This window comes from Marmota marmota, unplaced genomic scaffold, assembly GCF_001458135.2.
Source record: "Marmota marmota marmota unplaced genomic scaffold, marMar, whole genome shotgun sequence".
Classification (NCBI taxonomy): domain Eukaryota; kingdom Metazoa; phylum Chordata; class Mammalia; order Rodentia; family Sciuridae; genus Marmota; species Marmota marmota.
Genome location: NW_026000037.1, coordinates 22,614,183 through 22,758,361, shown reverse-complemented (window position 1 = coordinate 22,758,361; position 144,179 = coordinate 22,614,183). Strand labels below are relative to the sequence as shown.

General features: G+C 36.6%; 1 protein-coding gene and 1 long non-coding RNA gene across 9 annotated transcripts in view; one reads left to right on the top strand and one right to left on the bottom strand.

The window, feature by feature from the left end:
• The window catches only part of LOC125619455, a 3,361-nt gene extending 705 nt beyond the window's left edge, over positions 1-2,656 (top strand). The window contains exon 2 of the long non-coding RNA XR_007351017.1: positions 2,360-2,656. This is a non-coding gene — a long non-coding RNA (uncharacterized LOC125619455). The remainder of the gene's footprint in view (positions 1-2,359) is intronic.
• A 28,413-nt stretch (positions 2,657-31,069) lies between these two features.
• Positions 31,070-139,167, bottom strand: Uggt1 (UDP-glucose glycoprotein glucosyltransferase 1). 8 transcript variants are annotated; one of them, XM_048812158.1, is made up of 43 exons: positions 138,924-139,167; positions 137,359-137,386; positions 134,461-134,596; positions 129,505-129,587; positions 126,373-126,503; positions 119,519-119,631; positions 117,505-117,679; positions 115,379-115,475; positions 114,393-114,471; positions 110,522-110,622; positions 109,618-109,717; positions 108,133-108,193; positions 104,575-104,666; positions 103,070-103,220; positions 100,769-100,888; positions 99,071-99,156; positions 94,115-94,250; positions 91,646-91,777; positions 85,001-85,165; positions 74,287-74,407; positions 69,766-69,810; positions 68,668-68,766; positions 67,481-67,504; positions 66,891-66,985; positions 64,978-65,184; positions 64,079-64,210; positions 63,334-63,464; positions 60,926-61,021; positions 57,208-57,310; positions 55,843-55,922; positions 54,566-54,755; positions 53,248-53,406; positions 52,377-52,462; positions 50,608-50,692; positions 49,302-49,390; positions 48,571-48,675; positions 47,369-47,453; positions 45,973-46,155; positions 44,751-44,911; positions 43,464-43,578; positions 37,508-37,624; positions 36,964-37,129; positions 31,070-35,501 (listed from the first exon to the last, which is right to left on the bottom strand). In XM_048812158.1, exons 3-43 carry the CDS (start codon positions 134,580-134,582, stop codon positions 35,476-35,478), a joined length of 4,644 nt encoding a protein of 1,547 aa, XP_048668115.1. In that variant the 5' UTR covers positions 134,583-134,596; positions 137,359-137,386; positions 138,924-139,167; the 3' UTR covers positions 31,070-35,475. The 8 variants fall into 8 exon arrangements, with proteins under 8 accessions (XP_048668115.1, XP_048668114.1, XP_048668116.1 ...); XM_048812157.1 differs by lacking the exon at positions 137,359-137,386; XM_048812159.1 differs by lacking the exon at positions 137,359-137,386 and having other exon boundaries at positions 138,986-139,167.
• Positions 139,168-144,179: the final 5,012 nt, after the last annotated feature.

Here is a 144,179-nt window from a genome sequence, read left to right as displayed (position 1 = left end):
TTCCTTTTTCTGCACCTTTGAAGTTTTCTAAACTTATGCAGGTGTCACTAGAACAAAACCCTGGACTCCTCGCTACCTATGGAGGCTGAAGTCTGAAAAGGGGAGTTTCCAAGCGCAGCGCAGCCTGGGGCCAAGCCCAAGGCAGTAGGGAGCGCGGGGACCCGGAGAACCTGGCTCGGAAGGAAGCTGTTGGCAAGATGATCTTTAATCATAAAAGCCCCGAGGGCAGGGCGCATTGTGAAGATAGGATCCAGGGACACAGAGTCCAGGGTGACGTAGTAAGAAGCAGCTCCCGGGTGCCTGAGAGGCGGCAGGCGGGGCGCGGGATAGGGCGACACCTGCCGGCCGTCGCCGCGCCCCTGCCCTGACGGTGAAACAAGTCATCGCAGGTTCCAAGCTGAATGGGCTGCTGGCTCCCGGGGCTTCATTTCCACCTGAGCAACAAAGGCAGCTGTCCAGCCTCCCAGAGGTGTGGGGATAGGGACACTTGTGAACTGTGAAAATCTGCAAGCCTCAATATGGAAAGCATCCCAAAGAAACTCAAAGGGCATAAAGGCGAATCTCACGTCTACTCCGGAGAGGGAAAGAGAGTTAAGAGGGAAAGAGAGTTAAGACAAAACGAGCATAAGGTAAAAAGGAAAAGATTGTTTTTTCTAAAAATTGTCCACGTTTGGGGTGGAGGTCTCTCAGCGGTATAGCACGTGCTTAGCCTGCATGAGGCCCTATCAATCCCCAGCACCAAAAATAAATTAACTAATTCATAATAAAAAAAATGAAATTTACATTAAAATTATGTTCTTTTAAAGACTTCATAAGGAGAAAGAAAGCAAATCAACAATGATACGGAGGGTATTTGCAATGCATATACCTGAAAAGGGATTTATACCCAGAATATATGTCCTTTTTGGAAAAAAAATCCATGAACCAAGATTCAACTCAGCAAATTAAAACCTAGAGCAGGTCTTCCTAGAAAGGAACCAGAAAACCCATTAACTGTGAAAAGATGCCTAACCTCATCTGTTATCAAGAAAATATAAATTAAAACAATGATATGCAATCCCACACCCACTAGATTAGCAAAACCTCTACCAACATAGAGTGTTAAGACGTAGGGGAAAGAACTTGCAGTCACTGCTGTTGGAAATGTGAATAGGCTACGATCATTTTAGAACACAGCATGACTTGACCTAATAAAGGTGAACACCTAATAAAGGTGCGACCCAGTAGCCAGTAATGCCAGTCCTCCCTGTGTGTACCTGGCAAAGATTACTGCAATTTTAATCAAAATCCCAGCAAGCTCTTTAGTTGAGATTGGCAAGTTTATTTTAAAATTGATATGGAAATGTAAAGAACCTATCGTGGCCAAAATAGCTCTAAGAACGAACTTACATTACCTGATTTCAAGACTTATTATAAAGTTGTAGAAATCAAGACAGTATGATATCAATCTAAAGATCCATAAAAAGAAGGAAAAAAATAGAAAGCACAGAAATAGACCCAATCATATAAGCTTTTATTTGTCAGCCTTCCGTTACTCTGTCAAGTACCTGAGGTAAATCAACTTAAAAAGCAGAAAACTGGGAAACAAAAAGAAGATGATTGAGGCATCCCCTTTAAAGGGCATGCCCCAGTGATCTCCCACCAGGCTACATACCTCCTAAAGTTTTTATCATCTCCCAACAGCACCACCCTGAGACAAAGCTTTTAACACTCTGGTTGACATTCCAGATCCAAACTATAGCAATGGTCAATTAATGGTCAACAAAGGCAGTTCAATGGAGAAAGCATAATCTTTTTTTAAGAAATAGCCATATACGAAACAATTTGAGCCTAACCTTTACTTCACACCATTTCCAAAAGTTAACTTGAAATAGGTCACATATGTAAGTTGGAGAACTAAAAGCATAAAACTGCTGGAAGAAGTAAAAAATTCGGAAGAAAAGATAGTAGGGAAACTTAGCAACTGTATGTTTTAAAGGGATGGTCCACAAATTTTAAAGGGACACTCCTCCCTTCAAGAGGTGGAGCTTAGCCAGGCCTGGTGGCACATGCCTGTAATCCCAGCATTGAGCTCAGGTGGTTGAGGCAGGAGGATAGTGAGTTTAAAGGCAGCCTCAGCAACTTAGCAAGGCGCTAAGCAACTCAGTGAGACTCTGTCTCTAAATAAATACAAAATAGGGCTGGAGATGTAGCTCAGTAGTTGAGTGTCCCCTGAGTTCAATCCCTGGTACCAAATTCTCTTCTAGCAAAGAGAATACAGCAGATGTGGTGGGATGTCGGTTCTGAGATTAGTGTATAAAAAGACTGAAGTTTTCACTGTGGGTTCTCTGTCTGTCTCTGTTTGTTATTTACTTTGCAGGGAACACCAACTGCCACAGCATGAAACTCCCAGGGAAGAGAGCAATCAGCTGCCTTGCTGTTGGAAGAGGCCCTTGTGGTAAGGCGCAGGAGGGTTACCATCGATCTCACACATGAGCTTGGCAGCAGATACTCCCCTCACCAACCTGAAGATGACCACAACCCCACAAACAAGGGACAGCTTATTGCAATCTCATGAAAGATTGGGTGGCCAGAACTACCTAGCTAAGCTGCTCCCACATTCCTGATGCATGGAAACTGTGAAGTAATAAAAGTGTTTATTGTTTAAAGATGCTAATCTTGAGCATAATTTATTATATGGTAACTAACTCAGTGACAATGAGCTTGGCAAAAAGTTCTTAAAATATGACACAAAATATGACATAAATTATAATAGAAAAAATTCATAAATCAGATTTTTAAAATACTTTTATTTTATTTATTTGTTTTTATGTGGTGCTGAGGATTGAACCCAGGGCCTCACATAAATCAGATTTTTAATCAAAATTTAAAAATTCATTTTTTGATAAAAACCACAGCAGAAACCAGGTGCAGTGGCACACACCTACTTGGGAGGCTGAGGCAAGTAGATCACAATTTGAGGCCAGCCTCAGCAATTTCATGAGACCCTCTGTCAAAATTAAAAGATCTGTGGCTCAGTGGTAGACTGCCCCTGGGTTCAATCCCCAGAACTAGAAAAAAAAGAGAAGAAGAAGGAGAAGGAGAAGGACAAGAAGAAGAGGTGGTGGTGGTGGAGGAGGAGGAGGAGGAGGAGGAGGAGGAGGAGGAGGAGTTGTTAATTGCATCGGAGTTTCAGAGAAGATGCTACAGACCCATTTCTCCCTGCTTCTTCCACGAAGGACAACAAAGACCCTCAAAATGGACTATGAAAGATGCAAAGAGGAAAGCAGGCTGACTCTAGACAATAGCAGGCAGCACAAGCAGCCTAGAGACAGCACTTTATTGCCCTGGCAACATGCCATCCATAGAAAATGAGTCGAGAGACTTCCCTCCAGCCAGCAGAGGCAATCAGCAAAGGATGTGATATATTCCTCTCCCACAGGCCTGGTGCCCCCAGATACCAGGTGGGCATTCAGGACTGCAGCCACCCCACCCAGTGGAAGCAGATGGGCTATGGCAGGACAGGGACAGCAACTGATACAGGTGGCACTTTCTCCCTTACCTCTACCAGCTGCATTAGCCAGGTGAGGAGTCTGCACTTCCATCCACCGCCCAGCAGCATCATAATGTCCAAAGTAGTGCTTCCTTCCTGTGGATGGCACCAGTGGAAACCAAGTGGGAAGCCTGTGCTTGTACTTCCCACCCAACCATGGCAGGCAGAGCTACTTGGCACCCTCCCAACGAGGGAATGACAGGAAGATTACAGAGACAAGAAAATTGGGGAAAGGGATTCTCTAAATCTGCCCAGGATATCCTGAGCTGATGGCTGACCAATGCACACAAGAAACTGACCACAGTGAATTTGCTGAGAGATTGGAGACACAGGTTTTCAGAGCAACCGTTAGCTATCACACCAAGAAAGCAGACTAGAAGAGCATGCAAGGACATGGAAACCAAACTGTCACTGGAACTGGGTGTCATGGTGCACACCTGTAATTCCAATGACTTGGGAGGCTGAGGCAGGAGGATTGCAAATTCAAGACCAGCCTCAGCAACCTAGCCAGACCCTCAGAAACTGAGCAAGAACCTGGCTCAAAAAAATAAAAAGGGGGGCTGGGGTTGTAGCTCCGTGGTAGAGCATTTGCCTGACAGGTGTGAGGCACTGGGCTCTATCCTCAACACCACATAAAAATAAATAAATAAGTAAAGGTATTGGGACCGTCTAAAAATATAAAATAAATAAATAAATAATACAGGGCTGGGAATGTAACTCAGTGGTAAAGCACCCCTGGGTTCAATCCCCAGTACCAAAAATCAGTAACAACAAAAAATTGAAACAGGAAGCTACAGCCTTCAAAAAGTAGACCAGAATCAAGTACTAACCTATGGATCACTGCTTGCTAAAATAAAATGTTGAATAAATATAGCATATAAATATACATAAATAGTATAAAATAAAGTATTTCTAAAATAAATATTTAAATAAACCCCAGGGTCACAGAGTATAGTAGCTATAATGTCTGGAATACAGTTTTTAAAATTACTTGCAATACCAAAGGCCAAGGAAATTGCGACTGAAAGGAGAAAAGACAAACAAATCCCATCCCTGAGATGTCTCAGATGTTGAAATTATGTGACAATGATTTTGAAACAGATCCCATAACAATGCTTCAGTGAACAATTTCAATACTCTTGAAACAAATCAAAAGAAAATAGAAAATCTCAGTAAAGCAATGGAAAATATAAGAAGAACCAAGTGGATACTATAAAAAATTCAATAACCAAAATTTAAAACACACTGATTGGACCTGACAATTAATTGGTTGGAGAGGAGACATAAAAATTCTGAAAACAAACCAATAGTATTTACCTCATCTGACCAAGATAGAGAAAACAAATGAGAAAGAAATGTACAGAGCCTCAGAAATCTGTGGGAAAATAAAACAAGATCTAATATTTTTGTCATTGAAGGAGAGCATAAAGTGTAGGACAGGAAAAATATTTGAAAAAAATAATGGCTGAAAATTCCCCAAATTTGATAAAAAGCATAAACCTAGTAAGAAGATGAATGAATCCCAAACAGGAGAAACATAAAGAAACCCACTCAAAACATATCATAATTAAACTTCTGAAAACTAAAAGCTAAGAAAAATTTCTGAGACAGGTAGAAAAAATAATGCATTACCCATAAAAGAACAATTCAAATGATAGCAGATTTTTTATCTGAAACCATGGAGGATGGAAGAAAATAGCTCAATATTTCCCAAATGTTGAAAAGAATTGTCAATGCCAAACTCTGCACTGAATGAAAATATCATTTGAAAATGAAGAAAAATGAAGTCATTCCCAGACAGAGGAACGCTAGGAGAACATGTTAGCAGCTGACCTGCTCTGAAAGAATGCTTGACAGACATTCTCTGTACTGAAAGGAAACAATAACGGAAGGAATCTTGGAATTTCAAAAAGAAAAGCAAGAAAAATGTTAAAGAAAGAAGAGTGGGGGGTGGGGCTGGGGTTGTGGCTCAGCGGTAGACGCACATGCGAGACCCTGGGTTCAATCCTCAGCACCATATAAAAATAAATAAATATAAAGTATTGTGTCCAACTACAACTAAAAAAATTTAAGAAAAAAAGAAGTGAAATAAGGGTGTTGTGTTCGAATACAACTAAAAATAAATTTTTTTTAAAAAAAGAAGAAGAGTGGGCTGGGCAGATGTAAAAAACCATATTCCTTATAGTTTTTTAAAATCATATTTGGTATCTGAAGCAAAAATTAAAACATGATCTGATGTTCAATATATGTTAAAGAAATACTTTAGACAATTATATTTTAAAGTAGGGAGGGTAAAATAACTAAATGAGAGGACTATTTCTACATTTTATGTAGTAAAACATAAGTACTAGTAGTCTGTGAGAAGTTCTATATGTATATTTTCATACCTAGAGTAACCACACACACAAATAAAAGTATACATAGAGATAAGTTTTACAAAAATCTATAGAGAAATAGTAATGGAAGCCCCCCTGCAAGATCTAAGTAATCCAGAGGAGAGCAAAAAACAGAGGAACAAGAAACATAAAGAACAACAGAGCAATATTAGAAATATTTGAAATACTGATGAACTCTAATACTCATATTTGGATATGTACACCTCTTTGGGGCCATGTCCCTAGAGCACTTAGGTTTAGATGGACTATACTACCTGTGTTAGTCTGTTTTCTACTGATGATAATAAAATACTAGAGAGTGGGTAGGTTCCAAAGAAACTGATGACTCTTTTGGCTTACAAATCTGACCCACGGTCAGTGGGCTGCATCTGGTGCTGGCTTTCTTTCTGGCAGATTTCCAAGGTGACATAGGACTTCACATGGTGAGAGACAGGGTGGGTCATGGTTTGAACAAGAGGTGTCTTCCAAAAGCCCCTGTTAATGCAGGAATATTCAGAGGTAAAATGATTAGACTGTGAGAGCTGAAATCTAATCAGGCCATCCTGGTATGAATGGGCTCACTGGGTGGTAACAGAGGGTTGTTCTTCCTGTGTCCCCTCCTCTCCCTCTTTCTCTCTGCTTCCTGACTCCACCACAAGCTGAGAAGTTTTCCTCTGCTGGACCATTCCACAATGATTGTGCTGTCTCACCTGGGGCCCAGAACAATAGAATTGGCCATCTATGGACTGAGACCTCTGAAACCATGAGCCTCAAATAAACTTTTCCTCCTATAAGTTGTTCTTGTTGGGTATTTTGGTCACAGGATTGCAAATGCTAACTGAAACAGAAATTGGTACTGAGAAGTGGGATCATGGCTGTGGCTAACCTGACCTTGTGGTTCAGAAGCCATTGGAGTTGGCTGGCAGCTTAAGTTTTGGAAATTTATGAGATGCAAACTGGGAAAAGCTTTAGAATGTGGTTAGCAAAACTTAATGGGCCATTCTGATGGAAGCTCAGAAGACCAGAATGCCAATGAGAAAGTGAACCACACTCACGAGGTTTCAGAAAGAATCAAGGACCCTATTAGGAATTGGACTAGAAACCATTCATTTATATTCCAGAAAAGACCTTGGCTATGTTTTGCCCATGTCTGGAGACTTTATGTGAGGTTGAATTTAAAGGTGATGGGTTGATTAATCGGGCAGAGGAAATTTCAAGGCAGCCCAGCATTTAGTTAGTGGCCTGGATATTGCTGGCGGCTTTTAGCTAGGTTTACTATGAGCATCAGGAGCAAGAAACAGAATTAAAAGGGTTTTGTTTTGTTTTGTTTTGTTTGTTTGTTGTCTTTTGGGGTTTTTTTTTATATATAATTCTTTTTTTTTTTTTTTTTATTGTTGGTTGTTCAAAACTCTTTTGGGGTTTTTTTAGGGCTGGGGATATAGTTTAGTTGGTAGAAGGCCCTGGGTTGAATCCCTAGCAACAATAACAAAACAAACAAAAAAAGATTTTTTAAAATTGTAGTTTGACCAAAAAAGTTCATTTAAAGCTGGGACCAAGTGAGGCACAGTTGTTAAAGAGATTATAACCCCTAAAGAGACACTTAGTATTTTGCACATAGACAGTAGGAAAAATGGTTTAAGGGCATCTCCGGAATTTGTATGACCACATCCATTGTGGACTCAAGAGTCTAAAAGGGAAAATTCCTTTGAGATTAGATCATGAGGGCACTCTGTTTGCATGAGGGGAGAGGCTAGGAAGTTGTTTTACCATGCTGAGCCACAGGATCCCTCAGAGACCACTGCAGCTATGATTCCAGTGTGCCCAGTATTGCAAGAGCTGGTTGCAGACCGTGGTGTCATCCACATGGTGCTTGTTATGGAGGAAGGCAGGATGGGAAAGTTAAGGGGTCATGGAGGCTTCCACCGAGATTTCAAAGGAAGGACTGGGAGGCCAGGCAAAGAGTAGCAGGGCCAGAGTCCCTGGGCTGCACCCCCCCCACACCAAGGGCAATGCATGAAGCTGTAAAAGTGAGCAAAATCAAGAATGGAGACCCCAGAAATTATGGGGTCTGTCTGCTGAGAAAAGCTGCTGACAGTGGGAAAAGCCAGGCTAAAAGAAACTCCATCTGCACTGCAACAGGCATAGCCAAAGGGGGGGTCTGTTCGACCCCTTTGGAGAACACATCTCACAGCTGTAGTAGAGTTGTAGGCAGAGTTCCTGTACCTGTTTGCCTAGCTGGGTTTGATCTTGCTTTGGCCTTTCCCTTTTTTCTTTGCCCACATTCCTCTCTTTTGGAATGGGAATGTCACTCTGTTCCACTGTGTATTGGATTCATGTATCTTCCTTTTGATTTTTACAGAGACTCACAGCAAAGAGTTTGCCTTAAGTCTCAGAGGAGACTTTGAACTTGGACTATAGGACTCTCGCTGGGTATGTTGCTGCACACCTGTAATCCCAGTGACACAGGAGTCTGAGGCAGGAGGATTGCAAGTTTGAGTATAGCCTCAGAAACTTAGTGAGACCCTCAGCAACTTAACAAGACCCTGTCTCAAAACAAAAATAAAAAGGCCTGGAGATGTGGCTCAGTGGAGGAGGGCTGGGTTTAATCCCTTTCCTCCCACCCCACGCACGCCCCAACAGCAAAAAGTACTCTGGGACTCCTGGAGACAGATTGTGCATTTTGGATTATGAGATGGACATACTTTGGAAGGCTAGAGGTGGGATGTTATGGTTTGGATATGAAGTGTTCCCTCATACCTCTTGTGTTAATGCAGGCATATTCAGAAGTGAAGTGATTAGATTCTGTAACCTAATCAGTCATCCTAGTTTGGATGGACTAACTATAAGAAGATTGGCATGGCTAGAAGAGGTGGGTCACAGTGGGTATGCCAAGGAAAAGATGTTCTTCCTGTGGCCCTTTCCCCCCCTTCTCCCCCCCCCTCTCTCCCCTTCCTGGCCCCATAATGAACTGAGCACTTTTCCTTAGCTGAGCCCTTCTCCAGTGATGTGCTACCTCACCTTGGACCCAGAGTAATGGAGTCAGCATCTATAGACTAAGACCTCACAAGCTCCAAATAAGTTTAATGTTCACCAAGACAGATCAACTCCTCTAAGTTGCTCTTGTTGGATATTTTGGTCACAGCAATGAAAAACCTGACTAAAACAGGGTGCATATGTGTCTATATGTCTCTTCAGAGAGTCTCTCTCTTATTATAAAGCCACTAGAATTCAATTTAGGAACCCCATTCTGACAATCCTATCTAATTCGAATTACCTCCCCCAAGCCCCACCTCTAAATAATATAATTGAATTTAGTTTCTACCTTCCTAATACCTTACAATAGATTTAATATGAATTTCAGAGGAGACAAATTGTACTCAAACCACAGCATTAACTGAGCTTTAAAACTATATCTATATAAATAAGTCAAGATGAAATTCTAAAAAAAAAAAAACAAGTTCAGAGAACCCACAGGAGGGTGGGGGGAAGAAACAGAAGAATGAGAAATAGGAAACAAACACAACACCTCTAATAACATGGTAGCTTAAACCATAACATATCAGTAATTAAGTCTATAGTATTTAAATTGCCACTTAACACAGAAATGGGCCAGGCTCAGTAACACATGCTTGTAATCCCAGCAGCTTGGGAGGTTGAGGCAGGAGGATCATTAGTTTAAAGGCAGCCTTAGCAACTGAGTGAGGCCCTAAGCAACTCAGTGAGACCCTGTCTCTAAATCAAATACATGAAAGGGCTGGGGATGTGGCTCAGTGATTAAGTGCCCCTGGGTTCAATCACTGGTACCAAAAAAAAAAAAAGAAAAGACAGAAATAGGCAGAGTAAACAGAAAAACTACAATCTAACTGCATACTATCTACAAGACACTTATTTTAAACAACAACATAGGTAAGTTGAAAGTTAAAGGATGGAAAACGATAAATAACACAAGCATTTTTTTTAAAGTCAGGTTAGTTCTATTAATATTATGTAAAGTAGATCTCAGGGAGAACATTACTGGAGACAAATTATAATATTACACGAGGATAAAAAGATCAACCTACCAGGAAGACATGACAATCCTAATATGTAAACACCAAACAAAGGAGCCTGAAAACAAATGAAACAAAAAATGAAAGAAGTAGTCAAACCTATGGTCATAGCTGAGGGCTTCAACATCTCACTTTCAGAAGCTGATAGAACAATCCTACAGAAAACCTATAAGGACATGCAAGAACAGAACAAAACTGTCAAACAAGGTTAGACTGGCATTTACAAAATATCCCAGCCAATAACAGAACATTCTTATGTTCTTATGATGTGCCCATGAAATATTCACCAAGACAGATTATATTCTAGGTCATAAAGCAAGTTATTACAAATTAAGTAATGTAATTAAACTAAAAAAAATCACTTATAAAAAGAGGGAAAATCTCCACACACTTGAGAACTAAACAATACATTTCTAAGTGATTTTTGAGTAAAAAAAATGCAAACTTCAAATAAAATTAAAAAAATATGGAATGAAACCTAAAATACAAAATATCAAAATTGTTGAGATAAATCAGAAGCAATGTTGAGGGAGAAATGTACAGCAATAAAAGCTTACATCACAAAGGAGAAAGGATTTTATGTCCTTAATATAAGTTCCCATTTCAAGAAATTAGGAAAAGAATAGCAAAACCAATTCAAAGTTAGAAGAAAGAAGGAATACAAATAAGAGCATGGCGCACACCTGTAATCCCAGAAGCTCAGGAGGCTGACGCAGGAGAATCATGTGTTCAAAGCCAGCCTCAGCAAAAGCGAGGCACTAAGCATCTCAGTGAGACCCTGTCTCTAAATAAAATACAAAATAGGGCTGGGGATGTGGCTCAGTGGTTGAGTGCCCTTGAGTTCAATCCCTGGTACCAAAAATAAATACATAAATAAAAGCAGATTTCAATGATATTGAAAATGAAAAAAAAAATGGAGAAAATCAATAAAACAAATACTGGTTCTTGAAATGATCAAGCACTTGATAAATTTTGAACAAACCTGACGAAGAGCAAAAGAGAAATGATATAGTTTCCAATATCACAAATGAAAAAGGGGTTATCAGTACAAACCGTGTAGCTTTAAGAGGATTATCAAGGGAACATTATTTAAAAAACTATATGCACAGAAATCCATTCACTTAGATTAATTGTACAAATCCCAGGAAACCAGAAACTATCAAAATATTCCCAAGATGAAATAGATAACCTGAATGCATCCTATAACTATTAAATAAGTTGAATCTATAATTTAAAAGCCTCCATAAATCTCCATGCCCAGATAGTTTCACTAGAGAGTTCTACCAAACATTTAAAGAATTAACACCAAATCTATATAATCTCTTCCAGAAAATAGAAGAGTAAGGAACACTTCCCATCTCATTTTATGAGACCCTGAAACCAAAACCAGATAAAGGTCATACTTAAAATTATAGACCAATATTCATGAACTTAGACATAAATTTCCTCAGAAGGGCCTCAGGTTGTTCTATGGGACCTTTGAGTTATTCTCCCAAGAAAGTTGCTTTGGAAGGAGCAAGTATGGCCCTTATCTCTCTCTCAGGCTTCCTGTCTAGTCCTGTGATCTTTTTCTTCCACACACATCCCTGCCCATGCTCCATTGTGACACCATCTGTCACTCCAGAACTGTGAGCTAAATAAACCTCTTTACTTTTTAAAGTTAGCCTATCTCAGGTATTCCATTATGGAAACAAAGCAGATTAATATAGACTATAACAGGATATCACTACACATTTTTAGAATAGTTAAAATAAAAAGTCATAACAATACCAAATGTTGGTAAGGGAATAAATAAATGGGATGTCTCATGTTTCTGATTGGAATGGAAAATGGTACAATTGGACGGAAAACAGTTGGATGGTTTCTTATAACCTAACCATGTACTTATAAAACAACTGGAAATCACACTCTTGGACCTTTAACCCAAAGAAATGAAAACTTATATTTACCCCAAAACCTGTACACAAATGTTCATCCAATTTTATTAATAATATTAAAAGCTGAAAATAACTAAAATTTCCCTCAATAAGCAAATGGCTTAAAAAATCTTTATTATATCCACACAGTGGAATACTACACAGCATTAATAAGCAATAAAATATTGATACACACAATTTAAATGGATCTAAGGGGAATTATGCTTAGTGAGAAAAAAGTCAATATCAAAAGTCACATATTCTATGATTCCATTTTCTGTCTGATAGTGTTTGGGAAATGACCAAACTATAGAAATTAAGTACAGATTTGCCACAGGGGTAGAGATGTGGGAGCTGAGAGCAGCTGTAAAGGGTGTTCCAACGGAATTTCTTCTTGGTGAGGGAACATTTCTATGTCTTTATTGTGGTGGTGGCAACATAAATCTATACATGAGGTCAAATTGCAAACTATGCTCATGTATTAGATGTGAGTACATATCAAAACTGATTACCAGGTGTGTTGGCACATGCTTTTAATCCCATCTACTGGGCAGGCTAAGGCAGAAGGATTGTGCGTTTAGGGCCAGCCTCAACAATTTAGCAAGACTCTGCTGAAGATAATCAATCAATAAAACAGCTGGGACATAGCTCAGTAGTAGAACAGCCATGCATTTAATCCCCAGTACTGCAAAAACAGACTGACTAAAGCTGACTGGGTCTGTATTCTAATTACCAAGATTGTACCATATCATATTCCTGATTTCAATGTTACACTTTAGTTGTATGAGGTGTCACCATTGGGAGAAAATGAAACAAGGTAAATGGGACTCATAGATTTTTCAATTTTGAGTCCATAGGTATTTTAAAATAAAAATTTCCCTGAGGATTGAACCCAGGACCTTGTGTATGCTAAGCAAGTGCTCTACCACTGAGCTACAGCGTTCAGCCCCAAATTAAAGTTATTCAAATGCATATATGGAGACTCGGGTTCAATCCCCAGCAACACACACACACACACACACACACACACGCGTGCGCGCACGCTACAAAAATGAAAAAGCAAGTCATAAGTTGGGAGAAAATATTTCAAAAAAATATATATATATTTCAAAAATATATATATATATATATTTTTTTTTTAATTTTAATATTTATTTATTTTTTAGATTTCGGCAGACACAACATCTTTGTTTGTATGTGGTGCTGAGGATCGAACCCAGGCCGCACGCATGCCAGGCGAGCACGCTACCGCTTGAGCCACATCCCCAGCCCTCAAAAATATATATTTAACAGAGGGCTTCTATCTAGAATACATAAATAATTCTTACACCAGAAGAAGATAAAAAGCTCTAAAAAAAGAATAGAACAAAATATTTGAACAGATGACTCATCAGAGGTAGTATACAGACAGCCAATAAGCACATGAAAAACATTCACTATCACCAGTATTAGGGAAATGCAGATTAAAACCTTAATCACTGTGGACTAGTTGTATAACTTCCTAGGGCAGCTACGATTTTAAAAGACTGGTCACTCCAGGTACTGGCAAAGATGTGGTGAAACTGGAAATCTTTTGGTGGTACTAGGGATTGAAACCAGGGCCTCAAACATACTAGGAAACTGTTCTACCACTGAGCTACATCCCCAGCCCTTTTTAAAAATTTTACTTTGAGACAATATCTCTCTAATTTGCCATGTCTGGCCTTGAACTTGTGATTCTCTGGCCCACCATGCCTGGCTAAATGGGAAATCTTATCCACTGCTGGTAGAAATGAAAAATGGTAAAAAATTATTTGGGCAGTCTCTTCCAAAAGCGAAACACACACCTTCCTGAGAATAAAATCAACCTACTCATGAAGGAAGAAAATTACATTTATCTGGGGGCTAATTAGGGTTGCAATCTGGGGAAACACAAACAGTCCTGAAAATGTATTTGCGCTTCTGCAAAATGGTGGCTCTATTTCTGCTTTAAGCTGGAAGGGGGCCGGAAATTACATTCCTTGTTATATTTGTGCTCTAAGAATTAAGCTGTTGGTAAGAAAGGAATTCTGTGTGATCTCAGGCTCTGAGTAGTTTGGGAGAAGGGGTCCCTTGTACAGAAGTTCAGCAGATGTAAATAAACAGTGCTTCAGGAATCTGTAGCTTGACCCAGACCACGAGTCAGCTGGCATAGGGGGTGGAGTGCATATCTGTAGTCCAGTTCAAAGGTTCAGATGCACCATGTCTAAAATGGGATTAACAATGGCTTTTGGCTCCATTTTAAGTGCTTCCTAACCAATGCTACCCCATTGGTTTTGCTTTGTTTTGTTTTGTTTTGTTTTTCTTTCCTTCTCATAATCTCAACTCTCCATTCCTTGATATGTACCCTGAAGAAATTAAAACATGTCCCCACAAAGGCTTGTACATCAATGTTCATAGCATCTTCATTTATAAGAGCCAGCTACCATGACCCATCCAGGATCCCAAAGGCAAGGACGGGTAGAGGGTACATTAAAACACTGGAACTCCCTTTTAAGTCATGTTTAGAGCTCAATTAGATTCTCATTTTTTTAATATTTATTTTTTAGTTGTAGTTGGACATAATACCTTTATTTTACTTATTTATTTTTATGTGGTGCTGAGGATCGAACCCAGGGCCTCACACGTGCTAGGCGAGTGCTCTACTGCTGAGCCATAACCCCAGCCTTAGATTCTCATATTTATATGGATATTTATAGTTGCACAAATGGATGTGAACAGGAAGGGTTAGGGACAGACCTGGGAAAAAGAGTTTGCCTCTTGTCAGCCCCAAACCCCAAACAAGTCCCAGGAATGCTACAGACAAGACTGGTCCACGCCCTTGGAATGGAAAAGCTCATGCAACCTTACCCAGCAAGTTCGGCCTTCACAGGCTATAAGTGGTTCCCATGTGGGCAAGGAGGGTGGAAGGAGGCCCAGCATCTTGCATGGGCATGTCTGTCTGTCTGTCTGTCTCTCTCACACATACACACTCCCATCCCTACTCCTACCCACTCTACAGGCACCAAAGGCAGCTCTCTAATACATCATTTTCTTAATTAAACTAGAAAAACTTTTTTTTTAGAATGTTGACATCCATGGCTGATGAAAATACAAAAAATAGGCATATACCGCTGGTTCTCTAAGCATTTTGCAACCAATGTTATTCTTAAACCTTAAAAATGTGTAAATACTTTGGCCATTTTAGGAATGTATCCTAGAGAAATAGATTAGCTCCTTTATAAAAAAATTAGCACTCAATGCAGTATTCATAATATAAAAAAATGGAAACAATTGAAAGTGTTGAAAGATAATGAAGGAAAATTATTCTTAGTTTTAAGTTCCATTTTCAACCAATGCTATCATATGTCAGGGTAGAATTAAAATAGCTTCAGGCTGGGGACAGGGGTGTACACCTGTAATTCCAGAGACTTGGGAGGCTGAGGCAGGAAGATGGCAAGTTTGAGGACAGCCTTGACTACCTGGTGATTCCCTGTCTCAAAATAAAAAGTGAAAAGGGCTGGGAGTGGAGCTCAATGGCAGAGCACCCGAGTTTAATCCCCAGGATGGCAAACAGACAAAACCTTCAGGCATGAATGGCTTTAAGTCTACTCACATGCACTCTTGCTTAGGAATAACGTCATTCATCCAAACAGGTGTGAATTCCAGAGAGAGGAAGTCAAGGAATCCCAAACACAGGCTTTTGGGAGGAGAGAGGCAAAGGGAGGCCCCTGTGCTGTAGACTAGTGGGAGAACCTGTGGCCTGGAGCCCACTCAGACAGGGCAGAGGCAGACTCCAAGATAGCTCCCAGGAGGGCAAATACACACCTCCGGATGCTTGAGGTGTGCACATTCAGGAAGATGTGACCCATTCTTTTTTAATGGGTCACTTGGGGAAAAATATAGATGTATAGAGAACTACATAAGTTTGGCCTATACCTGTCTCTGTAATTGGGTGATAAAGATTAGTCCAAAGCACATGGATGGATGTGTAAACAACTTGCAATCTAACATCAGAGTAAATCATTGTAACTAAGGAGTTGAGTCGCAGCCAATCGTAGCAAGTTCAGCTGAACTTCCAGCCAATCTGACACTGGAAGCTGCCAAAACCTGATCATATACGGCAAGTGCTGACTACCACCAATCTGGTCGTGTGTGTAACTTTTCTTTCTATAAATATAACCTGTACCTGTGGTGATGAGGAGCATCCTGGACCGTCCTTGGTTCAGTGTGATGCCAGGTTCCTTGCTCAAGGAAACTTTGTTATGTTGAACTGGCTTCAGCTTTTCTTTTAATAGAGAGACGGATAAGAAAGAAAGAAGAAGAAAAAAAAAAAAAACAGGTGGGCAGACTCTGTAGTTTCAACAAGATCATATATTCCAGAAAGTAAAAAAGTTATGATACAAAGCATGTTTCCCCAGCATTTACATTATTACAACAATTAAATCACTACTGATCTGGTACCCTGTTACTCTGGTACTCTATTAGTCTTCTAATTAGTAATTACCAATACTGTGTTGTCTACATAGCAAAATAGCACAGACTGAGTGGGCTGAAGCAGCAGAAACGTGGTTCTTTCCCCCTACATTTCTTGAGGCTGGAAGTCCAACATCAGGGAGCTGCAGGGTCAGTTCCTTCTGAGGCCTCTCTCATCGAGCACAGCTGCCCTTTCATCAGTCCTCACGTGGTCTTTCTCCTGAGCATGCACATCTGTGACATCTCTTTCTCTTCTTGTGAGGACACCGGTCCTGTTGGACTAGGGCCCCACCTTTGCGAATGCTTTGAACATTAATCATCTCTTTAAAGGCCTTATCTCTGTGTACAGTCATTTTAGGAGATTAGGACTTCAACATATTTGGGGGAAACACAGTTACAGTCCATGATAGCTACTTCGCTTGATGACGTAGGAGGAGAAAGGGGAAGGCAAAAGATGTTGCTGTAGGGGAGCAAAATCCTCAGTTTTCATACTAGATATGTTGACAATGACAATATAGAAGTATGTTCTTGAAAATTTGGAGAATACTGGAAAAAATTGGCATAAAGAGTTGAAAAAGAGCAGGATGTGGTGGTGCACACCTATCGTTTCAGCTACTCAAGAGGCTGAGCTGAGAGGATCGCTTGAGCCCATGAATTTTGCAGTCTACCTGGGAAACACAGCAAGAGCCCACCTCAAACAAACAAACAAACAAAAAGTCGAAATATGTTTGCCTTTGGATGGAGCAGAGTTGAGTTGTCAACCTTCTGATTTATTTTTTCTTTCTTTCTTTCTTTCTTTTTTTTTTTTTTTGTACTGGGGACTTAACAGGAGGCACTGTACCACTAAGCCACACCTTCAATCCTTATTTATTTATTTATTTATTTGTTTGTTTGTTTTGGTACTGGGGATTGAACCCAGAGGCACTCAACCCCTGAGCCACATCCCCAGCCCTTTTTGTATTTTATTTAGAGACAGGGTCTCACTGAGTTGCTTAGGGTCTTGTGAAGTTGCTGAGGCTGTCTTTGAACTCGCGATCCTCCTGCCTCAGCCTCCCAAGCCACCAGGATTGCCACTGGGATTACAAAGTCCGCCACCACGTCTGACCTTTATTTTTATTTTGAGACAGGGTCTCACTAAGTTGCCAAGGCTGGCCTCAAACTCAACATCCTCCTGCCTCGGCCTCCTGAGTCACTAGAATCACAGATGTACACACTGCTCCCAGAAATCTGCTGGTTTTCATGTTTTTTAAGCACTGTTTGTTTTTTTTAAGTTTTCACGGTAGACATTGTGATGGACTTGCTAATAATCCACTCCTCTCTCCACCTGGGCTCCTATGACACAGCAGCAAAGACACTGAGAGAATTGATCTCAGATCCAGGGGTGAGCTGGACTGATACCTAGTGACTGGCTGAAGAATAGAAGAGGCTTGCCCAGTCTTCTGGAGAGATCCCTCCTGACACTGAATAGCAAGTGGTCTCTGTGGGAAGCCAGGTTCTCCCACCATGTGGCAAGGAAACCTGTATGGTCACATGCTTTGGGCAGCCATCCTAGTACAAAGCTGATGGTATGAATGGGCAGATGGCAGGAAGAGCCTGGGACCTTCAAGACATCTGTGAACACCTGAGTCACTCATCCAGAAGACTGTCTTTACTCTAGCTTCTGCTGTGGAAGCATCATCATATTTTCTGATTAGGTATGCCAGCCTGCAAGGGGTTTCCTCCCCTCTGCCACTGAAAGCATCCTATGAGATACAACTCCATTCATGCATCAAATTGCTAAAAGTAAAACTGTATTTTAAAAAATGGTACACACAACAGGGTCCTACTTCTGAAATGCATATGCATATGTGAATGTATGTGAAAATGTTGATCTCTCGCAGTCGAAGTGAAATCTTTATTTTTATTTTATGTATGTAAATATAGTCGGTTTCCTGCATATCAAATTTAGTCGTGGGATCATATCATTTTATCATTTTCTTCCCCTATTTTGCTGATTGTCAACCTTTTCAAATTTTATTTAAAAAGTGGAGAGGCCGGGGATGTAGCTCACAGGGAGGGCTTGTGTTTAGTATATTCAAGACCCTGGATTAAATCTCCAGAACATTATTATAATATAATAGTATAGTATAGTATAGTATATTTTCTAGTATTGGTTAAGGGTGTTGATAACACCCTTACAAATAAATTTGTATTTATAATATGGATATATTTACTCAAATATTACTAAGTCCCATTCAATATGAAGCTAAAAGCAAACAAAATTAAACAAAGACATTACAAGACAAAACTAAGACCAATCTCTTATGCATGTAGATGAAAAATTCCTCAATGAGATTCTAGCAAGCAAAATACAGCAACATATAAAAAGAGGGGGTAGGCTGGGGCTCAGAGGTAGCACACTTGCCTGGCATGTGTGAGGCACTGGGTTCGATTCTCAGCACCACATATAAATAAATAAAATAAAGGTATATCAACAACTAAAAAATATTTTTAAAAAAAGGATTGTATTTCATGACCAATTGGATTTATCTCAGAAATACAAGTTTGGGTTGAATGTTGAAAGAGCAATTAATGCAACTCACCATATCAAGAGTATAGAAAAATAACGTCATTTTTCCGTCTCAATAGGCATAGAAAAAAGCATTTGACAAATTCAAGAGCTTTCATGATTAAAAAATAAATAAACTAGGAATATAAGGGATCTTCCTCAATAGCAATAGTTAACATCATCCCTTTTTTGGGGGGGCAGGGTACTGGGCATTGGACCCAGGAATTCTCTACCACTGAACTGTATCCCAGTTCCCTCCACCTTTTTTAAAAGGTGGACACAATATCTTTATTTTATTTTTATGTGGTGCTGAGGATCAAATCCAGTGCCTCATGCATGCCAGGCGAGTGCTCTACCACTGAGCCACAACCCCAGCCCCCCTTTTTGTTTTTTAAATTGAGACACAATCTCACTAAGCCTGAGCCTGGCCTGGAGCCTGTGATCCTCCTATTGCTGGGATTCCAGGTATGCACCACTTCCCCTGGCAAGGGCTAACATCATTGTTAATGGTCAAAGAATATTTTCCCCGTAAGTCCAGGCAGAAGACAAGGATATCTGCTCTAATCCCTTCTGTTCAAAATTGTACTGGACATTCTAGCCAGAAAAATTACAAAATAAAAATAAATAAAAAGCATTTAGATTGGAAGGAGAAAGTCACCCTGTGTTTATTCACAGATGATATTATCTTGTGCAAAGAAAATCCAAAAGGAATCCACCAAAAAAAGAAATTAGGCCAGCAAAGTTACACAATGCAAAGCTCAATATACAAAAATCAATTGTAGCCAGGCATGATGGTACATGCCTGTAATCCCAGTGGCTGGGGAGGCTGAGGCAGGAGGATCACAGGATAAAGCCAGCCTCATCAACATAGCAAGGCCCTAAGTAATTCAGTGAGACCCTGTATCTAAATAAAAATATACAAAAGCTGGGGATGTGGCTCAGTGGTAAAGCATCCCTGGGTTCAATCCCTGTAAAAAAAAAAAAAAATCAATAGTATTCATACATATTTACAATGAACAATCTGCACATGAAATTAAGAAAACAATTTGATTTATAACAGCAACTAGAGGATAAAATACTTAGAATAAATGTAACAAAATAAATGTAAAATTGGGGGCTGGGGATGTGGCTCAAGCGGTAGCGCGCTTGTCTGGCATGCGTGGGGCCCGGGTTCGATCCTTAGCACCACATACAAAAACAAAGATGTTGTGTCCGCCGAAAACTAAAAAAAAAATAAATAAATATTAAAAAGTTCTCTCTCTCTCTCTCTCTCTTAAAAAATAAATTTAAAAAATGTAAAATTTACACTTCAAGACTATAACACATTGTTAAAATAAATTAAAGATCTAAATAACTAACTAGAAAAATAGTCCATGTTCACGGACTGAAAGAATTGGAATTTTTTTTTTTTTTAAATATTTATTTATTTATTTAGTTTTCGGCAGACACAACATCTTTGTTTGTATGTGGTGCTGAGGATTGAACCCGGGCCGCACACATGCCAGGCGAGCGCGCTACCGCTTGAGCCACATCCCCAGCCCAAGAATTGGAATTATTAAGATGGCACTCTCACCCTGTTATGGTTTGGATGAGAGGTGTCCCCCAAAGCTCACGTGTGCGACAATGCAAGAAGACTCAGAGCAGAAATGATTGGGTTTTGAGACCCTTAACCCAATCAGTGAATTAATCACCTGATGGGATTGAGTGTTAACTGAAGGCAGGTGGGGTGTGGCTAGGGGAGGTGAGGCTTTGGGGTGTGGCTTTGAGGTATATGTATCTGGCAAGTGGAATCAATCTCTCTCTCCCCCCCCTCACTCCCTCTCCCTCTCTCCCTCTCCCTCTCCCTCTCTCCTTCTCTCCCTCTCTCCTTCTCTCCCTCTCCCTCTCTCCCTCTCCCTCTCCCTCTCCCTCTCTCCCTCTCTCCCTCTTTCTGCTTCCTGATCATCATGTGAGCTGCTTCCCACTGCCACACTCTGCTGGCCATGATGATCTCCCTCGCCTTGAGCCCTGAGGAATGGAGCCTGCTGTCCATGGATTAAAACTATGAGCCCCAAAATAAACTTTTCCTTCTCTGCAGTTGTTCTGGTCAGGTCTTTAAATCACAGCAGTGAAAAAGCTGAGTAAAACACACCCAAATTGATGTACAGGTTCAACCACAATTCCTATCAGAATCTCAGGTCTATTTTTGCAGAAATTGAAGGGCTAATCCTAAAATTAAAATAGAATATCAGAAGATACAGAGTATTCAAAGCAAACTGAAAAAGAACAAAGTAGAAACACTAACACTTCCCAATTGCAAATCTTATAAAGCAATAGGGTTTTAGTCAACTCTTTCTTGCTGTAATCAAAATACCTGACATGAACCACTTAGAGAAGGGAAAGTTTATTGGCTCACAGTTTTTAGAGGTTTAGTCCATGGTGGGCCAACGCCATTACTTTGAGCCCAGGGTGAGGCACAACATTATGGTGGAAGTTCATGGTGGCAGAATACTTCTCCATATTTGGTGGCCAGGAAACAGGAAGAGAAAGGGTAAGGGGCTGTAGGGAAGATGAATACTTCCAGGGCATGCCCCAAGTGACCCACCTCCTCCAGCCATGCCCCACTTGCCTACAGTTACCATCAAGTTCATTTAAACGAGGACACACTGATTAGCTACATATCTCACAATTTAAACATTCACCTCCTTCACTAATCATGTCCATCTCACAATACAAAGTTCATCTCCAAGAGTCCTGACAGTTCCAGCATTACACAAAAGTCCAAGTCCAAAGTCTCATCTGAGACTCAAGGTAGAATCTTGACAGGGATCTCCTGTCAAAATCTAAAGCAAGTTACATATATTCCAAATACAATGAATGGCACAGAGTAAACACTCCCATTCCAAAAGGGAGGAAGAGAACACACAAAGAATGGGATCCATGCATGGCTGAAACCCAGACAGGCAAACTTTTCCTATGAATCTGCATATAGCATCTAGGACTTAGGGTGTTGAGATGTGCTCTCCAAAGGGGCTCAAGCAGTACTGTTTAGCCTTGTCTGTGGCATCTTTCATGGTATATTTCAATCTGGATTTCTCTGAAGTTAGCAGTTTCAGCAGACTGTCCACATATCTCCTAATTCCTGGAATCTTCATTTCAGCTTCACATATCGCCCTCTCAGGGGCAGTCCACAGGGATTTGGACCCTGCTACACTTTCTACAGGCCTTCTTTTAAAATCTTAGTGGAAGCCTCCATGAGCCTTTAACTCCAGCATCCTGCATTCCTGCAGAATCAGCACTATGTGGATGGCACCAGGATCAACCACCAACTCAGGTAGTAGCTGGACCCCCCTTGGATCATAGCTGCAGTGCCCTCTGAGGGCTCAGGTGATTGAGCATGATGAAACTTCCTAGACCTCTCTATTCAACTCCATGATCTCTTCTCAAATGAATTTTCCATTCTACATCCTTGAACCTGCAGTGGGTGTGGTCCAACAAATTCCTGATATGCTTTTAAGCCATTTTTTTCTATCTGTGCAAAATACTTAGCATCTCTTTGGGGGCTGTAATCTCTTCAACAACCACATCTTTTTGGTTCCAGTTTTACATAGACTTTTCTGGTCAAATTGCAAGTTTTTCAAGCCCTGTTTCAGCTCTGTTTTTCAATTCCTGATTGTCACAGTAAACCTGGCTAAAAGATGCCAGCAATATTCATACCACTGCCTGAATGCTGGGATGCCTTGAAATTGCTTCTGCCAGATTAGTTAGTTCATCATCTCTAAGTTCAGCTTTACACAAAGTTCCAGTACATGGACAAAATGTAGACAAGTTCTTTGGCCGAATATGAGTGGCTTCTAGTCCAATTCCCCATAGAATCCTCATTCCACTCTGAAACTCCATGAGCACAGTCTTTACTGTCTGCATTCTAGTCTTTTGAGCTCTTACCAGAACCATCCATGAAGTTCCACTTACAACATTCTAAGGCTTATGCAACCTTCGTTTCCAGACTTTTCCAAATCCTTCCTGTTAATCAGTTCCCAAGGATTCTGAACCACATGGTCAGACTAGTCACAACAATCAACCCACTTCTTGGTACCAATTCCTGTGCTAGGCAGCTTTTTGTCACTGTGACCAAAATACCTGACACAAACAACGGTAAAGAATGAAAAGTATTTGGGCTCTTGGTTTTCAGAGGTTTAGTCCATGGTGGGCCAACTCCATTGCTTTGTGCCCAAGGTGAGGCAGAATATCATGGCAGTAGAACTGTTTCTGGTGGTGGAGGAGCACGGCACCATTCACGGTGGCTAAGAAGCAGGAGTACCACAAAAAAAAAAAAAGATAATTCCTTTCAGGGCATGGCCCAAGGTCATGCTCCTCCAGCTGTGTCCCACCTGCCTACGGTTAACACTGAGTCAGTCCATGCAAAACGGGATGGACTGATTAGGTTACATATCTCAAAAGCTAATAATTTAATCTCTGAATATTCCTGAACTGACACAGGAACTTTGGGGGAACACCTCATACCCAAACAATAACATTGGCTGAGTTTATTTCTAAGTATTTTATGCTCTTTCATGCAATATAAGTGGAATTTCTTTGGGGATTATTCACCAGTAACATACAACAACACAACTGACTTATGTTGACTTTATATCCAACATTACTGAATTCATTACTTTGTTCTGATATTTTTTGGATTCATTGGGATTTTCTACATTTAAGATAACATCATCTGTGAAAAGAGAGAACTTTTAAAAAAATTTCTCCATTTGGACACTTTTTATTTCTTTTTTTCTACCTCATTTTCCTGGCCAGAACTCCCAGTACCACGTTGAATAGAGGTGATAAAGTGGGCATCCTTGTCTTGTTCCTGATCTTAAGCTTTTAGGTTTTTATTATTGAGTATGAAGTTAGCTGTGGATTTTTCACATATGGCCTTTATCATGTAGAGAACATTCCTTTCTATTACAAGTGTGAGTATTTTCATCATAGATTTTATCAACTACTTTAATTCAATCGAGATGAGCACATAGTATTTTTCCTTCATTCTATTAACGTGCAATGTTTATTAAAATGAATTATTTTTGTATGTTAAACTTCCCTGGTTCTGGAAAGAAACAGCTCTTGCTCATGGTATATAATAGGACTTAATATGCTTCAGAATTTGGCTTGATAGTGTTTTGTTGAGAATTTTTCATCTTCCAAGGTATATTGGCCTCCAGTTTTCTAGTAGAAGTCTTGTCCAGCTTTGGTATCAGTGCAACGTCAGCCTCATTGGTATAGTTGGAAGTTAAATGTCACCCAGATGCCCATGTGTTACACACTTTCCCCCCAGAGTGGTACTATTGGAGGTAGAACATTCCAGAAGTGGGGCCTATTTAAAGTTTTTTTAGGTCATTGGGGGAATGCCCTTGAGAGGGATCCAGGTCTCTTCCTCTTCCTCTTTTTTACTTTCTGGTTGTGAAGTAATTTTCTCCATCATGTGCAATCTGTCATTGCCATCCAAAGAGAAACACCAGAGACTTAAAACTATGAACCAAAATAACCTTTTCCTCTTTATAAATTGATTTTTATCAGGCATTTGCCATAGTAACAGAAAGCTGACCAACACTCATAGATGAATTAGAAAGTGTTCCCTCCTCTTTTTTAGGTATTTAAGGATTGGTGTAGGTTCATCTTTAAATATTTGGTATAGTTTACCAGTGAAGCCATCTAGTCTTGGGATTTTCTTTGTTGATAAGATTTTTTTAAAATTATTTTATTTTATGGTATAGGGGATTAAATTAAGAAGCGCTCTACTACTGAACTATATACCCAACCCTTTAATTTTTTATTTTGAGACATGGTTTTGCTAAGTTGCCAAGACTGGCCTTGAACTTGTGATCCTCCTTCCTCATCCTTCTGAGTTGCTGGGATTGAGTTGCTGCCAGATTATGTGTCCCCATGACTGGCCAGGAGGCTTTTAGTTACTAGTTTAACCTCCTTACTTATTATAGGTCTGGTCTGATTTTTCTATTCCTTCTAGTGTCAATTTTAGTGACTAGTATAATTATAGGAATTTCCCTTTCAATGTTGATTACCCAACTTAATGGCATAAATTGTTCATAGCATTCTCTTATAATACAGTTTATTTCTACAAAACAGGTGGTAATGTTCCATTACCACTTCCATTTTTTCATTTTGATTATTTGAGTTCTGTTTTCTTTGGCAACCTTCTCAATATTGTTGATGTTTTCAAAGAACCAACTTTTGGTTTCACTGATGGTCTCTGTTGTCTTTATTATCCTCTATTTAATTTATCTCTGCTCTAATAAGCATGATTCCTTTCAATTTTCTAGTTGTATTTAATGTACTCTTCTTTTTCCAGTTCTTCAAAATGTACAGTTAGATTATTAGAATGTTAATTTTCACTTTTTTGGTGAAAGTTCCAGTTCTCCTTCTAATAGTGATTGAAAGATACTTTGCATGATTTCAATTTTTAAATGTATCAAGATTTATTTTAGAGCCTAACACATGGTGTGCCCTGGAGAATGTTCTATATGAGCTTGAAAAAGAACACATGTATTCTGCTGCTGTGTTGGGTGCTCTGTAGGTATCTTTTAGGTCTAATTGGTTTAAATGGTTGTTCAATTCTTCTATTACACCCTTATTGATTTTCTGTCTGGATATCCTATCAATTTTGAAAATAGGATATTGAAGTATCCAACTATTATTGTACAACCATTTCTCCCATCAATTCTGTATATTTTGGGGTCACATGTTTTAGGTCTCTGTTGTTAGTTGTGTTTATAATTTTTCCTAGATTGACCTCTTTTTTTTAGAGTTTTATGTTTAGTATATAATATTCTTTTTTTTGGTTGAGGGGATTTTTTTTTCTTTCAGAACACAAATATGTGATTGCACTGCCTTCAGATCTCCAAGATTTCTGATGAACATTCAGTTGTTAAATTATTTGTATGGGATGAGTGTCTCTCAACACTTTCAAAATTCTTTGAGTCTCAACAGTTTGGCCATGTGTCTTAATGTAGATCTCTTTCAATTTGTGCTTTGAATTCATTGAGCTTCTTGGATATATAGATTCATGTCCCCCATCAGATTTGGAGAGTTTTTGGCTATTATCTCTTCAAATAGTTTTTCTGTTCTTCTGTCACGGTCTCCTCTTTTACAACTCCTATGATGCACGTGACTTGGTGGTGTCCCATAAGTCCCTCAGACTCTGCTCATTTTTCTTTACTCATCTTCTGTTCTGCTTTCCAGACTGGATAATTTCAATTATCTTGTTTTCAGGTTCTCTGATCCATTTTGTTCTGCCTGCCCAAATCTGCTGTTGGAATAAATATTTCATGTCAGTTATTATACTTTTCAGTTCTGGATTTTCTGTTTGGTTCCTTTTTTGTAACTTCTCTCTTTTATATCTTCACTTGTTCATGCATCATTATTCTGCTTTATGTTAATTCTTTGTGTTTTCTTTTATTTCACTGAATATATTTAATGCAGTTGATTTAATTTCTTTTTCTAATAATTTCCATGTCTGGACTTTTTCAGAGATGGCTCAAATTATTATTTTTTTCCTGTAATGGTGCCATACTCTTCTATTTTCTAGTATGTTTTGTAATTTTTTATTGAAAAAATGGACATCCGGGTATTATTGTATGTTAACTCCGGAAACCTGATTCTCCCAGAATTTTTTGCTTATTGAGGGTGGAGCCAAATAAGCATAACTTTTCCAAACTACTTTTTTTATTTTTTTGCAAAGTATGTATTTCTTGTTGTGTGTGGTGGTCTTGAAGTTTCTGTTTTGTTAGCTCTATAGTCAGTCAGCAACCTGAGGACAATTTCCCCAAATGCCTGGCTCCAACATTAAAAAAAAAAAAAAAAAAAGGTGCAGAGGGTGGGGGTCATACCTCTTTAAATCTTCTGATAGATAGCACCAAAGTAGCCCATTGCCACCACTGCCAAGAGGAAACAAACAAATGTCCATGTCAGTTTCTCAGGGTAGCCAAAATGCACAAACCTAAAATTTTGGAGATCACCACTGCCTACCCTGGTATCAAACAGGTGCTCCAAGAATGCAGGCTGCTATCCCTGTACCAAGGAGGCACCCAGGAAAGCGGGTGGTAGTTAATTCATGCCTCTTCCTTCATGAGGCACCCCCTACAGGTTCTAAGTTTCTGAAGAGGTTCCAGTGTTCCCAAACAGTTGATTCCAATTGATCTTGCCAGATCAGTAGATGATTCAGAGCAGTGATCACCGTAGACTTTTGTGGAATTTTGCAAGCCATCATTCCTGCTTCATACATTCTTAAGTTATATAATTAGGTACATACCCACAAACACATCATAAAGGCATTTTGGTCAATGACAGACTGCATATGTGATGGAGGTTGCATATTCTACTACCCAGGGATGTCTTGTCCGTCTGTCTTAGATGTGCAAGTATGCTTTCTGATGTTCACGCAATGATGAAATCACCTAATGACACATTTCTCACAATGCATCCTCATTGTAAAGCAACACAGAACTGCTTAGGTTATTGATTTATTGATTAATTAACTTTTATCACTAAAGGATGCCCTTTTTTTTCCTCTCGTAATATTGTCTTGAAGTTCATTTCATCTGATATTAACATAGTCACACCAACTTTCTTACTGTTAATATTGGAGTCATGTATTTCTTGATTTCAACCTATTTCCACTTAATATGCATCTCTGGTAAACTGCTTCTTGAATGTCAATCTGAAAACCTTAGTCTTTTATTTAATTTATGATGTAATCATTGATATCTTTCAATCTAATGGCTACTAGTTAGCTATTTGATTTTTCTATTTATCTTCTCTAAACTTCTTTGATCTTTTTCTTTTCCTGCCTTGAGTTGATTGAGCTTTATGTTTTGGGTTTGTTGTTGTTGTTATTTTAAAATTAGCATTGCATTCTACCTTTTCTGCTTTGGGGTAATTATCGTGTGTGTGTGCATTATGATTTAACCGTTCACACATAATTTAAGTATCTTACAATTCAAATTCCTTTATGCAATTGTCATATATTTGTTATAAACCCCACAATATACATATCATTTTTGCTTTATGCAATCAATGGTCTCTTTAAGAACTGAAGAAAAGAATAGTATATTTACCCATATATCTACTATTTTTAGGACTCTTCTTTCCTTCCTGTAGATATGAATTTAATTTTGGCATCAATTTCTTTTTATCCTAAAGAACATTTTGCATTTTTTTGTAGTGTCCATCTCCTGCAATGAATTCTGTAAGTATTTACTTGCCCCTGAAACAGTTCTATTTCACCTTCATATTTGAAGAATATTTTTCCTGCATATGGAAAACGATTAGCTTTTTTTTTTTTCAGTATTTTAAAGATGCTATTACACTGTCATCTGTTCTCCATTTTTCCTAATGAAATGTCAATTATCGTTCTTATTGTTGTATCAGGTATTTTTTGTTTCCCCAGCTCCCACTTTTTAAGGCTGCCAGCCAGCCTACCCCGCCACCTGCTGTACTGGGGATTGAACCCAGGGGCCCTCTACCACTGAGCTATGTCCCCAGTCCTTTTTTATTTTGAGGGAGGGTCTAGCTAAGTTGCTTTTTTTCTTCTTGGTTTTGTGTCATACTGGTCTCAAACTTGCAATCCTCCTGCCTCAGGTTCATGAAGAGCTAGGGTCACAGGTGTGTGCCACCATGCCCAACGTTTTAAAGATGTTCTTTCTCTTTCAGCGTTTGGCTACAATGTGACTAGGTGTTTCTTCTTTATACTCATGCATATCCTGCTTTAAGGAGAAGGGGATGCTGGAGGTGTAACTCAGTGGTAGAAAAGATGGTTACATGGTTGAGGCCCTAATTTAACCCTAATGCTGGTGCGCCCGCGCGCGCGCGCACACACACACACACACACACACACATAAAGAGGTGTTAATAAAGGCGAAGAGAAACAGTTTTACAACTTTGTTATTTATGCTCATAGTCCCCTGGGGAGAAACAGCATGCCAATGCAGGGCCACTCAGGGGAAGTGAGGGAATTGGCTGGGCATAGAGGAAATGTGTGCAGGATCCTTTTTTTTTTTTTTTTTTTCAGGAGGGAGCAGTCTCTGGTCTCTGATCGTCTACACCTGGCCACGGGATGGCCGGGGTGGATGGCAGGGTGAACACCCAGTATAGGAGGTGGCTGAGGGTGTGAACTTAACTGGTCCTCTGGCCTCTAGCCAGGGCCTCAAAACTGGGTCAAGACAGCATAAAAAAAATACAAACTATTACAGGGAGTTACCGAGATGCTTGGATTCCTAAGTTTGATACTTTAAATCTTAACTTTAAAAAAAAAATGGCCATATTTCTCTAAATACATTTTTTTCTTCTGCCACATTTTCCCTCCTTTCCTGGGACTCTGGTTACATATTTGTTATATTTTCTCACAAGTTATTGAATCCCTGCTCATTAATTATTTTTAATCTTTTTTAAAATTCTTTGTTCTTCAATTTGGATAATTTCTATTAAACTGCCATCAAGTTTATCCATCTTTTTTTCTGTAGTGTTTTTTCTTTTTTTTTTTTTTTTAGTTCAAAGCCAGCCTCAGCAACATAGGCCCTAAGCAACTCTGGCAAGACCCTTCTCTAATATATATAAAAAAAGGTGTGTGTGGCGGGGGGGATGAGGATGTGACTCGGATTGAACCCCCAAGTTCAATCCCTGGTACCCTCTCCCGCAAAAAAAATTCTTAGTCAACAATTTCAACATTTTGGTTGTCTGTGTTTTGTTCTTTCTTTCTTCTTGATTTTGTGTCATACATTCTTGCTTCTTCTATCTACTGACTTATAATCATATACTGGAAATTCTGAATACATTGTAGACTTTGGATTCAGTCATTTTTTTCATAAAAGCTGTTTTAGCAGGCAGTTACTGGTGGATCATCCTGATATCAGCCTTAGAGTGGGTCTATTTATTTTGTCTCCAGTCCTAGGGCCTTAGAACCCAAGTTCTAAGATACGGTATTTAAGAATAAGTACACAGGAATAAAACAGAATATGCTGAAGGTCCACATCTGGGTTTTCAGTAAAAAGCCTGAAATATTTATCAAGTCCCTCTAACTTAATGGGATACAAATTCCCAACTTTTCCTCCCCCGTGCCCAGCACTTACTGGAATCTTGGCTTGGTTTTTCCAGCCTTCCCAGTGTTGCTTTCCACTGGACCTTTTAGAATCCTGCTGTTTGTGCCCAGTGAAGGCAGCTGAGGGCTCCAGGGGAACATGTAAGGCAAATTCTGGGAGTCTGGGGCTTCTCCTTCTGGGATTTCCCCCTTCAGCTTCCAGCTACTCAGCCAGCCCTGACCTACCTTGGTCCCTCATTTTATGTCCTATTTCCTGTGGGCTACAGGAGGTACATTACTTTAAATGGGAATTTTGCCCAATGTATTTCTCTTCTTTTGATAGTTGAAAATTCAAATGTGGTCTTTAGGATAGCCAGGCACAGTGGCACACGCCTGTAATCCTAGCAGCTTGGGAGGCTGAGGCAGGAGAATGGCGAGTTTAAAGCCAGTCCCAGCAAAAGTGAGACACTAAGCAACTAAATAAAATACAAAAAAAGGGCTGGGGGCTGGGAATCAGTGGTCAAGTGCCCCTGAATTCAATCCCTGGTACACTGCCGCCCCCACCTCCGAAAATTTTTCTTTTAAATTTTTTTCTTAGTTGTAGTTGGATAAAATACCTTTATTTTATTTATTTTTATGTGGTACTGAGGATCGAACCCTGCGCCTTGCCCGTGCTAGGCGCTCTACCGCTAAGCCATAACCCCAGCCCCAAATATTCTTGTGGACCTATACAAAGTAGGAGCTCAGAGAACTGGTAGAATAAACAAAGCCCATCCCACCCTCTGAAGAACTCAGCAAGAAGGCAAGGCCCAGCTATTTCTGATGCCACCTTGTCTTAAGGCTTGGCTCCTTCTCTACCAAAGTTGGAGCTGTCAGGGCGCTTGCCTGCTAGATTCTGCCTGGGGCAGCTCCTAGAGGTTTGGGGCCTGGGTGCTACCCAGAGAATCCATAGCATTGGCTGCAACCAGAACCCAGCTCCGAAGTGAGACAAGACTTCAGGTAGAGTCCTCCATCCCGTCACTTCCTGTGCAACTTCTTTCACATGAAGGAGTTTGACTTTATAGATTTGCCCTTCCTGGACATAAAAACTGAATGACTGGCCAAACAGTTTGAAAGAAGAGAGGAAAAAGTTTATTGTGTTGAGCAGACCTTATTTTCATTACAGTATCAGGAAATTCTTTCTCAATTCCCTTTGGATGCAGAGATTCTGCAGACATTTAAAACCCCAATGCTGTTCCCAAGCAAGGGGCAGGCAGCACCTGAGCATGATGTTGCATTTAAAGGAACAGGATTACAGCAAAGTAGCATGATTTAAAAAGATTTTTTAAAACTACATGATTTCTTTAAAAATTCTAAGCTTTACCTCCATTTTCCCTGTTTACCTTATTTCCATGGATAATTGGTGGGAAAACATGTTAGTTGATACTCTTTTGTTCCAAATTGTCAACCTTGGTAATTTGCCTTTTTGTTTTTGTTAAGAGGAATTGTGCCCATTTCTTTGGAAAATCTAAATTGTGACAAGTAAATACAGTTAACCCTTCCCCCATCTGGCCTCAGCACTGCTAAGGAATGGGAAAGCTCAGGAGAGGGCCTCTTGCTTGCAAAACATCACTGCAGAGTTTAAACTTTATGGACTACTTCTGGGAAGCATGCAGCTGCTTGAAGCTAATTTTGTGGTTTGTTCTGGTAAGTTCTTAGCATCCAGTGACACCCTGGGGGAGAGAAATCCTGTACTCAACTCACTGACTCACTACCACTATATGATACACAAGTGTTGTTTCTGTACTATGCGGAGGAATCACAAACCAAATAATGAGAAATGTGTATCCGCCAGATACTTTGAAATACCAGTAACAGCCTGAGCTAATGATGTCTAACTCGCCTGAATTAAATCAGATAATTACCAAAGTCCTCATTAAGATCTTTTTCTCACTACATTAAGGCAGAAAACATATGAATTTAAATAAAAAACCATTACCCTACAAAAGTAGGCATATGACAAGCTATATTTCAGTTGATTAACTCAGATTGTCCCCAAAATTCCCTCTGAAAATCAAGTACTTAAAACACTAATTATTAAAATTACATAACAATGGAATATATATTTAAATAACTTTGCACATAATACATCCTCCATTTTTTGTTATCAAGACAAAGTTCATCAGGTGGCTGGACATTTCCACTTGTATTTCCATGAAATTCTATCTAGAAAAATGAACCAGCTCTCATAACTCCTAAATTGAACTATTTTTTAACTTAGGTCAAATTAGGAAGAGCAATGAACAGCAATCTTAGAAAAGGACTGCTTTCATGTAAGTAAAATTTATTCATGGGGGAGATGGGAGTTAGGGAGTCACTTTTTTGTGGGTAGAATTCAGGTAGTGTGCAAATTAAGGTGTCAGAGAAGTATACTTCTTACCTAAATTAAACTTAGGAATTCTTTCCTCCCTATCACCTGGGCCAGTCTTTCAATAACTGACTTCCATCCCCAGCCCTCAGCCTTCATTCAGGGGCCCAGTCCCCCAAACCAGGTAAAAGTTATTCAAGCAGAGTTTTAACAAAACTCAGAACAGGACAGGATGTAAGAACAGAAGAGATTAAGCTCCATTTATGCAAATTGTTTCTTAATATACATAATTCATGTAATCTGCATCTCCCAGGAATCAAACACAATGCATAGGCCTATCAGATAGCTTAGATAGGCACACATCAGTATGTTCAACTTGAAATGCAACATTCTGACAGACTCACAGTCAATCTTATAGAAAACCAACATGCTATCACTGTCCATGTGGGTAAGTATTCAGCATATTTTTAACCAAACCCAGGAGTCCAGAGACTCTGATGGTGGCATGCCCCCCAGCCCAGAAGTAGGCAGTGATGTCAACCACATATCACTGTTCACAGAACATAAAAACAGGCTCACAGTCCTGCATGTCACATTATTTCATATTACTCTGCCAACTGATTCATAAAGGAAACTCTCTACTATGGCATGATGAAAAAGAAAGAAAAAACAAAACCATTACATACAAATGTTTTCTAAGAACAATGTGCTGTGATCAGTTCCCTGAAGCTTGAACATTCTGCACAATCAGCTCTTGCTTCTTGGAAAATAAAATTTCTTATCTGTTTTTTTAGTCACAGGATGCTTTCTCACAGTAGAGACAACAGCAAAGCTGATTAGGATCCCATTTTAGTGGCAACATCCTTTCCTGGAGCATTTGTTTAATTTGGAGAAGTGATTATGCCACATGCAGCCAGGAAAGAAGCTGGCAGAAGGAAGGTCTAGACCACTCTAGAAGCTGGGCCTCACATAATCAGCATGAGTTACTAATAAGACAGATGTCAGGATGGTGACAAAAGAGAGGCAACGAATGACATTAGGACACACACCCTACAGAGAATACATTTTACTCTGTATCTTTCTTCCATGCAGAATAAGCATAAGACCAGAGAGCTGGGAGAAGGATGGCTGGTGGGAACAGCATTTAAAAGCATGTCCCAGTGACTGAAGCATTTCCTGCTCAACCTTCCAGACGACACAATGGGAAAATGCACATTTCTTCCCACAGTTGTAGACAGCAGCTGCAGCAGTCTCTCTGAAAGCTTAACTAAATGTGAAGATGACGCCTGGACAAATGTTTCTTGATTCCACTGATCCTATTCCTTCAGCTGCTTGGACCAGGCGAGAGGTGGGGCAGGGTGAAATCATGCCACAGCCTTCGTCACAGCAGCCACTCTGAGTGACCTTTCCAGTCTCAGACAAACTTATCTACCCAACTTTTAATGAAATAATGAAACCAGAGTCAAAAAAAGCTTCTCCAGACTGACTAGGAGGCTCCTAAGCTAACTTCTGCATTTGAAAACAGAAAAAATTAAGTTACCTGTATTTGTGGTAAGATTGTGATTTTTTAAAAAAGACTGCCCGTCAGCGTGTTACCTGGCTTAGAAGGGTGAGGATGTGGCTATGCACTTGTGCCGACTCATTTTTAAAATTTCTTGGTGGTGCTGGGGCCTTGCTCGTGTTAGGCCAACACTCTACCACTGAGTTCCTTAGCCTTTTTCATATTTTAAAAAGCAGGCAAAAGAGGAAAGAACAAGCCTGTGTGAACTGGTAGGGAGATGTGGTGCCCATCAGTGCACAAACTGCTGAACTCCACGCCTGGGCAGAGATGGCACCTCACACCTGCTCAGGCCAACACCACATCCAGGAACCTAACGGCCCATCGGTTAGGAAAGGCTGCTCCCATGGGGCGACACTGAGCCACTGCAGTGAAGACACACAAAATAGACTAAAGGGCTGACAGTGCTTTGTGATGCAGTCAAATCGTGTCAGAACTAGTGTGGACTCAGTCATTTTCTGGAAGTCGAAGGTAACCAACAGATCTAAAGTAAAAGGGATATGGGACAGTGTAGAGAAAAATACAAGTTCTTAAGTCAGAATCCTTCCTGGACTTAGAAGCAGGAGCATTTTGGTAAGAAAAGTCCAAGCCAAATGTCCCCTGGGTCTGAGAGAAGAGTAGGCAGGAAAGGGCAAACAATACAGTGACCATCCTGAGGGAGCCCAAGCCCTCAGAGATGGATCACTAGAGGGACTTACTATGGCTGTGTCCAGTCAGGAAACTGATAACAGATGTTCTTTTAAGAAAGTGGGAGGAAAAAGTAAGGATTTTCAAAAGTACAAAAACTGTTTACAAAATAATTACCTAGAAAGTTCACTGGGATTGGGTAGAGAAAAGGAATAATGTTTTCATTTCAAATTAGCCACGATACTACTGATGGTTTATAAAAGAGGATGGCCAATTTCTAGTCTTCCTCCCCCAACTCACAGAGCCATTCTACTGTGCTATCTTCCCTATCATCTCCCCAACCCACACCCATCCAGCTCCCGGATTAATTTGCTTAGCCACTGCACCAAGCCAACCTTAAAGATACATGATTGTTGGATGGGTTTCAATTAAACAATGATGCTAACACTTGGGAAAACAATGTGGGGTTGGTAGGGTGTGGGGAGAAGGGGGCTAGGAAGGAACATGTTGGCATAAACCTCCAGGTATGTAGACCTTGGATAAGGCTTCTGCTGGCCTGAACCAGAACAGGTGGGCATATGCAGTGCAGCCTGAGCTACAGGTAAGCTGAGGTAAGGAAGAACATGGCATCTCTGCTGGTCTCCTTCCCATGACAGTACAGCATGTACGTGATCTTGGGTGTGGACACCAAAGGACTTATTTTCTTCCAGTTGCTGCTGCCATTTCTTCTTCTAGTGAGAAGATTGCTCTTTACAGAGTCCCAAAAGATCAGCCACTTGTCTTCCTCTGAGGTACAAATCCAATAGAGCCTTAACCCCCAAAATCCAGCATCCACTGGAAGTCAAAGTCAAATGCTCAGAATCAAAAGGTGTGGCACACCTGCCCAGTCAATTACCAGCAGTTGTATAGACAGATCAGAAAAAACTAGCATTTAGTATAAAACTGTTTTTCAAATGATGTCATTTCTTAACTTCTCCAGAGATCATAATTCTTCATGTTTCTGATATTCTATAGAGAAGGAAAACAATGAAAAATAAAACAGATTATCCTCTAGTTATAAAAATACAGAGTGGGCATCTTTTATAACCTATGATTTGTACCCCCACCTCCACTGTATCTCTTTTTCTTTAATTTTAGGAGCCTTTAGTTTGATGTTTTTGAAAGCAAAAATAAAATAAAGGACACTTTTATTTTTAAAAACATTGAAACTACCTGCAAACCCCATTCCAAATGAATTGTCTTCACAGTATAGCGTTAACTTTCAGTACATGAGCAGTGTTTTCAGTCAGCTACCTTCTTTTCCCACTTATTATCATATAAATATTTCCCTACATATCAGCGTAGCTCACTTTTGGATGTTTAAACAGTTTTTATTGCTTTTGGTTTACAAATAATAATAAATTTCTTTATGAATATAACTTTTTTCTTGTGCTGAATTATTTCTTTAAGATAGATTCTCAACCAAGAATCTGGGGGCATAGTACTGCTTTTTAACAAGGGTGTCCTAATACACAAAGCCTTGGGAAAGCACACACACAGTTCATTACCATCTTCCCCAACAAATGTGTCAATATGTCTACTTTTACTAATGACAGACTACTTCAACTTGATTACTGTTTGCTAAAATCCACTTAGTATTTGTGTTCTTCTCTTATTGGAACAGTGTATTCACATTCTTTTTCCATTTGTCTATGGAAATCCTTGAGGTTTTATAAATGAATTTGAATTATTTTTATAATAACTATGTAACATTTCAGTGTCATAGTACAGTTTTCAGGATGTATAGGCAAATCATTCAGGTCCATGTTCTGCATTTGCTTTTATATATTAGTTTAAAGCAGAATAAATCTTAACTTCCCGAGCCTGGTTTATTAATATTTTTTTTTTTTAAAGTCACTTTTGTATTCAAATGAATATTTTTCAAGTGACTATCATTCAATATAACAGGGAGAACATAGTATAAAGACTTAAGTCCTTTTTATCCTTAGCTTGAATTAAATAGAAACATTTCACCCCCACCTCCGAGAACTATTTTAAAAAATCCATTTCCATATGCCTATTTTAAATAAATAATATATTTTTCAAATCAAAACAATATTTTGTCTTGACCTAAGTTTGTTCATTCACTAGTGCCTAAACTAAAAAAAATGGGAATCTGAGAAGAGCTTCCCAAAATATCAGGCTTGGCTTCAATGGCACAAAACTCCTAAAGCTAAATAATAATCATGATTAAAGCATCTTTTTTCCCCCTCAACCAAAAGAAAGGAAAGAAAGGAGGAAGGAAGACAGGCAGGGAGGTGAGCAAATGAATTAATAAACATTGCTTAGAAGGCAAAATGAAAAATAGACATTGATTGATGGAAGGATTAAAGGGAGATTTATCTTTTCCTTTCATTCATCATTCTGTCATTTTTGCTTCAAATCAGAAACACAGAAGAGCACTTACCCAAAGCCAAATGTCTGCACTTACCTTCTTGGCTCTGATTTTTTGTCTTCCCCTTATATAGTATTCCTATTTCTTTCTCCTTCTGAAAACGGGTCTGTAGCTGTTTGATCTCTTGATCATAGTCCTGCCACTCTGGGACAATCCGCACAGCAGCCTCCAGCTTGGGCTCTTTGGTCATTGGATTATTACACTGTAAAAACCAACAAACACAATTCAGCTGAGTTGAAGAAAGGGTGCATTAATATACAGAATCCAAATAAGTCTCTATTCTTGGGTTAAAAGTCCTAACTGGACAAAATGAACAATACTGAGAATCTCAATGATATAGTCAGCAGAAGCAATATGGGAGTGGGCTATATAAAGCTGTAGTTACTTCTTCTATGAAGAAGTTGTGGAGAGCTGCCAGAAGGCAACAAAAGCAAAAGTCCAGTAGGAAAATTAAAAGGCACAGAAATGAGCCAGAAGACAAGAGTGACTCAGCAGTAGGTAAGGCCTGAAAACAGTCCCATCTGATGCTAGGGGAGTTAGCTTCCTGGGCGGGTGTAGAAGAACATCATAGACAGCTCACCAGATCAATGGTTTTTGCCCTTTTCTTAGAAGCATCATCACACCATGTTTCACACCAAAGCCATTCTTGAGGGAGGGATTTGATTGGCACCTGATGGATCATGTTATTGGGCAAATCCTGTTTGGTAAAGAAAATAAAACACAAGAATCTAAAGTTCTGGAGGAAATTTAAATAAATGCATTGCAAAGCAGTGATGTTAGCTGTTCACTATGCATCACATACCAATCATAAATGTTTTAGAATTAAAGGGGTCCTCACCAAAAGACTAAGAGAAATTAAGGAATTTATTTATGGCATTTTTTTGAAACTTCAAAATCTAGAGAATCCATGAGCAACTGAAAACTGTACCCATAATAAACAAGAGAAAAATGCTGGCTTATACCCACACTTCCTTCTATGGAGGCGATAATAAGAAAAATACTCCTGCTCACTTTTGAAAGTGAGTATAGAGAGGTGGTTCTTAAAATTTATAGTTTTCAAAAAAGAGAAGCTTTTTTTGTGTTGAGCTCAGCTCCCAAAAAGACGAGGCCCACATTTTTCAAGTTTGTCACAATAAAAATGTTCCATTGCCCTAAGACTTACACAGAACAAAACACTGATGGAATAAAATAAGGCTCAGGATTCAATCTTTAGCAGAAATGAAAAGAAAGGAAGAAGAAGGCACTTGAAGGCATGGGAGAGCTAAAGGGACACTAAGAATTATGGGGACACAGGAGAAAAGAGACCCACAGAGATAACTCTAGAACCTGGGGTTTTCCACTCAGGACTACATAGTTTAATAAGGTTCCCTGAGGCTTTTAACAGCAACTCAGGCCTAAGGTAACAAATATTTATATATAAGGCCTGTGGTGGCTGAGGGGAGTTCTGGTGAGACCAGCTTTGGGCTGGTGTACTAAAGGAACACACCCTATGATTAGAGACAGAATCAGCTCCACTAGAGACTGTCTAACTTCAAATCATCAAAATCCTAAACCTGGATTAAAATCATCCTGGACAACTGTGCCCCCAAGTTTCTGACAGAATAAAACATAAATTCTGTTGAATGATACCATTAATCTAGGCCTCAAATTATCTCCATAAATAATTGGGCAAAAACAATGACTGACACACTAAAAAAAAAAAAAAAAAAGATATATGAGAGATGAGAACAGGAATGGCAGACAAGAAAATAAGATCCATGGTAGCTCCATAATTGATACACACCAGATATCACACAAAAACTTTAAAGATATTCACTATGTACAAGATTTAAAAATTTTTAAATGAGAATTTCAGCACAGAACTGAAAACAAAGATATCTAAATGAGAACACACTGCCAAAATATCATAACCAAAATAACCAAAAACAAAGACAAAGTTAAATAAATTAGACAGCAAATAACAAAAATGTAGCACAGAAAGAAAATAAGGGAATAGAAAAAAGGATGTTAGAGAAATTCAGAGTTCAATAACAGAAGTTTAGCTTATGTGTAACTAGAATGTTAGAAAGTAGAGAACAGGACAGGAGCATTACAAGGAACCCTAAGACCATGTAAGAAAAATCAAAGTGAAAAAGTAGGTATATATTGTAAGGAAATCTGCTGAAAGCCAATACAAATGTTAAACAGAGTCAGAAGAAAAACAAATAATCTCCAAAGGAAAAACAATTAGAGCAGTAAATAATGTATAACGGAAACATTTGAAAAAGATAATAGAAAGTAAATTGTATTTAAAGTTCTGAAATACTAAATAACTGCCAAGCTGCAATTTTAAAGTCAGTGAATGTTCTTCAAGAATAATTGCAGGGCTGGGGACTTAACTCAGTTGGTAGAGTGCTTGCCTTGCATGCACAAGACTTGGGTTCAATCCCCAGCACCACAAAAAAAAAAAAAAAAAGAATAAGTGAAAAAGAATGAAGCTGGATGGACCCTTACCTTGTATGATATATAAAATTAACCAAAAAATGTTTAAAAGACCTAATTGTAAGAACTAAAACCAAAAAAATCTTAGAAGAAAACACAGGGGAAATCTTCACGACACTGGATTTGGCAAGATTTTTTTAGATGTGACAGCAAAAGCACAGTGGGGTTGGAGGTGGTAGGGATTAAACTAGGACTTAGCATATACTAAGCACTACCACTGAGCTACACCCCTAGCCATGCAACTCACAATTGATAATGGGTTAATATACAGAACATAAATAACTCCAACTCAACAACAGCAAAATCAATTAAAAATGGGCAAGATACTTCAACAGATATTTCTCCAAAGATCATAAACAAATGGCTAACATAAATGGCACACAAAAAGACAACCAATATTTTTACCACTAGAGAAATAAAAATCAAAACTACAATAAGATCTCATTTTAGGATGATTTTGTTCACTGAAAACTTTAAAGAAAAAATAATGCTTTCAAAGACAATTTAAATTCATTCAATGAATGAAAACAGACTTTAGGTATTCAGGTAAAGTAAGCATTTTTCTACAGAAATTTTTATAATTTTAAAAGAAAAAGGTAATTGGATCATCAGAGTACAGCTTTGGCCCAAATATTTAATATTTGGGTGAAAAATCAGTGAATACTTTCAAACTTTGAAAGTTTGAACACTTCTCAGGAGAAGATAAAATACCTTTCTCTAAATTATTATAAACTGCTCTTATTACAGAAAAGTCAGTAATGTAATAGAAAATAATTTGTTTTTTGTTTGTTTGTTTTTAGTTCTGTTCCTAGCAAAACAATGTAAGGCCTCTCACTAGACCCTGGACATGTATGGCTTGTTGTATAAGAAAAAAAATTAAACAAATAATCAAACAACAAACAAAAAAAGATCTCATTTTATACCCAATAGGATGGCAATTATTTTTTTAAAAAAATTGGGTGGGGAAAGGGGTGGAGAATAAGAAGTTTTGGCAACTGTATGGAGAAAATGGAACATTTATTTGTACATTTCTGGTAAGAATGTAAAATAATACAGCTACTGTAGAAAACATTTGGCAGTTCCTCAAGAAGTTAAACAGAGAACTACCAAATGATTCAGCAATTACACTTCTTGGTATATTCCCCAAATTGAAAGCAGAAATTCAAATAGATATTTGCATATCAATGTTCATTAACAGCCTTGTAGACAATATTCAGAGGTAGAAATAAGTCAATTATCTATGAATAGATGAATAAATAAACAAAATGTACACACATATACAAAAGAATATTATTCAGACTAAATAGAAAGGAAATTCTGACATGCTACACAACACAGAGGACATTTTGCAAAGCAAAATAATCCAGACAAAAAAAGACAAATGTTACATGATTCCACTCACATGAGGGACACAGAAGTAAGCAAATTCATAGAGACATAAAGTAGAAAAGAATTTACAGTGGCAGAGGGTTACAGACAAGAGGATTATTTAATGGCTACAGAATTTTAGTTTGGGAACATGAAAAAGTTCTAGAGATGAATGATAGTGATGGTTGCATGACTATGAATGTACCTGATGTTACTGAACTGTACTTCCAAAAGTGGAATAGATGGTATTTTATGTATATTTTTCCATGATTAAAAATAATATTAGGGCTGGGGTTGTGGCTCAGCGATAGAGTGCTCACCTCGCATGTGCGAGACCCTGGGTTCAATCCTCAGCACCACATAAAAATATATGAATAAAATAAAGGTATTGTGTCCAACTATAACTAAAAAATAAACATCAAAAGATAATAATAATATTAAAGGTAAAACAAAGACACATAGATAACAAAACTAAAAAAAACTGATACTAGTTGAACAGACACAAAGAAAAATTTAAAAATATTTTTCATCAAGTCTACTGGCATACAAATAATGGGAGTCCTAGAAGAAGGAGGAACTAGAGGGAGGAAGGAAGAAGGAAGAAGGGAAGAGGAGAAGAAGAACGAGGTGTAAAAAGAATAGAAGAAATAATGAAAACTTCCCAGATGTAATGAAAAAAAATCTACACATATCCAAGAAGTTCAACATACTCGAAGTAGGACAGATTGAAATAGACTCACACCTCAACATATTAAACGATCAATAGAGAGACATAGAGAGAGGGTATCTTAAAACCATCATGAGAAATGCAACATGTCATGTACAAGGGATCTCACTAAGACTACATCTAATTTCTTATCAAAAACCACGGAGGCCAGAAGTCTTTGGAGGCCAAGATATTCAAGGGGTTCAAAGAAATACTGTCAAGCAAAAATTCTATGCCCAGCAAAACTCATCAAAAATAAAGGAGAAATTTCCACGCCCTATGAAAGTTTGCAAATAGTGAAGTCACGCTGTCAAAAATACTAAAGAGGGTCCTTTAGGATGAAATGGAATGACACTCGAGAGTAACTGGGATCCACATGAAGAAATAAAAAGAGCACACCAGTAAATATTAGAGATAGTACCAATGCATTTCTTGTTTGGAACTTTTCCCCCTCCTATCTGGTTTAAAAAACAACTATGAAAAGAAATAATTATAAATCTGTTGATGGGCGCATAATACATATAGACTATATAAAAATACAAAGGGTTAGCTCCCGCTGCCCCCAGTGGGTTGGGGGTGGGTACAGGGATTAAACCCAGAGGCACTTTATCACTGAGCAAGATTGCCAGTCCTTTTTATTTTTTAAAGTTGCTTAGGGCCTCACTAAATTGCTGAGACTAACCTCAAACTTGCGATCCTCCTGCCTCAGTCTCCCAAATCACTGGGATTACTAAATGAGGTTGTTGTTTATGCTTTGAAATAATTCCTTGGTGTATTTGAATATGCATACTTTTGTTTTGTACACTCCATGGACACTGTATAGCACAATAAAGGTGTCCACTCCATGGACACTGTATAGCACAATTATTTTTTTCTTTTTTTTATACTGGGGATTGAACCAGAGGTACTTAACCACTGAGCAATATCCTAGCCTTTTTTAATATTTTATTTAGAGACAGGGTCTTGCTACGTTGCTTAGGGACTCACTAAGATGCTGAGTCTGGCTTTGAACCCGTGATCCTCCTGCCTCAGCCTCCCAAGCCTCTGGGATTACAGGCATGTGCCACAGTGCCCAGCCAAGGTTAAAAAAAAATTGGGGGGGTTGGTAGGGGGTGGTTACTGAGAATTGAACTCAGGGGCACTCAACCACTGAGCCACATCCCAGCCCTGTTTTAGAGACAGGGTCTCACTGAGTTGCTTAGCACCACACTTTTGCTGAGGATGGCTTTAAACTAGAGATCCTCCTGCCTCAGGTGTGTGCCACCATACCTGGCAAAATTTTTAAGGCAACTTAAGCAAAACAAGTAGGTGAAACTATATATTTAAAACACAGCTTTTGGGGCTGGGGTTGTGGCTCAGCGGCAGAGCACTCGCCTCTCACGTGTGAGACCCTGGGTTTGATCCTCAGCACCACATAAAAATAAGTAAACAAAATAAAGATATTATGCCCATGTATAAATAAATAAATAAATCACAGCTTTTTAAAACTCCAATATCAACTCTGAAAAATGCTTAGCATTAATAAACAATAATTCAGCTAACTTTCTTGCAACATATCATGGTTTCTAACAGAAAAAAGGGAACCTGCAATACTACACTTAATTATGTGAATCCTAAGCTATTTAGTTCCTAAACTGGGGGGCAGGGAATTGACCCTACAGGGAGAGAAACAAATTTATCAGATGAGGTTAAATACAAAATTAAAAGATAAGGTAATGGTTCCAAAAGACAACTCCCTCCTTCCACGTCAACCGACATCAGGTCTCTGTGACATTTTTTACTCTTGCTATGCCTTCTCTTGAGGTCAGATGTAAATGTCAAACACACACACACACACACACACACACACCTTTTCACGAAGAAATAAGACACAGCTCCGAGAGTAGAGATTTGAGACACAAATAATACTTTGTTTTTCTGACACAACACACTATACCCACCACTGAAACTATTTATTAACCATAAAAAAATGGCCACTTACTTGGTCAAGATTTGAAAGGCTGTTAGGATCTTGACTCAGACCTTGGTACTGTCCCCTGAGTCTGTCACCAGCTGCTATTTTCCTAAATTTCTTCAGATCCACAACATAGAGTGCACTAAACAGAGAACACCTATTTGTTAAAACCAACCATGGATTTATGGCAGAAAAAGAAACCCCACTGAATAATGGAATAGCCAAACATTCTGGTTTCTCTGTGAAAAGGTGGATTACAGCACTATAGTAGAGTTAAATGTCAGTATATGATACCACGAAGATGAATAAGAAAGTCACTGCAAAGTTCCTACTCTGTCCCAGTAGCTCACCTTGGTCACTCTTCCTTATTTGTCTTCCAAGGAAATAATTTCTGGCAAAAGACTTCTACAAATACAACATATTTGGTAGTAAAGCTACAACTGATAAAGAACCTTTAGTCAAAGATATCCTAATGATGTCCCATATGTACAAAGGAAAATACCTACAGTATTATAGTATTTTTGGACCAGGACCTAAAGACTGAAACTAGTCACCATATCGCATCAATCACCTGTAGGTGCCACTTCCTACAGGTAGGTCCCTGCCCTCCAAATAGTCTAAATCACACTTTTCCCAGAGAAAACAATGAAGAATTTATTAGAAATGCAATGAATGTATACAATGATTAAATTAAGAAGTCTCCTATAATAGGAGTAATCTATCCTATAAATATATCCTATAAATCTATCCTATAAATATATCTGAAATATGCAAAATAATATATTTAAGAGATTATCTATCCTATAAATAATCTATCCTATAAATATATCTGAAATATGCAAAATAATATATTTAAGAGATTATTCATTGCATTATGGTATGTCATAGGAAGAGACTACAAGTAACACACATATGCGAATAATATACAGCTTAAAAAGGGGAAAAAGGTCCCTCTCTATATAGTGATACAGGATCTACAGGTAAGGTATTTAGTTTTAAAAAAAAAGTAACAAAATAGTATTAAAAAAGACGGTATATTTTGTATAAAAAAAAAGGACATACATTTATAGTTATTCATATAAAAATTAGACTCCAGAAGAACAGATAGTAAATTTAGGGGAGGTTATCTGTTGCAGGGGTGGGAACTCGGTAAAAGAGAGAAATAGGAAGGTTTTTTCCATTGTTTTTTTCCCCCAACAATTTTCATTTTTTAACCATATTAACGTATCACCTATTTGCAATTTTAAATACACATAATTAAGTTTAAAGAACAAAAACTACAAAACATTATTAGGCGTTTTCTTTTTTCAGTACCTGATATGATACTTTCGCCCAGCTAAGTGACTAGCCCAGTACCCTGACTTCCAGAATCTGTAGCCATCCATTTCTCTTCGGCTATCACAGAAAGGAGTATAACCATAAGGGGCACCATCCAAATTGAAATCTCTTAACTCTTTCAGATCTGTTCGTACAATCTGGAGAAAAAAGTATCAAAAGTCATTTGTTAAGCCACCATGCAGACATCTCTAATGCAGTTTCCTTAGAATACAGAGTGCCTCACATAGGTGACAGGGAGGGCAGTTAGGTGAGTGATGGCACAGGCTCTAACAGACACACTTTAAGCCTAGATTCCTCCACTTCGTAGCAGGATGCTCTCACTAACATGGAAGACACTTAGCCTAGTATGTGGCAAATAATATTTTAACTATTCAAAAGAAGTAGAATAAACTTAAAATGCTTAGGTTTACTGTGCGTCCGTTTCCTCATCTATAAACTGGAGATGATGACAGTCCCCATCTCACAGTGTTGTTGGGGGAATGACATGAATTAACATACAGAAAGCTACGGAACAATGCCTTCTCCAATATAAGTGCTCACAAGGACAGAATATGGCCATATTACAATCAGGAAAACGTATTTCAGGTTGAGCCACCTAAGACAGGAGGTTCCAAAGAGGTAGTGAAACTTTTTGTCCACATGACTTTTGCACACATTATATCACTTTCATTCAGGTAACTCGGGTTTCAAGCTGAGGGTAAGACAGAAGGCTGGAGGGCATAAGTGCATTTATGCTATTTGAGTTTGTATGCTTTAAAATGTGTTCCTTGTGATTAAGTAAAATCCTGATAACTGGAAGAATATCTGTAGCAGTCCTAATTATCAAGGCCAAGCATCCACTTGAGCTTTTTCTATCACCCAGACCAATAACACCTTATCTTTGGGGCAGAATAATGGAGATGGTGGCAAATACTGTTAAAACTTTATTTCCTAATTTTTCATTTTTTTGTTAAATGAATTACAATATAAGACTGCATTCATGATGTTATCATAATTACTGTTAAAAAGATAAAAGGACATATAATAAATGCAAATTAAAGTTAAAAATTGATCACACCTGGGTGATACCTTCTATATTTTCTTAATAGTGTAAACATAAGCAGGCACTTTTTCATAACTGGAAAATAAAATTTTAAAAACAGAAAGAAGTCTGTTGCCTTTAAGACAAATTATTACAATCTGGACTTTCAGAGCTTACCTGATCAGCATCCACAAACAGAAATTTGTCAACAACTAGTGGGAAAAGTACATCCAGGAAAAGAATCTTGTAGCCCCATATGATACGCTGTTTTTCAGTCTGTTGATGAAGCCACCGAGGCCATTTGTACTGAACAAGTTCATATTGGAAATTGTATTCATTTGCCATGTAAGGTATAAACTCCTTTTTTTAGACAAAGGGAACAACAATCATTCATTATGATTAAGAAAATTGACTTCATAATATAAGTCAACCACTGTGATTATGGTACAAGTAAAACACATTTACCAAAACAGTAGTCTAACAAAAAAATTGGAAACCAACTGACTTGAGATTACTTTAAAGAACATATGTAAACCTCTTGTCAAAACCCTTTCTTTTTGACTTTTAGTTACCACATGAAATGACAGAATCCGCAGGTGAAGGCTTTAGATCTAAAACTGAACAGGCAGGCACATGCATGCATACATGCACACACTTAAAGACATATGAACTTCAAGTTCATTTGTCTAAATCTGATTTCAGTAAAAATATTTTTTCAGTAAATTATTTTTAAGACATATGAACTTCAAGTTCATTTGTCTAAATCTGATTTCAGTAAAAATATTTTTTTTAAAATAAAAATATTTGTTTTTTTGATGATGCTAGGGATTGAACCCAGGCCCTTGGGCATTCCAGGCAAGCATTCTGCCTCTGAGCTATACTCCCAGCTCCCAGTTAAATATTTTTTGAGCTTGATTATAAGCTTTTCTCAAGGTTAGTTCTAACCAGGGAATAAGATGGCAAAGCCAAAATCACACATAAATTTATTGTCATTAATAAATAAAACTTTTAGATTCTAAATACAAATACGTTTAGGGAACCAGAATTATTTCTTTATAAGTGATGTTACTGAATATATTAAAAGGTGTTTAATGTGATAAAAGGGGAAAAATTAATTTAGGTGACAAATCCTAACTGATACAAATGAAGCAGAAAACTTCCCAGGTGTGTTTTTGTTTTGCACAGATGAAGCATTACTCCACATATCATCTGGCAGTGGTTCAGGAGAAAACTAATCCTTCTCCTCCACACAAACCATCACTGACTTTTCTAATTAAAGTCAGACATGCATGTTTCAGAGGAAGGGAATGCTATTTCATTAAAACACTGCTTCTTAAAAAGATTAGACTCTCCTATATTATCTAAGTTTCAAACAGGTCATAGTTTTGTAACATGTTCACCCCATAGAACAATCTGTTGTAAGGAAAATCAACATAGACATACACAACTAAATTAGGGTAGTCAAATAAAAGGAAAAATTTTAAAATATAAAGATAAAACAAAAGCAGTAAAAAAAAAAATATTGTAAATATCTCCCTAATAAGAACAGTTTTCTTTTTCCTATGAAACAAACCTTAAATGTGGGGGACAAATAATTCTTCAAGAACCAGAACTTCACAGGAGTCTTAGTATTCTTTAGCACTGATAGCATCATTATGCTGCCAAACAAAAACAAAAAATAATAATAATAATAATGTTTCAATGCTTTTTAACTCAATAACATTAAGCAAAATCAATAACAAGGCAGCACAGCAAACAGAGACCCTTAGTAATGGAAAATGTACTTATTCTTATTTATAAAGTTATCACTGAATGGGAGAGAAGGGGCATTTCTCTATAAAAATATACCTAGCTAACTGAGGAAAATGTTAATTCTGCTGTACCTTTAAGTAAATTGCTTCATGAACTGATATATCAATTATAGTACAAGTAAACACTAGAGGTTGTGGTAACTGAATATATCACTCCTCAACACCCCTGTCAAGGCACAGCAGCATTGGTCCTGAGAACATGTACATACATGCATTACCTCCCTCAGACTGGACAGAGAGCCCTGCCAAGGAGAACAAGGAAGAGCAAGGGGAGGACAGTGTGTACAGGCTCAAGATTCCTCAATCAATGCATTTAATTAAATAAATCATTACCATTGTCATTATTTTAGATCAGAGGTTTTTTAGAAACTAAAGGATAAAAATGACATTTTGATTATTTTCTATACTAGATTTGCAGTGAAAAAAAGAAAAAAGAGACCTGATTATCAGGCAAAGGGATGTCTTCAGAAGAGAGTCTCTCAAGTCCCTTCCTCTCTGGTGGCCCCAATGTCAACAAGTCGAAGCCTATAGTCCCTCTTGCCTCTGGTTATGTGACCTAGGCAAGTCCCTTCCAGCTCTGGGTCTTAGTTTGTATAAAACAGAAGTTTTCTTACCTATGAACTAAGATTCCTCTTGACTCTGTAGAAGGTGAAGTGTTCATGGTCCTATTCTATTCTCTATGTCTATCTCCTAACATTTAGTAGCCAAATAAACAATACTATCTATAAAGTGTGCACATGATATTCAAAATCTATAGTCTTACAATATACATAGAGGTATTCACTACTAGGCTTCATGGAGTTGACCAGATCAAAAAAAAAAGGACTGCATATAGTAAGCTACTCAAAGTCCTCAGAGTGCTCTAAATACACTTAAGTACAATAGGCAGAATCCCAAAAAACCTCTAAATAGGAATACCATGACAAATTCACTTACAGACACCAAAATAATCAACAAGACTAACCGAAGAAATCTTTCATAGAGATGACCAGATGCAACAGAGAAAATGTTAATTATGTCATCTTTATCTTGTTTCACTTCCTCCGCCTTCTGGCCTCCTGAAAAGCCCCTGTAACAAGAGATAAAAACAGGATTCCATTACTCTACTGTTATGTATATCTAAAAAGAACAAATAAAATAATTATTAAAAACAAAACAACAACAACAAAACAAGACTCCATGAGATGCTAGAAAGAGAGTGCCTTCCCATTCCTATTCTTGCCCAAGAGGGTAAGAAGGGGCAGGAGTCACAAAGCACCCAGCACTCTGGGAACAGGCACAAGGCTGAGAAGTCCACCCACAGGCTAACAAGGAGGATGCTCAGGCTAACAAGGAGGATGCACGTGTTAACAAGGCATTATGTTGCTTTAGGAATAGGTGGCGCACGGGCTCCACAGATACAGTCTGTACAATCAGAAGTAAACTAAGCAATTATCAATCACTTCTCCAAAGAGCAGGCACAGCCCAACAAAAGTTAAGAAGCATGGAACAGAAGTAAGTCCATCAGGAGACACTAACCTCCTTTGGTTAATTAATTGGAAAATACCCATCTATTCCAAAGTAAGAATACTCACCTATTCCAAATCTGGCTACGAGAAGCAGAACGGAAAGTCCCAAATACTAACTCAAAAGGAGGGATGGATGGTGCTTATATCTGTTTTTCCTTAAAAACATTATTTTATGATGCCAATTTACCATTTGAATGAGTCCCAAAATCCAGATTCATTCTCATTTGTCCCGTCACTCAGCAAGTCTTCGTTCACCATGTCTGCCTTCTTCTGAACCTGCAATGTACATGGCAGATTATATTCCTCCAAGTATGTCCAAGAGCCGTAAAACTAACTTACACTGGATGTATGCTGTGAATTCTCTCATAAGCAGTTACAGCCCCAGATGGAGCCTATCAGAATTCAACATAAATGCCTCCATCTGATGTTCACATTAGAGCCTTAAGTGAGAAGACAGTCATCTCTTTTAATGAAATAACCATTTTTAACTTGTATAATGAGCAAAGAACCTCAAATTCAGATGCATTGAAAATGTAGTCTAAATAAAACTAGAGGCACAAGTCACCAAGCTAACAGTGGATTCTAGGAAAGAGACATTTAGGTCATGACCTGTTTTCAGGTTTTACTAACACAAACATGGGGTGAATTTTCTCAACAGCATGGTTTTCTGCTCAACCATGCAGGCTGACTCTATGTTTTCCTGTGTGTAATGATTATTTATTCCAAAATACATTTTACTTTAATTGAAGGCACAAAGAACTTCAAAATGCTGAGGAAGAACTACCATTTCATTGTTCAATTTTCAACGTCATTTTCCCCGAATATTCTGAGAATGAAAACATGAATAATACTATAAATTGTGACTACATAGCAACAGAGCCTCTACTGAAAACATTTTATATAAAATCGGAATGATTGCTCACTGAGACTACCCAAAAGGTACGATCTCTTGGTTAAAGAAAATCACCAGTTCACATTTACAAAGACATTGTGGCTTAAAGCAACATTCCTAATATTGCTACAGTAAATTCCAAAGAGAATCCTTGGGCTGGTTTCAGCACTCATTCCTCCCCCCCATCTATGGGAGACATGTTCAATGAATCAAGTCTCTTTGTGGAGCCTGAAACCTCAAGCCCTGTATATACTATCTTTTTCCTTATACACACCCAACTGTGATAAAGTTTAATTTACAAGTAAGACACAGTAAGAGATTCACAATAATAAAAAAAACAGAACAATTACAGCAATATATTATAATGAAACTAAAGTGAATGTGGTCTCTCTCTCTCTCTCTCTCTCTCTCTCTCTCTCTCTCTCTCTCTCTCAAATCAAGAAAAACAATAGTATTTTCAGACCATGGCTGACCGTGGGTGACTGAATCCTAGGGTTAAGGAGGAACGGCTGTCTGTATTTTTACATGTTATCTTCTGAACACAAAGTACTACTACTTTGACCAACTATAAAGAGGGCTGCCTTTCATATAGCAAACTCACCTTCACTTTAATAATTTTGCTTTTGAAGTTGTTGAGGACGACAACCACCTCATCAGCATCGGGAGGAGAATCTGTACCGTCGTGGCTTAGACAGAAAAGCAATAGACATTACAAACCATAATTCTCAAAATGCAGTAGATGGTCAGCCAACAATATGCCCTATTTTTTCATCACCTTTATCGTAAAGGAGTTTTTCAGAACCAGTAATTTCCTTACAACCTGAAGGAAACCCCTTCGAGCTGCACAGAAGCACCTGTTGAGCTCTCTATATGGTGAGTACCCAAACTTCCTTTACAAGTTCTCCTCCGAATCTCTTGTCATAGACTGAGAGGTTCCCAGGCATGGAACACGCACGTGCTGAGCACTGAACAAGGGCATGTGCTCACAGGTCTGACCCACGCAAGGCACTTTGAGTAAAGAACCACAAAGGGCTTGGCTACTTTGAACCATCATGAGAACTACCTCACTTCTACTCTTTAATTGGAACAGCTTTATAAAGAATTCTACTCTCCCTCTGTCTGGAGGTATATAAACTGCCAAGTCAAGGCCCTGAACTCAATTTGGTGCCTCCAGTAAAAAGAACTATGATCAGGAAGAACTATAATTAATTTATAGGCAGATACAACAGTGGAAGAAAAAATTTACATAAGGTTTTCCTACCAACAAATTGTAATGCTTAAAAGTTCCAAACACCAAATTTCAAGGTGCAGAGGTCACAATAATAATGTGAATGCACTACATTTGCTGCCATACAGCAGAGAACAGAGTTCTCTGACAAAAATAAGGTTTTGACAGGGAAAAACCTGAAGTATGAAACACTCCAGCGTCAGAGAATATCTACCCAGAGGAAAATGCTAGACAGCCAGGAAGAAAGGGGACGCCATAACCCTAAGGAAGAGGGAAGACAGGAAAGTCACACACAGAAGGGAAAGAATTTAGAAACACAATTAAAATTCTGTAAGACCATTATCTGGAGAAAACATTATTTGGAGAAAAATCCACTATTTAAGATAAAATGTTATTATAATACAAATTTCTATTTCCCAGGTAAGAAATATGAACTAATCTACATTGCTTTCATGTATGTTAGTAATGCTATGGAGCCAAGGCAACACACAAGAGAGTATTTCAAATAAACTCTAATGAAAACCATTCTGTAAATAAATCGGCAGGAATTTTTTTCATAATCTAAAACTAATTTAAATCATGTTAAGCTGAATTTAGACCAAACTTACTTAAAGAAAGTATAATATTTTTTAACTAATAGATATGAGACATAAACCTTAAAGGCAAAAACCCAGCTACTGACAAAATGTTCTAGAACAGTTATTTCTTCCACACCACCACAGGGAAGAAATGGAGCAGACAGAATGGCTGAGGTTCATATGGCCTACGTATTTGCAAATCTCTCAGGTCGGATATACTCTCCAGGCAGAGAAGTTTGAATTTCTTTTTTTCTCCCTTCTTCAAATGACTAAATTTCTCATCTGCCTATAGAGTGCATCATAGTGATAAAATGATTTCATCCTGAGATAGTGCTGGCACAAAGGAATCACTGAAGCATAATACCTGCCTATTACTCTCTATGCCTCTTATTATTCAATTCTCTCTTAATAATTATAGCACATTTACTTTCCTGGAAAAGTATCACACATATGACTATAGATTAAATTGGTGATGCCTGGCAAAATGCCAGGGTAGTATCCAATTAGAGCTGATTCTCATTTCAAAATGCTTAGGAAAAATGTACCTGCATCACATAATCCTACCTGTAGATTCTATAAATATCTTCGGACCGTCCCTTTCTAAGTCTGAGAAGCCAAGCTCCTGGGTTGGCTTTTAGCTGAAAGTAGCCCTAGGAGAAGAAAAACAAAAGCCAAATTTTAGTTCCTTTTTAAAACATCAAAATGCTGTTTCTTAGGAACAGTTACTCCTTTGGGTGTCTAAAATATGATATTTATCTTATGAATATGATAGTTAACAAATTGGGCAATGCAAAAAAAAAAAAAACCAAATAATTCAACTACACATTAGAAACTCTAGAAAATATAGTTCAGTCAAGCCAAGAAGTCTGCCCTTAGCTGTGCTTCAGGGAAGAGTCAATGTTTGATGACTAAATAAGCTGCAAACTTCCTAAAGAAAAGAACAAGGTTGACAGCTCATGAATAATGCATTTCCAGGATCCAATTCAGCTACAGCATTGTATTGCAGCATGTTGATTTTTTGCTTTATTTTAAAAACTTGACATGTAATTCTAATTTCCAAATTTAACCAAACTAATGATATTTATGTTTGCTTGTTTTGTTTTGTTATGTTTTCCTTTCAGTGCTGGGGATTAAGCCCAGGAAGGCCTTACACATGCTAGACAAACATTCTACCACTGAGCTACCTCCCATCTCCAACCCTTAGCAATGTTGTATTTTTAATATTTTATTTTTAAATTTCTATTTATTTATTTTTGCAATGGGGGATTGAACCCAAGACTTTGTGGCAAACTAATGATTTTTATATTAACCAAATTCTGTCAATTATGAATCGCATTCTCACTTTATGGTTCAGAAAGCTGATTGTTCCATCGTAAATGACAGTGCCCAACTCAATGTGACTGCCACATCACCACCTGATTCTCTGATTATTTACCAGATTGGCCATAACAATGGTGTCCACAATAACTGGGTCAGCTGAAGTTCCTAATGTGAACTGCAGTCCTCGTGGGGGTTGGCCTGTGGTGATGTCATAGCAGTGGCCTTCTAGTAACAGGTACTCCAGCTCATACTCAGCAGCCACTATGCTGTCCACCTGCAATATCAAAATCAAACTACCTGAGTCTATTCAGCAACAACACGGATGAGTCCAAAATGCATTTTTACAAAGTAATGAAGAAGTCAAAAAGACTTACATATTACATGATCATATTGAATGAAATTCAAGAAAATGCAAAACTGCAGTGACAGAAAGCAAATCAGTATTGCCTGAGGCCAAGGTGGGGGACTGCCTGCAAAGGGGAATAAGGACCTTTTGGCAATGAAGAAAGGTTCTGTATCTTGATCCTGGTGATTACTGATTGTGTATAATTATAAAAATTGGGTTGAAAGGAAAAAAAATAACATGGAAGTCATTCCAAAAAGAGAATAATACTCCTAATATTATAGAAAAAATTTAAAAACCTAAATAAATGGAAAGGCATCCTACAGCCATGGATCAGTAAAAAACTTGTACACAACATTCATAGCAACGTTACCCATAATAGCTCAAAGTAGAAACAACCCAAATGTCCATCTGTGAATGAATAGTGTGTGGTATACATATACAAAGGAATATTATCTGGCAATATAAAAGAATGAAGTACCAACACATGTGATAACATGGATGAATCTTTGAAGCCATTTTTCAGTGAAAGAAGCCAGTCACAAAAGGCCATGTGTTACATGACTCTATATAGACAAAATGTCAGAATAGGTACATGCACAGTAATAGAAAATAGATTAATAGTTGCCTAGACTAAGGGAACAGGGATTGACTGCTAATGAGTATGGAGCTTCTTCTGTGGGTGATAAAACATTATCTGGAATTAGTGGTAACGGCTGCACAGCTGTGTGAAACCTTTGGCCTGTACTCTTCAAAGGGTAAATCTGAGGGCATGAGAATTCATCTGAATAAAGCTATGACTTTTTTTTGTTTTTTTAATACTTATTTTTTAGTTTTAGGTGGACACAATATCTTTATTTTACATTTAGGTGGTTCTGAGGATCAAACCCAGTGCCTTGTGAATGCTAGGTGAGCACTCTATCACTGAGCCACAATCCCAGCCAAGCTATGGCTTTTTAAAAACTACATTTTACTCAGATACTAATTTCTCAAAGGCCCCTTGATTCATTTTATTCAGTCAACCACCACTAGTAACATCATAAATGAGTTTTATACATGATTAAATATTTGGAAGCAATGACATTCTTACCTCTTCTAAGTAAATGTTATCAAGGTCATATGGTGTTCTGACAGATTCTACCATCCAACTTTCAGGTGTGTTCAAGTTCAGAGTGAACAGTGGAGATTGTGGCATATCCAAAAACTTTGCTATTGGACCCTTAGCAAAGCTATTATCTGAAGTGAAAGAAATCTCTGGTTCTAAGACATAACGGTAAAAGCTGAAATTGAAAAGAAGAGTGTTAGATTTTTCTTTCTAGGCAACCACAGTCCTTGAGTTTGCAAGCATCAATACAAGTAAACACAGATTAAAACAAAGTAGATGTGGAGGAATATCCTTCCAGATTGGGAGAAGTACTTCCTAAACTATAGTTTAAGTTAATGATGCTTCCAGTTATAGATGCAGAAGGGAAGGAGAAGTAGGATTGAGGAGGGAGCCATTCCTTCATGTGGGTGACTGCAGCCAAGCATTTCCTGAGCACTTTTTTCCCTTGGGAAGCATCCAGTTTCCCCTTAAAAACCAAGTTCTGAACCAGGTGTGGTGGCACACATGCCTATAAGCCCAGCAGCTTAGGAGATTGAGGCAGAGGATCGTGAGTTCAAAGCCAGCCTCAGAAACTCAGTGAAATCCTGTCTCTAAATAAAATACAAAAAAAAGGGCTGTTAATGAGGCTCAGTGGTTGAGAGTCCCTGAGTTCAATCCCTGGTACACAAACAAACAAGTTCTAAATGGTGACTGAGTTCTCAGGCTAGCCCTAAAAAAAACACTACCTATAATAATTTAAACATTTCTTTATGGGAGGACAATGGTGAAAGCTGGGAACCCTTTGGTCACTTGCTAAGACTCTTTCAAAAGGCTCAGAATTTAACCTATAGAACATAGCACATTTGCAATTGAGGAATGTATGCTACACTATTAACTTCTTTTTATATTACTTTTTCCATAAATAACCATTCCAAAGCCCTTCACAATAGAGAGCTAAGCCTGTTCTCTTTTTCAAGATACATGTAAACTAACCTAAGCAAGTTTCCTCTAATATATCCATTGCAACCTGAAGTGACCACTCCTTCAAGATGAAAAGCACAAGTACAAGTAACCTGGTTTTTCACTAGCACCTAAATACTCCCAAGCCCACACTGTGTTCTTAGAAGTTCAGATTAGAGCTAAGATTTGGCACAACTGAACATTTATTAAATGACCCTTTCAAGCATGAAGTCTACCTAAAACCCACTAAACTCCTTAATATTTAATCCTCCTATTGGATTTGGTTCCATTTTTCCATTGTTGTCTTAAATAGTATGTTTTACCTTTTTAAAGGCATGTCCGAAAGTTTCGATTGGCAGTTCATAAATATCCTTAGGTTCATGTTTATAAGCTGAGTTAAAACCTAAAAGAACAAATCAAATGACAAAATATTAAAATTTTCTCTTCAGAGATTTTGTTCTTCAAGAACATTTCTTAATATCTCAAGAAAAATATAAAGCTGGGTGCAGTGGTGCATGCCTGTAATCCTAACAACTTGAGAGGCTGAGACAGGAGGATTGTGAGTTCAAAGCCAGCCTCAGCAACTTAACGAGGACCTAAGCAATTCAGCAAGACCCTGTCTCAAAATAAAAAGTAAAAAGGGTTGGGAATATGGCTCAGTTGTTAAGTGACCTGAGTTCAATCCCTCATACCAAAGGGGGGGAAAAAAAAAAGATAACTGACATAATGTCTATAGTGAGGAAATTTCTGGAAATCACAACTCCTGTACAAAATTTACATCACACATACATATGACTTGGGTAGAGGGGGAAATAAGCTATCACATATCACTGCTCCTTTTATAAAGAAGTTTAACACAAAGTCATAGGGAAGCAGCAGATACATGACAAATATCAGATACATGATAAATATCTATCTACACAAGGAAAACGTAAGGGCTAGGTGATAGCCGGGCACAGCAGCACAGCCCTATAATCCCAATGGCTCAGGAGGCTGAGGCAGGAGGATTGTGAGTTCAAAGCCAGCCTCAGCAACTTAGCAAGGCTGTTTTATTCATCTCTAAATAAAATACTAAAAAGGCTAGGGATATGACTCAGTAGTTAAGTGTCCCCGGGTTCAATCCCCAACATCCCCGACACACACAGACACAGACACACACACACACACACACACACACACACGGTTAGGTAATTATACTTCAAAAAAATTATTACCTTAAAAAAATCCAAACAAATAAAATATTGAAGTGTTTTGGTTAGTGCCTTCAAAACGTATTTAAAATTATAACATCTTTATAATAAAAGCTAAAAGACAGCTACAACAAAAAGTCCATGGTAATTATAAAAAAGGATAGTGAAAGCAAAACTCTTTTACCTTATTTATGATTTTGCTACTAGAAATTAAAATATAGCATAAATTAATTTAAAAATAGTTTGCTCTGAATGAGGATGCTACTAAATTTTTTAATTATATGAAATAGCCAAAAAAACTTGTACCAACTTCCTAAAGTTATAAAGTTGTTTTCCAAGCCATTACAAACTTTATGATGAATACTCTGCTGAAGATGCCTGTAGCATTTTCCAATGCCCCTTGAAGATGACAAAGGGATAAAGGAAATTTTCAGAGAATTCAAGAGTACAAGACTACTTCAGATAAAAATGGTATGAAATGATGGAAGTGGTCCTTACCAAGAGCAATGGGGCAAGCCTCTGTGCTTCTCTGGTGACAGGGTCAACGACAGCCATAACATCAAAGTACGTCTCCCCTTCCTTTGGCCTCAGTTTAATTGCACTATGAAACATACAAATGATAAAACATTAACATGGAGGAAACAGAAAACAACTTTAAGTTATTGTGATGTTTTTGATTTGGTTCAACATAACCTATTACCCTTCCAGCCCTCTTAACATTTCAAAAAAACTTTAGATCTGGAAAAACTATACTACGATGGTGGCCAACCATAAGATTAATCTATTACTAAAGTTTATAAAACCCTGATAACTCAGGCTTACTCAAAATGTTTTAAAGATGTATATGAAGAGAAGAAAACCAGCTTGAAACAGTATTTTTCCCCAAACTGTTAAAAGCTACTAATGTTAGGTTCTACAACTATTGGAACATCACGCTGATTTTTACTTCCTGGCAAAAAGAGTATGAGGAAAGAAGAAATAAATCATTTTTAAAAGTAATAGAGCTGGGGATGTAGTTCAGTGGTAAAGTACTTGCCTAACATATGTGAGGCCCTGGGTTCCATCTCTACTATCACAAAAATAAATTAATTAAAAAGCATATAAGAAGATTCCAAAAATCTACAAAACCGAGAAAAAGAAAAAAATGCAATCACAAAAACCTTATTATCCCAATGGACTAGCTGCATTTCTATGTCATCCTTTTTAGATACTTATATGAAAATTAGTTCTAAATATAGACTTAGGAAATTTAAAATAATTTCCTCCAACCCCCACCACTTCAACATAAACATTTCCACATATTGTTACACACCAAGCATCCTGAATAAGAAATGATATTTTATTTACCAAGTGAAACTGCCACAGTTTATTACTCTTTAATGCTGAAAATTTAGACAGCTTTCAACCTATGAACAGTCTGTATAGACAGCTTCTCCATATCTGCAAAGTTCTTTAAAGAATCAAAGAAGATCTAGACAGAAGATTATGGGGTCATGGGATACAAATATCTTTGTGACTAATATGCGTTGTTAACTGCTTTTCCTGAAGATCTATAGTAATATGCAAGGCAAAACAATGAATCACACCACATCTTTGTTAGAATTACATATTTTGTCTGTTCTTATAGCTGGTCACTCTTTGGTTTTCTAGAAAGAATATACATTTATCCACATAAAGCTTCCTGTTACAACGTTTCCCTCTGAAGTCACACTGACTTAGGTGACTCAAGAGAAGCAGGGCCCTCTAATGAAGTTTAAAATTTTGAATAGATTTAAACTTCACCCAATTTTTCAAAATGACTGGTTTTGTTTTGTTTAACCTGGTAAGTATATTCTTGTGGTTCAATGCTGATCTCTACTCTTCTATGCAAGAGCATTTACTCAGTGGGATGAAAACAAAAGTATAACACAAAGCAGAACATAATTATTACAACTGGGAAATAATTAGATGCTGATGAAGTTATTTCAAATTTTAAGTGATTTGGAAATAATAATCACTTTAGAATAGCTTGTTATGCAGCAGATGCTTGCAATCTCATAATATTAACAACTTCAGATTCAATCACCTACAATGATTATTCCAACACAACAACACATTTTTACCTTAATGTAGTTATTCTCAAAATGTGGCTCCAAACCAGTCGCATCAGCCCCACCTGGACATTTGCTAGAATCAAACTTTCTGGCTCCCACTCAGATTTACTCAGTTAGAAACTCTGGGGGCAAGTCTAACAATCGGCATTTTTAAAAGCTTCTGAGTAAAAGCCAAAATTTGAGTGCTACTGCACTAATATAATTTGCAATTCTGTGCTACTTTGGAATCCTAGCAGAAAAGCTCATTAGAAAATAGCATTCTAGGGCTGAGATTGTGGCTCAGTGGCAGAGTGCTTGCCTCGCATGTGTGAGGCATTGGATTCAATCCTCAGCACCACATAAAAATAAATTAATAAATAAAAGTATTGTGTTCATCTACAACTAAAAGAATATTTAAAAAGAAAATAGCATTATATAAACTCTTATAAAGGGAACAAAAAGTGGATATCTAATAGGACTCCACACTGGAACACAGCACCTTATTGGGCCTGCTGTGCCAGGGTTGGTAGTTTTGCAGGATCTCACCAGCACAATGATCTGCAACAGTCATGCCCAGCCAATGATCCTGTGAGGGCCTTTAGCCACCCCCACACTATACAACAAGGGCAAGAGAAAACGAAAGAAGAGAGGAATGTTGGTGTGCAAATGGGAACAATATAAACTAATGATATTACATTTAAATATATTTGCAGTATTAGTAAGAGAAAAGCCAGGAAAAAAGCCAAACATGATAGAGGAACAAGATTTCGAGATTATATATATATATATACTTACTTAGAGTGAGTAAAGCAAATATCAAAGAATACTGTGTTTCACTAATGATGATATTCACAAGCATGGATCACACTGTGACAGTAAGGGTGTACAAACTTATGGTTCAGACCTTTTTATTCTAGCATAAATGAGAAATTTCTGATTTAAATATGAAAAAAACATTCATTTAGCTAAGACAACCCCAATAAGAATTTCTCTAATTATAATTTGTATTGTAATAAAATTTGTAATTAGGGCACTTTAATTATATAAAACTCATGGAGAAAAGGATATAGATAATATATTATTATCAAGAAGTATGCAGTGTTGAAAAGATGGGTGCAAAGTGGGTGCAATCTGGCTACTAGTGGCAAAATTCCATGAGGGTTAGATGGGAGCTGCAGAAGTCTCCACCCACAATTAGGAGGCACATCCAATGCAAGCAGAGAGGGAATCAGTCCCAACCTGCCATCATCAGACAGTCTAACCCCCACCAGAATTGGCTGTGAGAAATCACAAGTGACTACACCAACCAATCCATGCCAGGTAAATCAGGTCAGAATCACACAAGAGAAGCACACATAGAGTCATATTTAAAGCCTTCCTGGGATTCTAAGATGCAATCAAATTACATACTTTCCAGGCAATTGTACAGTTCTCCCCAAAAACAATTTAGTCTAAGTGGAATCACAAGGGAACAACCAGACTCTAGAACATTCCACAAAACAAAAGACTTGGATTCTTAAAAAATGTCAATGTTGGGGCTGGGGTTGCGGTTCAGCAGTAGAGTGCTCGTCTAGCACATGTGGGACACTGGGTTCGATTCTCAGCATCACATATAATAAAATAAAGGTACTATGTCCACTTATAACTAATATAAAAAAAAAAGCCAATGTCATAAAAGACAATACACCCCTCCCCCGCAAAAAAGGGAGAAGGGACTCTTCTGGACTAAAAGAGACTAAAGGGAGAACTAACTGCAACGTGTGTAATTAAGATCAAAACAACAACAACAACAAAAGCACTTGTGAAAGGTCATTACTGAGACACTATAGAAATGTAAATAAGGATTGTGTATTAACATTACTGCATCAAAGTTAAATTTCTGAGGTAGCTATCAGTACTGTGGAAGACATTCCTGTATTCAGGAGATTCATGCACACACACATATGCCTATATGAACAAAAAAATAACATGGTCACAAATATATATATATAGGTGTTCACATGAATCTGTTTATATGAAAACTGTACACCAAATCTTCCATTTCTATAACTTAAACACAAACCTGATATAGAAAAATAAAGGTAAAGGTAAGCCTAAGAGTTTAATATGCAAGAACATGTACAAATTCAACATTAATTCTATACCTGTGTCTGTCTTCAAAAAACCGGTACTCAATTCTTGCATCTCCTTTGGGTTGAGCTGACAGGAGAGCATCCACCTTCATCACCAAGTCACTTGCCCTGAAAGAAGAGATTAAGGAAATCCTACCATTAGTTTAACCATAGGTTTTCTAATCATTGTTAAACACATCACCAGCCCAAATACTGAATGCCGACCAGGATGGTTTAAAGAAGACATGAGGGGCTGGGGTTGTGGCTCAGAGGTAGAGCACTCGCCTAGCATGCGTGAGGCACTGGGTTCAATCCTCAGCACCACATAAAAATAAAATAAAGGTATTGTGTCCACCTACAACTAAAAAATAAAGAAGGCATGAACTCATACCAACATGCATTAAAAAACAGTACTGATTTTGTAAGTGATTAGGTGGATGGCCTTGAGGACATTACTTATTTTTTGCATATATGAAGTACAGAGCCCTACTCTGCAGGACTCTTGTAAATACTGTGCTGACTAAACATATCAAGCACTTTTCACAGTGCCTGATTTATGACAGGTTGTCAATATTATTTACAAAACAAAAAGCTCCTTCACTAGCTTTTAAATGATGTTATTACTTTCTATGAATATTAGAGTAATAATTCACTGGAAAAACATTGAGAGAAATACAAAGGAGAACATGAGATTACACATAATAATCACCATCAAAAAATTAGCTATGATACTGTAACTCATAATTCTTTTTAAATATATATGAACAAAAGTGGGATTATATTTGATAACCTAACTTTTCCTTAAAAATTCATCATAAAACCTTTTTATTCGTTAATAAATACAAGGATATATTTTTATTTCAAAAACTATATTATAATATAATCTAGAAGATTACATGAGACTTGAAAAATAGACTACTCTGGCAGTTATCAAAGTCAAATGTCACTAAAATGTGGATCTTGAACTCTGCAGCAAGATGGTAAATGAAAAAGATGAAGGAAAAATAAGACAACTTTAAAATCTTATATCATCCAACTATGAATCAAAGAATACTACCAAGAGAGTGAAAAAGCAACCCATAAAATGGAGAGAAGGGCTGGGGATGTGGCTCAAGCGGTAGCGCGCTCGCCTGGCATGCATGCGGCCCGGGTTCGATCCTCAGCACCACATACAAACAAAGATGTTGTGTCCGCCGAAAACTAAAAAACAAATATTATTAAAAAAAATAAAAGGGCTGGGATGTGGCTCAGTGGTCGAATGCCCCTGAATTCACTCCCTGGTACAAAAAAAATAAATTAAAATGGAGAGAAAATATCTGCAATACATGTACCTAATAAGGAACTGACATCAGAATATATCAAGAATTCCTACAACTAAACAATAACAAAAAAACAAACAGCCCAATTAAAAATAAGCAAAGAATTTAAATGACATTTTCCCAAAGATATGCAAATGGTCAATCTGCATGTGAAAAGACATCCAACATCATTAAAGATTACAGAAATGCAACTCAAACTACTAGGAAATACCACTTCAAACCTATTAAGATGGCTATTAAACCACACACACACATTAAAAAAAAAAAAAAGGACTAACAAGGGTTGATGAGGACTCCGAGAAACCCTTATGTGTAGGAATATAAAATGGTGCGGCCACTGAGGAAAAAGGTAGCTGAGGATATAGCTCAGTTGGTTGAGTGCTTGCCTTACATGCACAAGGCCCTGGGTTCAATCCCAAGCAACACACACACACACACACACACACACTAATAATAATAAATATAAGACTTATATTAAAACAATTAAATATAGAGCTATATCCTCAAAATACACATAGATGTGATATTTAGTGTACAAATCAGGTTTGTATGACTACAAGCTCCAGTTATATAGCAGGTACATGGTCCTTTCAAATACTTAATTTTCTTTCATTAAGAGAAATAACCCACTAAAATACATTAGTTAATAAGCATTAAAATAATCAAAATAAAAAGCCAACAATAACCAACATCACTTTTGGAGGATGCAAGAACAACAACTCTGTATTCTGTACTGGGGGGGAGGGGAGGAAAAGAAGTATTTAACCTGCCTTTCCTCTCCTGAACAAAATAAAACTGAAGGAAAATAAAACAAGATTAAATAAGAAAGTCTCTCTTTCTGTAGATATTCCAGAGAATAAATAAGCTATGTCTACATATCAAAAGTTTCACAACATACCAGAATCAAAAATAAATAAAACTGGGAGAATTCAGTTCTTTAAATAGCAGCCTGTGAAATAAATTAGCTATTTTAACAGAAAGATAAATTAAAACATGAGGATTATTACAATTTAAAGCCAGAAATAAAACATCTTGGACTAGGTAGTGAACAATATATAGTGAGAAAAGTCTAATTAATATAAACTCTATAGCATGAACTAATTTCTCTATGACTAAACTTACACATCTTCTTCTACTCGAAGCTGCTGAATATGAGATTTTATTTTCTGCCCAGAAGTTTTCAAAATGATATTTTCTAGGAGATGGAAATCATCTTGGTTAAAAAGCTCACTGTCCTCCAGAGGCCCAATGATCTATGAGGAAAAGAAGAGTAGGTGGTCAGAGCAGACAAGCCATTCATCAGCAGCAGCTAAGAAGCCTCTCTGCTGGCCTCAGGCTATCTCATACACCAAATGCCTTAGACCCAAGGCAGGTACAAACAAACAAACAAAAAAAAAAAGTGAAAAAATAAAAAGAAAAGCCTGAATCATGAATCAACTCATAGTTATGTGTTTACTTATTAATGTCTCAGGCACATAGATTATACATGTATGTGTTTCACATTATTTTACAGTAAGCAAATTCCAGAGTAAAGTAGTAATGTAATGTAGTCTTCACTCATTCTCACCAAATATCAGTAATAAAGCCTACTTCTATGTATCAAAGTTGTACTGAGTTGGGTTCTGAGAGCCACCACACTCTCACTACTTCCCACAGTCAAGACACAAACAGCAGAAGGTTCTATATCCAAAAGCACACTTCCCTGAAAACAGGAGTAGAAATATCACTGGCACTTCAGAAGCCCTAATCACCTTTGGAAAGAAGGTGGCTCTATTGGAAGAGTTTACTAGGTCAGAGTAGCATGCTGCAAAGAGTGTTCATGGACCTAATGTGAAGTCAAGCTTGTCTCAGCTTGACAGATCCTCACCCTTCCATTGCTGATCACTGCCCTCTGTCCCTTCTTCAGCTTCAGAACATCCCTGCAGTACACGGCGTGAGACAAAATGAAATCCATTTTGGAAGACTCAAAGACCTCTTTAAAAAGACTGAAATCCATGCCCTAGGGAAGTAATCATTTTTAAGGAAAAGTCATTGTTACTAAGCAAACCATAATGAGTAATCAATGAATAAACCATAAAATGCTCTTTTATGACAACTGAATTTCAAAATTAACATTATGTCTCAATTCTCCACTCCCCCCCAATAAAATACCCATTCCTTTCTCCTATTCTATCATGTAATTTCTTCAATTGGCAGTCTGTTTTCCATACCTTTACTTTGCATTTTTAAATCTTGTTAATTTCAAGAGAGAGCTATTTTCTCTAACTGAAACTCAGTATATCTAGCATCTTATAAGAAATTTTAAAACCACAAACACTGTCAAAAATAAGTAACATTAACTAAATGAATAAATGCTGGTTTTTATTAGAAATATATCAAGAACAGAGAAGCCTGTAACTCATAAGTGGCTCAAATCTCCGTGTTTTTTTTTTTTTACTTTATAAACAAATCAAATATTGTCTGTCTTTCAAACTGAATAAAAGGCATTGTCTTTGAAACATAGGCAAGTTTAAAAGCTAAAGGGAGGAGATGTAGCTCAGTGGCAGAGTGCTTGCCTAGCCTATTCAAGGCCCTGGGATTGATACTCAGAACAGGGGGGAAAAACAACAGTAGGGTAGCATCAGAATCATTTCTTAGAAAGATTCTAAAGGAAAAAAAAAAAGTCCTTTGAGACACGAGCTAATCACAAATCCTGATATTGAATAGGACACATCAGCCCAAGGGAGTGAACAGCTATGGCAGAACAGGGAACGCATGGAGCCTTACCCCAACAGAGAACTCCCCAATGTCAGCTCCTATGGCTAGGGCCTCTGCTGTCTCCTCCTTGGCCATTTTGGTGATGAAGTTCTTAGCAGAGTTGGAGGTCTGAGTCTGGAGAGCTGCCCAGATTGCTCTGGCGATCTGAGTGTTCTCATAATTTATCTCTTCACTTGGATTATTGATCATGCTTATCCTAACATTGTTACTAGATTTCTATTCACAAAATGGAATAAAGAAGTATGAGGCAGATGTTTCAGATTTAAAAAGCAGCATTAACACCAATCATATTTCATAAGTTCTCTAAGAGCAAAATAACTGCTCCCTCAAATGTCTTCAGTAGTTCTCCTCTGTGTTCAGAATGAGATTCGGATGCTACAGTCACATCTTCAAAACCCTACATGAACGGGCCCAAACCTTCCTTTCAAACCTAATTTCTTACCACCCCAGTAATACAGCAGACATTACAGTCCATCAGAGCCTGATTTTCCCCAACACATTTTACATTCTTCTAACAAACATCATGCCTCAGGCTGGCCTGTGGACCTCAACTACATTCCATCTTTTCTCCCATAAGTTCCAACCACTCTTCAGGGCCCTGCTCAAATCTGTCTTCATGCATATGGTCTTTCTACCTGCCTACTAAAAATTAATCTTGCCTTGAGTGAAAAGATAGGAGTCCACGTGGAAGAAGATATCTGGAACCCATAAAACCTAAAATAGGCTTGTATCAAGAATGTATGCAACATAAATGTATACTAATATGTATCAAAAGACACACATAAGAATATTCATAGCTTCATTCTTCACAATGGCCCCAACTAAAAACTCAGTTGTCCCTTAAACCGTTTACACAAAGAACAAAATTTTGTGGTACAGCCATTAAGATATAATACTACACAGAGAAAAAGAACTAAATATCACTGAGCAAAGAAACCAAATATAAACAAATCCATACACTAGGATTCCAGTTAAATAAAGAAAAACACAGATAGATGTTCTGTGATGTGAGAAGAGGGAAGAGAGTGGGTAGTGACCGGGGAATAGGTGGGGGAGGGATTTCAGGAATTCAAGAATTCTCTATTTCTTGATCTGAGTAGAGGTCACATGGGTGACACAGTATCCTATGATTTGAGTACTTATTAATCTTTATTTTACCTCAATAAAAATATGTTTTGAAATGGTATTCTCCTTCCCAGTTCTCCCACTCAAACACCATCTGAGTGGTTCATCAGCTTGTTAGAGTGCCTCATATATAAATCACCTTTCACTAGAACTGCCTCTGACTTAACCTTGCACAATAGATGTACTTGGCACCATAATAACATTGAAATCATCTATGTAATTCCTTATTTCAGTAAGCCTTTCTGAGGGCATGGGATGGAAAGGAGACACAAAGAGGGTAGTGAAGTCTGAATGAAGCTGCAAATTCAAATAGCTCAGGAAAAATAATTTTGACCCCTCATCCTCTGACAACAGTACTCTCTAGAAGAAAGCTTCTTGTCAACCACTCAGCATTGTCATTCACTCAAGTCCTTCTACTCATATGCAACATCTTTCAGAGCATCTCTGTGAATATTCCTCTGTGTAACTTGGCCTCTCTTGAATCTCTTTCTGTGATACACAAGATCTCCGTAGCATCTCTGGAGCAAGAACACAATCAACCCAAGAGAAACTTGTCTGATATGGTCTCACTACTTTTTTTTTTCCCCCTAAAAGAATCTATTCCTTTAAATAAAGCCAGGAAACTACAGTCTTTGATCTCATTTCTTAGGAGCTAACAGACCTCTGAAGACCCAACACTCTTTCCCCTCAAGCACTAAGCAAGCAGGGCTCCCAATACCCATCAGAATGATCAGAGACACCTAGGAGGACAACTGCAGTCTCAAACAAAATTACAAAATGAAGTCCTAGGTACTTGCCTGATGTTTGATAGCATCATACAATAACTGCCTTCCAGAAGGAGTACCAAAATCTCCAACAATCCAAAAAGTTACTGGCCTGATAAAAGAATCATCTGTAAAAACAAACAAACAAACAAACAAACAAAAAATAGCAAACTGAATTGAAAGAGAAAAGCACATCTTAGCATATTGTTATGAAGCCAAATAATTTCTAAAAACCATGCAAAAAGTAAGAAAATGACCAGTTTAATGAAGATACAAAGCAAAAGTAATGAAACTTCTCTACTAAAATGAAAGCAGAGTAAACTACTTCCAAGTGGCTTAATTAGAAATGAGGAACATGCACTGATTAATTCGGAGGTCTGGGGATCTGTTAACATATAGAATGAAACATGTGAGTAACACAGAATAGACTTTAATCACATCAACTGATAACTAGAAACTATTATGCTCTGCAAAAACTTTTGCAAAATTTCTCTGCGTTAATATAGCCTATTGTTACCCACAGGTTCCAGCAACATCATATAAAGTGTCAATAAATTTTGAATAACAATAGTCTCTGAAGATAATTAAGAAAAAGAATAGAACATTCTGAAGTTTTGAGTTACCATAGATTTCCTTGGAGGACATTCCTGGACAAAGGTGAAGGAAAAAGAGTAGAAGAAAAACAAAATGTCATTTCTATAATTAACGCCCACTATAAGAGTCAAAAGATTAAATGATGGATAACACGATCTCTGCTTCTTTCAGTTCTTTAATCTCATCAGTGCTACAGCACTGTCCCAGGACCACTGAAACAATTTCTTGGAGGAACCTAATAGGGTAGTTGCCTATACTCATATATACCCAAGGAACCAGAAATCCTCCCTGGGAGAAGATCATCACAGGGATAAATATGGAGCTATGTTAAATGACAGGCATTGCTTTTTGAAAGCATAGTAAATATGAACAGAGAGGGAAAAAAATCTCCCTGCTACTGAAAGAGCATTATTTTACACAATCTTTGCTTAATTAAGCAACTCTACATTTTCTTTTTTTTTTTTCCAAGTATGAGTGCATTTATTAATGAAATTGACAGAACTGACTAGTTTGTAGATTTAAATCTGCTTTTCTCTCTGCAAAATCTGCAGTCACTCCCTCTTGCCTACAGCTTTGTATTATATTAAAGGCCTTCATGGGCTGTCTCAAAGTACCTTGGAAGCACTGTTTTCCAGGCCTCCCAGGATTCAGCCTAAGCCCATGATTGAGTATTGCTCTTACACTCATTAGTTGCCTTTGTTTGCACATGCTTTGAGCATGGCATGTGTCAAATGATTTTTTCATGCCCCCCGCCCCCCGCCAAAAAATCCCTATGATGCTGATCTAATTGATTCTTTGTCTGGATAAGCAACTCTACATTTTCAAAAAAATCAGTTTAAAAAATTTACACCAGTCTTTCTAGAACCTAGTTTATCTTATAAACTCTAAAATAAAATTACCCTATGGTGTCACTGAAGAGGCAAGTAAAAACCTATTTTCAATCCATTAACCCATTTTTATATCATATTTTCCCATTTTGAACCTTAAAGGATTTTTCCCTTTTAACTTTAATAGCTAATATAAAATTTATAAAGACAACATTTGAATTTTTAAACATATATAAAGAATTAAATTTTAAATAGGCATTTTCTATAGACTCAAAAAGTTAAAAGAAATTGTGAAATCTCTTTCCCCAGATATTAAGATTAAATTATGTTTGTAAATACCAAAACAACAAGAAAAAATATTAAATCCAGATAAGCCCCAAATAAATTACCTTTCTTTGTCAGATAGTTCATACTATTAGCTAGAGCAGCAGTCTTGCCTTGGGAATCCAAGACAGAAAATCTAGCATAATCATCCACAAAGAAATTATCTGGGAAAAGAAAAAATTGAAATAGATGTATAATTAATACACTTCAGTTCAATATACTGCTAATATTCAACTTATTACCTGCTTTGATCATAATAAGATGTATAAAAATACACGAGTGAAACATATTAAGTTCCACGTGTACTGAACAAGTTCACAGCATGATCCCTACCCCATTAATCAAACTTCAAGGCACAAGGTTAATGAGTCATGAACATGCCTCACAAATCTATCATGTATGCATATGCATCAGTTTAATGGTTTAAATGTATCCTGTTAACACTGTCACTTTGCAACTCTTAGAGATCTCTTAAAGATCCTCTCAATTCATCTCTCCTTATTCTAGTTCATCACTAGAGTATACTCCTCTCTAGATCACAGGGGGAAGATATAAGAAGAATCTGATTTTTACTTTCCATGTCTAAGAAAATAACATTTTTTCTCTAACCTTAATGGAAACAAAAAGTCATTTTCACTATTTTTAAGTAAGTATTTTCTTCAATTACTTCCCAAAGGTAGCATTCTTATTATCATGGTTAATGAGATCACTCCTTCTAAGACCTCAGTTTCATCAAGTTATTCCCTTGCTGTAAACTACCCAGTAATTTCTTCCCATAAAATGGTCTGCAGTCTACTACGATAAAAAGACTGCCTCAAGCAATCTACCCCACCTTAATTCCTATTACAACATAATACACACACCTTTCCCCATTACTGTTCAAGAACACCTGCTTGCCCGCCTACCTATCTACTTGTCTGTGCACCCACTAACCCATCTATTTTTTCACTCAAGAAAGTACTCTGAAATGAGATGGACATCATTACTCTAGGTACATGTATGATGGCACATATAGTACAACTTTACATCATACACTACTAGAGAAATGAGAAGCTATGCTCTGTTTGTGTACAATGAACCAAAATGCATTCTGCTATCATGTATAAATAATTAAAACAAGTTTAAAAAAAGAAATAAAGAAAGAAAGAAAGAAAAGAAAGTACCTTGATAGTCACTTTCACCACTTCTATTCAACATAGTTCTGGGAACTGTAGTCAGAGCAATAGAAGAAAGAAATTTAAGGGATACGAAGAGGAAAAGAAGAACTCAAACCATCACTATTTGGGGGTGACGTAATTCTATATTTAGAAGACCCAAAAAACCCCACCAGAAAACTTCTAGAACTCATAAATGAATTCAGCAAAGTAGCAGGATATAAAATTAACACCCATCAATCAATTATGTTCCTATACAACAGTGATAAATCAACTAAAAGAGAAATTAGGAAGACTATTCTCATTCACAGTAGCCTTAAAAAAATAAAATATTTGGGAATCGATCTAACAAAAGAGATGAAGGACCTCTACAATGAAAACAACAGAACACTAAAGTAATTGAAGAGGACAAGGGAATATGGAAAGATCTCCCATGTTCTTGGATAAACAGAATTAATATTGTCAAAATGGCCACAGTACCAAAAGCACTATACAGATTTAAAGCAATTCTATTAAGGTTCCAATGACATTCTTCATAGAAATAGAAAAAACAGTCATAAAATTCATTTGGAAAATAAGAGGCCCAGAATACCCAAAGCACTCCTCAGCAAGAAAAGTGAGGCAGGAGGCATCACAATACTAGACCTTAAATTATAATACAGAGCTAGCCTAACAAAAACAGCATGGTATTGGCACCAAAACAGACATGAAGACAAATGGTACAGAATAGAAGACACAGAGACAAACCCACATAAATACAGTTATCTCATACTAGACAAAGGAGCCACAAACATGCACTGAAGGAATGATAGCCTCTTCAACAAATGGTGCTAGGAAAGCTGGAAATTCATATGAAACAAAATGAAACTAGACCCCTATCTCTCACCCTACACAAAACAACTCAAAGTGGATCAAGGACCTAAGCATTAGACCAAAGACCCTGAACCTATTAGAAGAAAAAAGTAAGCCCAAATCTCACCATATTGGATTAGGTACTAAATTTTTCAACAAGACTCCTAAAGCACAAGAAGTAAAATCGAGAATCAATAAACGGGATTTTATCAAACTAAAAAGCTTCTTCATAGCAAAGGAAACAATCAAGAACGTGAAGAGAGAGCCTCCAGAATGGAAAAAAAAATTTTTGTCACCTGCACCTCAGATAGAGCATTAATCTCCAGGATATATAAAGAACTCAGAAACCTTAGCCCCCTGCACCCCAAGACAAATAACCCAATCAATAAATGGGCAAAGAAACTTAATAGGCACTTCACAAAAGCAGAAATATGACTGGTCAACAAATATATGAAAAAAATGTTCAACATCAGTAGCAATTAGAGAAATACAAATTAAAACTACAATGAAATTTCATCTCACTCCAGTCAGAATGACAACTATCAAGAATACAAGTAACAACGAGGATGGGGAAATAGTTACACTCCTACATTGCTGGTGGAACTGCAAATTGCTGCAGCCACTATGGAAAGCAGTATGGAGATTCCTCAGAAAACTTGGAATGGAAACATCATCTGACCCAGTTATCCCACTCCTGGTCATATACCCAAAGGACTTAAAATCAGCATACTACTGTGACACAGCCACATCAATGTTTTATAGCAGCTCAATTCACAATAGCTAAGCTATGGAACTAACCTAGGTGCCTTTCAACAGATGAATGGATAAAGAAGATGCAGCATATATACACAATGGAATATTACTCCGCCATAAAGAAGAATGAAATGCTGACATTTGCCTGTAAATGGATAGAACTGGAGAACATCATGCTAAGTGAAATAAACCAATCCCAAAAAACCAAAGGCCAAATATTCTCTCTGATATTTGGATGCTAACACAATAAGTGGGCAGTGGAGTGTGGGTGGGATAGAAGTTCACAGGATTAGACAAAAGGGAATGAAGTGAAGGGAGGATGGGAAAGACAGTAGAATGAATCAGACATAACTTTTCTATGTTCATATATCAATACACAACAATGTAACTCCACATTATGTAGAACCACATAAATGGGAAGTTGTATTATATGTTTGTATGATGTTAAAATACATTCTACTGTAATGTAAATTTTTTTAAAATATTTATTTATTTATTTATTTATTAGTTATCGGTGGACACAACATCTTTGTTTGTATGTGGTGCTGAGGATCGAACCGGGGCCGCACGCATGCCAGGCGAGCGCGCTACCGCTTGAGCCACATCCCCAGCCCTGTAATGTAAATTTAAGAGGAACAAATTAAAAAAAAATTTTTGAAGCATCCTGATTGTCTTATACTGGCAAACGTGTCACATGACATCACACATCAGGGTAGAGAAAGAACACCACAGTCTTAAAGCAAGGATCCTTTTTGTTATGGTTTGAATCTTAAAAATGTACTCCAAAGGCTTCTATGTTAAAGACTTGGTTGTCAACCTGTGGTGCAACTGGGAGGTGATAGAACTTTTAGGAGATGGAGCCAAGTAAAAGGAAGTTAGATGATTGGGACACTTGAAGGCAATATTGGGACCCCAGGCCTTTCCCATCTCATTTTGCTTCCTGCCACTAGGAAATGATCAGTGTTGCTCCACCATTCACTTCCCAATAGAGTGTTGCTTGTTACAGGTCCAAGAACAACAGAGCTAACTGACCACGGAATACAACTTTTGAAACCATGAGCCAAAATAAACCATTCCTCCTTTTAAATTTGGTTTTCTTAGGTATTTGGTCACAGTTGACAGAAATCTGACTAATACTCTTCTTAAAAGGTCCCAGTCAGTAAAGACCAGAGAAGATTAGGTGAAGGTCAGGAGGATGCCAGTGCCTGCTCACTCATATCTGCACTTGCTTCAAAGTGCAAATTGCAGCTATGCCATTACAGACCAGCACTCTTTCACAGCTCATCACTACATCCTTTGGTGGAAAAGGAAATCCCCAAACCCCCAACTGCTACCATGCTCCTTATGCATAGATACTCCAAACACTGCCCTTCAAATCTAATTAAAAATGATAAAACAACAAAGGTCAGGACAAAGAATGGTAGGTAATACTGCTTGCCTTGCTCTACTAAAACTTGTGGTAAAAGCCAGGCACAGTGACACATGCTTGTATTCCCAGGGGCTTGGGATCCTGAATTCAAAGCCAGCCTCTGCCAAAGCAAGGCGCTAAGCAACTCAGTGAGGCCCTGTCTATAAATAAAATACAAAATAGGGCTGGGGATGTGGCTCAGTGGTCGAGTGCCCTGAGTTCAATCCCTGGTACCACACACAACCCCCCGCCCAAAAAAAAACCTTCTAATAAGAAGCTAACACAGTTCACTTTTTGAGCAGTTTCTTTTTAACATATAAGCATATGTTTATTTTTCCTCTGTGTGTTATGTTTATGCATATAAATACATTATATTTTTCAAATAAGCATAAATTTACATTTTTTTTACCTAAAAGGAAAGAAATTCAGTCTCAAGTAGATTAGTCATAAGAACTATAAATAGATTTGCATTTTAATTATACCCAAATACACCAACAAATACACTTGGTTATGATTTCACCTATCTTTCCTTCCCCAGCGATGATGACAGCTTCACCTTACTTATAGGTGTTTGCTGAAGTGGCCTGCAGAATCCCAGTGGAAAGAATAAGAAACAAACTGCATGACGGCATAACCAAGTTCTTAAAAGGTATTGCTATGGAAAACATCTAATATCTATCAACTGAGGAAAGGGTGGAATAGTCCACAAAATGGAATATTTAAGCCACTAAAAAGGAATGAAATATTTACTGATATGCTACAACATAGAAGAGCTACAGAAATATGCTAAAGGAAAAATGCCAAGCACAAAAGGCTTCCAATAATAAAATGTCCAGAATAGGAAAAATAGGAACTGGGCTGCCGGGGGATAGGAGGAGTGGGGGGTGGACAGTGGCCCATGGGTTCTTCTCGGGCAATGATAACGTTCCAAAGTTAGATAGTGGTGATGACTGCACAGCTTTGAGAATGAACTAAAAACCATAAAGTTGTGCACTCCAAAAGGCTAAATTGTGGGATAGGGATATAGCTCAATGGTAAGGAATAGCCTAGCAAGTGTTAGAACCTGGGTTCCATCTTTAGGAAGACCAAAAAAAAGGTTGAGTTTTACAGCATGTACATTATACCTCAATGAAGCTACTATATTTTTTAAAGGTATTCTTATGTTCTCAGAGTAAAATCTTTGGAGATATTTTTTGACATTACAAATGACTAATCTAGAGAATTAAGAAACCTCAACTGCTATTTGACTGTAAGAATGCCAATAAGTTGGTATTTAAGTGGCACTGAATATTTTCCAAAAATAAACTTTCTGGTTTTACCTAGGAAGAATTCATCTTCTTTAGAAGGGAATTCTTATGAATTTAAAAGCTCATATTATGAACTCAAGGTGCAATGAGTTTTAAAAATCAAATTGTGTTATAACCTTGGGTTATCTTATTAACATTATAGTCTAATAAATGAAAAGAATTTGAAGCACAAATCAAAAATCCAAAAGTTGTTCCTGAAATGCTCCTTACTACTTGCTGTTAAATCCAGGTACTCTCGCTCAGCTGTCAAAATCCTGGAATTGATTCGTGGAACAACATTCGGCTGATTCATGATATACTCTACCACATCTTGATCGTGGGACAGTTCACCCTACAGTAAAAAAATAAACAGAGGGGACAGGGGTGTTATGTAAATATCTCCGATAATAATTCACTAGGAAGTAAAAAACTATCAGCTTGATAATAGCTTCTTTGTGTTGATAACAGCTAAAGACAGAAGTTACATGTCATTGCCAAGCATAGATAGATAGGTGTTTTATGTGCAGAATCTCTAACTACATCACCAATGTGAGGTAGATGTTATTAACATTCATTTTAAAGATCAGAAGGCTAAGGCACAGAAAAGCTAAGCAACTTACTAAAAGTTACAGAGCTAATAAGAAGAGAGTATGAAATGCAAACGTTCTCTCTACATACTACTGTGCTTCCTCAGAGAAAAAGCAAACACTTCAAATCAGTTAAGAGTTAACATAAGCAGGCCCAGTGCAGTGGCTCACACCTGTAATTCCAGAAACTTAGGAGGCTGAGGGAAAGGGATCATAAGTTTGAGGCCAGCCTCAGCAATTTATTAAGACCCTGTCTCAAAATAAAAAATAAAAAAGACTGGGAACATAGTTAAGTGGTAGAGCATCCCTAGGTTCAATCCATAGCACCAAGTAGACACACAATAGAATGAACACAAGCAGAAATTCACTGAGATCTACTAATAGCTACCTTTTTTCTAAAGGGAAAGTCAAAGCACTATTATCAATCAGATAATATGCTTTGTAATAAAATCACTCGTAGCTTTTTTCAATCTCAGGAATTCAAGTAACCCTGCATCTCTTAAGTCATGATTACACTGCAGGGAGGAGAAATCATCTGTCATTTAGTCAACTCTTTTGTGCACCTCATATTATAGAAATAATTGTACTTCTTAAAAGTGATCTTAGAGTTAGTAACTGGAAATCTGCAAAATTTATCATACTTAAAATATTTAATATAAAAGCACTTTTTAAAAAATTATTAATTGAATATAAACAAATCTAAAAACTCCCAATTAGATGTTGTTTGTGACTATATATCCTTACATTTATTTATGTATTTTGACGTTCATACCATCTATATTGCATATCTTTTTGAACAGTGAGTTTAGACCAAAATTTAAAATGTGCACTACTCTGACACAGAGTTCTAATTCTTGGTATTCATTTTTAAAAATGTACAAAGATATACATTTAGAGTATTCACTGTAGCACTGTGAAAATCTAGAAGCACTGTCCAATATTAGGAGACAAAATAGATGATTATTCTTAAAATTGGGATGTACATGGCTAAAGTGTTCTGTGAATTGAAGGATGATATAAGAGAGAAAATACAGGCAGCAAAAGATCATTTCAAGAAAGAGCTAAATAAGCAATACAGGAAGCAAAAGATTACTCCAACAAGAAACAGAAATTCTTGAAATGAAAGAAACAATAAACCAAATTAAAAGCTTAACAGAAGCATCACCAACAGATTAGATAACTTGGAAGACAGGCCCTCAGACAAAGAAGACAAAATATATAATCTTGAAAAGAATGTTGACCACACAGCGAAGATGGTAAGAAACCATGAGCAGAACATTCAAGAATTATGGAATAGCATAAAAAGACCAAATTTAAGAATTACTGGGATAGAGGAAGGCACAGAGTTACAAACCAAAGGAATGAACAACCTATTCAATGAAATACTATCAGGAAATTTTCCAAACATGAAAAATGAAATGGAAAAATCAAATACGTAGAGGCTTACAGGATACCAAATGTACAAAATCAAAACAGATCCACGCCAAGGCACATTATAATGAAAATACTTAGCATACAGAATAAAGAGATAATTTTAAAAGTCACAAGAGAAAGGAGTCAGATTACATACAGGGGAAAGCCAATTAAGATATCTACAGATTGTTCAACCCAGACCCTGAAAGCTAGAAGATCCTGGAACAACATATATCAAGCTCTGGAAGAAAATGGATGCCAATCAAGAATCTTATATCCAGCAAAATTAAGCTTTAGATTTGATGAAATAAAAACCCTCCATGATTAAAAGTTAAAAGAATTTACAACAAGAAAGCCTGCACTATAGAACATCCTTGGCAAAATATTCTGTGAGGAGAAAACGAAAAACAACAATGAAAATTAGCAAAGGGAGGTATTACACCAAAGGAAATACTAAACAAAGTCAAGTTAAATACCAAAAATAAATAAATATGACCAGGAATACAAATCATGTCTCAATAATAATACTGAATAATGGCCTAAACTCACCAATCAAAAGACATAGACTGGCAGATTGGATTCAAAAAAAGAAAAAAGACCCAACAATATGCTGCCTTCAAGAGACTCATCTCATAAGACAAGACACAGACTAAAGGTGAAAGGTTGAGAAAAATCATACCACTCACAGGGACTGCACGAACATGCAGGGATTTCCATCCTCATATCAAATAAAGTAGACTTCAAGATAAAGTTAAGCAAAAGGGATAAAGAAGGATACTTTGTACTGCTCAAGGCAACCATACATCAACAAGACATAACAATTATAAATATATATGCCCCAAACAATGGAGCATCTATACCTTCATCAAACAAACTCTTCTCAAGTTCAAGAGTCAAACATACCACAACACAATAATTCTAAGTGACTTTAACACACCTCTTTCATCACTAGATAGATCTTCCAAATAAAAGCTGAACAAAGAAACTATAGAACTCAATAATACAATCAATGACTCAGACTTAATTAACATGTATAGAATATTTTATCCATCAATGAGTCAGTACATTTTTTTCTCAGCAGCACTTGGATCCTTCTCTAAAATAGACCATATTTTATGCCACAAAGCAACTCTAAACAAATACAAAAAAAATAGAGACACTAACCTGCATTACATCAAATCATAATGGAATGATATTAGAAATCAATGATAAAAGAAAAAATAGAAGCTTCTTGACACCTGGAGACTAAATAATATGCTATTAAATGAATAATGGGTTGCAAAAGATATCAAAGAGGATATTAAAAAATTCTTAGAGGTAAATGAGAACACTGATACAACATATCAAAATCTCTAGGACACTATGAAGACAGTACTAAGAGGAAAGTTCATTCCACTGAGCTCATTCCTTAGAAGAAAAAAAGTCAACAAATAAATGACCCAACATTCCACATCAAAGTCCTAGAAAACAGAAGAACAAATCAACACCAAAAGCAGTAGAAGATAGGAAATAATTAAAATCAGAGCCGAAATCAATAATATTAAAACAAAAGAAACAACTGAAAAAATTGACAAAAACAGAAAGTTGGTTCTTTGAAAAAATAAATAAAATTGATAAACCCTTAGCCATGCTAATGAAGAGGAGACACAAAACTCAAGTTACAAACATCCATGATATGAAGGAAATATGATAGACACTAAAGAAATACAGAAGACAATTAGAAATTATTTTGAAAATTTGTACTCCAATAAAATAGAAAATATCAAAGCATCGCCAAATTTCTAGAGTCATATGATTTGTCCAAACTGAATCAGGATGATATACACAAGTTAAACAGATCAATTTCAAGCACTGAAATAGAACACACCATCAGAATCCTACCAACCAAGAAAAGCCCAGGACCAGATGGATGCACAACTGAGTTCTACAACACCTTCAAAGAAGAATACCAATGAAGAGAGACTTCCAAACTCATTCTATGAGACCAATATCACCCTGATTCCAAAACCAGGCAAAGACATATCAAAGAAAGAAAACTTAAGAGAATATCTCTAATGAACATAGATGTAAAAATCCTCAATAAAATTCTGACAAATCAAATACAAAAATATAACAAAAAGATAGTGCACCATGATCAAGTGGGGCTCATCCAAAGGATAAAAGGTTGGTTCAACATACGGAAATCAATAAATGTAATTCATCACATCAATAGACTCAAAGATAAGAATCATATGATCATCTCAATAGATGCAGAAAAAGCATTCGACAAAATACAGCACCGCTTCATGTCCAAAACACTAGAAAAACTAGGGATAACAGGCACATACATATCTGAACATCGTAAAGGCTATCTATGCTAAGCCCCAGGCCAGTATCATTCTAAATGGAGAAAATTGAAAGCATTCCCTCTAAAAACTGGAACAAGACAGGGATGCCCTCTTTCATCATTTCTATTTAACATAGATAGGTCTTGAAACACTGGCCAGAGCAATTAGACAGATGAAAGAAATTAAAGGGACACAGATAGGAAAAGAAGAATTCAAATTAGTATTTGCCTATCATATGGTCTATACATACAAGACCCATAAAATTCTACCAGAAAACTTCTAGAACTACTAGATGAATTCAGCAGAGTAGCAGGACACAAAATCAACACCCATAAATAAAAGGCATTCCTGTATACCAGTTACAAATCCTCTAAAACAGAAACTAGGAAAACTACCCCATTTATAATAGCATCAAAAAAATAAATAAATAAAATACTTGGGAATCAACCTAACAAAAGAGGTGAGAGACCTCCAAAACGAAAACTACAGAATGATTAAGAAAAAAATTAAAGAAGATCTTAGAAGATGGAAAGATCATCCTTGTTCTTGGATAGGCAGAATTAATAGTGTCAAAATGACCATACTACCAAAAGCACTATACAGATTTAATGCAATTCCAATCAAAATCCCAATGACATTCCTCATAGAAACAGAAAGAGCAGTCATGAAATTCATCTGGAAAAATAAGAGATCCAGAATAGCTAAAGCCATCCTTAGCAAGAAGAGTGAAGCAGGTGGCATAGGAAAAGTAACAAAAGTAGCATGGTATTGGCACCAAAATAGACTTGTAGACCCATGGTACAGAATAGAGGACACAGAGACAAACCCACATAATTACAGTTATCTCATATTAGACAAAGGTGCTAAAAACATATATTGGAGAAAGGATAGCCTCTTCAACAAATGGTGCTAGGAAAACTTAAAATCCATATGCAACAAAATGAAATTAAGGCCCTATCTCTCACCATGCACAAAACTCAACTCAAAGTGGATGAAGGACCTACAAATTAAACTAGAGACACTGCATCTAATACAAGAAAAAGTAGGCCCAAAACTCATCATGTCGGATTAGGCCCTGACATGTCTTATAACACAAGAATGTCCTATAGCACAAGAAATAAAATCAAGAATCAATAAATGGAACAGATTCAAACTAACAAGCTTCTTTTCAGCAAAAGAAACAATCAGTGAGGTGAAAAGAAAGCCTACAGAATGGGAGCAAATTTTTACCACATACACATCAGATAGATCACTAATCTCTAGGATATATAAAGAACTCAAAAATCTTAGCACCAAAAAAAAAAAAATAATAATAATAATCCAGTCAATAAATGGACCAAGGAACTGAACAGACACTTCTCAGAATATGACATACAATCAATCAACAAACATATGAAAAAATGTTCAACATCTCTAGCAATTAAAGAAATGCAAATCAAAACTACTCTGAGATTTCATGTCACACCAGTCAGAATGGCAACTATTAAGAAAACAAACAACAGGGGCTGGGGTTCTGGCTCAGCGGTAGAGTGCTTACTTCACCCCTGTGAGGCACTGGGTTCGATCCTCAGCACCACATAAAAATAAATAAACAAAATAAAAGTATTTTAAAAAAGAATACAAACAACAATAAGTGTTAGCAAGGATGTAGGGAGAAAGGCACACTCATACATTGCTGGTGGGACTGCAAATTAGTGCAACCAATATGGAAAGCAGTATGGAGACTCCTTGGAAAACTTGGAATGGAATCACCATTTGACCCAGTTATCCCATTCCTCAATTTATACCCAAAGGACTTAAAAACAGCAGACTGCAGGGACACAGCCACATCAATGTTTACAGCAGCATAATTCACAATAGCTAAATTGTGGAAACAACCTAGATGCCCTTCAGTAGATGAATGAATAAAGAAACTTTGGAATATATACACAATGGAATGTTACTCAGCATTAAAAGAGAATAAAATCATGGCATTTGCAGGCAAATGGATGGAGTTGGAGAATATTATGATAAGTAAGCCAATCCCAAGAAACCAAATGCTGATCCATAATGCAAATGGGGCAGAGAGCATGGGAGGAATGAAGGAACTTTAGGTAGGGAGGGGAAGGGAAAGGCAGGGGAATAGGAAGGATGGTGGAATGAGATGGACATTATTACCCCAAGTACATGTATGAAGACATGAATGGTGTGACTCTACTTTGTGTACAACCAGACACATGAAAATTTGTGCTGAATATGTGTACTATGAATTGAAATTCATTCTGCTGTCATATGATACAAATTAGAATAAATGAATAATGTAAAACAATTTTAAAAAACAGAGTAGATCTTTGTTGTTGTGTTAAGGAATTGTTCTTCATGGAGCTACTGGAATGGGTATATGAAAACAAAGTTTTCATTTGAATGAATTTGGCATAGTTGCTTAAAGTTATGAACCTCTAGGAGAAATGGTAATTATTTTTCTTTATTTAAGTGATATAAACAGATAAAACATTTTCCAGCCTCCTTTTTAGAAATTTAAATTTTTTCTTCAGTGTTAGTTATAAAAATTCAGAAGAGCGTTGGGGACATAGCACAGTGGTAGAATGCTTACCCAGCATGGGTAACGTTTTGGGATTGAACTACATACAGCACCACAAAAAGAAAAAAAAAATCAGAAGAGCTTTTGTTTTCTGTTTTTCAGATACCAGTATATCTTTTGTTTATAAGAGTAACCATGTAAAAATATCCCCTTGGTGATTACTGATTTTCCTCTGCTTCCACTTGTTTGGTTGGTGAGAAGCTTGCTTGGGCAAATAGGAAAATTTTTTCTTTATTATGACAAAAGCCATATATGCTTATACATATATTTAAAAAATGGCTAAATTTAGGAAAAATGAAGTATATAAAGTAAAAAGTAGAAATTCTTCCCTTCATCAGTCCCTTGAAACATGTATGTGTATCTGCATGTATATTGGAATGATTCTATATATGTGTGTGTAGTGTATGTGAGTGTGTGTGTGTGTGTGTGTGTGTATATATATATATATATATATATATATATATGAATGATCCAGCAACTCCACTTCTAGGTATATGACCAAAATAACTGAAAGCAGAATTTAAACAGACATTTGTACACCAATGTTGATTATATATCTCCTTTTTTCTGAGAATCAAACTCAGGACCTGTGCATCCTAGAAAAGTGCTCCACAACTGAGGTACATCCCCAGCCCAAATTTACTTCTTTAAAAGTTTATTTCTCAGGGGGAGCTGGGGTTGTGGCTCGGTGGTAGAGCGATTGCCTAGCATGTGTGAGGCACTGGGTTCAATCCTCAGCACCACCTAAAAATAAATAAAGTATCCATTACAAGTAAAAAAATTTTTTAAGTGTATTTCTGTTCTTTTTACACATGGTGCTAGAAAAATCCTACATCAACATGCAAAAAGAGTGAAGTTGGACCTTTAACTTACAAAAATTAACTCAAAAATCAAATACCTAAACTAAAAAGCTAAAAGTATAAAGCTCTTAGAAGAAATACTAGGAAAGAGATCTTTACAACAATGGATTTAGCAATGATTTCTTATATAAAACACCACAAGCACAGACAATGAAAGTCACAGAATGGAAGAATACATTTGCAGATCATATAGTTGATAAGGGATTAATATCCAAAATAAATAAAAAGTCCTATAACTTAATTACAATTAAAAAACTCTATTCAAAAATGGATAATAATTTGAATAGACATTTCTCCAAAGAAGATATACAAATGGCAAATGATTACATGAAAAGATACTCAACATCAGCAGTCATTAGGAAATGCAAATAAATCAAGGTCACAATGGAATACTACTTCACATCCATTAGAATGGCTATTATTAAAAACAACAACAACAATAACAAGTATTAGCAAGGATATGAGAATTGCAACACTTTCACATTTTAGGTGGGAATATACTCAGCTGTGGAAAATAGTATGGCAGTTTCTGTAAATGTTTAACAGAATGATCATATAATTCAGCAACTCCACTTCTAAGTATATGACCAAAATAACTGAAAGCAAAATTTAAACAGATTTAAACAGTACACCAATGTTGATAGCAGGATTAGTCAGAATAGCCAGCCAAAGGAAGGTAATGATCCACATATCTACCAACAGATGAATGAATAATCAAAATATGGTATGCTACAAACAAAATATGGTACAAACACAAACTCACAGGAATTCTGATATATGCTACAATGTAGATAAACGCTGAAACAGACTAAACACAAAAGGGCATACATTATATAATTTCACTTGTATGAGAAATAGGCAAATTCAAAGAGATAGAAAGTAGAACACTGGTTACCAGTGGCTGGGGGAAGAGAATGTGGGTATTGATTGTTTAATGGGTAGATGGTTTCTACTTGGAATGATAAAAAGTTCTGGAGATAAACAGAGGGGAAAGTTGCACAGGATTGTGACTATACTAAATGTCATTGACTTGAACACTTAAAAGTGGTAAAATTTTGTAACTTTTACTTCAATAACAAATTTAAATACATTTATTTTTACTTAGGGTTACTGTTATATCAACATCACTTGATATTTAAAATATTTGAGACAATTTGCAGAAATGACAAAGTAAAGACCTCTGACAAGTCTCTCTTCCAAAAAAAATTCTTTTGACAATGCTAGAAAACATAGTTAAGCCAAGCATGGTGGCACAGATCTATAATCCCTGCAACTCATCGGTTCAAGCATGAGGATTGCAAGTTTGAGGACAACAGCAACCCTGTCTCAAAATAAAAAGGGCTGGGGTGTAGCTCAATGTTAAAACACCGTGGGTTCACTCTCCAGTACCAAAAAATGTCAACCACCTTTCCCAAAACTGGAAATTAACTGAAGGCTTGCAAAACTCAAAGGAACTTTTATTGAAGAAAAACTGAATCTCGGTAGGAAAGTGACCTTTGTGACCCCACCGCCCCCAACACACTCAATCCTGGGTATAGAACTCGGCGCCTCACACATGCTAGGCAAGCACTCAGCTACATCCAAGCCCTTTTAATTTCTTATTTTGGGACGGGGTCTCACTAAATTGCCCAGACTGGCCTCAAGCTTGTGATACTCTTGTCTCGGTATCCACAGTAGCCTGGGATTATAGGTGTATGCCACCATGCTTGGCTGCCTTTGTGACATTTTATCTATCCTATTACTTGAACACCAACAGCCCAATAATAAAGGCAACAACAACTAAAATATGTGAATTTGCAGGAGGTTCTCTTTATATATTACTTTACTCAGTACCAACAGCCTTTGCCCAGGGGATATTTATCCAAAAGAATCAGGAGCAATTGTTTAACATCTCAGCTGCCTAGGTGATAATAGATGGGGTAATATTAAGCTGGAAAAAAATTAAAAGCTGAAAAATGACATATCCATAAGTGGATATGAAAAATTCTGACATATTATTCCCTATAATCTAAAAGACCCCATACATGATACCTGGAAGTATGTGAATACCGAAGAAAAATTACAAAAAGCCCTAAACTCTCATAATCTTAAAACTGTGCAAGCAAGAACTGAAGGCTAACAACAATGTTGTCAATAGCCTAAGTGGTGAAAGAATACGTGACACAAAAACAAACTCTTGGGGAAAACGGGGACTTTTAGATCTATGCATCCTATTTAAGAAAATCTCCATTGCTTCATTAGCTGATCAATAAACCAAACAAGCAAAAACTTCAGAGGCCACACATGACAAAGAATTTATTCAGGTAAGTCACTAGACAAAAAACAGCCACTCCAACAAACAATAGCAAATAGCACAACAAAATTAGTGAGCTTGAAGATAAATCAAATAAGGTTGTCTAAGAAACATAAGGAAAAAGACATACAGGATACAACAGAATATTAATATACACACATCTTCAGAAGGAGAGAAAACTGCCAGTACATAGCAAATAATTTAGATGGTCTATATTCCTGATTCCAGGTAAGAACCTCTTAATCCAATGATAGAAGTGTCTTTGTTGTTCATAGATGGCCCCTCAGATCATATCTGATACTCTGTATATATATCCAAAACCATTGACTTACACGTGTTAGAAAGTTGAGTTTTTATGATATGTGAATTATATCAACAACTAGAATCAATAATTATGTATAAGTAATAATGTTTGAGTCTTTCCAAAGTCAAAATTTCTTACAAATAGAATAAAAAGTCCCTTAAGAATTCTTACAATTTAAATATTTAATGCCAGAGATATAGCTCAGTGATAGAATGCTTGCCCAGCATGCATGAGGCACTGGGTTCAATTCCCAGCATTGTAAATAAATAACAATAATAATAATAATAATAATAATAAAATAAATATTTAATCCTGAAACCAATAAAAATTGTTATTTCAATTATACTATACAGAAGTTTTATGAATATTTTTCTTTATAGCAGGAGTTTCTAGGAGTCTACAAACCAATTAGTGGCACACAGAAAACAGTGCTGCTTAAAGAGTTTTACTGCATACTACAGAAGCTACAAAAATGAAAGCTAACTGTTCTCTTGCAAGAGAGTTTTATTGCCAACTACAGAAGCAACAAAAACATAAGCAAACTCTTTTCTTTCAAAGTCAGCCCTGAAATGCTACTCACCAAGTACACAGCTCTTTGGAAGAAGGTAGTGGTCTCCAGGATTTTGTGCATTGTGATGGTTTCCAGCTCATCAGGATCTAGCTGTTCTTTTTCAAAGGGCATTCCATTGAACAGAACAACAGGCAGCGGACCGACACCAGTCTGCTCATAGTAGCCTCTTCCTTCCTAGAACACAAGGGAGCACAAAACCGTACATTTTTTGCCCATCATGACACAAATGGACAAAGCTTATTTTTCTTACATCCCTCTTCTAATAGGAATAAATGAGTCTGAAGTATAAAACCCCCAAAAAATCAAATTAGAAAGTGGTTATACATGTTATGTGTGTATTGCAGGCTACATATTGCATATACTATGGTTAACATTATAAGTACAACAGAACTTCCTGTAATGATGTAAATACTCTGTGTTGTCCAGTGTAGTAGTTACTAACTGCATGTGGCTACTGAGCACTTCAAATATTGCTACAATGACTAAGTAACTAAATCTTCAATTTTAGTTAATTTCCATTTAAAAGGCCACATATAGCTGGGGGGGTTCCCATAACCACTCAGCACAGCTAGCTGCTACCATAAATTAATAATGCTCTTGGGCAGAATGCCCTGAAATATTTACACCCAATTCAAAATAAATAAGGGTCCATAAAACTATCAAAAAATTATACCTGTAGAAAACAAAATAAGGTTTGTGGGAAAACAGGGTTCAAAAATTGCTCTAAGAAATACTAAGTCAAATCTTTCACCTTTTCTAGTACAAAAGAAGTTTCTTAATAAGAAAATACCAAGGCAACAAAATGGTAAATCTAAAATGAACACTTCTCCTATCAACAAGGGTACTGTTCCCTCAAACTAACTTTTCTGACTAAAAACTACATTAACACCTAAGATGTAACAAATACCTTGTAAGTGGATCTTTTCTGAAAGTTGCACAATTTATTTATAACTTGTTCTTAGATAGGCCAAACAAAAAACTAATAATTAATATTAGTCATCAATAATAGATTTATTTGACTCTAGTCAGATCTAGCCCAGTAATAAGTAACAGATGGAGTATAATACAGTACAGTAAAAAGGGCTTTCTAGGTTGATTTCAGTGTGTATGTATTTATTTATTTAGTGCAGTACTGGGGATTGAACCAACAGGCACTCTACCACTGGGCTACTGATGTAGGGATCCAACCCTAAGTTGCCCAGGCTGGCCTTATACTTGCGATATTCCTGCCTCAGCCTCTAGAATCGATAGAATTACTTACAGGCACGAGCCACCATTCATTGTTTAAAATGTTTAAATTAACACTTCCAAACTCATACCATGTTAATTCTATTTTAAAACCTAAACTATATCACAGAAGTCCTTAAAAACTCAATTTTAATATAACTTGAGCTTTGATACCATCCTCCTCTACCAATTAAAACAAAAAAGTTAGGTGAGGTGTTGCACACCTATAGTCCCAGCACTCAGAAGGCTGAGGTGGGAAGATCACTTGAGCCCACGTTAGAAACCAGCAGGCACAACACAACAAGATCCCATCTCAAATTTTGAAAATAAAGCAAAACAAAAAACCTCACATTATAATTCCAAGAGATAATAATAAATAAGTAACATGGATCTTGTATTGGAGTCACATTCAGGAATGGAAGGAGGCAATTTAACTAATTTACTTTCCTTTTTCACCTCTTGTATATAGTTTATAATACAAATAACAAAACAACCCAGTTAGCAAAGTAGGATTTAAGCATGACAAGTGAGATTTTTCTATAAACAGATCACTGGAAATGTTAATGATAAATTATTAACAAACATTAATTACTGTCAAAGTCTTGTAATGAGCCACTCACAAATGACAAATGAGATTAATAAGGGCTCATGGTTATATATGTCAAAAATAAAATGTTTGCATGTACAAGAAAAAACTTCTCCTAATGGCTTTGAAAGATATAAATATACACCTAATCAGAAAAAAAAAAAATATGTTCAGCTAAAAAGTTCTACTTAAATTGTATCGTCTACTTATTACACACAAAAGATATTATTATTTCAGATTTGTTAACAAAAGGCACAGATATATTCATAAGTACAATTATATAGGATAAAAGCAGTCATTTTTTCCTAAAACTAATTATTTCAGAAGAACCTGTTCGCGTGTTTGTGTGTGTGTGTGTGTAGGTAAAGCTCTTGCAGTTTAAAAACTCTTATTAATCATTAGATTCTTAGGACTTCTGAGATCTTCTCAACATCCTTGCTTTGAGAGAACTTTACCTAAATAGTTAGGAAACTAAGCAGCTTAAATCTGTTGATACAGATGAGGAAAATGGCCAAGTCTGGGAAAGTACTTAAGAGCCTGGTCTGTGATATTCTCTTCAGATCTTTAGCAGAAGCAAGATTTAAACACAAGTAAAAATAACCTTTCTCCCAATTTGTCTCTTCTATTCAAAAATTTTCAAGCAAATACTTTTTCTCTTTTTAATGCGATGTTAGAGATTAAATACAGGACCTCATATACTCTACATGTACACCCCAACCCCAAAGCAAATACTTTTGATAAAGCAGTCATCGGAAATTAAAAAAAAAAAAAAAAGCCACTTGTACTTTTTCTTCAATAGGTGCAGAGAAAATGAAAGTTAAACATTTCTAAGTATTATGAATGAGAAAATTCCATAAATTCTCTCAAATTTTTGATATTCCCAAAGTGATCCCACTTTTCCTTTACTTCACTTACTCTTTTTCTACAGAATATTATTCCTGCTGTTTTTGTATGAATATGGAAAAAAAATTACTAGGTTTTATTGTTTCATTTTGAAAAAAAAAAACAGAAAAGGGGCTGGAGGTGTAGTTCGGCAGCAGAATGCTTGCCTTGCACACTGGAGGCACTGGGTTCAATCCTCAGTACCCAAGGGAGGAAAAAAAAAAGACAGAAAAGTAAGTAACTGAACACAAGGTTGCCATCCTCAGGCTACTTTACGACCTCATTTACCAGTGTTCCCAAGAGACCTTCAGGCTTCCTCTTGCCCCAAAGTGACAGAACTGCCCTCTTCTGCACTGGGCCTTCACAAACAAGGAGCGAACACTCAGAACATCACCATCATCAAAACAATACTGTTCTCATCTGTTTGTCTCTTCCAATGAAACTGTGTGAATTCCCCCAAAGTAGAACCACATTGTATTATCAGGGCTGATAGCAGGAGGTTACCCAGTATTATTACTGTTTTAGAATTCAAACTTTATTCCTTACTCCAAAACAGTTCTGAAATTTCTCTAGTTATGATCTTGTGTCTTGTTCTTACTAAATAGTATTTTGTGCAATCCCTCTAAAACTTGAATCACCTTATAGTAGCATATCTCCTAACAAATCTCAATTAACTAAATTACCTGATTAATAAACACTTGCTACTATAGTATGGTGAGGTGGTCCTCTTAGAGCCTTGGATCCCCAGCAGCTTTGCAGAACACTTAAGTATTAACTTCATTTAAGGAAACCCACAGACCATTAATGGACAGAATATGAATCAATTTGATTTTGGCATTCAAATTCTAGCACTTTGGGAAAGCACAAAGTTTTTGAAGATCATGGGCTACCATAATAATGCACTTAAAAATTTGAGTTTAAATTACCTCATCAAGGTTTACATTCTCTCCAAAAGTTTCTACATTAAAGTTCTGCACTGAACTCTCTCACCAAAGAAAAAAATTAAAGAACTAAAGTTCACTAATATTTTATGTCCCTTCCTCTGACTTCTCTTCAATTTCCTTGGCCTTTAAAGTCTCTTTCTTAAAAACATTTTTGGAATTTTTCTTAGTTATTTTGTTTATTTATTTTTATGTGGTGCTGAGAATCGAACCCAGTGCCGCACATATGCAAGGCAAGCGCTCTGCCAGAGAGCCACAACTCCAGCCCTATGGTCTTTAATATCACCAATGTTCCTTTAGACTAAAGCCACAGAAAGAGTGTCTCCCAAAAAAATACATGATTTGTGGCCATGAGTATTCATTGGTAGAGAAGCATAAATTTGAGATCTAAATTTAGAATTAGGTCTTTGGTTATATCCTGCAAAAAGTTGAATAAATAATAAGAAAATGAGGGTGAGGTACTAAAAAAAATTGAGTTTAGATTATACCCAAGATGCTTAAATCACTTACCTTCTGGGACCAGGAGTTGAAGGAATAACATACAACTATGTAATTGGAACCTATGTCTATACTGCACATTTTACCAAAACTATTTTTATGCATATTATTTCATTTGATCCTCAAATAATCCCATGAAGTAAGTAGGGAAAATATCAGATTCACTTCAGAGATTATGAAATTACAATTCAGAGAGGTATAGTGACTTACCTAGTTATAACATTCCCACTAAGAGACAGAAAACTTTAAGGTTCAGGGATCTTTTCTCTAAGTCATTCCCTCAATTCCTGGGTCCAGAAGATAAGTGATAAAAACACATCAAAACTAAGTACTGGGGCTAGGGTTGTGGCTCAGTGGTAGAGAACTCACCTAGCACATGCGAGGTGCTGGGTTTGATCCTCAGCACCACATAAAAATAAACAAATAAAATAAAGGTATTGTGTCCAACTACAAATATTAAAAAAAAAAAAAAAGTAAGTACCATGTGCAGGCTGAATACGTGGTAATAAAACTGTATTATGGGATTTTTTTTTTTTGGTGTGTGTGTGTGTGTGTGTGTGTGTGTGTTCTCTCTCTCTCTGAATAGATAGAACACTGTCATGAGATAATTCTAAGGAGAAGGAAGACTACATGTTCTCTAAAATTACATATCACCATTGATAATGCTCTGGAGCACTTATGGGTTGTAACATTAGTGATTTACAAAATTTACTTACTAAGTTGTGACAAGCAGTTATTTTAAATCAAAGAACATCAAGTAGAATACATCACAATGCATCCCATACAGTAACACTAAACACTGTCTTACTCAAAACACTAACACTAGTAAAGAACTCTCTAGAAGGCCCATGCTTAGTAACCATTAGTTGTTTCTGTTCCCAAATCAACTATCTCATTAGTGAAATAACAAAATTTAATGCTACATAAACCAATAAATGAGTACAGAAAGAAAAGGTTGTTCTACCTACAAACTGAATGACTGGAAAACTCAAAAAGATAAGGATAAAACTAACTGAGGCTAAACTGAGTATGGGTCAGACAAGTTAAAATGCTTGGGAAGGAGATTATAAAAATCTAGAAGGATTCTGTACTCAAATAAAAAAAATTATAAATAATTCATTGAGTGTGGTTCATAAAGGAATGATAGCTCAAAGAAATCAAAGAATTTGTTCTTCATTAAAAAAAGTTGGTAAAAACTTTTTCTTTTTTTTCTTTTTTTTATTAGTTCTAATCAGTTATACATGACAATAGAAAGCTATGGAGCAGAATTTTTCACTTCTCAGCCGTACAGGACATAAAGTCACACCATTTGTGCAATCATACATGTACCTAGGGTAATGATGTCCATTTCATTCCACCATCTTTCCTACCCTCTTGCTTCCTCCCCACCTCATATATTTTAAATTAAAATGTTTCAGAAATGCATTTTGATTTCTTGCCTTAACATACATTTTCAATAAGCTGACCAAATTGTTCCTGCTTATAATAGGTAAAGGTCGTTTATTGTATTTAATGTTTCATAAGAAAAATAATTATCTTTAAATTTAAAAATTTTAAATTCCCTTATTATATCCTTGCTACCGCTTTGTCACTCCTGTTTATGACATTTCTTAATATAATACCATCTCTAGCCCAAACAATTAAAGCCAATATGATATATATTAAGCTGTATATCATCTCCCAGCTGGACATTTCAAAGTTTTTGTCTAGAACATAGTTCATACAAGCACTACTACTAAATTATAAAAAGTATTTATTCTGCAATTTAATAGTTAATATGCAAGTTAAAATCAGTGATAGCTTCACAAAACTGAAGTATAAACTACTTTTTCAAACAGTAAAAAGTGATCTGGTTTCTAAGGGTTTTTTATTTTAAATTTTTTGCACATTTTTAATTGGTGCATTATAGTTGTACATATTAATGGATTTGTTGTTACATATTCCTACATGCACACAATATAATGACATAATTTGGCCAATATCACTCCCCAGCATTACCACCTTTCCTCCCCGTCTTCCACACCATTGTCTCTTCCTTCTACAAATCTCCCTTTGAATTTTTTGGAGATCCAACCCCATTTTTGTTTTTCTTTTTCCTCTCTAGCTTCTGCATATATGAAAGGAAAACATACAACACTTAACCTTCTGAGTTTGACTTATTTCACTTAAAATGATGGTCTCTAGTTCCATCCATTTTTCTGCAAATGCCATCATTTCAATTTTATTTATAAATGAATAAAATTCCACTGTGTATATATATATATACCACATTTCTAATTTTTTAAAAGCTAGACAGTCAAGTGTTATGTGCCTGCAGTATCTGACTTAGGAGGATCTTGAGTTTGAGGCCAACCAGGACAACATGGTGAGGCCATGGCTCAAAAAAAAAACCCAAAAGCTATTAAATTTTTAAATGTTAAGTACGGAACACTTCAACTACACTCCCACCATTAACAACCCTCCCCAAAAGAAGACAGTACAATATTGCAGTTAAATGAGATGTATCAAAGAATTTATTACCTTCCGATTCTGATCGTAAGCAGAATCAATCCCCAAAATGCTATTCACTTCCACATATGGATATTTCTTCTCCAGGACACTGATCACATGTTCAACTTTTACTTTCTCTCCAGTTCTCACCTTGTTATAGATCTGAACAAAGAAACCAACAGGTAACCACACTTTTAAACCCAAATTTCAAAATGTTCATTATGAAAGATTTCTGAATGTAGAAAAAAAAAACATTTTTCTTAAGAGGTCAAATTGGAACACAGTAGGAATTCTCCCTTTTCTAAATACTTCATTAAAATGCCTTCCTAGATGAGAAACTAAATAATTTTGAAATGGCACAAAGAGTTTAAATTTAAAAAGTTAAGTGCTTCAATCAACTCATAATCACATTAAGTTCCAAATGCAAAATTCATTAAGGAAAATCCGACCACTTATAAGTAATCACTGAGATGAGGATGCATTCCCATGATGTTTAGGGTAAAAAAAGGTAGAAATTATATATGGCTAAATCCCTGTGTTTAAAAAGCAGATAAAGCTGGGCGATGTGGTGCACGCCTATATCCCAGGGGGCAGAGGCAGGAATATGGTGAGTTCAAAGCCAGCCTCAGACAAGACAAGCAAGTCAGTGAGACCCTATCTCTAAATAAAATACAAAATAGGGCTGGGACTATGGCTCAGTGGTCGAGTGCCGGAAAAAAAAAAGCAGATAAAAAATAAATAGCAAATTGTGTCTATATGTGTACAGTTCAACATCTAAAAGGCTGCAAGGCAACCCTTTAATGATACCTACTTTTAAAGAGGATCAGGGAAGGGAAAGGGGTGAGACTGAGAAATTTTAAGCTGATACAAATATTATTTGAAATTTTTAATAATAAACATGTATTATTTTTATAATAAAAATTAAACAAAAAAATAAAATTTGTATTATCCTTTCCTTAACATGCCTATCCAGGAAGGTGGGGGAGAGGGGCTTTGAAAAGCAGACTTTTAAAACATTTGTTATTCTGAGTGGTCTCTTTTTCTATTTCATTCTCCACAACCCCACTGCTAACTATCTTCCTCATCATTTCTCATGGAAATAACAGAGCAGCTTATCAACTAGAATCCCAGTTACTCCCTTTGCCCTGCATGAGATCCATCTCCACATTGCAGCAGAATTGAGTTTTTAAATCTGCCTGCCATGTTCCACACACCCCAGCTGCCTACACTACACAGGCCCTGAGGAATAGCTCCCCCTTCCACTTTGCTCTCACAATCCCCCCAGCTCACACTAACAACTTGGAATAGCCATGTATGACTTGCAACTGCTTAACTGACTACCACTTTTCCTCCTAGACTCTGCTGGGACAACTTCCCACTCCACAAAAACACCCAAGACCTTCCCAGCTGGAACAAAGGCCCTGTGCCACATAGCCAGCTATGTTCTCCACACTGTAGTACACTCTCTCTCTGTATCTGTCCTCCAGGAAGTTGTAATGTCATTGAAGACAAGGGTGAAGTCTTATGTCTTTGTATTCGCCACAGATAGTACCAGGCCTGGCACATGCTGGGTCTTCAATAAATGTTTGCCAAAAAAGTAAGTGAACATTCTAATGAACAAAAAATGTCTCAAATGAAACTCAAAACAATAAATATAATAACATGCAGATTAACATCATGTATTTGGATAGAAGTGGTGGGATTAAATGCTTTAATGTATTATTTAAGGTTATCATTAATCTGAAAACAAAAGAAGTTACTTACAAAGTTGTTTATATTCAAAAATTTAAAAAAAAAGAAATAACAAGAAAACAGAGAATTTCGATTGAACTTGTATAAGTAAATCCTTTGACTATACATACAAGTAAGAGCATTTCAGATTTTCTAACAAACATAGAAAAACAAGACTAGGATCAATAAGAATTTTATGAGTTATATGTTACGCTAAATCCTAATTTTAAAAATTCATGACAGTCTTAAAGAAAAAAAGTAAACATTTTTTTAAACAAGTAGAGACTATCACATTTTTTCTTTTTTTTTTTTAGAGAGAGTGAGAGAGTGTGAGAGAGAGGTAGAGAGAGAGAGAATTTCAATATTTATTTTGTAGTATTTGGCGGACACAACATCTTTGTTTGTATGTGGTGCTGAGGATCGAACCCGGGCCGCACGCATGCCAGGCGAGCGCGCTACCGCTTGAGCCACATCCCCAGCCGGAGACTATCACATTTGATAGAAGATATTAACCAGTAATTTCAAAGCACCAAAGGGCAGATGACTAAGATGCTCTGGCAGGGCTCCTAAAGAATCTCATCTTGGATGAAATCTTAGCAATCTATTATTGATGTTAGCAAATCAATATAGTAAAAGCAATCCCTGAAATACAAAATACATAGTTTATGTGAATAATTTACAGAAAAACAAAATCCTTCTTACCACATTTTATGATTTACACCAAGTTAAATCTTAAAAAACTATATGTCATTTTGAACAAAAACATACATGTGTCAGAGTTTGAAAGGCATGATAATCATCCACTTCTTGGACAACGTAATTATATGCTCTAAGAACAGCCACTCCGGCATCTTGCATCCCATCAACATCTTCAGAGTCATTAACCACAAATACAAAACCAATTCTAGAGGGAAAAGAAGAAGAAACATCTCAAAGAATGAAAACCAGCTGAAAAGAACAGCATCCTGAGGTACTGCAGATAATATAAGAACACAATTACTAAGTGAAAAGCACAGTTCACACCCCACTCTAACCCAGTTGACAGAGGCAGTCACACTTCACATACAAAATAAGAGTAGGTTCTCAAAATGACGTAGGCTTTTCCAATGTAAAAGCAAGCTGTTTCTAATCATACAGAGATTCCGTTACTGACATGAAGGGAATTACTTAGTTCTAGATGGAAATTTTATTCTGCTTTTAAACAAAAAATTGGGGAAATGAAAGCTTTTGGACACTAAAAGTAAACAAGGATAGCTTCTGAGATTTAACACAAGCAACATCAGAAATATAGATAAAAGGAAAATATGGATAAAAATTTATAATTGGCCTATACCAAACAACCACAACCAAGGTTAAGTTTATAACATTTTAAAATAAAGGCATAAACCACTAGAAAAATGCTATTATGAATCTACAGATGGGATTAGGAAAAATACTAGAATGAATCAGATGTAACTTTCCTATGTTCATACATGAATACACGACCAGTGTAACTCCACATCATGTATAATCACAAGAATGGGAAGTTATACGCCATTGCATATATAATATGTCAAAATACATTCTATTTGTCATACATAACTAAAAAGAACAAATAAAAATGAAATTAAATTTTAAAAAATTAAAAACTTTTGCTCTATAAAAAGAGGAAGGAAAAGCCACAAACTGGCAGAAAATCTTAGCAAAATACCCATTTGATAAAGGACTGGTAGCTAAAATATAAAAACAACTCTGAAAACAACATTAGGAAAGCAACCAAATTTTATAATGGACAAATAATCTATACAGACACTTTACCAAAAAAGATATGCGGAACATCCTATGTCATTGCAGAACAATAATGTTATATTACTACATGTCTATTAGAATGGCCAAACACAAAAACACTGACAATACGAAACACTGGCATGGAGTGGAACCACAGGAACTCTCATTCACTGCCAGTAGAAGTGCAGCTACTTTGTAAGACAACTAATCATACACTTTTGTTTTATTTATTGTTGTTGTTTTTATTTCTTCACTCCTGTCCTTTTCTTCTCTCCTTGGCCCCATCCTAAAGTAATACCCACGAAGGGAGCCTCTAGCACAGCAATCCCTACATTTCCCATCAAATATCTCTTTAATTCTAATGAAGTATTTTAATGGAGGAACACTGGTGTTTCACTGGGAGCAAAATAAATGTTAACAGTGGCCACAATATTGTTTCTGTGATCTCTGTATAGGTTTCAGAGCAGAGAGTCAACTGGGGGCTAGTTTTAGAACCCTTGAGAGTGAGGTTGGCAATAAAAGAGGAAAAAGTTTGGAGATGGGATAAAGAGAAGATAGTGGCCAAAACAAGGTGTCACACTGCTCTTCTGTGAAAAGCATCCCAGAAGAGTTTTATGTGACTGGAGACCAACAGAGGCACCAGCCCTTTGATTTGAGTTGTACAGGCACTTGAATAAATAGTGAATTCTGGCTAACTGATTTTACCTAAAGTCATCTCAGGCACTAAATGAAAGATTTGAAACAAGGAACACTAATATTTATCTGCATATTAACAAATTAAAATGAGCCAAAAATGTTCTCTTCCTCTGGAAAATACACAATACATTCATACAAACTAAGTACCTGCCCACAGAAATGATTTTGCCAGATGCCCTTTTAATATTAAGGTTAATAACATCGGTGTTCTTTAGTACTCATGTGGAATTAAATCATGATTTGCGGGCTGGGGATGTGGCTCAAGCAGTAGCGCGCTCGCCTGGCATGCGTGCAGCCTGGGTTCGATCCTCAGCACCACATACAAACAAAGATGTTGTGTCCGCCAATAACTAAAAAATAAATATTAAAAAAAAAAAATTCTCTCTCTCTCTCTCTTTTTAAAAAAAAAAAAAATCATGATTTGCCTTGGATAAGTGGATTTGTGCTCATTTCCCAGTCAAATAAGATAGAAGACTTGAATACTGAGATCAAAGCTACATATACCAAAAAACCCACTTGGATTTGGCGCCTAAGGGATGTTGCATAGGGACAAATGGCCACAACAAGTTGTATCTCTGATGGTGTACAAAGTGGTGATGAGTCAGCCTTGATGATAAGCAATGAGAGGGCACAAAATTAAGCATACGCTTATCACACAATCCAGAAATTTTGCTTGGTATTTAGCCAATGTTAGCAATGTTATCTGTGTCCACACAAATACCTGCATACAGACGTTTTCAGAAGCTTTATTCATAATTGCCCAAATTTGGAAGCACAAAGATGTCCTTCAACAGGTGAACAGATAAACTGTGATATATCCATAAAAGGGATTAAAAGACATGAAATTATCAACCCACAAAGAAATGGAGGCCAGGAACAGTGGACCATGCCTGTAATCCCAATGGCTCAGGAAGCTGAGGCAGGTGGATTGCAAGTTCAAAGCCAGCCTCAGCAACTCAGCGAGACCCTGTCTCTAAATAAAATATATAAAAAAGGGTTGGGGATGTAGCTCAGTAGGTTCAAACCCAGGCACCAAAAAAAAAAAAAGCTACAGAAGAATCTTCAATGCAAGGAAGCTCATTCAAAAAAGACTATATACTATATACTGCATGACTAAAACTATGTGCCATTCTATAAAGGGCGAAACTATGAAGACTGCTAAAAGATAAATAGTTGCCAAGGCTCTGGGGATAATGGAGGAAGAAACAAACAGGTGGAGCACAGATTTTTAGGGCAGTGACTTGAACTCATATGATACTATAATAGAGATACGTGACATTCCACATTTGTCCTTTATCAAAACCCCTTAGCATGTGCCACACAAACAGTAAATCTTAATAGAAGCTTTAGAGTTTAGTTAATATTAGTGTACCAATATCAATTAATTAATCAACATAGTTCTAAAAAAGCAATCTATTAATTTTAGAATAGAGGGGTTACAGCTGAAAAACAGAGGAAAATATAAAGTTATATATCAAATTGTTAAAATTGATTAGCTCTTCCCTACAGCATGATCATTGTAGAGTTAAGCAAATACAGGAGATTTTATATATATATATCCCCTATGGAAATGGCTCATGGGACTACATGGAACTGAGTTGGGGCTGAAGCAGGAGCTGTGAGCTGCACAGGGGCTATTGGTGCCTCTGAATAAAGAATGTCTACCATCCCCCCCCAAAAAAAATTGATTGGCTCTGCTGAGGTGGATGTTTATGTGGACAGAGATAGAAAGATTTTTTTGTTGAAAACCGTCTTTTTTTTTTAATCCCACTTCTGATTGAAATCATGAAAAGCAGTCTAATATTCTTATATAAGCAAACATATGAGCTAACACCAAGTTAGAGCAGCAGAACCTTATTATCTCCTTATAACTAATTCCTCATTTCCGAGTTTCCAATTTGGAGTACAGGATTCAAAGGTTTTTTTGTTAGCTTGGCCAGGAATTATCTTCTGGGCCCTCCCTCCACAGATATCAGGAGGGAGTCTGAAAACATGTAGGCACCTCTCCCCTGCCAAAACCTTAGTGCAGGACCACATTCACCCACAACAAGAGCAAAAGTAAAAAAAAAAAAAAAAACAGCAAAAGTAAAGCCTGCCTGCTCAGGTTTCCCCCAAAACTGTTCACAACACACTTTTCTGTTGCCTCAGAGTCTGGGTGGCTTATTCTTATCTACCTTTGTCAACTGAAGATCACAGTCCTTTTTCCTGTCCCTCAGTACAATCAATAAATATTTCATCAGTGCCCACTGTGTACCATGAGTCCACTTCCATATTCTTAGATGTCACTTTTAATCAAAATATAGCTCTGGTTGTGATTCAGTACTTTATTCCTCCATCTTACCAAGTACATTCGCGTTTTATATGAAATGTTTTACTGCTTTTTTAGCATTTGAAATTCTGTTTTCTTCAAAGTCTCTCTGAAAAACAACTTCTTCCACAGATTGAGATATCTGAGCATGCCAAACTTCTCAGTCTATTGTTTGTTTCCCTGAATTCTAAAGCACTTATAGCTAGTATGATATAATCTAGCACTTGATCTTCTAGAAGTCTTAAGTGTTTGAAATACACTTGAAGATTTCTTCCAAGAAGGTAGGAATATAGCTTTTAAAACATCCACAACAGTTTGGTGTTGGATACGAAACACATGCTAATACTTGCTGGCTAAACAGTGCTTTCCATCTTTATTTTCTTGATTTTCTAAGAATACAAATTTCATCACATGTAAAATTATCAGAAGCATTCAGAATAAAAGTAAAAATATCTTAACACTTAAATGTAAAATCTTAAACATTTTTTGTTCTTGAAAAAAACTAGAAATTTGGAAAATTTGGCAATGTGACTGAAATAAATGTGTCTGTCTGCACTATAAAAGGCTGTGTTACATTTTGTAACATTTAGTCCCTGATGGTCTGACAGCAACTATGGCATAGCTCTATATGTTTGCCGAAAGTGGAAATTAGCTTTGTGATGTGGTCACTCACCTAGGAAAACTTTCCTGCACTGGAAAGCAAACTGAAACCACGAACTATTTTTAAATAGGTATTTATTAATAATTCAATGGTGGTAAGCTCCTATTCATTGAAAATCAAATTCTGAGCCCCAAAAGATACTGGCTTCAATTCCAAGTAGAAGGTAAAATTGCCATTAATGATCCTCACTATTAATTATCCTACAATTCAGTAGCACCCAGATTTATACTTTGGAATGACAAACAAAACCTCAGCTAAATTAGAGAGATTATCAAATCAATACTAGTGTTACCTTAATGGTATATGATTACTGAGGAACATTTCAGCTGTGTTAATCAACTCTGCTGTGGCCTCATGTGCAGGATCAACTATGATAACCTGTAGGGGGAGGGTAAGGAAAAGAACCCATGAAATGACATTTATTCAAATGTTTCTGGGCCAATAGAAATTAGTCATCTTACATGAAGTCAAGATTTTTGTATCTACTACTGAACCACATAAAAGAGGAATTAGACAACCAGCAGCTGTATCCATCTTTGTCAAAGAATGTGGTTAGTAAAGAGCAAAGATTTCCTCATGGATTTCTACTGGTAACATGGGAACAGTATTCTAGACAGCTGACCGCTATTCTTCTACTACATCAAACCAAAAATGTTGTATCAATGCTCTCACCCTAGAAAAGAGAGTCCTTCTTTGTATGTTTATTTCTAAAGATCTCTCTCTCTCTCTCTCTCTCTCTCTCTCTCTCTCTCTTTGTTGTTTGTTTGGTTGTTTTTTGTTGTTTGTGATGGGGTTTTTCTATGCTGCCCAAGCTGATCTCAAGTGATCCTCTTGCCTAAATTTCCCCAGCAGCTGGGCATGCCCTGCCACATCAGCTTAGGATCTCTGAATTAAGAATTTGTTTAGAACTCAAGTCTTAGACCACAATAACAGCTATTGCATAAACATTGAGCACTTAGGTGCTAAGCACCTTACACATACTCTATTATTTAATAAAGTTCTTTCTCCATAAAAAAGGAAGAACAAAATTTTGGAAGGAAAAATATAGTTTAAAGAGTGAGAAAAGTACAACAGGCAGTTTCCCCAAAGGCTCTAAATAAGCCCACTCTAGCACCAACTGGCCCCACTTTCAAAGAAAAAAATGAAAGGGAAAAAGAGGACCAGCTAAGTACCCTCTAGCTCAATTTCTCTAAAGCAGTGAAATGAGGAACAATAAGAAGAAGCTGATGAAAGGACCTATTTAAGGAATTACACTGAATCACTAAATTTAAGAAATTAATATACTTAAAAAAAAAAAAAAGCAGTAGGGTGTGATGGCACACACCTGTAATCCTGGTGCACTCAGGACGCTGAGGCAGAAGGATTGTAAGTTCAAGGCCAGCCTGGTCAACTTAACAAGACCCTGTTTCAGAATAAAATAAAAGGGGCTGGGTGTGTAGCTCAGTTATTGAGCAATCCTGCGTTCAATCGAAAGTACTGCCAGAAAAAAAAAAAAAGAAGACATTAAAGAAAACCAGTAGTAATATGCATCTACTAAGTGAAAAGGAGAACTGTTTGTTTGTTTTTTTTTGAAAAGGAGAACTGTTTTAAAACTTAAATTGCCATGAACCTAAAACCGCTCTTAACTAAACCAGAGGCTGGAGCTGGAGCTCAATGGCAGAATGTATGACTCATATATGTGAGGTCTGGTTCAATCCCCAGCACTGCAAAAACAAATACAAACAAAAAACTAAAATGATGCAGCCTAAATCTAAAGCTTTGTGTTACACATGAGGAGCATTTCCTCACACACTGATACAGGCTGCAATGCTGATGTAGCATCTCAGCACAATAAAAGATCCATACATTCCAAAGCCCTTTCTGTTTGAACAAGAAGTTGAACTGGTGATGGTAGTAGTTGTGGGGAAGCAACTAGTAAAGGACAAAAAAATAGGAAGAGGGGAAGGGAGAAACAGTTCACAGGCAAACAATAAGTAGAAGTTTCATTTACCATGTTATGCAAGTTTTTCCTAATCTGCCGAATAACACCAGGAAAGGTAGGTCGAAGCAACTCCTGTAGACTAGAAGGCCATGAATTATATCTGCTATCAGCCTCCAGGTTGTTGACCCACTAGAAAAAAATAACACAACATGGCACATATATTTTAGTCACTAGTTACTAAAATTGCAATTAAGACTTTATTTTGAGAAGAATTACACGGAACAAGACCCTTTTCAAAGATATAAGAATCAAGTAGAAAAATAAGTGCCTAAAAGACAAGCCACAGAATAAATAAAATTATTTCAGCCAATAAAAACAATAAAGGACTAGAGTCATGAAATACCAGTAAAAAAAAAAAAGAGGCAAGCAATTCAAAGAAAATGTGTCAAGAATATGAAAGAAATTTACAAAAGAAATCCAAATGGGCAATAAATACAAAGAAAGCATATATCCTCAATTGTAATCTGGGAAATATAAACTAAAACAACAATGAAATTTCATTCATTAAACTGAAAACAAATTCAAAGTTTGTCAATATCCAAGAACAGGCAAAAATGTACAGCAATATGAACTCTCACCCAATGCTGACGTCTGGAACATTTACTTTAGACAAACAGACCTAATAAAGCTGAAGATTTGATTCGTACCCTACCCCTAATTACTCCAGATCTAGGTATCTACCCCAAAGACATTTCATATGCACATGCCCAAGGGAAGATGTACAAAAAGAGCCATTAAAGCACTGTTTCAATAGTAAAATTAGAAATGACTTAATGTCCATAGAGAAAACAATGAACAAACAGTATGTATCTATGTACCTATCATTTCTTTCAAAAGAGTAGGGGTGAAGGAATTATGTGTTTATTTCCTTGTTCATGGATGCATAGAGTATTTCTGGAAGGATGTAAGTTAAATGCTGATCCTTGCTGACTCTGAGGAGAAAACTGATGGCTGGATAATGATTTGCACTACATAAAGCTTTTATATCTTAAAACTAAAAATGTATAAAAGATTTTCTTTACAAAAGTAAAACATAAAATATGATATAAAAAACTATGTATCAACATCAACCTACAAGTCTTGAAAAAACCTGCTTAAAAAAGGAAGCTGATGAAGGACAATGATAGGGGAAGACTATCCAAATATTTAAAATATTTAGTAGGAAATAACATAATAAAATAAGGGACAGGGGAATGCATATCAACTACAGAGAATAATTACTTTCATGGAGGAAACAAGTGAAACTGGGAAGGGAAATACTGAAATATTTTTTCCCAGAGATTTGACACAAAATGATTATTTAGAAAGTATATAGATGGCTCATATAGTTGTTAACCCCTTTATTAACAAATGTCATATTTATGTTATTCTGTTTACTCTTTACAAGTAAAACATTTTAATCATAAAAACAAATGCCATAACAGTATTCATGAAAATACATAACAGTTTAATCACCCATAAAAATTCATATGTGATCATCTCCATTCTACATTATTTTTCTATCAAAATTCCTAGGGTGCTAAGATGTACTAGCCATATGAGGTCTACTCCAATCTTATTATTACCATGACCACCTACGATGACACTACTCCCCACATTCTTTCTTAAAGGTGACAAAGGCTCAGAGAGATCACATAGTAGGTAATAAAGTACTAGAAAGGAAGGTTATTAACTAACCATCATACTTTTTTTTTTTTTTAGTTTTTATAATTTGTTCTAATTATATATGACACTAGAGTGCACTTTGATACATCATACATAAATGGAGTATAATTTCTCATTCTTCTGGTTGTACATGATGTAGAATTACACCAGTCATATAGTCATATATGTACATAGGGAAATAATGTCTGATTCATTCTACTATCTTTCATGCTTCCATACTCCCTCCCCTCCCTTCACTCCCTTCTACCTAAAGTAACTCTATTCTTCCCTAGCCCTCCCCCCCTCCAAAATTGTGAATTATTTAGCAGTTTTAAATCACACACATTGCCACAAAATCTCATAGGACTATATGTAGCTGATAAAATACAAACTAGACCCTCCTTCCTGAGAGGTGCTCAGTTGAATCCTAGGGATACAATGTAGACAGAGATCATTATCAACCAAAGCAGTGACAATAGCTCAACTTTTAGGAGCATTTAAGAGCTACTTTGTAGTATATGCATAGTTCCACATAAACAGTTGCAAATCCATGATGGCAACACAAAAGATGGTGGGAATTGCTGAACTCTCAGAAAAGACAAATTGGAAAGCTATAATTAAGATGCCTGACTAGAATGCCCCTTGATACCTCAAAGGAATACTCACTGAAATAGCAGAACTCCTGATGTCTACAGCATAGTCGGCCTCAGAAGGCTGGATGTTCAGCTTCAAAATATTATGCAGAGCGATGCCTTCTATTCCCAGTCTGTGCAGACCCTCCATTACCCGGGCTTCATTCCTCAATACATCAAACAAACTAGAGGGAAAAATTAATTAAAAAAGCAAACCTAGGTATTTAGTAAGAAAAATTTAGATCCTTGCTGTGGGGGGAAAAAAAGAAAAGAAGATTCATCAGGTCAAACTCAGTGCCAAATTAAATTCAGAAACTCAACAAGGGAACTTTTCCCCTTGTTTTATCCAAGTGTGCAGGACAGGAGGGGTAGAACATGCTTCTTGGCTCCTATTTATTTACACTTCTCAGTGTATACATATATTATCTCTAAGTATGAATACAATTTGAGGATGAAATAACTCTAAATCTACAGTACACTGCATGTTTTTAAAAACAGTACACTAGCCTCCGTGCATTATTTCTAACAACTGCATGTGAGTCTACAATTATCTCAAAATAAAGTTTAAAGTCACAAAGATACTAAATTATATATCTTTAATGTTTATATCAATATTAATTGACACAGGCATGTATACAAACACACACTCACACACACACACACACACACACATGACCACAGAAAAAAAGTCTGGAGAATTGCTGGGGAAGAAGAAAGGGAATTGGATGAAATAAGATGGGATGAAACTTTACTTTTTAGTTCCCTTATCTCTGTATTATTTTGCATTGGTTTTAGTGAACAAGTACACCATTTTAATACACTAAAAAGGACTGTATATGTTTTTAATAAACCATTCAATAAAAGCACATGGACAATTTTTTTTAAGTATTCACATCCATTTAACTGACTTATCACTAGCTCCATAATGCAATAAATGGGTATAAATGTTTAATTAAAATAACTAATATGAAAATATTTTATTGTGTAAACTACTTCTGAAGTATTAACAATTATTTTTATTTTTGCAATTAGGAAGCCAGTGACAACTGTCTTGATTTTAATTCTAAGGAAAAAATCTGAATTCTACCTGACTATCCATTCCCCTCCCACCAAAATCATAAAGATAATTTGGGGCTAAATAGTTTTAAACTACATCTTAAGAATAACAAAAAGTAGGTTTTCAAATAATAATGCCTTCAGAGACAGCATTTTGAATAAACCCCTTCGCCCTATCCCAAAAGCAAGAGGTCTTTTCTGATGCTATCCTTAACAGGTAAACTTCAGCTCTAAAAGGGCATCCTTGAAAAACACTTGAGTCCTTGAACATGCATTGTGTTACAAGACGGCACTAGATCACAATGTCCACCCCAGGGACAGCATGGGCCCACCTCCACACCCTTGGGGTTGGGGAGTACAGCCTGGTAAATTGTCTTTGCCTCATGCCACAGTAAGAAGGGACAACAATCTGAACACATCACAAGGAATTACATACACATTATAAAAACTTACAAAATGAGAAAAAAAAAAAATCATCTGTACCTGAATATATCCTGTGTATCTAAATCAATATGAAGCCCATTGATGAAGAGAGCACAGTCTCCAGGCTGTATTCCTAAAGTTCCCTTAAAATACTGAAAAAGAAAAAGAAAATTATTAGAGAATGGTGAGAGAGTGTTGAACAAAACCTTCTGCATTGCTGGGGTTTACTGTCTGTACAAATCTTGATATTCTAAGGCGGGGTTAAGATTTCCTTCCATATACTCTCACACATCTTCTTTGAATTCAATATAATAAATGAAAGTGCTGATACATAGGACATACACCTTTCTTCCCTTTCCTCCATCCCTCATTCTAATGATGATAAGGGAAATTCTAAAACCTGTCTGAAAAAAAAGTCAACAAGAAACCCAAGTTACCCTGTGGAGCACCCAAAGACTCTTACTTTTGTTCACCAATGCCAGACAATAGTGGGCAAGCTTTCTACCCTTATCTTTTTTTACATTTATGTTGTTTTCCCTATTTGTGATATCAATTAAGGCTGTGACAGCAGTCAATAATAACAGCTGAACCCTCTTGATGAAGTTCAGGGATCACACCAAAAAGGGTTTCCTTCAAACCAAGGCACACCAAAAAACTAAGCTGCTGTGCTGGGGACAACAATGCCTCCTACTGCCTAGCCCTGCAAGATCTGGCCTCCTGCCAGTCCCCAGATGCTGATGGCCCTGCACTCAGGTGGCTATGCAGTCCCTGAGATTTGCCTGAGCCAATGGAAATTGCTCTGATTTCATGTTGAAGTGTCTGTTAATAATGACCTTTCCATTCAATTCCTCTTTCTCTCAAAAGAAACTATTATTGGTATATTCTATACCACAGGAAACTGAGCCACATAGTGGAAACCAGAAGAAATTAGATACCAGAAGCAAAACTTAATCGCTTAGGAACCTACAGCTGGACTGGGAACCACTGAGCTCCCTTCACCCACTAGTTGTCAGCAGACTAAGAAAAAATATACTTTTAAGATCTAGTGTCACATGGGAAAAGAACAACACAATGAGGAAGCCACAGCTGTTGCTTCATGGCCATCAGGATTAAATAGTAAGCAAGATAAGGGGATAATATTAAAATACACATATATTTCAAAATATTGGGTTGTATACCACGAATATATACTTGCCAATTAAAAATAAAAAAGGGTAAGGGGACCATGCAGAGTTGCATCAATTGAGAATTGGCATTTCTTCCATGGGAGAGAAGAACTACACACATCCACTTATTCCGGAGCCTTAGAAAAACTGACTCTCAGCTGGTAAATACAGTTTATATCTATTTCTAGATCTGGACACTAGTAACACAGGTGAGTTTACTTTGGGAAAATTAATCAAACTAAAGATTTGGGATCTGGGCACATTTTTGTATGTTTTATACTTTGGGATGCATTTTTTATGTACTTTATGTTTTAATAAAATGTTTTACTCAAAAGAAATAAGAACCCAGGAAACACCAATATAGCCTGCACAATTTAATGTTCTGTCTTCTTGGTGGGGGAAAGCCTAAGTAATATTTGATATTATTATTCTGGAAATTTGAATTAAATAGTTTTGTCAATTCAGTCAATATTTGAGAAATACTCAGTTTGCTTATTTCTCAGAACTATTTAATTAATTAGTATCTTACACATAAAAGTTAAGGAAATTTGGTATAAAGGCAGTGAATTGAACACAAGTATTTTTTTCCCTCCTGAAACTGTATTGAAAAGTCAGGAAAAGAACCTTTTTTAGTTATGAGTTCACAGGGCAAAAAGAACAGAAAAGAAAAAGGCCAAAAAATTTTGGAAGCAGAAGGGAAAGGGGTGAGTAAAAACTGGACTAGCAATTCCAAGAAAGCTTATTGCTAGGTAGAAGGCAGGAAAAGTCAACAAGAAACCCAAGTTACTCTGTGGAGCACCCAAAGACTCAGGAATTCACAGCCCAAAGGACACATGTATAAAAGAGGCTGGCAGAAAACCTCTTTAAGACATGGCCCTCCTGTTGATCCCACACAGCCAGGTGACTATTGTCACTGAACCCTATACTCCAGAAAAATGGAGGCTCATGGCCCAGAAAGAGCAAAACAGAGAATCTGTGGGCTGTGGGAAATTAGATAAGCACAGGGGTCCCTGCTGAAAATGGGAGATTGAGGATGTTTCCAAATGCTCTTCCCTACCAGGTTTCTATAACCCTGGCAGCCAGACTGTACCCTCCAGGCAGAAGATTCACAAATCTTCTGGAGACTGATCAGTCTCTTTGATGAGAGTTTTCCTACAGATGTCAAATTTTTAAATTCCAGGAGTTTTTCATGCTCTTGAATTCTTCTTTGCTGGTATTCTCATGGCTCTCTGAGGATTTAAAGAGTGCCTTTGTTTTCTTCTCTTTGTGATGCCTACTTCCTCTTCTTTTTGTTGTTTTTGTTTCCACCCCCACTTCTTCCAGAAAGGGCCTTGCTATGTTGTCTAGTCTCGCCTTGAATTTCTGGGCTCAAATGAACTTCCTGCCTCAGCCTCTCTAGTGGCTGGACTACAGTGCCCAGCTCACTTCCTCTAAAGCAGCCTGTTTGGGATGTCAGTCTCTTTGTCTTTGGTATTGGAGGCTTTCCTCAGGTGTCTAGTGATAAGTGGCTAACTGCTCGTATTGAAGTGCAAAGCACTAAGAATCTGATAGGCCTGGGCAGTCTCTACAAATCAGGGTACCCTAGGAAATGGCCACACCAGAACACCCTATAGTAAAAAAGTCTCATCCTTAAGGCTTCCAATCAGTTTCTTCAAATTACTAGGGTCAAAAAAAAGGTTCCAAATAATTCCAGGAAGCATAAAGAGTTCTCATATAAAGGCTTCAAACTTCTCGACGACCACAATGGACATCAAAATTTCAAGAAGTAATCCTTCAAACTTCTAAATTGACTCCCAATCTAAAGCCATATACCTAGCAACCGATCAATATAAACAAGTGAAAAATTTATGTTACAAAGGTTAAAATTGACCTCCCTTGCAACTTTCTCACATAGAAGGATGTATTGCATCACATTTGACATAAAAAGCAACTTATCCAAATTTGAGTGATCAAAACTGGATAAAATTGCAATAGGGAAGGCTGACAAAATGGGACAAGTACCAATGTGGAGAAGTAATGGCACACTAAGGGGTTGACAGTGGAAGAAAGATAAATATCATCCTTGAAATAGAAAGCTGAAAAATAAAATACCAACTTAGGCATACTAGAAATCTGAAGAAAACTATCTGAAGAATCAGCTAAAAGTTGAAAGTGGATGCTCTAAGAAAGGTAAACATAGTATGAAATGCTGTTAGGGAACATGTTAGGAACTCAACAGGGTGAAACATCAGATAATGCTGTTTTTTAAACAATGTGGTAGAACCACTTGATCTTTCAAGTACATTCATATTCAATTTTGGTCAAAAACTAAAAACATAAAATAGAAATGAACAAAATATCACCATCCTTGATAAATGAAAAGTAGCAGTATTAAATGCTACTGATTAAACTCAGACTTCTTCTTCTTGAAAGGTACAATACAAAACAGTCAATATTTTCCAATGGTTAATACCTTCTGATTCTCTTCCACTTCAGTTCTAAGTTCCGAACTCACAGCTGTTTTCGTTATTGCTCTAAGGAACAAAATCATTATCAGCGCTCACAATAGACAAATATTCAGTTTCTATTTTTCTCATTATAAAACATATTGTTCAATAAATTACAAAAAATGAACAAAATTTTAAACCTATACAATTGATAAACATATTTCTCCTCTCATAGATGTCCAATTTTAAATCACTATATATCACCTGCCTAGCATGCACAAAGCCCTGGGTTCAATCTCCAGTACTGCAAAAAACAAATAATTAATAAATAAATAAATAAATAAATAAATAAAGCAAATAGCAGTACTTTAAAACAAGTGGAGTTGTTTCCAAGTTCTTACTTAAATGTGTACCATGTTCCTATATATGATTTCTACTGCTCACAGACTAAAAGATAATATTAAATAACTAAGGCAGCAGATTGTGCATCCTTTTTAAGCACTTATGGTGAAGGTGGAATTCTCCGTCTTTATCTTCAAGTAGGATGCTAGACTAATAACACTTAAGTAAAAAACAAATTTATTTATAAAACATCTCACATCAAAAGTCAAAACACTGCAGTGACTCAAGAAAGAAGCAGGCAACCATTTATTTCAATGCTTTCTAAAAATTTGGCTTGGGCTGGGGATGTGGCTCAAGCTGTAGCGCGCTCGCCTGGCATGTGTGCAGCCCGGGTTCGATTCTCAGCACCACATACAAACAAAGATGTTGTCTCCGCCGATAACTAAAAAATAAATATTAAAATTCTCTCTCTCTCTCTCTCTCTCTCTCTCTCTCTCTCTCTCTCTCCTCCCTCTCTCTTTAAAAAATAAAATAAAATAAAAATTTGGCTTTTAAAACAATTTTAAATAATCTTAAATAATAGAAAGCAATGTTAACAAAAAATCAAAATGTTATTCTTGGGCGGTAGCTCAGTGTTAGAGCACCTGGTTAGCATGCATAAGGCTCTGGGTTTGATCCTCAGCACAATCTAAAAAAAAAAAAAAACTTATTCTGTCACCATTAACAAGTCACTTCATCTCCCTGACTCAGTTTCTTCTTCAAGATTCGATGAGATGACACACGTACAACCCCTGAGAAAGCCATGGTCTGTGGCACACTCTAGATTAGTAACATCAGCATATGCTATACTCTGTGACTCACTCAATTCTAAAAGGCAGGTATTGTTATTCCCACTCTATCATTGAGATAGTGAAGAGAAATTGTTCATTTGCAAAGTCACTTCAACTAGTAAATAGCCAAGAATGTTGCCTACATCTGTCAACCACACCATGCATGATCTTGTCCTCTTCTCACAAAGAGGGTTCCACTCACAATAGTGATGATGAATAAAAATTTATATTTTCTAAGCATTTTCATATTTTACTTATGTCATTTAGCATGTAAATATGAAGATAACTGGTATATCATTAAGAAGAAGAAGAACATATCAAAGTCTTACTCGATGTTACCTGGCTTTGGTAGGAAAATTCTGACTAAGATCTTTCATCACCACTAAAGCCAACTCCACAGGAGCAGACAAGATTCGGGCAGCAGCCTGGAAACTGAGGTCTGCAACAATGCCAGATACAAGTTAGAAGGTATTAGCCTAACACAATGAGAAGCACATAAAAACTACCTTTTCTTCCCACTATTTTCTTGATAATAAAGAATGTCATAGAATGCAACCATTCCAAAAAGTGCCCATGGTGCAATTTTAGGTTTCTCACCTCATGGATCCCCAGAGTGTTCACTGAGCCAATCCTGATCTTTCTGTAATAAAACACTAGGACACATACTAACACCTTTAGAAGAGGCTAAATTAAGCCCAAATTCTTTTCCTTCTTCTGAATTTACAATATAGCACACAATATAACATTAAGACATTTAGCAAATTACATTGGGGGGGGTGGGACTTGGTAACTTGCTCTTCAGAACAGAAAAGTACACACGCACGTTCTACCCCTACATGCCTTCACATTATATAGTTATATATTTTAAGAAATGAATGGGGAATGAGAGTTGTAGTTCAATGATAGAGTCCTTGCGTAGCAAGTACCAGATTCAATCCTCTGTATCACCAAAAACAAAAAAGTATACATATAAGAACATAAAGACAAGATACATATTTTGTATACATATTTTGACATTCAAGCTTATACGTCTGGTCACTGAAAGATCTGGCATTCATTTATGTTGTACTTAAGGCCTAATGTTCTCTGTCTACAAAAGGACTTGCTTTCTTGTCAATTAATCATACCTGCTTGGTCTTTAAAATCTTAGAATTATGTGAATACATTCAAATTCAAATTCTGCATTTAATACAACAAAATTTATAAAATAAGGACAGAAACGATCTCTCTAAATTTTCATCACCTTGCAACTGCCAAACTTTCAAAGGTGCCATTTCATTGGTACTCTCTACAAGATGCTTTCTGAGTTCTTTCAACTGTTCCTTCAGGTCAGGGTGTAAGTCTCTGAAAGAAATATAAAATCAGTCCTTTGCTCTCAAAGTACACTTGTACTAGGACTCCAACTTCACAATTTCCCCCTCTAAACCCTAAAAAACCTTCTTGGATTCAGGAAAAAAAATTACAGTACAATTATTTTCCTCTAAAAATGATAGGAAATCAGTTAGTTCAAACACCATAAAATTTACACACTGAAATATAAAGCACTATAATAGGGATTCCCAACTAAAGCAGAAGTTAGTGAAACTAGGAGTTTCTTTTTTGAAGAAAACAATGGGGCCTTCAACTTTACCTGTAGTTTTTTACTGGAACTGTTTTATTTTTAAGTAAAAGAAGTCTTATATTAGGATTTGGAAAAAAAAGAAAACTTTACAAAGTAGTTCTCTGGAATACAAAAACAAGTATACCAACAATCAATTCTGGGTGGTGAGTTGTATGGGTATATATTACTCTATACTTTTCTAGACCTTTTTAATTTCTCAAAGAAAATTGGGTAAAAATTTCTTCCAGTCCCAAGATGAATTTCCTCCAGCCTATATATAGTGATAAGTTGTCTAATCAGTTATGAATTCTTATACTGAAATACAGTACAATCCGTTTAAAGCTACTGAAATAGTTATCAGAGACAGAGATGTAACATTTACGTCAGACAGACTTATGGCTGGAGATTATGTTCTGTTAAGTGCTAAAAACTCAATTCCCCTAACCAAGAGGTACTCTAGCCTTCTCTAATCACCAAGATAAAAGCTCAACTCTTTTTTTTTAATTTTTTTATTTTGAGAGAGGGTCTTCCTTAAATCCCCAAGGTAGAACTTGAACTTGTGATCGATCCTCCTGACTCAGTTCTCCTGAAGAGCTGGAATTACATGAGTGAGTCCAGCTAGAAACTCAAAATTTCTTACATGCAAAATGAAGAAATTAAAATATTCTCTCAGATTCCTCATCTTCCAAACAACCCAAGGGATCCTCTTGACCCAGCCTCCGTAGTGTTAGGACTATCGGTATACACCACCATATCCAGTTGGGTTTTTTTTTGTTTTTTTTTTTTTAAAGATATTTATATTTTAGTTGTAATTGGACACATTACCTTTATTTTATTTATTTTCATGTGGTGCTAAGGATCCAACCCAGGGCCTCAAATGTGCTAGGCGAGTGCTCTATTGCTGAGCCACAATCCCAGCCCCACCATATCTGGTTTTGATATACCTTTTTTTTTTTTTTTGGGGGGGGGGGTATTTTCTTCACTTTTTTCTGTAATTTTTTTTTATTAGTTGCTCAAGACAATACAATGATCTTGACATATCATACATTTGATTCAAATAAGGTATGAATTCTCATTTTTCCACATGTACAGATTGCAGGATCACACTGGTTATACATCCATGTGTATACATACAGCAATCCTAGTGTCAGTTGTATTCTGCTGCCCTCCCTATCCCCCGCCTCCCCTTCCCTCCCCTCCCATCACCTCTCTCTACCCATTCTACTGTGACATTTATCTCTCTCTCTTTTTTTTTTCTTCAAAAAAGAGAGAGATAATTGATTATGCCTTTTTAATCTTGAATCTATAGATGATGCCTACAGACTGATGGACTGTTCCCACCACACACTTAGTTCATGTTGAAATCTTAACCCCTAATGTGACAGTATTAGCAGATGGGCCATTGGAAGGTGATTGAATCATGTGGGCAGAACTTTCATAAATGGGATTTATTCCCTTGAAAGAGGTTCTAAAAGATGGGCACTGTGGCACATGGGTGAAATCCCAATGACTTGGGAAACTAAAGGAGGATCCCAAGTTCAAGGCCTGCCTGGGCAACTTAAAATAAAAAGTTAAAAAAAGCAGGCGGGGGATATAGTTGAATAGTAGAATGCCCTTGGATTCAATTCCCAGAACCAAAATAAATAAATAGTAGGATAAAATAATGTCTAAGAAGACTTTTCTTTATAAAATACTACGATGTTTTCATAAAAATGGTTTGGAATTATGAAACTTTAAATAGTATCATTAAGAATATTTTCTAGGGGCTGGGGCTGTGGCTCAGCGGTAGAGCATTTGCCTAGCACATGAAAGGCCCTGGGTTTGATCCTCAGCACCACATAAAAAAATAATAATAATTAAGTAAATAAATAAAGGTATTATGTCCTACTACAACTAAAAAAATAAACAAAAAAAATTTTTTTGTTTGTTTTAAAGAATATTTTCTAGGAGGCGCTGAAGCTGTAGCTCAGTGGTAGAGGGCTTGCCTCCCACACGTGAGGCACTGGGTTTGATCCTCAGCACCACATAAAAATAAAGATACTGTGTCTGTCTACAACTAAAAAAAAGAAGAATGTTTTCTAGGAGCTGGGGCTGTGGCTCAGTGGTAGAGCGTTTGCCTAGCACATGCGAGGCAGTGGGTTCAATACTCAGAACCACATAAAAAATAAACAACAGGGCTAGGGTTGTGGCTCAGCGGTAGAGTGCTTGCCTCGCACTGTGAGACCCTGGGTTCGATCCTCAACACCACATAAAAATAAACAAATAAAATAAAGGTATATTTTTTAAAAAGCTTACATTTATTTAAAAAATAAATAAACAATAAAATAAAGATATTGTGTCCATCTACAACTAAAAAAATGTTTTAAAAAATTGCTTACATTTCTTTAAAAAAAAAAAGGGGGGGGGGGATATTTTCTTGCTGGGCACATGCCTGTAAAACTCAGTGGCTTGGGAGGCTGAGGCAGTAGGATCACAAGTTCAAAGCCAGCCTCAACAAAAGTGAGGTGCTAGGCAAATAAAATACAAAATAGGGCTGGGGATGTGGCTCAGTGGTTGAGTGCCCCTGAGTTCAATCCCCATTACGAAAAAAAAAAAGAGAATATTTTCTAGCTGGAAATGGTGGTGCAAGCCTTATCCCAAATACTCTGGAGACAGAGACGGGAAGATACCAAATTCCAGGCCAGCCTCAGCAATTTAGCAAGTTCCTAAGAACTCAGTGAGACTTTGTCTCAAAATAAAAATTTAAAAAAAAAAAGGGGAGGGGGGCTAAGGATGTGTCTCAATGATTAAGCACCCCTGGGTTCAATCCTCAGTACAAAAAAATAAAATAAATAAAAAATTTCTCTCCCCTTTCATAAAGCCTAGTCTAATAAAATGTATTTTAATTGAGCAAGTACAAAATCTATTATACATCTTTTACTTTTTTTCAGATTATGTTTAGGATAAGCAAATAGCTACAATTACTCCAAGTTAAACACCCATCCATGAGAAAAAATTAAATGAAACAATTTGGTTCACCCTATTAATCAATCAAAAACTGGTTTTTAACTTTATTCCATTAACTGAGAGGGAAAGAAAATTAACTACAGCTACAGGCAGGTCATTTAAGAAAAAAGAGATTTAGTCAGGTGTGGTGGGACACACCTGTCATTCCAGCTACTCAGGAGGCTGAGGCAGGAAAATTTCCAGTTCAAGGCCAGCCTCAGGAACTTGCTGAGACATATCTCAAAATAAAACAAAGAAGTAGCTCAATAGTAGGGCACTTCTGGGTTCAATCCCCAGTAATGGAAAATAAATAAATAAATAAATAGAACAAATTTCACAATAACTGAAAATTGCTCACTTTTAATTAGAAGCAAAGTGGGCATCTCTCCAGTTTAGACTACAAATATAAAGTGCTATTAGACCTGTACTTAGATAATCATGAAAGAGATGACACTAGGAATGCAGGAAACTCTGAAGATTTAAAGAGAATAAAGGACATTTTAGAAATAAATAAAATATACATACATACCTTAATTTTCCAAAGAGGAATCCCTGAACTTCATCAATAGGATCATTTTCACCAATTACTGTAGTGTTTACCTCAGTTCCTATAAAAACAGTAAATATATGTCTAATGGTTCAAATTAGAAATACAAATGGTATTAATTTGATAAAATTTGAGTAATGTAAAAATAAAAGTCAGAAACACCTGAAATAAAACCATTTAAAATGTAAACTACCCCAATTAACATTTTGCAATGTCTTTTAAAAATGTGTTTAACATTTCCTGTGATCAAAAAGAATATTTTTCCCATAAACTGTAAAAAAATTTCAGATGCTAAAATTTCAAAATTAACAGCTTTTAATATTATGAACAAAGGGTTCTTCAAAATCAAAATTCTGAAGAACCTGCAATTAGGCAACTTAATTCTAAATATAATTATTAATATAATTAAAAACCAAAATGAGTATGAGGCTATTTTCTACTTGCTTCACTACCCAAACTGGTAACTTTTATGTTTAAAAAGAAGAAAAAGACAGCATGTAAAACTTGTGGTTGAAATAATGACTTCAAAAATCCCACAAAATTAGAACAAGAAAAATTCAGAGTAAACCATTTAAGTTGAGAAAATAATAAAGAACATAAAACTGTTCATTAAAGTATATTTAAATTTTCACATTGTAATCACAAATTAACGGTTATTTGCAAATCATATAACATCAAAAAAAAAAAACAGCTACTACTACTACTTATTAAACTTTCTGTGCAAAAAACTATGCTAAGTTCTTATTTATTCATCCAAAATACTTAAAGAAGAATATTATCATCACCTGCATTTATAGTGGGAGAAAATTAGGACCTAGAGAAGTTGTTTTAAGGTCAACCTCCAAAGAATTATTGGACAAAGAAAATAGCAGTAATGACTCCTAAATCTGTTCTTTTTCATATGGAAACAAATTCCCTTTTAGTTCATATTTAAAGAAAACACATTGGTCTTAATTTTACAAATTCACCTTTCACCTGAGTATCATCCTTGGCCTTGTACTCAGTGCTCTTAATGGCCAATTCCACACCATAACCAGAGAGATGAACGGGCTCCCTTCTGGGATTCTGCAGATAAAGCAAGTATTCCATCATTACTACCTAGCTTGTTATAAGCCAGGTGCAGTGGCACACGCCTGTAATTCTAGCAACTCGGGAAGCTAAAGCAGGAAGATAGTAAATTGGAGAGCAGCCTCAGCAACTTAGCAAGACCCTTCTCAAATAAAAATTTAAAAGGCTGGTGATATAGCACAGTGGTAGAGTGGCAGAGTTCAACCCCCAGTACAGCCCCCCCCCCAAAAAAAAGTTTGTTATGGGTCACAGCACACTTGACTGTACATCATTAACGTTGCATCTATTAGATATCACTTAAGATCATGTACTCAAAATATCTTTAGCTTATTTTTTTAAGGATATTAACTGTTGTTTGCTACATACCAACAGTAACAAAAGCACTTATCTACCATTAAAATATTCATTCTATTTTTGGGAAAAAAAAAATCAATTACAACTTTATGTTTCTCTCTCTAGAAAATCCTAGCCTCCTTTACATATTGCATCTCCAGGACTGTGAGAATTAAAATTCCAATGTAGAAGCAAAAATCAGATGAATGGACAGTTGAAAGGGCAAAGATTCTAAACCATGTGAGAAAATGGAGAATGAGAACAAGTAGCTCTAGAACCTACATACAGAGCAGGGTTGAAAACTGGTGAGGTCTCAAACCCAGAGGGGCTTTGTTAGTACTATATGTGTATATGTATGTTTTTTACTGAATTTTTTTTTCTTTTTGGTAATGGGACTGAATTCAAGGGCACGCAACCACTGAGCCAGATCCTTAGCCCTATTTTGTATTTTATCTAGAGACAGCATCTCACTGAGTTTAGTTTAGCGCCTTGCTTTTTGCTGAGGCTGGCTTTGAACTGGAGATCCTCCTGCCTCAGCCTCCTGAGCCACTGGGATTACAGGCATGCACCACCACACCCGGCCTTTTTTTTTTTTTTTTTTTTTTTTTTTTTTACTAAATTTAAATGCTTCTGGCAGGGCATGAGCTAACAAAATGCCACAGGCTCACCACCATCCTAATAAATGATGGTCCTTTTAGACTTGTTTTGTTTTGTACTAAGGTTTGAACATAGGACATTGCACAGGGCTATGTAAGCCCTGAGTTACATCCCTAGCTCTTTTTATTTCATTTTGAAACAAGGTCTTACTAAGTTACACAAACTAGCCTCAAACTTGAAATCCTCCTGCCCAACCTCCACATAAGCTAGGATTATAGGCTTGCAGAACCATGCCTGGCCCCTTCAGACGTTTAAACTTCAAAACCAACAAGGGTCTAACAAGAAGAAAGAGGGAGAAAAGTTGTTAAAAACTCAACTTTGATAAATTTGTTTCTGCTCATTTAAATTTTCATTTAAAATTTTATTTTACTTGTACAGATTTAGCACCCAATGTTCACCAAACTCATCATTACACACAAACCTTGAAGGCTAACAATCTTAACATAAAAATATTTTAAATGCTAAATGTTACAAAAAGCTTAATTTTAAATCAATTCTGCCTGATTTCACCTCTTTAGAAATCTTCCTTTTCCTACAAATGAAAAGGTGCCAAAAAGGAAAATAAAAAAGGTATGTAAAGGAACTGAATTCAAGAATCAATTTCATCGTATGACAGCCATATTAAATTTAACAAAGATCATTTACATGATTAATTCTGAAATAAAATGCACACTTTATTAAGCCATTTTAGTAAAATTGTTTTATATTTCTTCAAAAAGTTAAGCCAGGCAATGTCTATGCACAAATAATAGATCTGATAAAAACTATTTGATTTTTCAAAAAGAAGTTCAAATAACTAAATTATTTTTAAAATATTTTTATAGTTGCAGATGAACACAAAACCTTTATTTTGTTTATTTATTTTTATGTGCTGCTGAGGATTGAACCCAGTGCCTCACATGTTGCAAGCACTCTACCAGTGAGCCATAACCCCAGCTCCTAAGTTATTTCATAAAAAAGGAAATTATGAGCTTATGTTCTAAGGTCATGGAAGGCAAATTAATATACAAAAGTTAAAAAATAATTCAATACTTACAGATAAATAATGTCTGAATACATAATTGATTTTGCCTAAATTACTTTTTGATATAAGTTGGTGGTGGAAATTAGAAAAGTTCTCATAGCCAATTTCAGAGTAGAAAATCACCACTGGGCTTTCAGGATTGGATGAGGGATATCTGTGATCTCCTTTGAACAACAAAGGTTTGGGTCTGGAAATAAATATTGAAAGCTCAAAATTATCAAGTTAAAAAAGATTTTAAACATTAAAAAAGGTACAAAATGTAAAGTATAGCTAAATGACTTAAGTAAAGATTATAAGAATCTTTATATAAATGGTATCACAGTCTTAGTCTTCACTTGGTAAGAATATTGTCAGGTGCAAGCCTGACTTGTTCATGATTACAAAAAATAAAAATACATTATATAAATACTAACTATAAATACAAACACAGATTAATAATTGTACCAATTACTAGAGAAGGGGTAAAGGCAAGAAAAATAATACATATCCAAATCTCTCAATACTAACTCTGCAGGATATTTTTTACCATATAAAAATGATCATTCTTTTGTCTGAAAACCTAAGTACAAATACTGCAAAAAGCTTCAAAGTTGATGCCAATTATAGCAAGTCTCTCCTGTACCACTGCAACTATTATAGTCTTTCCACTAATGGATCTAACATTTCTGTTTTCCTCACAAGTTTTAAAATTTCTAAAAAAAAAAAAAAAAATCTCTAAGGGTGATCATGATACTAATAGATCTTAATGTATTACCTTCTAATCCCTACTATGATGCATTCAACAGAATGAAAAGACATATGAATGAAGTTGTTCACTGTAGCCTTTTTAGAAGAGCAGAAAGAAATAAAAACAAAAAATGGAAAAACCATCAGTAAGAAATTTTTACAAAAGTTTTATGCCTGTGTTTAAAACACTGAGGTACACCTAAATGTACCAAATGGAAAGATGCCTCTTACAAAAATAAACATATCTACTTGTATAAATTTAAAACCATGAAATAATGGATAAATGCCAAATTATGAAAAGTACTTATAGCCTCTCAGAAGAGGAGACACCATTGCTCTCTTTATAAAGGTCTGCATTATGGTTATAACAAATTAAAGTTTTTTTAAAGAATTTTAAGTTATTAATTTTGTTTGCTCAAGAAAGCACCATTTTACTATGCAGCCATTCTTGAATGTTCTTGACTTGACCCTGAGCTACCTAAAACATACACTGTATACAGTGGTTGTCACCTCAATAAGAGCACTAATGTCATTTGGTGGGCAGACACAGCTGGGCACACAATGTCCATAAGGAGATTCACACCACCAAAAATGCCATTAGCATTTCTATTAGAGCAGACCACCACTATGTTATATTTACAGCAGCATTAGAGGAGGTACTCAGGGTTTGCTGCTACAGTCAGACAGCAAAGTAGGTACTTATTATTGCTGTTTACTACAGAAACCTAAACCTCTTTAGGCAAAGAAGCCTAATTTGGTGGGGTAGAGGTTGGTTTTGCTTTTTTTTTTTTTACAGTACCAGGGATCAAACCTATAGCCTTGTACATAATAAACAAGAGCTCTACCACTGAGCTGTGCTATACCTCCAGACCAATTTCATTTTAAAATCAGTTTGCAATTATCTTTTACTTTGTCTTAAGCTAATAATATCATGAGAGATCATTATCATTAATATTATTACTTTAGGCACTAGATTTTATACACACAGTATTCCTGCTAAGCTAATGACAAAGCCTAGTTAATATAGCTCAGACAGTAGTACTAAATTAACAGGAATATTTATACTGTTATTATCTCCATTTTGAAGTGAGAATAGGAAAGGTAGCACTTTGCTTCATTTTGCAAAATTATTTTAAGTGATGGAAACAAGATTCACATCCAGTCACTCTGGGTTCAGAATCCATACTATAAACTATTACACCTATAGACTATAAAATAGATAAGAAAAATCAGAAGGAAGACTTAGTACAGGGGAAAAAAAAAAATACATGACACTTAAATTAAAAAACACAAAATCTACCTCTCAGATGCTGTAAGTAGAAGAGTCTCCAAAGTATGAAAATCACAGGTCTTCTTTCCATGCACTGAAAAAAATGAATCACATCCTTCTGGTGGAGGTTCATTAGCTGCTATCTGTTGTAGAAGACAATATAGATAATTTTTTTAGAGCTTCTTACCAAAGTCAAGTTAAAAACATGTATGTTCTAAATATGTGATTAAATTATAAAAAGATATCACCAATAAAGACAAAACTAACATCTACTCAACACCCACGCTGGGCCAGGCAAGTAAGAGCTTTCTAGGCCAGTGCTCTTCGTGTATCACTCAGTTCCTCCCACATCAGGAGGTAGGTGCCAGTAGTTCTCCAAAATAAATGTTAAAATTACATCTTGGAAGACATTGAAAGATATCTACGGAATGAATACAGAATATAGCATGTAAAAAATGAAGCTCAAAATGTCAATTTTAAGTGCCAAGGTATAACTATGCTGTTCTAATTAAAGATAATATGTAAATTAACATTAAGCCCCTCATTGAATAGGAAGAATTACAGACTCTAAAAATCAATTGAGTTAAAAAAAAAAAAAAAGCCATGCAGATGGAAAGGAAAATTATATGCACCGCACAAAGACATTCAAGAACAAGGCTGAATGAGACATGAGTTTTCGTGTGGAGTGAGTGAAACACATTTAACACCAAAGGAATAAAAGAGACAATGAACTGCAACTTTAAGGAGAAGAACTCTGAAGAGGAGTATGACAGATAGGAAAAGGAAAAGATATAATGACAAGCCCTGGTGTGTGCACTCATATCATCTATGTAACATACTAGTTAAGATGTCCTTTTCTATATATGTAATACAAATAATTGAGAAAGACCGGGAGAAATGGAAAGTCTGTTATAATAAACTGAAAATATTAACATTTTCATTACGTTCTTCTATTTTTTATTAATTATTTCAAAAAAAGTACAAACCAAAAAAAGAAGAATATAACAAATCCTCACATTCCCATCACCCAAATTCAGTAAATATCAACTGGTTGTCAATCTTATTTCATACACCTTTCCACCATACTCCACTGAATCACTTTGACACAATTCCCAAATAACTTAATTATAATGTTTTATTTATAAAGTCTCTTATTTATATTAATAAGAGAGATATTTTTTAAAAATATACCACTATCACACTTTTTCTTAAAATCTTCTGCAAAGATGACAAATGGCTTCATAGTTGTTCAATCTTCCTAATTTACTCCATAAAAACAGAGTAACCAAACAGCAAAGCTCCATGAGAAGACATTTCTATGACACAAAATACAATAAGACCTGCAAACATGCAGAGGTCATGTAGTGAGAAGTAACAGAGGATGTAAAGATCCTTGGAACAAGAAAACTCCAAAACAGACAATAGTTTCTCAATGGAAAGGAAGGTGGCCCAATGATTTCTGTCCAACTAAGCAGCAAGTGAGCATGAAGCATCGGTAGTAAAGTTGAAAAGGGCTGGGGAGATAGAGCCACTCTGTATAATCTCTCAAAACTCATGAGCCAAGACTCTCTTTCAGGACAGAGCTCCACTGAAAGGAGAAACCACTGAAAACTTGAGGAGGCCAGATATACAGAAACCATGGAAGAGAAGGTCCAAATAAAGATGCAGGAAGGGGGGCTGGGATTGTGGCTCAGCAGTAGAGTGCTCGCCTAGCATGGGCAGGACCAGGGTTCGATCCTCAGCACCACATAAAAATAAAGGCATGTGTTGTGTCCATCTACAACTAAAAAAATAAATATATATATTTAAAAAAAGAAAATACTAAGGTCATAAAAAAAAAAAAGATGCAGGAAGGGAACAATAATGAAATCTCAAACAAGCCATTGTATTTTCTTAACACTATATAAAATCAACAGCAGGGGGAGCAATGTTAATTTCTAATAGCTAAGAAAAACTAATCTCACAATAAAATGAGCAGAAAAGTCTCTATATCAAATCCCATACAAAACTATTGTAAAGGGCATAAAAAGGAACAGAATAACATTTATAGACGAGCATTATACAACAGAAATTACAGGGATAGAAATCATCCACATCTGCCCAGAACAGTGGCACAAACTTATAATCCCAGAGACTTGGGACACTGAGGCACCAAGATCCTAAATTCAAGCCTCTGCAATTTAATGAGACCCTGTCTCAAATTTTAAAAAAAGGGCTGTGGATGAAGCTCAGTGGTAAAGCATCCCTAGGTTAACTCCTATTACCACAAAAAAGAAGAGAGAGAGATTATCTATATCTGTACTGTCCAAAGTGGTAGCTACTTGCCTTATGCGGCTTCTGAGCACTTGAAATGTGGCAAGTTCAAGTTAAAGAGGTAAATTTTTTTTATTTAACTTTAATTGATTTATATTTAAAAGGCCACACATTGCCAGGACCTACCATATTGGACAATATAGCTAGAGGCATGTCAGAAATATACAGCCAGAAGACAGATTAAAGATGTAATCTATTACAAACAAGTTAAAATGTATTAAGATGATAATACAAGGGATTGTGGCTCAGTGGTAGAATGCTTGCCTGGTACGTGTGAGGCCCTGGGTTTGATCCTTAGCACCATATAAAAATAGATAAATAAAATAAAGGCATTGTGTCAATCTACAACAAAATAATAAAAAAAAAAAGATAATACAAGACATAAAAAATAACTTTAAGTCAGAATTAGAAAAACTCACAAATGAGGTAATAAAACTCAAGAAAGAATTTTAGAGATTTTAAAAAATCATTTTAGAAATAAAAACTAAGCTATAAAGAATATGAAAATAAACACAACAAGTAATGATTTAAATTAAAGTAGCTCAGCCAAGCACAGAGGGACATGCCTGTAATCTCAGCAACTTCCAAGGCTAAAGCAGGAGGATCACAAATTCAAGACCAGCCTGGGCTGCTTACTTAGCAAGACCCTGTCTCAAAAATAAAAAGGGCTAGGGATGTAGCTCAGTGGTTGAGTGCCCCTGGGTTCAATCCCCAGTACTGAAAAAGAAGAAGAAGAAAAGAAATTAAGAGTAGCTCAAGGTTACAGCACTTGGCTAGCATGTGTGAAGCCTATGTCTGATCCCCTAGATTCAATTCCCAACACCACAAAACAAAACCAAAAAAGAAGTTAGAGGGGCTGGGGATGTGGCTCAAGCAGTAGCGTGCTCGCCTGGCATGCATGCGGCCCGGGTTCGATCCTCAGCACCACATACAAACAAAGATGTTGTGTCAGCTAAATACTAAAAAATAAATATTGAAATTCTCTCTCTCCCTCTCTCTTTAAAAAGAAAAAAGAAAGAAAAAAAAAAGAAGTTAGAGATAATGGCTGGGAGTATAGCTCAGTGCATGCTTAGCATGCATAAGGCCCTGGGTTTGATTCCCAGCACAAGACAGAGAAATAAAGAAGCAAAAGCAATTTTCTTAAATTTAAAAAAGAAAAAAAGCTGGGCACACACAGTAATCACAGAGGCTCAAGAGGCTAAGGAAGGAAGATGACAAGTTCAAAGACTCAGCAATTTAGTGAGAATCCAAGCAACTTAGCAAGACCCTGTCTCAAAATAAAATGTAAAAAAAAAGGGCTAGGGTCAGTGGTTAAGCACCCCTAAGTTCAATCGCTGGTACAAAAAAAAAAGAAAGAAGACATTCAAGAGAATAGGATGAACAATGAAGATCAGCAAAGAAAAATCAACATATATAATATGAATCACCGGAGAAAATATATAAACAAAAAAAAGGGGAAAGAACAAATTATAATGTAAAAAAAAATTCTGAAATAAAGAAACTATTTGAAATTCTGTACATATTGTATACCAATGTTTATAATATATAAAACAAAATATATAATATATAAACAAAAAAAAGGGGAAAGAACAAATTATAATGTAAAAAAAAATTCTGAAATAAAGAAACTATTTGAAATTCTGTACATATTGTATACCAAATAATACTGAACCATAAAAATCACCACTAAGTTATATTCTAGTAAATTATAACTTAAAAGAAAAAAATCCTCTGGACTTATAGACAAAAAGAGGATTGAGAATATAGCTCAGAGGTAAAGAAGCTGACTCATATGAATAAGGCCCTGGCTTTGATTTCAGCACTATTATGGACAAAAGATAGCACAAAAAAACTTTCAAGGGAAAGAAACTGAGATTATTATCACATTATATGTGGAAGACTATGATGAAAGATAAATGAATGGTTAAGATATCCAAGAAATGAAAATATGAACCAAAGTTTTATATCTAGACTTCAAGAGCAAAGGGCACATAGAAACAATTACCTTAACATACAAAAACTGAGTAAATATTGTTCCCATGAGCCATTCTTGAGGAATCTGCCAATAGCAACATCAAAAAAGCTAAATAATTAGAGAGTGAGTAATAAAGATATAAGTAATTATAGAACTAAGATGAAATGAGTTAGCCTAAAGTAAGACAATGTAATATGAAACTTCTATGCTCTATCTAGGGAGAATACTTTCATTAAAAAAAAAAAAAGTATCAAAACAAGAAAGAAAAGGACTGGGGATGTAGCTCTGTGGCAGGGCAACCCCTGGGTTCAATCTTCAGTATCACACACACACACACACACACACACACAAAAAAAAAAAAAAACAGTAGAATAGTGGAACATACACACTTCCTGATTTCCAAACTTACTACAAAGGGACAGCAATCAATGTGGTACTGGAAATAAAGATAGAAAAAAAGACTAGAAGAGAGAACCCAGAAATAAATGTTTGCATATATGGTCAACTGATTTATATATCAAATTATGATATGAACTACTATCCAGAATATATAAAGATTCCTACAACTCAACAAAAATCAAACAATCTGATTCAAAAATGGGCAAAGGAGTTAAAAAGGCATTTATTTCCCCAGAGAAGATATGCAGAATGACACTAAATAGATAAAAAGATGTTCCACATCATTAGTCTTAAAGAAACACAAATCAAAACCACAAGAACAAACCACTACAAACTCATTAGAATGGCCAATTTAAAAATCAGGAAATACCAAGTGTTGAGGAAGATGTGGAGATTAGAACCCTCATGCATTATTAATGGCAATGTAAAATGATGTGGCCAACAGTGAAATAACATCTATTTTTGTGAGGTGAAAAAAGTTCTGAAGATGCATTAATGCACCTAGTATCAATAAATTGTACACTTAAAATTAAGAGCAGCAAAAATCATAAATGTTATATGTATTTTACCAAAATAAAGGAAAAAATAAACAAAAACCTAAATGGTTAAACTAGAAGGATGATATTGAATTCTGGTAAATAAAGGCAAAGAATCAAGTAGGTGTTCTGCCTTTCCTATGTTGAACAATACCACCGAACAATACCAGATTAGGATATAAATCACATTCCAGAAACAAATGAATATGAAATGACAGGATGAATCACCACTTTACAACCCCCAAAGAATTAATAGATTTAGCACAGAGCAATAATGATTGCTAAATCAGAAAAAAAGAAACTAATTATTAGGTGTCTCTAAGAACAGAACATTACCTACAGACTGAACAAAGACCCAATTCTGATCAAGCTTCTGGACTCAACTGCCAATTTGTAGGAAACAGACAACAGAGGAAAAACTTGAACTGTGTCAGAACAACAAAATGTTGTTTTGTGATCAACAAAATATAGTCCATGAAAAAAAAAATCTACAGTGCAAACACTCCAAGTCATACAATGGAAAAAGGATGGAAGAAAACCTATAAATTAAGAAAAACCCTTCCAAAGATATCAAATTTTCTAACACTAGGTAAAACTAACTAAATTGAGTCGATGTGCATGCTTACACAATAAAATGATAGAGAACCGTAGGAGAAGATTCCAACAGAACATGACAATGTGGTTCCTTTCAGAAGACAAAAGGTGGCTGTGATGGGGTCAGAGCACATGGAGTGCTCATAGGGTGCCTGGTTAAGTCCTATTTCTCTGACTAGGTGAAAATCACAAGAATGCTCACTTTAAAATAATTCATTTGGGGCTGGGATTGTGGCTCAATGGCAGAATGCTTGCCTCGTATGTGAGAGGCACTGGGTTCAATCCTCAGCACCGCATAAAACATTAAATAAATGAATGAATGAATGAATGAATGAATGAAAGAAAAGAAAAAGAGGTAGAAGAGGTTTTTAAAAAATAATTCTTTATACTATATATGCATTGTGAGTGGTTCTCTATACCTATTTTATTTAATATTACAAAATGGTTTTTAAATGAACTTTTCTTTCATATCAAATGTCCACTTAATGTACACATATTTGTGTCTTCTGCTCCCCTCTTTGTCAAGATTCAAACAAGATTCCTGCACTACATTAAACATTTTTAAAATTCTCTCCTGAAGTTGCTGTCCTTTTTCTTTTCCTTTAATCATTTATTCATTGAAATAACCAGATCATTTGACTGCAAAAAGTTTCCCTAATGATAGATTTTCCTGATTACATCCCTGTGATGCTGCTTGACACTTCCTGTCTCCTGTATTTCCTGTGAACTGCTTTCAGATCTAAAGGCTGTGATTAGACTTAGGTTTATTGGTTTAGCAATATTACACCTCCCAGACAGTGTTACACACACAAAGTCTGGTTCCCTTTTTTGTGCAGATTTTTTTTTCCTTTCTCATGTAAACATAAGTGCAAATTACATCTTTAAGTATCTGTGATTTGAAGACTTAACATCAGCTTTGCTTATTATTTATAAATAAATCACAATCCCAGAAAAAGTCAGGCAAAAAAGTGATAGCTCTGTAATTCAATTCCAGAACAACTGCCATCTATCCAATTATCATGTCATACACCATTCAAAATGCTGTTAGCTAGAAGCACTAGATTTACCTGCTGGAAGGCCTGAATTGTAGCCGAGTAGGAACGAAGAGACAGACAAAATTTCAACAAATTCTGCTGTAGAGGTGACAAAAACTGAAATGCAGCTTCCAAAATCGCATGATAATAGGAATAATCAGTACCTGTTAAGGAAGAAAATTAACCAAAACAGTTGTATTTGACATGAGATATCCAAATAAGATAGTTTTTTTGAACTTCTGTCAAATGCTTAAAAATTCCCTAGAATATACAATGCAGTTGGATTATTCTTCTCTTCATCCTTTGGTTCAAACTATTCCCTCTTCCTGGACTATTTTCCCACTTACCTGGATGACTTACTCTTCCCTACTTTCAAAAGGAGAATTTAACTGTGAAATCACCTACTCTAGGAAGTCACCCAAATCTCTACTCCATGCATCAATGAACTAGTTACAGTATTTCTTGGATCCCAGAATATTTCTTTGCTTTCACATCATTTACTAAATTATTTATTCACTGTCTATCTACCACCAAACTAAACTTCAGGCCTCACAGGCAGAGGCCATGACTTATTTATCTGGGTATCCTGGGTACCTAGCATATGTTTTCTACCTAGCATATGCTATTTACTCAAATAACTAAAACAAATTTTCTAAAAAATAGAAACTGAGCAATGTGATGAGAAAATACAAGGCATTAAAAGAAACTGATAAATTCATAAAGTTTGAAAAACATTTAAACAAAAAGTTGACCCAAATTATTTGAACGGGAATAAAAAATCTATTAGTATGAAAAATTTCCCAGGTAAACAAAAACTACAAGATACTAAACAATAGTAAACTGTTTTTTTACCAAAAGAATGAGAAATAAGGATATATATCTGTCTTGTCTGTGTGTGTGTATATATATGTGTGTGTGTATATATATGTGTCTATATATTGTAAAAAATAAAAAAAATTATTCAATTTTAAAAGGAAAAGTATTAACATTTTTAAAAGCTGAATATAAAAGGTTCTATACAATATTAGCATCTTTTATACAGAAAAAGAGAACAGAAAGAAATACCTCAAAATGTTGCCAGAATATTAATGGTGTCAATCTTTGGGTGGTAGAAATATGAATATTTCAAATAAATAACATGTTTAACATACTCTATGATCACTTCCAAGAATTCATACTCCTGAAACTTTAACCAAGAACATATATCAAATATATTGAGGAAATTTCCTTTCAAATGTCAAATTTCAAGTCTCATTATAAAATCAACTTTGATAAATTTGTTCCATGAAATCCTGAAGTAAAATGGTTTTTGATAACTTAATTCTAGTTGACTCTAAATTATATAAGAATGCTTATTCAAAACCTTTATATATTTCTATCACAAAAAAAAGATTCAGACAACTATTAAAATGTATATTATTCTAATAAAATTGGTGTTATTTTAATGAAATTAAAAAGTTATACTGGGCATGGTGCCACAGGGCTGTAGTTCCAACTACATGGGAGACTAAGGCTTGGGCCCATGAGTTCAAGACCAACCTGGACACATAGCAAGACCCACATCTCAAAAAAAAAAAAGAGTTAAAAATCAATTTTAATAATTAACAGCAGTTACATAGTTTTCAAAATTTCTTCTTTAATAAGGACTTATACCTGTAAATGTAATATTCAAGGTATGAGTTGTTTTTGGGTTGTTTGGGGGTTTTTTGGTTTTTGGGTTTTTTTGTTGTTGTTGTTTTTGTACTAGGGATTGAAACCAGAGGCACTTTACCACTGAACCCCATACCCAGCCCTTTTTAATTTTTATTTCGAGACAGAGTCTTGCTAACTTGTTTAGGGCCTTAGTAAATTGCTGAGGCAGGTCTCAAACTTGTTGTTCCTCCTGCCTCAGCTTCCCAAGTTGCTGGGATCACAGGCATGCAGCACCATGCCCAGCTCAAGGTTTGAACTACAGTCATGTATCACTTATCGAAAGGATGTGTTCAGAGAACTGCATCATCATCATTAGGCGATTCAGTCACTGTGTAAACATCAGTGTACTTAACACAAACTAAGACAGCCATGATGTCATTAGGCAATATAATCTTATGGGCCCACCATCATATATGTGGTCCATAATTGACCAAAATATGATTATGCAGTGCACGACTATACTTGTACATCAGCATCTTTGACTGTATAACCTATGTCACTTATATCAAATTAGAGAATGTTTGTGAAAGCATATCATAAACAGTAATGAGTGACCCAGGATATATCACTAATTTGATACCTTGACACTCACGTGGTGGGTGGCTGGCAGGCATAATGGAAAACATTCTGGATGGCAGGAACTTAATGATAAAACTTAATAGATCACTTGTGTAATTAGTTCGTAACAAAAGAGAGTGAATCAGGTCAGATGGATATTAAATTAACACTAAATGGTTTAAAATAAAATTTTCTTCCACACTCTTAATAAAAGAACAATACAAATACTGGGACAAAAAGTCAAGGCTTATACTCAAATTTATAAACTGCATCAAAAATAATTATTTGGACCAGACGCAGTGGTCCAGGACTATAATCCCAGCAACTGGGAAAGCAAATGCAGGAGTATTGAAAGTTCAAGGCCAGTCTCAGCAACTTAATGAGACTCTCAACAACTTTGTGAGACCCTGTCTCAAAATAAAAAAATAAAAGGGATACAGCTCAGTGCTAAAGTGCCCCTGGATTAAATGCCCAGTCCCAAAAATAATAATTATTATTATTATTATTGTTGATATTATTATTATTTGGGCCAATAGTCCCAGCCACTCAGGAGGCTAAGTCAGAGGACTGCTTGAGCTCAGGGGGGTTCAAAGCCTGGGCAACACAGTAAGATCCCATCTCTTAAAAAATAAATAAATAAATAATTGGTATAAGTCTATGGGGATTATGGGTATGGCTAAGTGGTAGAGCATGTACTTAGCATTCACAAGGCCCCAAGTTCAATCCCTAACACCAAAAATAAATAAAATAACTGTGTGTGCTGTGATGGCTCTTCCTGCCTACCATCGCAACTCTAGCCCTTACAGATAAAAATGTTTTCCATTAACTGTCATGTCACACATACTATAAAAGAGACCACTTTTTCTAATATTTTCCCAGACACCAAAGTCAAAGAAGCATTTGCTTCAATTTTACCGTGATGATCTGATGATCCAATATTTTGACTGGCTTCTACAAAATTCCAAAATTTCTCTTGACTGTCTTCTGCTAAAAACTCACTGGGAGAAAAGGGGGAAATGTCAGAAAAAAAAAAAAAAAAAAAAAAAANTATATCAAATTAGAGAATGTTTGTGAAAGCATATCATAAACAGTAATGAGTGACCCAGGATATATCACTAATTTGATACCTTGACACTCACGTGGTGGGTGGCTGGCAGGCATAATGGAAAACATTCTGGATGGCAGGAACTTAATGATAAAACTTAATAGATCACTTGTGTAATTAGTTCGTAACAAAAGAGAGTGAATCAGGTCAGATGGATATTAAATTAACACTAAATGGTTTAAAATAAAATTTTCTTCCACACTCTTAATAAAATCTTCTAATATAAATATATTACTACAGAGAATAAAAAGGTTTAAAAGTTTCAAAATGTCCATGGTTTGGTTTTTAATTTATAATATATGTTAAACATTTTTACACACAATGTATATTTTCTTAACGCTAAGCAAGTCTTACTAGCTCATTAGCTCAATTAATAACTTATTAATAACTTTTTCATTTAATAGGTTAACAGCTATTTCTTAAGAAACCTGGAGTAATAAAAATGTTGTTAACAGGGAAGTCCCAATATAAAGAAAGCTTATGAAACCTCATTAGTAAAAATGCTACTGGTAATGGAAGCAGAATTAGGAATTGATCATTCTAGTACTAGTTCTGCTCAGTGATTTTCTGAAAGACCTTACAAAGAATAAAAAGTTTTGCCTAAGGTTCTCCCACAGAAAACATGAACCCTAAAAAAATATTAGGAGACTAAAATTTTGTTAACATCCAAAAATCCAAATTTTCAAGATCATCAAACTTGAATCTAAAATTAGCACTGATCTAACAAAATCAGATCTCAGAACTTAATGTTATCTTAATATTTTTTTCAGCCTTAAACTATTACCCTAAAATAATGACCACTCTGAATTTCCCTTTATTAAAGAATCTTAAAATCCCTAAGAGAAAATGCATGTAATAACTGAAAGAATGATTCATGTAAACTGGTTATCTTAGCTTCCAAGCCACAGTATTAATGCAGTGGTGATCTTTCAGTGTCTTAAAGCAAACTACAGATCTGTATCTCTGCTTACCTAGCCAAAGGAAGACTTTCCCATTACTTGTCAACACTGGGGTGTACAACTCTCACTCTACTCCACAGCTAGACACAGAAATATGGGAAAAATAAGAAACATTTCCTGGTAATGCACAGCTTCTCTAAAAATAGGTTGCTGAAAACACCTCTTATCATAATGTATTAAATTATTTAGTGCCTCCTGAGGGTACTATTTTTCTCAGCTTTGCATGATTTGCAAATAAACACAAAATTCATGAATTATAGCTGCGTTCATAAGTTAGCAGAGGGGTGGTATGTGACATACTCATCAGTTGTGATAAGAACAAAGATTCAGTTAGGCTAATTATGTGCTTTTCATACAATTACAGGAAAACTTCTTGAAATACACATTCTTTTTCATCCCACCACATAAATAAGTCTTAGAAGAGTCTTAAGAAAATGAATTACTGGATCCACTGAAATAATCCAGGAAGGAAGTAAATAGAAGACGTTATTAAAAAGAACGCTGCCATTTTTCTACAACATAACTAAGTTCACTTTTTATTTTGTTTCTTATACTCATTTCACTGAATAAATCCGTGGTCTTATAGATGAAAATTATATAATAGCTGAGATTTTGCTTTAAAAATATGCCAGTGGAGAAGGGGACAAGGTGGTAAGGGTGGTGGTAGCTACTGGACTTCAAATAATAATTGCTAAAAGGTCCAGGGAGAGCAGATTATACTGTTCTCTCCATTTGTAAGCATTCTGAAGTCTCAAAATAGGGATAGGGATGTAGTTCAGTGATAGAACACTTGTCTAGCACGCAAGAGGCCATGGGTTTGAGTCCCAGCACCACAAAAACAAAAGTCTGGAAAAATAAAAGAAATGTCCAAGACATGAAAAAAATTACTTACTAAGAAATCTCATAATAAGGGGCTGTGGCGTGGCTCAGCGGTAGAGCGCTCGCCTAGCATGTGTGAGGCTCTGGATTTGATCCTCAGCACCACATATAAAAAAATAAATAAAATGAAGGTATTGTGTCAATCTCATAATAAAAAGCTTTTCACTTATGACAAAAAAAAAAGAAAGAAAGAAACACCTGCAAACAACATAACTGTCCATCAGATAGCACAAACTGGTGGTTAATCTGTTTTCTTAGATTTCTAAAGTTATTGTTGGAGATCAGAAGAGGTATTTTCTACACAGGACTAGAAGGAGAAGGGAAAGGACTTAAGTATAAGAAGGGTCTGCTATGCAGCAGTCATTATACTTGGCATATCTAGCAATGTCAACAAATCCTTACAGCTACCAGCAGTTATAAGCATTTTCTAAATAAAGAAACTGTGATTTGAAGACAACAGAAACTTTTTTTAAGGGCACAGAGTTAGTAAATGAAAAAATCCAGAATATAAATTCATGTCTATTTGATTTCTATCTCTATCATGCTACACTCTTGGGCCATTAAAATACTAAGCACCCAATAAATGAGTATTGATTTCAACTTTATTAAAAATATCTGTTTACGGGGCTAAGATTGTAGCTCAGTGGTTGAGCACTTGCCTCGCATACATGAGGCACTGGGTTCGATCCTCAGTCCCACATATATAAATAAATAAAGATATTAAAAATATACATATTTTAAAGTAATAACTATTTACATAACATTTCTGTTAGTAATTATAGTTGTCAAAACATATTCAGGGGCTGGGGCTAGGGCTCAGTGGTAGAGCGCTTGCCAAGTATGTGTGAGACACTGGGTTCAATTCTCAGCACCACATATAAATGAATAAAATAAAGGTTCATCAAAATCTAAAAATAATTTTTTTTAAAAAACCATATTCAGGGTTTTACTTCAATCAAATACATATAATTACATTAGTGACCATGAAACTACAACCCCTTTCATTAAACACTGGCCATAATCTAAAATATATGCAGAAATATTTTTAGTCCCAAAGGGCTAAAGGCAAAGAAAGCAAAACGGTCTGTAATACCTGCACACCTTGATGTGCAGAAAAAGATTCTGACCCTTCATCCTCAACCAAATGGACAAAGTGCCATAACCCATCATTACACACAGGAGGGAAAAATAGTGGCCTCAGATAGCTCTGGAGGTAAACATGGAGTGGTTTCAGATAAGAAGAGTTCCATTCTGAGTTGCCTATAAGTCCCATTACCTTGGACATCTATTTGCAATTAGCCACAGAAAAGGCCTAAAAATAATGACCCAAAAGGCAAACAACCAGAGGTATCATGAAAAGGGGAGATGTTTGTGATGAGAAAGTTGGTGAAGGAAACATCATATTCTACCTATTTTATAGTGATCAAAAAAACTAAAAAGAAAAAAAAATTAAGCAATTAAGGCTGCAATTTTAGCAGGCATTCCCAAAAATCCATAAGTATATGTCATAAAAATCTTCTAGGACAAAGTACGAATACCAAGAAATTAATTAATATAAAAAAAAGTGAGATGTAAGTCAGTTAAGAATGTTAAGCAGAATATCACAAAACACCTGTTACGGTTAATTTTTTTTTTTTTTAATTTTTATTGTTGGTTACGGTTAATTCTTGAAGATTATTCAGAGAATAACAGCGAATCTCAATGACTTAGATTTATACTAGACAAATGATCCAAAATTAAATTAGCAAAAAGGAAACAAAAAAACTTTAGTTACTAGAGTCCTGGCTCAGGTAGTCAAATAACCTTCAGTCACTTCAATTTTATGACTACTAATGAAGTTCTGACATTTGAGGAGCTCAATACATTTATGAAATTAGTTACTGTAATATCCTATGAAATACAGTGTATGTTTGGGATTTGTTTTGGTGGGGCTTTTTGTCTTTTTTGCCATTTCACTGCTGGGAAAGGGGACGCAAAGAAATAATGGAAAATCTGTTAAGCAAAGTCTATTAGGCCCTGCACATGTCCAACTCAGCTTCTATGTGCCCCACGCCCCATGGACCCTCTTAGCAATACCAAATGTTGCTTAGAAAGGGCAACTACTCATATAAATAATCAATGGAACAAAATTCTGCTTTCATATTTTTTGAGGAATTAAGGGGAAAATATTAGTAGATAAAATTCTAAGTTGAAGATGACAAAGATAAACCACAAAGGTAACTGAAATATGGTATTTATATTATAAACACTAGCTAAAAAGCACACTAGGAATACAAGATTTCCCAAGAAATTGTTGCCTATATATTTTATTGATTTGAAGACATACTAGAGTTTTGTTGAAAATACTACCAATTTTAATTAAAGATAACTTCCTGATTTGATAAAAACACATCCTGATTTGGGAAATGTTAAAATGTAAACAATGTACATTTTAGAACAGGTAAAGCATGGTCTTTTCCTCTGCTCTTCCTCTCCCCCTGCTCTCCTTTGTCCTGGGGTCTTCTTCCAAGTTCTTAGGAAAAATGTGTCTTCGTTCGTTCCCCTACCTTAACAACCTCTTTTCTATTCTATTTATTAAACATTTCTTCAAATAAACAAAGATTTTTTTTTAAGTATAATACTCTCTTCCATTATTCCCACACTTAAACTTTTCCAAAAAAAATCACATGATAATTCAATCACTTCATTATATTTATCTAAGAAAGTTCCTAAATGTCTCTATGAATCAATACAGCCCTGTCCTAGGGAAAGACAGGTTCTGTATCCTAACAGGCTTTCTATGGCAGGTATTATAGTCTACACTGAAAGGGGCGGCTCTTAATAAATGCATCTGAGGATCATAATCTCACTCCCTAAAAAACACCTGAATATTCATGGCAGAGCCTACTTTTACACTCCAATATGTGAAAGAGAAAAATGTCTTTTTACCTGGCTTCTAACAACAGTGGGGTGGAAAACCACTTTGTTGTAAGAGAGGTTGTAATGGCTTTTGAATCTGCCTTTACTGAAGAGAACAGCCACAGTCCAGTGAGTGCAATCAGAAGTTCCATTTTATAGCAAAGCCCTAAAAGGAGAAAAAGAAGGTAAAGTTTAAATCTTAATACTTGGAGACACAAAATAACAATCTTAGTACCTTTAAAAAAAGATAACAATATTAATACTAGGAGCCACAAAATAACATTAAAGTTACAGAAACAAACATTTTTAAAGGTACACAGCACTTCATAGCTACATAGTCTAATAGATATTTTCTGAGTAACTGATACATAACTAAAGGCAGGTAGCATATTTTATTCTTCCCTACTGAGGTTCCAGTTCACTTTCTCCAGTCTATTCTAACAGAAATATAAAAGTCAGTGGGTGGCACAGCAGGTTGCATGTAACCGGATTTTATAAAACATGGCAATAAAGCTGAGACACATGGAACACAAATGATGGATGGTTGTTATGGGTTGAATTTTATCTTCCAAAAAAGATATGTTGAAGTCCTAACCCCCAGTAACCTAACCTCCAAACTATGAACTTACTTGGAGACAAGGTCTTTACACAGTGATCAATAAAGATAAGGTCTTTAGGATGGGCTAATCGAATATAACCAATGTTATAAAAGAGAAACTTGAACACAGAAACAGAAAACAATATGAAGAGACACAGGAAGATTGCCAGGTGAAGCCAAGGAATGCCTGCTGCTATCAAAGAAAATATGCAAAAAATAAAATCTTTGGAAAATAGAGCTAACCAAAGCAGATATTTGACAATGAAATCTATAGGGAGTGATTACCAGCTACAGGAATCTACTAAAGTTATTGACATATCCCAAAGAAGAGAGAGCAAGGACCCCAACTTATACATACAACTTTAGATCACTCTCAGACTATAAAATAGGAATAACAATCTATCACACAGAATCACTGAGAAAATGAAAAGGCAATATGAAAATCACTTTGTAAAGTGCAAAAACTACTATCCCAGAATCAATCACTGTAGTAAGAACATTTTATCATAAGAAAAACAAATTGTAAATTATATAATGGCATATCATCAAAAATAGGCCCTGGAAATTTATTCTCTGTGGCTAGGAGGAAAAAAAATTCTCCAAAAAAGTCACTTGAATTTCTAAATTGGAGACAAAGCATATGAAGCATATCGAAGCATTATTATGATTCTGGCTATGTTTACAATTTGTCCTGAAAGGGCCTAGATGCTTAATACCCACGAAGTGGTGATTCCTGATGACAACTGAACACCACTACGCAGTAACCCCAGGCAGACAGCAAGTAGATTGTGGTTAGGGAACTAGGGGCACAATAAAAGCCCGCTGAGAAACCTCAGCCTTTACAGAACAATGACTTTGGGCTAAGCTCATGTTAGATGTTCTAAATGTATCATGTTACCTAATCTTTACATAATAATCTGGGAACTGAAGTTCCTTGAGGGTAGCAACCTTGTTTGCTTTCTTCAAAACAGAAAACAATACAAGTACCTGGCACATGGTAGGCAGTCCATAAATAAGTTACATGAATGGATAATAACATCCCCACTTCAAGAAAATAAAAGCTCAGAGGGGCTTTTACCTTAGGCATACTGGGAAACTAATAAACAGCACCTTGGAACCCATACCTACCTGTTTTTAAAGTTCTAAAGTACCATCCTGTCTCCCCTTGTTCTCTGGTTTTAGGAGAAAGAAGAATTCATACCGCACAGACTGAGAATAAGCAAAGGCCTCACTGTGAGAACCAAGGCAATCCAAGGATTTTTCATGAAACAAGAACCTGGGACACAAGTGGCTGAGAGAGGAACAGTTTCAACCCAAAACCAAGGAAGTAGGCCTGAACCTGGAATGAAAGCAAACTGACAAACAAGCCTGACAAATCCATACTTAGACTAGCTTCAGGGACTGAATGTGAGCTCCCCAAAAGCAGGAAATTCTGTCATGGTCACCGTGCCTAGCATATTGCCTGGAACACAGGAGGTACTCAGCCTGAAATAAACAAGCTTCATTCATTAAAGGAAGAAAAAAAACCAATAGAACAGAAAGAAGTATGGAGCTGGGTTGTTCCCCAGCACCTCCCCCTCCAAATTGCTGTTTGGCAACATCTAAAATTTGCCAGGCACATGGTGATGTACACCTATAGCTCCAGCATTTGGGAAGCTGAGGCAGGAGCACTGCTTGAGCCCAAGAAGTTCAAGACCTCTGCTCAAAATAAAAACAAAATAAAAAAAGAAGGGAGTGTGGCACCAAGAATAAAGCTCATACAAACAGGCTAGGACTATAAGAAAGATGAAAATGAAAATCCTACATATCTATGAGTTACCCAGAGGTCCCCTTGTTCTGTTTAAAGAGAAAGTGTCTGTTTTTGAGAAGGCACAACACCACTAGAGATGAGAACAAGAGAAAAAATACACATTAAAGAGTTTTGCCTAACCCCACATTGTTTCTACAAGTAACACCACAGGAAAAGGTTGTCCAAAGAAACAGAAGAATCTCACTCAAGTGCTGTTTGTTTGTTTGTGGATGTCTTCGTCTTATGAGATCTTTTATTATTCAGATCCTAATGGCTCTTCAATGTTGCTCATAAAGATGAACAGTCTGAGTGATAAGAGCTGTCAAACTGCAGTGTGGCACTGCACAATCACAGGCACAATGCTTGTACTATGATGGCTAAATAGAAAACACTCTTAGGTTCTAAGTCCAACTGTACCATCAAATATCTGTAAGATATTACTATGCTTAAATTAAAATGATACCTTTTGCTCATTTATCTACAGTAAGATATAGAAAATATAAAAGAAAAATTAGGGCTGGGGTTGTGGTTGAGTGCTCACCTAGCACACGCAGGCCCTGGGTTTGATCCTCAGCACCACATAAAAATAAATAAAATAAAGGTATTAAAATATATGTATATAAAACGAAAAATTATGTATGGTTAATACTTCATTTTTTAGAAAACAACTGGCAGAGTGATGTTAAGTCATCACCAACTTTCTCATCTTCCATTTTTACAGTGGAGAGAACAGCTAACAAACATTTTAAAAATAACCTGCAATATGCAAGTTTATGTGGTCAACTAAGTTTCAACATAGTTGGTAGTAAAGAGAAAAACTACTAGGAAGCAACTTCTAAGAATTAACTTCTCAACTAATTAGGTTTACATTGATACATGCATATCAATTAGCAAAGCCGTTTGCGGTGAACAACATAAATCTAATTTCAGCTGAAAGTATATTGTATTTGACCTTAAAATGATCAGAGAAGTTTAATTGCAGAAGTAATAACTAAATTTTCTCGTAGTTAAACTTATTCCGTTGAAGTTAAACCTGCATTAAGATACGGTGTCGGTGCAGCTGGACACGGTAGCACACGCCTGTAATCCCAGCTGTTCCAGAGGCTGAGGATCACAAGTTCAAAGCCAGCCTCCATGATTTAGCTCAGTGATTTAGCTCAGTGAGACCCTGTCTCTAAATAAATACAACAAAGGGCTGGGGATATGACTCAGTGGTGTGTGTGTGTGTGTGTGTGTGTATACACACACACACACACACACACACATAAAACGTATTATGTTTACTTCTCTTAATAAAAAGTTTCAAATAAGTTCATCAAATGCAAACCTAGTGGAAAGGCTACAATCATCTCCACTTTTGTGGTGTTAAACTATTTAAAATGCCTTCAAGTATTGCCAGGTACAAGGTATTTCAAGAAAAGAGGGCACTTTATACTAAAATTGTTCAGCAAGTGCACCGATGAATGATTCTAAAGCATAGTAAGGACTAAGAATAAACAAAACATGTCCCTTCACAAATCTGTAAAATACGCCAAACAAGATAGAGATTTCGGCCAAGGAACAAGAACAGTTAACATTCATAACTTATTGGCGATGCACGCAGATATTCTTCTGGAAGATCCCACACTAAAAGTGAAACCGGATCATCCAATTTCCAGCCAACAGAGCATAGCATTAAATGAAAACGGCAACCAATATGCCTCCCCCGAATTCATGGTAAGGAAAACAGAAATCTATAAAAAAGACCAAATAGTTCATCAACCAGAATCCTGCAAAGTGCTGGTTCTCGACCTACTTAGGGTCAGGCTTGGTGTAGATTCATGTTAGGGCACTTCCTCCATCTGCACTTTCGTATGTGGGTCTGAGAGCTCTTCAAAGAAGGCTTGAGACCGATCAAGAGTCCGCCACCACCCCGGAGCAAGAGCTACCTTGCACCGACGACCACTGCGGACAACCTGGGCTCCTGAGGAGGAGGAAGGCTGAGACGATGGAGGAGAAACTGAGTCAGGGTAAAGGCGGAAGCTCAAGGTGACCTGAGCACAGGGTCGCCTCGCGCCCCAGACCCTCTCCTCATCTACGAGGCCTCCCCACTCCGCCCCTGGGTACCTGTCACTGGTCGCGCAGCCGCGACACACGCGCTGCTCGCGACCCCCTGGCTGCCCACGCACCGGCCGCGTTTAGTCCACTACAGCGCCTGTGACTACGCCGGGGCGGGGCGGCAGCGACAGCGGCAGAGGCTGCGCCAGTGAGAAGCCGACACGCGCCTTTCCCGCGGCTCGGCTCACTAGCCGGTCCCAGAGCAAAAGCCTAGCAGCCAGCCGCCCCTCTACTTCCGCTTCCTAAAGGCGAAGACTGGAGGACTTCCGAATACCGAGTTGTGACCAAGGCGGTCCAGAGCGTCGCGCTGCCGCCATCTTGTCTCCAGGCAGACCCCGCCCCTTTCCTTAGTCCCGCCCCGTCCCCTAGCTTGGTGAAGGCGCCCGCGAGTCGGCCAGGCTACCCCCGGCGGCCGAGACCTGAAACCTTAACCCCCCTGGGGAAGCCAGAAAGCGAGTTCGGTCTTCAGTTTTTCCGATCTGGACTCTGTGGCCTACCCAATCTCTCCTAATTAAAATCACTGTTGTACGGGAAGAGAAATTGTCTTAATGTTTCTGAGCATCTTAGACTTTATTCGAAAACCTGAAATTTGACAGCTTCGGTTCCAGGTGGACTAGGGTGGGACGTAAGGGACGAAGACTAACTTATTGGAGCCCTTTAGTTTATCTCATAGGGGCAGTGGCAACTTAGTCTACAGGAACGAAAGTTTTTGTCCTATGAATTTTTTTTTTTCTATTATAAGTCAGTGTGGAATTGTTTTAGAATATGTGACCACCGAACAGATCATTTTACGCACGCAGAAGTGAATGCCTCTCTGAAGGGTCTATTTTTAACTATTAAGTCAAAGTGAACTAAAAGCCAAGAACACTTGGAAAAGCACATTAAAAAGTGTACAATTTTCACTGACTATTAATTATATGACACAAAGATGACCTTCCCTGCAAATGTCAGAACAAAGACTAAAAAACTTTTTCTCAACATAATTGTTGTGTGTCTACTGTTCTTATGAACTTCTGTAGCTAGCTGTTGGGTTAGCTTTTCTAGAAAAAAAAAAATGGAGTTTAAAAAATTATTGAATATAAGCGTCTTAAAATTTATTTCCTGCGGGAATTTTTGTGTAAGTAGCTTTCCATAGTGTGTTTTCTACCCCCTTTTAAATCAGGACAGGTGATGCTTTCATAAAAAAGGAATTGTTGCAGGCCAGTGGCACACACCTCTAATCCCTGTGACTCGGTGAGGCTGAGGCAATAAGAGACCAGCCTAAGCAACTTGGTGAAACCCTGTCTCAAAATTTAAAATGAAACCAAAAAGAAATGCTACAGAACAAATACATTGTAACCAGGAGCACAATTGCTAGATTATATGGTAAATATATATTTTTAAACTATTTTCTAGAATGGCTTTGCCATTGTACATTTCTACCACCAATGGTTTTTGTTGTTATCATTGCATATTCTGTTAAAAAAAAAATGGATATAATTCTTATTCCTGTTTCTCTATAGACACAAGAGCAATTCCCCTCTGACTATTTTTAACATTTTCTCTTCATCTTTGCTTTTTGTAGTTTTAATGCAATATGCTTACATGTACATTTTTATCATTTATTCTATGTATTCTATTTATTCTATTTATTATCTGAGCTTCCTAGATTTGTGGATTGAATACCATCATTAAGTTTGGAAAATTCTTAATGGTTACTTCAAATATATTTTTTGCTTCTTTTTTTCTTCTTTATAGTATTCACATTATGCACATGTTATATCTTTTGTAATTTTCTCACAGTTTTTGAATATTCTGCTCTGGTTTTATCATTTTTTTCTCTGTTTCAGTTTGAGCTGTTTCTATTGATATGCCTTCTTCAGTTTCACTGATTCTTTCCTTGACCATGTCCAGTAGGTTGCTTAGTCAGTCCATCAAAGGCCTTCTTTTTGTTTTGGTAAAAGGGGCTTTGATGTCTATATTTCCTTTTAATACAGTTTCTGTTTGTCTGTCTGTCTGTCTGTTTGTTTGTTTGATAGTAGGGATTGAACTTAGCAATGCTTTACCAACTAACTATATCCTCAGCCCTTTTCATTTTTTTGTTTTGAGACAGGGTCTCACTTAGTTGCACAGGCTGGCCTCAAACCTGAGATTCTACTGCCTCAGCCTTCTGCGGTGCTGGGATCACAAGAGTGGGCCATGGCACCCAGCTCACCCTTGTTTTCTTGCATGTCATTGACTTTGTCCATCAGAGTCCTTAGATTGTTAAAGTTACTTTATATTAATCTGATAATTCTGAAATTTTGGCATATCTGATTGTGATTCAGATGCTTGCTGTTTCTCTTCAGTTGGATTTTTTTTCCCCTTGCCTTTTAGATGCCTGTAATTTTATGTTAAAAGAGGGATATGATGTTTGGGTAAAAGAAACTGAGGCAAACAAGGCACAGTGTTGCACACCTGTAACCCTAAGCTTGGGTGGCTGAGGAAAGAACATCATAGGTTCAAAGCCAGCCTTAGGAACTTAGCAAGGTTCTAAGCAACTTAGCAAGACCCTGTCTCATAATTAAAAAAAAAAAAAAAAAATTAAAAAGGGCTGGAGATGTGGCTCATTGGTTAAGCACGCCTGGGTTCAACTGCTGGTTCCAAAATGAAAAGAAAAGAAACTGAAGCAAATAGTCATTTATGTAAGGTTTTCAGCCTTTGTTATGGAGAATACTGAGTTTATTTCAAAACTGTGACTTTTCATCATCCCTTGACCAAACATGAAGGGCTTTTTTTTTTTTTTTTTTTCTATCTTCACTGTTAAAACCTAGTAAAGCTCCTAGAGGTAAAACCTACAATAAAGCAGGGGGGCCCCATCAGTCTGGGAACCCCTCCGCCTTGTGGAGTTTTCATCTTTCAAGCTAATTTACACTTAGGCTCTAGAAATTTGCCAACTTATTAAATGTTCCAATCCATTACTGAACCCAGGGCACCTGCTTCAAGTGAGCTAATCTTTATTCAGTGTGTCTGCTCTGTGGATTTGGAATGGCAATTGGTCCTTCAACTTCAGTTCTCTATTGGTTTTCGGGGTGATTAGTTTTTTTTTTTTTTTTTTTTTTTTGTGAAGGCAAGAGGGATGATGGCAAGCTCTTTATAGATAGAATAGAAGCTAGAAGTCCAAGACTCAGACCATCTAAGATGAATCAGTGGCAGAATGCAGGCCTCTAGACCAGTGCTGTTCAATAAAAACAGTATGTGGAGCCCATACACAATATTATTGGGTTTTATTTATCATCATCATCATCATCATCATTTCGGTATCAGGATGGAATCCAGGAGTGCTCAACCACTGAGCCACATGCTCAGTCATTTTTTATTTTTTAATTTGAGACAGGGTGTCAATAAGTTCCTTAGTGCCTCAATAAATCGCTGAGATTGACTTTGAACTTGCAATCCTCCTACCTCAGCCTTCTGAGCTGCTGGGATTATAGGCCTCTTTGTCCAGCTCCATCATTTTGCAGTTGGGATTGAACCCAGGGTCTCTCTTATGCTACCATGTGCTTTACCTCTGAGGTATATCCCCAACCCACATATACAATCTTAAGTTTCCCAGTAGCCATATTAAGAAAGTACAAAGTAATAGGTAAAATTAACTTTGAGAACATTTTATTTAACCCAATACATCTGATATCTTGTCATTTAAACATATAATTACAAAATATTGTTAAGATATTTTACTCTTTGTGTGTGTGTGTGTGCGCACGCGCGTGTGCGCATCTTTGAAATCTAGTATACACTGTAAGCTTACATTTCTTATTTATGTATTTACTTTGGTACTGGGAATTAAACCAGGGGTGCTTTACCACTGAACTATATCCCTGTCACGATGGCAAAAGGTGAGACTTATGCAGCTCAGGGGGAGAAATAAAGAAGGTCCACACGCTTCTGCCCTACCCTAGTCAATGCTTTATTCACTCAGATTACTCAATACAATTTCTTAATCAAGAAAATGACAATCCTTAATGCTAGGCACTGCAATAGACATAATCAATTCATAGCAAACAATTCTAAGCACTGCAAACACACTTAATCATGACAGACATTCCCTCTGCTTGCTACATTCAAGTGTCAGATCAAAAGTCTCATGCCTTAGGCTCTAAGTCCAGCAGATGCACACTCACTCAGACCTCAGTGATCAGGTTAGGAACCAAGGCAAGCTTATCCTGGGATGGAGCTGATGGCTAGTTGAGGGGAGGGTCATTGTGAGAAGTTGCAGCTCTCCCCAGGGTCAAGAAGTGGCTGTAGAGTTTGAGAGTGGTGAGGAAAATGCAGAGGATCAGCAAATGATGATAAGTGTTGGGATGTCAGTCCAGGTCCTCATCAGGCCTTCAATGTGAGAGTATCAGCTGGCTGAATGTCTGTTCATTTGCTCTATTATTTATATCAAATTTGGGGGCTTTTGACCCCCCCTTTCAGTCCCTATCAGCTGTCACCTGATCTCTCAGTGACATCATTTACTCTGGAGTTAAAACTTCTGGGCTGGTGGTCCCCACCCAGATCTTTTCACCTTTCCCTCTTATGGGGAAGTACAGCCTGCCAGGGGCTTCACTCTGAGTTTATCAGGGTAGGGATAAGTGACTTGTTTGTGCCTAAGGGCTACACTGGTGGGCTCCATTAGGCGTGTCTGGTGAGACTGTGGGTTTCAAACTGGAGTTTTTAAAATGGAGTTGCTAAGGCTCAGGCCTAAGGCCATCTTCACAATCCCAGCCCTTTCTAATTTTTATTTTGAAACAGGGTCTTTCTAAGTTGCTGAGGGTGGCCTCAAATCCTCCTGCCTCATCCTCCAGAGCTGCTGGGATTACAGGTATGTGCCACCATGTCTGGCTCTTAGAGTATATTTCAATTCATCCCTCAATAGTTTCTCAATAACCACTGTTCCTTTTCCTACTGCCTGAAGGGTCCTCCCATTTTACCCACAAAATTTTCTCAACTCTTCCTCCCAGTCTATGTCAACATATGTCTTCCTGACGGCTCCACAAAAGTCCACCTTCTTTTTGCCATTCTATCATTTTTTTTATAGTATGCATTTCCCCCCTTAGGTGTCACTCCATGAGAACAGGGACATCATTTAGTTCAGTGCTACATATTCATCCCCTAGAATGGTGCTCAGCCAATGAGCACTATATATCTGTGGTAACCTGCTCCATCCATGGAGACACGGTCAACTGAGATGTCCTGCTGCTGTTCTTGTGCCACTGGCCTGTGAACAAGGGAAATGCCCATGGTAGGGACAGCCCTGGAGCT

Excerpts from the sequence above, each read along its gene's own strand:
- Uggt1 (XM_048812158.1), bottom strand. The coding sequence starts at position 134,582 with ATGGAACTTCTGATTGCACTCACTGGACTGTGGCTGTTCTCTTCAGTA. Across the intron at positions 114,472-115,378 it reads GGATGATACTCAGGTGAAAG|GAACTGAGGTAAACACTACA; the intron begins GTGAATTTGTAA and ends CTGTTTTTATAG. Across the intron at positions 48,676-49,301 it reads TTTTGGGACTCATTCAAATG|GGGCTTTTCAGGAGGCCAGA; the intron begins GTAAATTGGCAT and ends CTCTTGTTACAG.